The sequence below is a fragment of the Bolinopsis microptera genome, chromosome 1 (assembly GCF_026151205.1).
Source record: "Bolinopsis microptera isolate Bmic1 chromosome 1, MBARI_Bmic_1.0, whole genome shotgun sequence".
NCBI classification, from domain to species: Eukaryota; Metazoa; Ctenophora; class Tentaculata; order Lobata; family Bolinopsidae; genus Bolinopsis; species Bolinopsis microptera.
The window spans coordinates 22,259,423-22,385,352 of NC_087072.1; the positions used below are offsets into that span (position 1 = coordinate 22,259,423).

A 125,930-nucleotide genomic window follows, 5' to 3' on the forward strand; every position below is an offset into this window, starting at 1 on the left:
GCACTAAGGTCAAGAATTAAAAATTTGTACTCTCATTGATAGTTAAAGCGTTTTTTTCCCCAGCACTACTACACAACAAAAACCTGTCGGCCCACCGAGGAAACACAGTCGCAGAACAAGGAACCCAATTGTGCTCCTCTATTCTGCGATCGTGTGTATTTACTATAAACTAGCTAAATGCAGTTAGTAAAATTTTCTGGAATCATTAAAGTCGTTTGATTAGTTTATGTGTCAAAGTAATGTCCATGATAATCATATATTTGGATCCCCGGTGGGCAAACACTCGTCCCAAAGGCTAAGGCAAACCTTTCAATGTTTCACCATACGAAGTAAGGAGATTTGAACACATACTCAGCCTACAACTCCACCCATGGGACGAGACGTCGTGAGCCTCAAAATATATAGCATATACCCAGTCAGCAAACACTATACACAACATACATACGATAACAAACAATGTATAATGCCATTACTTCATTTAAAAGAAAATATATCTGCTATCTAATTTTTTTTTAAATTGAACAATAAACCTGAAGAGAGGAGAAGGAGAGAGGGGTTTGGGAGAGGTAGAGTAGGAAAACAACAGGATCCTGTGCCGCAGGATTTTAAAATTTGTTGTATGATGATTCGTTTTGTGTCGTCTCTTAGATTAATATAGGTCTGATACCCTTGTCATGGTTTTTTGCAATAACACCGTGGTTTACTCATATGATTATGTTTACTAAATCAACCTATTTCAATGATAATTCATTTGCATCAAAGTTGTAACTGCACCAAAGTTGTCGGTCATATTTAGATTGTAGTTCTAACAAAGATTTCTTAAGATTATTCTTGAATATACTGATGGGAGTGGAGAAGTCTATTTCACTTGTTGACTTACGGCAGTGATTCCAAATACTAGTTGATTGATAGATGAATAGTGAGGATGGAGTGGGTGGGATGAAGTAGTTGTCTCGTCTTGGTGACCTGTTGAATAAAGAGAACATTGAGACTGGTGATTGGAACTTATTAATTTTAAACATTTCCAGTAAACAGTGCAACTTATGAAGATTGTGGACAGTCAGGAAGTTATACTCGTTACAGATTGGTTTACTGTGTTCTAGTTCAAAAAAATCTTTGCCTAACATCTGCTTGATAACTTTACCGGTCTTATCCCTAGTGATAGGCCTTACTCTGGCACATGTTTTGAACTTATTGAAGTATGCATCATTATCACCAAAGAGAATTCTTATGCATTTCTTTTGTGTTTTAAATATGGCTTCTAGTTTATTATTTGATACACCTCCCCAAACAGATATTCCATAACATAGGTGTGATTCAAAAAGGGTGTGGTACAGGTCCTTATATAGTTTTTTAGGTACACAGCGTCTAATTCCACATAGTCTACCTATCTCACATTTCAATTTACGGTTTAACGCTCTTAAGTGAGCATCCCAGTTCAGTTTTTGGTCAATAATGACTCCAAGAAACTTAGTTTCCTCCACCTTTTTAATTACTATATTATTTAGTGTCAGTTCTAATTCATTGGTGTTTGAATCTGGTTCATTTCTACAGTTCGGCTTAAAGTGGATATAACAACATTTCTTTATGTTGATATGCAGCAAGTTACTCTTCATATACTGATGAACAAGTTTAAGAATTTTATTAGCTTTGCAGTAAAGTGTTTTTATACATTTATCTACAACAAATATGTTGGTGTCATCGGCAAAAAGTATAAACTTACCTAGGTCTGATACTCTGTATATTTCATTGATGTAGATAATGAAAAGCAAGGGACCTAATACTGACCCCTGAGGAACACCAAATATTACAGACAGTTTTTCGGATTCTTCTCCAAGTACTGAAACATATTGCTGTCTATTAGAAAGGTAACTGGCTATCAATTTATTTGCAGTCCCTCGAATTCCATAATCATTCAGTTTTTTAAGCAGTTTATCATGACAGATTGTGTCAAAAGCTTTACTTAAATCAATGAAGATGCCTAGTACGTGATTTTTATCTCTTAAAGATTTTTCAATGTAGTCGACAGAGAAGTTGAGTGCATGGCTTGTCGAGTGATTTTTTCTAAAGCCATATTGATTTTCATATAATAATCCTTGCGACTGAAAGAAACTGTAAAGCCTGGAGAATATGATTTTTTCAAGTATTTTACCGAATATCGCTAAGGTTGAGATAGGCCTGTAATTTTCAAGAAGCTCAGCATTTTCTTTCTTATATATTGGACTTATTTTACCTACTTTTAGGTCGTCTGGAAAAAATCCCTGTTGCATACATTCGTTGTACAATACCGATAGTAGTGGGCTAATTTTGCCTGATACTGCCTTTACTATATGTACTGGTATGTCGCTAGCCTTGCCATTCTTAAGTTCCGATATGATCTTAGCCACCTCCTCAGGTGAGCAGTCATGTAGATATATATTAGCTGTATTCGATTTAGGTAAGAAGTCACAGAAACTTGGAAGCTGATTTATTTGTATCTCTCCTAGTTCTGTGTAGGCTGCATTAAGGTTAGATGCTAGGGATACAAAATACTTATTGAATTCATTAGCTATAACTCTGCGATCAGTTATCTTTTCATTGTCTATGGTAAATATAGGTCTGATATCACGTTTCTGTTTGCCACGAATTTTATTTATCAGTTCCCAGGTTTTCTTGGAATTTCCCTGAGTTTCAAGAAACTTGTCAGAATAATATTCAGATACAGCTTTTTTACGAACCTTTTTTAGAGCCTTTCTATATTCTTTGTAGTCATCATAACGGTTTCTTTTATTACAGCAGATAGAACACAGGCATGTGCCCCCTTTTGTGTCAGTTTCGCCTTGTTTACACTTAACTTTCCTGACTTTCGCCCAGTCATCATACAGCCCATGGCAGTGGTTTACTGAGGCTATAATCCCGCCAGTAATCCATGGGTTGTTCTGGATAGTGCGCTTAGTGGTTTTGGGTACAGCTAGTTTGCAGGTTTCGTCAATGCTGTTTTTAAAGATATCATGAAAGTTAGTAAAATCTATAATTGGTTCATTGTCTAGTTTGTTACCCAAGACTTCAGCAAATTTATCAGTGTTTGATTTACAATAGTCATAATATTGAGTGTGCTTGTGAATATTTTTGGTCTTGCTAATTTCCCAGTCAAATATTGTAAATATAGGGAGGTGATGAGATATGTGATCAGTTATGACTCCAGAGGCAGTAACAGAGTCTAGGTCATTTGTAATGATGTTGTCGATGCACGAGGCATTACATCCAGGCTTTTCATGAGTTGCTAATGATATCAATGGAAAGAAGTTTTAATTCAATAAAGTGAGACAGTAACACTAGTGGATGATAGAAACATAAACTTCAAACGAGGAATACAAATCAAGTCAGACAAAGCCTCCTGGAGTTTCTGCCATCCTGTAAATGGTATATAAGATTAACATCAGTCCTCTTTTAGTTTTTCTTTCTGTTTCTTCACGGTATCCGGCTTTATTAGGCGATCTTCACGGATACCAGAACATGTAGCAGGAGAACTTATTCGTTAGGCGTTGGCAGCTGTTTAGAAATGCTTCTTCTGTAGATCTTTATAAATCTTCTTTCTTCTGTGTATAAATGGCCATATGTGAATGATGATTAAATGAGATGGGTGTGATATGAGGATAGATTATGCAATCCTCTCAACTAACTTAAAAGCCAGTGGTAATGAACCAAAACAAACAAATCAATACCAGCTCCACAAAGAGTTATGCAGGCTAAAAGGCTGCCTCATAAAGGAGGACTTCAGAGGGAGGTTAAACAGGTGTCTCAACTGACTAATATTTATCCCCTTTTCTTTTTTTTTTTTTTTTTTCTTTTTTTTTCTTTTTTTTTTCAGTTATCCTAAACACAGTTCAGGTTACTGACCGGGACTTCGGATTTTTATATTATCATTTTACAACAACCCAGGGGAACCAGGCTATTGGCCGGGACTTCGGTCTTTAAATTATTATTATTATTATTATTTTTTTTTTTTTTTTTTTTTTTTTTTTTTTTTTTTTAAGTAAACATTTTTATAAACATAGCAAAACTAGTCAAATAACTTAGTTTGCACTTTAAAAATCCCATGAAACTCACACGCACTGATTTTAAAAACTAATCTGCAAAAGTAAAAAATAAAGATTCTGACTCAAAACAAAAATGACATAAAAATGTATGAAAAAGCTAAAAATATAAATGATAAATCCATTTAAAATAAAAAATAAATTCGATGTTCACTCTTTAAAAATACTAGTCCCTCTCAAAACACATACGCAGACTTTGAGAACTAGGCCCTCTCTTAGTCAAAACATCAGCAGGCATCGTCCTTGAGGGCATAAAGTTAACAGTTATTTCACCCTTCTCGACCATTTCCCTTAGTGATGCCATGGTAACTATCAGTCTTTTTTCAATGGGGTCCTTTGTCTTCTGTACAAGCTCTAGAAGTCCTTTATTGTCAATAAAACAGTCTATGGTCACATTTAAAGAATCTCCCAGTATTTGTTGTAGTGTTTGCTGAATAAAAATGGTGTGATCAGCCGCTTTCAGGAGTGCAAGGCTTTCAGCGGCTAAAGTACTGTAACAGACTCTGTCCAACTTTACAGATTTCCAACAGACAGGGTTTTTGACTCTACCATCTTTATCCGAAATAAGTATCAGATACCCACACTGACTACCATTGTTACTAAGATTTCCAAACGATGCATCACTGTATGTAAGTAGTCTTACTCCATTCTTTATGTTAGGCAGTTCTCTGAAGGTCAGTGGGGCATCTTCATCAGTTTTAAGCTTTTTGACTATCTTGTTGTGAAGCATTATGTCTGAGACGTTGGGATCTTTCAGATTATTGCTCAACTGACAAGCATCAAACGAAATATCTGGTCTGGTTTGGACAGATAACCAGATAAGTTGTCCAACACCTGATCTGTACTGTACATACTCTTCGTGAGTCAGAGCATGTGTTTTCTGGCTTCTTCTGTTACTTGATAGTCCTATGGTCTTTAAAGCACTGATATAATCTGACTGTCCAACAGTGATTTCATATGAGATTGGATCTTGTTCCACCTCAAGTCCAAGATATGTGAATCGCGATGCTTCCTGTGACTTAATCTCAAATCCATGCAGCACATCTTTGTGAATATTAGACTCAAAACCTTTGGTCCCTGCATAGATGAAGTCATCTACATGTACAGTCATTATTCCTGCAAGATCTTCTTTGTCAACTCTTGAAAAGAACAGAGCATCATCATATAAACATTTCCTTAAACCAGCTTGTTCACTGTGGTCTTTTACATTTCTGTACCACATCTTTGCAGCATCTGACAGTCCATAAACACATTTGTTCAGCTTCCACAGTATTCCTGGTTTATAGCATTCCTTTGGAGGGGTAAGATAAACTAGTCGCTCAATTGGTTTACCTTGTAGAAATGCTGAGGTTATATCAAGAGAATGAATAGGCCACTTCATTGATGCTGCTACTGTGAATAGAAGTCTTAGAGATTCTTTTCGACAAGTAGGACTGACTCTTTCGGTACTATCAAGAGGAATTTCCTCAAAACCTCGAGCTACCAAACGGGCCTTTTTCTTATGACCATTGTCATTTGTGACCCACCTTGTCGAAATGGGGACAAACTGATCATCTACTTCGTGAGCCTCAACCTCTTCATACACATTGTTTTGCTTCCATTTTTCGATTTCGTCAGTCTTCTGTGACTTATAGGGGTCAGTGTTTAACACTTCGATACTGACCTTCTTCTTCTCATACTTTGACTTAGCTTTGCAGAACTTCTGCTCCTTTGTAGACATTGATTCCTCTACATTAGTTTCGTTGCTTTGTGGTATATTATCTGTGCTTACAGTATTATTATCATCCTCTTCAGCAGGAGCAATATCGAAAGCGTTCAACAGAACATCATTTTTCAGCATTTGAGTTGCATTGTAAAATTCTTCAACAGTGGGATTAGGCTCATCTGGTGGATCGGTCCCACTTACTTCGGAAACATCTTTTGAGTACAGTTCATTTACATTGACAACATGAATCCGGTGGCATCGAACAATATACCCACCATGTCTTACAACTACAACTTTCTTGTCCACACCTATAACTGTTCCTGGTCCTCGCCATCGCTTATCATCATTTCTTTTGTAGTATACCATATCACCCGACTGTATCTCATCAGTGTACACTTCTCTAGTTTTTGATCTAATGGCTCGTCTGATCATCTCACTAGCTTCGCTTTCCATCATTCTTTTTCGAGCACTGTAGATGGCAGAGATGTTCTTGGCAACAGTTTCACTTGGACTCTCATCTTCAACAATCGTTGGACTAGCATAGGGATCATCAATAGAAGTGAGAGATGGATTTTTGCCAAAGATTAACTGATATGGCGAGAAACCATTCACATTTGCCAAAGTGTTCTTGGCATGACAGGCCCATGCTAAAGCAACTTCAACTGAGCATTTAGTATCTTCCATGATCTTTATCATACTGTTAGACAAAAGGGCATGGTGCCGTTCTACAAGGGCATTGCTCCAAGGTGCTTCAGCTCCAGTAGTGATGATATGAACGTTGAATTTCTCACAGAGGTCAACAAAACTTTTGTTAACATATTCCCCTCCATTGTCACTCATGAACTTCTTCGGTGGTCCAAAAGTGTTGATCCAGTGTGTAAAAACACTTTCCACAATGGTTTCCTTGTCTTTTGACCTGATAACTTTTGCAGCAGAGAATCTGGTTTTATGGTCAATCATGTGCTGGATGTAAATGTTTTTATTCTTGTCGTACACCTTAATATCCATGGCAACGGTATCATTGAAGTCTTTGGCTAAAGGCATACAGACTACTGGACGATTATTCGGTCGCTTGTATCTCTTGCACACATCACAGTTAGACGATACTGTGTCAATCTCTCGAGCAATTTCCTTGGTAAGCTGTCCTGCTGTTCTTAAGAGTGACTTTAACTTTTCAGGTGGGGGATGGGCGAATTGCTTATGTAGCTTAATCACTATCTTTCTTTTGTCAGTACTTTCCATGGTCAGGTTTACAATTTCCTCTCCTGATTTACATAAGCAGACTTGTTGATGGATAGTATTCTTGCTCAGAGGGATGCTACAGTGTCCTGATTCATTGAAGATGATTTTCTGCTTTACACCAAAAGCCTTCACTGTGTCATCTCCAAAGTCCAATACCATTCTAGCATCTTTCATTGACTGTTTGCTAATCAGTAATGGAATCTGATCATCAACAACTTGTGCCACAATGTTCACCTGTTTGTCACATACAACGGCTGGGAATGTGCAGCATGTCCTTGACTTTGATGGTGCATTATCTCCAAATTTAAACGATACATGTTTCTCTTCATAGCACACCTTAATGAAATCTTCTGGAGACAGCGACTGAAGATAGACTTTCAACCATTCCTTTCCACAAACCGTTTTGTTGCATCCACTGTCAAGAACTGCTAACCCAAAGTTGTCACTGGTAAATTGGTCCATAACATTTGAGTTCTCTTCTTGGGCAGGAGCATTCATAAAGAGATTTACATTCTCACTCATTACCTGATTTCCACTTTTGTTTATTCTGCGGCGTTCTGGACAATCTCTAGAAAAGTGGTAAATCGACTTGCAAACATTACAAGTAAAATGCCGCCCATATTTGTCTGTTGGGTTCATTTTTCTGTCACTTCTGACACCCGCAGCTACCTGATGTTGACTTTCCTGCTGTTGATTCTGTTGTCGGTATCCTCTGGCTCCTCTACCATTTCCTCTTCTAAAGCCATATCCCCGGTATCCTCTTCCCGAATAGCCACTTCTTCCTTGGCTGTAATATGCATGCTGCTCCATTTCCTGAGCATTCAGTACTTCATTTTCATTTTCGTATTCATCATACATATTAAACTGATTTTCAATACAGGAGTTACCAGTATAAAATGTAGAGTCTTCTTTAACTACACCAATCATTCTCTGGTGTGAACTTTCTGGATCTTTCATAGTTGTGATCTTCTTTATCGTTTCTTTCATGTTAGTGTATGTTAAGTCGCCACACATAGTAATGGCAACAGAATACTTGTAATCACTAACATTACAACTTCTAAGTAATTCATACGCTAGAACAGGTTGTGGAAGCTTAATATCATGCTCTTCCATTCGTTTTACAACTTTTTCGAATGACGAAATAAACTCCTTGACATCTTGGCTTCCTTCCCGACTTAACTTTCTGAACATGTCATAAGTCTTGAACTTTTCCTTAGCCAAATCTTCAAGATAAATTCCATCAAGGACCTCCAGGAGGCAGTCTAATCCCGATGTCTTTACTTCAGCACCTTCTACTGTGTCTGTTCTGCCATTTTGTAATACTTCAAGTGGAACTTCCACTGCCTCAGACTTAGCCTTCTGAGGTAACATAAAAACAATACATCCTGCTTGACGCTTTTCTTCGATCAATGTGGTTGCCGACCACAATTTCACTTCTTTCTTGAACAAAAGATAAGAATCTCCTAACTTAGGGATAGGTGGTCCACTACTGTTCACTTGATTTTCCGACATTTCCTGCTATCACTTTTAATTCAATAAAGTGAGACAGTAACACTAGTGGATGATAGAAACATAAACTTCAAACGAGGAATACAAATCAAGTCAGACAAAGCCTCCTGGAGTTTCTGCCATCCTGTAAATGGTATATAAGATTAACAAGAAGCCTCTACTAAATAGGACATCTTCATACTGTGCAATAATGCTACTGTGGTTACTATGGAGATTAATGTTAAAATCACCTGCAATGTGTGTATGTTTTGGTGCTTTATCAAGTATTGACGACAGTTCTTGGAGAGCTTGCTCAGCATTGCCACTTGGAGGGCGGTATATTACTCCTATAGAAGTAGAATTTCCTAGACTACCTATAGTTACAAAGAGGGTTTCTAGATTTTCTGTTACTTGTGAAAGGTTGTTATTTTTGACAGCATTGAAGGAGTTCAGGACATATAGAGCTACTCCTGAGCCTTTTACTTTCGAGTCGAAGGTATCTTGATAGAAGCTCTCATAGCCTGTGAGTTCGTACAAGTTTTTCATTTCAGGGCCTACATTCGTTTCAGCAAGACCAATTACAGAGAATTTGTTAGTAAACCTAGCTATTTCAATTGCCAGCGAGTCAAAGTTTGATTTGTTGCCATCAAGATTTTGAAATATTAGTGAGTTTTGCACTTGTAATTCGTTAGCAAAGGTGCGGTTTATGTCTTTTACAGAATATGAGTCACAGCTTTCAAGTACCTCAGAGATTTTACGTATTACATCATCTGCATCAGTGTTGTCATCATTGTCATCATTCAGAAGCTTAAATGGGTTATAACGGTTTACTGCTAGGTGGATACAATTATTGCAGTACAAGTCAACTTTTTTATTTTGTTTGTCACTGGTGTTAAAACATCTAGAGTGAATGGGACAATTACAGTGGTAGCATTCAATTATAGATTGACCTAAGTAAATACTTTTTAAACAGTGGGCACAGACCTCTTTTTTAAGAACATTCATGCTGGAGGCTGATAGCCTTCAACATGAGGCTGTCCTCCGGCGGCATGAGAATAAAGTGTTGAACCAACCTTACCGTCCCTCCTCCCCCTCTTCCTCCTATCAGTCCCTCCATGCATCCTAACAAGGACAGTATTACGGATTAAAGTAGCAAGTTTGGCCACTCCCTTCCAATTAAGGTGCAGGTAATCCGTTCGGCCATATCTGTCAAACTCCCTGGACAAGGTTAGGCAAAGTAAGCCAGTGTTATTGTCAAGGAAGTCATCAAAGCCATCAACGAACTGGACACCAAAGTTTTTGGGGAGTAGCTCACGACGAATAAGTTCTATAAAGTAAAGAACTTTCCTATTTAAATCAGCATTTCGAGTTGGTAAAAGAGGACAAAGAAATACTTGGGCAGTTGGATTGGCCTCTTGAATTTGCTCAATCTTGAATTCTAGATGACTAAATATAGCAAAAATTTCACGCTGAGATTTAACAGATGGTCTTCTAACATCATTTATACCACACATAATAACAATGTTCTTGTATCCACATGCAAGATATGGGTTAATGTCATCTATTGTAGGAGTCCAAACATTCCGACCAGGCAGCCACTTACCAAAGCTCCTTTTGTGATCCTCTCCAAATTTCATACCTGCTCCATTTGAATCAGAGAAGATACAAGTACTGGCACGATTCTTTCCATCTATTGATCTGAAGGTGAAACTATATCGTACTGCACCAGTGACTGACCCCTTCTGGATAGAGTGCTTGTAGTGAGCCTGACTCCTTCTGGTCATCCTGTAAACTGATCTTGGAGTACACTTGTGCGTGTGAACTGGGTTGTTCATTTCAGTGAAGAGGACTTTGCATTCACCTCCAATGGAAAGAGTCAATATGCTAGACTCTGGATGTATCACCGGTTCATTGTCTGAATGTTCAGGCAGATAACCCTCGCCTTCTTCATAGCGGTTGATCAACACGCTATTCATTACAGGGTTTCCTTCTGCACAGAACTCCTCATTGATTTTCAGGACAAGTGCAGCAATTTTATCAGGGATCTCCACGGTTTTCTTATTCTCATCTCTGGATCCGCTATACTTGTACTTCTCTCCAAAAGAACATACTGAATGCCCATTCTCCTGACTGAACTGAAGAGATTCGCAGTATTGGAGAAGGTCTGATTCAGCATCACTGTCGATGAATTCTTCCACGGTGTCTACCACAGGTTTTTCCTCATGTTTAAAGGTGGTCTTTGATAGAAGGTGCTTATCATTTAATGCAGAACCAGATGATGGCTGATCATGAGGAATTGTCGTCTGTTGGGAAGATAGTTGGTCTAGAGACTGCTTGATTCCCTTCAGTTCAAGAGAAATATGCGGTTCCTGCCGAGTATGTTCATCAAGCTGGTCTATGATATCATGTATCAATTTCTCAGTGTCAAGCTTGGGAGCAGTAGATGAGACAAGACCTTTGGTGGAAAGATCTGTGATTTGTTTCTGAAGGTCTTTAATAGCCTTTTTGACACCACTTACATCTTCACTTAGTTCTCCTTTACAATGGTCTTCTATGTTTTTGACTCGGTTTTGATGGTCTTTCAAACCATGTTCATTGGTTAGCAGGTGTTGCATGTGAAGGTCGAGGTTTTGGATCACCTGGATCGACTCTTTCATTTTATCAACATCAATTGTTGACAGTGATTTCGTCAAGGTTTCTATGTCCTTGAGATTCTGACAGGCAGAGTGCACCTCATAATCACTATTGGACTGTTGTAGACTCAAGGTGTTCCGACATTTGTAGCAGAAGTTGTCGTATGAGATATCTTTGATGGTGGTTGGTACGGGTGCAACGTAGCAAAATGGACATAACCACTTTTCCAGCTTCATTATTGACGGCTTCGTGATACCCTTAAGTCCCAGACAATCTGCATGCCAGTTCTGTTTGCATCCTGTGCATATTAGCTTGAAGCTTCCAGCATTCGATTGGCTGCATGGGCATTTATCAACATTATGATGCTCTTTTTTAGCGGTTGGCCCTGTTCCTGTCACAGAGCCTCGTCTATTTCCGGTAGATGGTGTTTTTATACCTGTACCTGACATCGCACAGCCAAGCAACACACAGCTAATAAAGACAGCACAGCAAACAAATCAAGCAACAAATAACTCACGTCTCCCCTTTGGGGGTACTAGTACATGCTATCCCTGAACTCAAATTATCCGTTATATAGCAGCGCTGAAAGTATTAAAAGTATTTACGCGCGGCGTGTCGAAGCTATACACTATGAATGAGTAAACTAGCAAATTGTATATAATAATTTAAAATATAATTTTAAAAATATTCAATCATTTCACATTGTAATCAACTTGGTGGTTCTTCAAAATAATTCAATGTGTGTTAATTTGTTAAATGGTTAGCTTATATAAACATAGGTTTTCTTGGACAAAATTCTGTTGGGGCTTTTATCTACAAAGAAAAACAAAATTTAGAAAAACAAAAATTTTATTTACCACTAAACAATCAATACATATTATCAATTATGTAATATTCATAAATAACTTCAAATTTGAAATTCAATCATATGCACAGCCCGCCACGCACACAGTCACACATTGTTGAGAAATTTTTAGTTTTTATCACATAACTGATACACGATAACTTAACAAAAATGTATCTAAGGAGCTGAATTCATATTTGAGGTACATAAAAATGCTACGATTCTTTTATAGTTATAACCATCCCTCGTGTACTCTGCGTTGTAGGGTCAAGTCGATGTATTACAAACAAAAGTTTTTTTTATTATCTGACACGAGTTCTTCTATTTGGCTGCATTCACACAGTGGACTCATAATCGAGGGTCAAATGATCATGCAATGTGCAACCGTAAGAGTGTAAGATCATTCTTCAGTGTCTATTATTAAGAGTGATTTTCGTGAGTTTCAAACTATGTGAACTTGCTTCTTCATCTACCATTCCCTTACTTACTCGTTAATAATAATACTCGTCAAAACGTGATTAAGTGTTTTTATTTGAAAATTGAATTATTATATATAAATCAAGCGTTACATTTCAGCCATGCAAAATTACAATGAGATATTTTGATACATTAATTGATAAATGGTACTGCAATTTAAGTTGCTTAATGTTTTGCCGTATGACAACTTTTTTTTTTTTTATCTAGACACTTATTTTACTTCGGTGTATTCCAACAGCCACAATGTTACACAAGTGCAACCAGCCAATTACAGGAAGCCGAAGGATCTTTTTGGCCAGTGACGGTTAAGGTAGTGTGTACCATACTTTCTTCGTCCGAGACTTTGCTGCAATGTGCAGCTCCTCATTTAACCCTCACACCCGATTTCTCGAGTATTCGGCTGAGTAGACCGGGGGGCTGCATAGACCACTCATGATCCTTAGCTGAACGTCGACGACGCTCACCCCACGACCAGGCAGTCAGTGGGTATCGAACTCGCAACCTAACGATTGTAAGACAGGCGTTCTAACCAACTGCGCTACCTGGCCGCAGTTGGTTACCTTGGACAGCGACAGTTCTAGATTCTTTGGCCTAACATCTATCTTTTGCTTTAAAATTTTCTACCGCTTAGAATCTTCCCATTTATTTTTAATGTTTCTCAGAGTTTTATGTATTAATTTGGACATTTACCAGGTCACTATGTAACAAAGTTTTTGTTCCGCCTTGAAGAAGCCATGGGGGCGAAACGTCGGCAATAACGTGTGTTATTTGTATTCAATTCAGAGGAGATTAGCCAATTTCAATCTAAACTCATAATAATTAATTCTGCTGAACCAACACAAAGCAAGAGCCACATTAACGTTGGGGCCGTCTGTTAATTGAAACACGATTGCACTGCCAACTGCTTAACTGTAATTCGAATTGATCCATCAACCTTGATGAAGGGTTTTGCTGTTTGTGTCAGACACGTTAGACATCATACATATCAATTTTCAGTTTCTCTGGCGGTTTTAATTTAGGTCAACTATTAGATTGCCTGTAAAGTTTTCGTACTTGTTCATCATTTTATTAATTGTTAATTTAATGTTTATCTGGAACTAAATGAGGGCTAGTTCGAGCTTGTGGTCTAAATACCTTCGCATTGAGTCCTTTAAGGTGCGAACACTTAAATTTACCTTACATGACATTTTTGAAGATGGGTCAATGTAAGTTTTTCAAAGAATATACTGCTTTAACGCAGGGTTCGTGGAGATCTCATTGAGATGTTCAAGCTCCAGGAAGGCTTTGTGGGTTATGGTTCCGATTTATTTTGTCGTTCTGGAAGGACCGTTGCTGCTAGATCAAAGATTCATAGATTCACCACAAATGAGACTGATTTCTTTGCCCAAAGGGTCTTGCGCTATTGGAACAGTCTACCACCACTTGTGAAAGCTAGTGAGTCGGTTACTGGTTTCAAGAGGGGATTAGATGCCTTTCGGCTTCATGGTTATCGAGCTAATAAGCTTGGTCATCACTGGGAACTTTCATATGACATCTTTGATAGGATAGATGTGTCTGTGTCTAATAGGAATAGTTATGTAAGTTATATGAAAGAGAATCCATTGGTAGCTAAGAGGAAGAAGGTTAATATCAAAGGTATTTAGTTAAATTTTTTAAAAGTTTGTAATTATATGGTTTCAAACGTAAAGTGTTCATTTTCTATGAATTTCTTTTTGAGATGCCCAGAGAGGCATTATTTATAATGTTATGTTACGATTCCATAAAATAGAAAACTAGATAATTAAACTGTTTCTTATCCTGGCTATGAGTAGTAGATCCTATCGGAAAAGAAAGAAGTCATCCAGCAGCACACATGATTCTGATGAGGAAATACCTACTAAAGTATCCGAAATCAAAGAAGTTCAGAAATTCCGCAACAAACGGGGAGGAATAAATGCAGTGTCGTTGGCAGTTGGACGGATTGTGACTGCAGAAGAGACCTTAACTGGAAACGTTTTTATCAAATCTTCGGCTTCCAAGCCGTCAGACAGTCAACAGGACAAATATGGTTTGCAAGTAGGCAGTGTTTTCTCAGCAGAGTCTAATCACAGAGAAGAAGATCAGCTCATGAATCACTACATAAAAGAAGAGCTTGCTAAAAGAAGAGGTAAATTTTAATTCAATATATTATCGTTCATGTCAAGTAAAAGTAAAGTAAAGTAAAATTTATGACATCACATCATCACACATGTCTACAAAATATCATCGCACTATGTCGAAAAATATATAATTAATATTTCCCACCAACATTAATTATTTATCTAATACAATATTTTAAAAAAAATGTATCAAAACATTAAATTTGGTAAATTGTAATTTAACAGATATCTACGATCATCTGCATCCAGAAGTTGGTCTTGCATATATGATTTGATTTAGATGTTCAATTTCGATTTTGAATCTGGTATGATAACTTTAACGACATAAATGGCAGGTGTAAGAACTGTGTCGGAGGTAGAAGACCAATATCAGCAAAGGATAAACGAACTGTTTACCGTTCCAGAGCACCTTCAAACAAAGAATGTTTCTATGACCGAAGACATGATGAGTGACCAAGTCTTAACAGGTACTTTTCAGCAGTGTAAAATAAATTAACAGATTTAACTGTGTGACCATGGAGCACCACATCATTGGTGCAGCCTGTGGCCTTACTTGTCATATTCAGTAATTTTAATTGTTCAGATCGATCAAAATTACCATAGATAACCCTGGCTATTAAAATGTCCTTGGGCCACTTAGGTGCAAAATAGTCATGATGGGAAATGGGGAAAATTTTATTTTGACTTATTCTCACGTCATTGCAATTTCCTTTTTAAAGCATATTCTTCTGCATTTTCATTTTCAAGCAGCAAGATCTGATCAAGGATCTGATCAAGGACCTAAGAGTCCGTTAACCGAAGAGCCGGATAAACCACATTTAATCAAAAAGGGTGAAATTTTTAGTGTTGCTAAGACTGCGATATGAGCTAACTTATGTACTTGGTGTGTAGACTCGATATGTTTGAATTTTGTCAGTATTTGATTGTGTGGGAGTTGAGTTTATGTATAAGTTTCCAAGCACTTTTTGTTCGTATACAGGACTGGTTTGTCCTCAATTGTCGACATGTCAGTGTGCAGTGCCCTATTTTGGGGGATTATTGTGTAATTATACTGGTGTGTAGGATGTCAGATAGTAAGACAGGTATTTGATTACATACAAATTTTTGATTTCCTCTGACTGAAACAAAACGTCCAAGTTCCAAAAAAAGTCTGACAGATAACAGATTTCCTTATCTTATGATATTTTATAAATATTTAGATACAACCTTTACATAGTTATCATCTACACTAATATTTGCTCAGGTATTCCTGAAGTGGACTTAGGTCTATCTACAAAGATTGAAAACATAGAGAAGACTGATCAGGCGATCAACAGCATTTCAAAGATGGTTGACGGTCCATCACGTCAGGATGATGATGATGACGAGCTACCTCGTAATTACACTCATGATTATGCTCGCCTTGATAAGATCAATAACACCAAAACTACGCTAAACATTCTAAAAGATGACCGTTATGTATGAAAATATGATTATTATATGAGGTCTCAAATATGGGACCTCAAATATTAATTAAGATTGTATTTAAGGTATGTATTATATGTGACAAATGTGTTAGAGACACTAATCATAAAACTCATCAATTTGCTTCCATATTTAATCTTGTTGCTCTAATCCATGTTTAACTTTCATTGAAATTTGTTCCTATGATAACTTCAATTTTCAGAGTTTGATCTTTATGTTTGAATGACTTAATATTCACTTTCGATAGCCACAAAAGTGTAATAAATTAGTGAAGGAGTGATATGATCAAGTCATGGAACATTGCTCTAAATTATTACAAATTTGTGACTATCGAAGGTAAATGTTTTATCATTTAAGCATAAAGACCAAATGGCTAAAAAGAGAAGAGTAAAGCAGTATTCAGACGATGATTCAGAGAATGATGACTCTTCATCGCCTACCAATAACAAATACAAGATTCCTAAAATTAGACATGACATAAAGGAAACTTTAGAAAGCCATACTGCTTCTATTGAAGATGAGCAAGTTAATCCTATTGTTATACCACCTCCTGTTGAAAAGCCAATTGTTTCATTAAAAGACGAGAAAGTGAAGTTTTGGACGGAAAGGACTGGTGCTAGAGTCCAGGGATTAGTTCATAAGAACCCAGTGTCAATTGTAAATGAAAAATACCCCTGTGCAGAATGGAATGAAGGCAAGGTAGCTGAAAAGGGGGCTAACCTAAAATTCGCCGTATCACTTCGAGTGAATGATGAGTATTTTTATGGAACCGCTACCAACAAGAAGGAAGCCAAGAGACTGGCTGCAGCTTCTTGCATATCTAAACGATTAGGTCTAACATCCGACTTCGGCAAGGCTTCACAAGATCAAAATGAAGCTCCTGCTGATAAAATTAGTGCTCCTCCTGAGGCAAGTCAGCCTCCGCCTGAAAAACAAGCCACTCCCAAGAAGGCGATGCCAAAGAAAAAGGCTCATACTCCACAAAGCCCTATCTCTCTTGGTGACGGACAGAGTGCTGTTATGCTTTTAAATGAAATCTATGGGCCAACAAATTGTCACTTTGAGTTTGTTGAATGTCCTCATCCTGGAAAAGGACAGCACACATTTAGTGCAAAACTTACATTCTTTGGAAATGTTATCGAAGGAGTCAGTACAAACAAGAAGAAAGCAAAACAAGTGTGTGCTATGAAAGCTCTTGCTACGATGGGGTACGATGTAGCTATGGATGAAACGGTTGAGCATATCACACCCCAAACACCAGCAAATGATGCTCCTGCTATTGAGTCTCATCTTCAACAGTTCGCAGACAAAGTGGCATCTCAAGCTCAAGCTAAGTTTACAGAGTTGAGTGAGCATGTAGAGGAACACCAAAAAAAGAAGAAAGTTCTTGCTGCAGCAATTTTGTACAATAACGTCAATGAGAACTCATTCAGAGCTGATGGAGATATGGAAGTGATTGCTCTGACCACTGGTACGAAAGTATTAGGAGGAGAGTATCTCAGTGCAGATGGAAAAGCAGTTAACGACAGTCATGCAGAAATACAGATAAGAAGGTGTGTCATTCGGTTCCTTTACGGTCAGCTCAAAGCCTTCCGTGACAAGAGGTGCTCTGTTCTGGAGTTAAAAGATGGAAAATACAAACTGAAAAACGAGTTTACCCTCCATCTTTACATCAACACAGCACCATGTGGTGATGCCAGGATCTTCAGCCCTAAACAAGAAGGGGACCAGGCTCAGGTCATTGACGGTGATAACCACCCCAACAGAATAAACAGAGGTCAGCTGAGGACTAAAATAGAGAGTGGTGAAGGGACAATCCCGATACTTAGTCCAAATGAGGCTCTGTTGACATGGGACGGGATACTAGCAGGTCAGAGACTGAGGACGATGTCGTGTAGTGATAAGTTGTGCAGGAGCAATGTGCTGGGAGTACAAGGCACACTCCTTTCACACTTCATGACTCCAGTGTACTACTCCTCTATTATTGTAGGACGTCTTTTCAGTCACTCTCACTTATCCAGGGCCATTTACAGAAGACTACAAGTTGAGGGAGTGGAATCTCAACTGCCACATGGCTATAAAGTTAATGTTCCTCTCTTGTTGCCTGTTTCGGTGGCTGAACCAAGATCTGTAAGCAAAGCGTCTGGATTTTGCTTCAATTGGACCTACGGAGATACTGCACCTGAAGCGACTCGTACTGTCGATGGAAAGATCAACGATAATCATGCGACACAATCAAGAATATGCAAAAATTCGCTTTATAAACTGTTTCTAGCAGAGTATAAGAAAGTGAAGGGATCAGACGAGTTCGATGGAAAGCTGTACAGTGAAGCAAAGAATGCAGCAAAAGAGTACACCGCTGCTAAGATGCTTGTCATGGATCAGTTTAAAAAACTGGGTTACGGATGTTGGGTCAAGAAACCTATTGAACAAAACATGTTCACTGTTAAATTATAATCACAGCAACAAGGTTATCTGCTCAGTTTGAGCTATTTCACGTTATACGTGATCGAGTTGATTGCTTCCATGATCTAGCAGATTCGACAGTCTTTTTTTAAATCTTTCATTTAATGCGGTATTTTCTACTGACACCGTTACATCTTTTTAACGTTTTTTCTTTGAAAAACAACTCCGCACCGAGGAATTTGAGGAATTTGATGTGTCCGGTATGTGACATAGTCTAGCTTGACAATCTTCGTCTTTTTCTTCACCTTTGCTTTAATTGCATGAGATGATATACTGTATATATTTTGTTGAAGAAAATAACATTTTTATGGCCAGAGTTATCGGCCAGTTAAAAAACTCCGCCCATCACTGGGCTTATGTAATCATTCGTATTTTATGTTTTGCTGTTTATGTAACTGAGTTACAATTTTCTTACAGAATATTTTGTTTTTAACATTGAATATATAAGTTTTTCTGCAGCTGGGGCGTATTACTTGATTAATAGCTTGCATCCAAACTGAATTATTAAAACAAACAGCATGATCATGATTCACAGTCATCCTTTGATTGCTCCTTGTAAACGAAAGAAGTATATAATATGTAGAAAACAGTAATTCATTATAGCAAGTTCTGAAGAATTGTTTCGTGCAATTCTACTTTTCTTTGGCCTAATGCCAAGAACTGATTAATTAATTACCAGAGATAAAAAACTAAATAAAGCACAAACGTTATCATGTTCTGAGGAATCCATATTCCTCACCTACTGTAATGTTTCTTTGTTGTTTACCAATATCATGGCTGCATTTTGTTTCCGCTATTATAATAAAACAATGACTATGTAAACTCAACTAAAATATATAACTATTTGTAGGTAGGTACACGGTATGGTTGGTTACCATGGCGCTGTACCACATGTTCAGAGCGACCTGTTCACGTGATATCACTTGGTTATGTTTGAAACGTGTCATCAGGAAGGAAGCCCGGCGTCAGGCCACCCTTCTCGCCAAGCGATGGAGCCCTACTAGAACGTAAGTCAGACTTTTACTTGATTTAAAGAATGCTCGTCTACCACAGCTGGATAAATACAAATTATTTAAAGGCTTTAAATACAAATTTATTGAATATCAAATTCAACTGAGAGGTTGTTTCTTAGATTAAGTTAATTTGTACATAAATTAGAGCAATAAATTGAAGCTACTCTGTTCTAGTGGTTTCTAGTCCCGCACACAAGTTGATGTTTTGCTTTGCAGGCAAGCTGTACTACTCTCCTCATCTTTAACAGTCCTCAAGAAGGAGGAGCAAGAACAGCATCAGAGGTATGTCTTGTCAGTTACCATGGTCACGTGACATATTAATTACTAAGTACCTAATTACACCTCATCTAGTCGACACGTCATCATGATTTACGAAACTCACGTACAAGTTGTACGTGATTGTCTGTTTTCTTTGTAGGATTTGTTTCCGTTTGGGTAATAATGCTTTTAGATAAAACTTGGATAATGTAGTTCCTCCTAAATTTCGTGACGGTATATTGATCAGACTATGATAAAGTAGCAGTAGAATGTGTTTGTGCATGTGCTCAAACATCCGGCTTTTTTAAAAGCCATCCTATCATACCCGGATCTGTAGCTCTAAAGAACGTCATGAAGACGTGGCAGATGACGTGGCTTAAAATAAAGGAAATAACAATTATCAGATCAATAACTTAATAATTTGCTGCAATTACTTTTCGTGAGAAACGTTCGGTTTTTTGACATAGATGTCACATAATACGCGCACAGCCTGTCGGCCTATATATAATATAATTAAATTATGATACCATTATACACGTCTAAATGTAAAATTATAGGGTTTAATTTGTGTAACGGTCAATCACGTGATAAGAAAGATTTCCTGGTTTACTGGTGAGCTTTAGCGGTGGTTTATACATTGTTGCTGCCCTTTTGTCGTATATTCAGGACATATATCCAAATAAGGCTCTTGTTAATTCGTATTTCGAAAACTCGCTATGAAATTTGTCCCGGAAATTTGAATAGTTATTGACGTTAATTTCAAAATGCACAAGGTTTTTTTTTGGTAATCGTGAGGTTCGATATTTGTCCTTGAAATCCCAAAACGCTGCCGTATAAAATGTTCCAAATGCTTTATACAGCTTACAAAAGGAATACCTAAATAACGCTGTCCATGCAGTCCTTCATTTCGCTGTTTTAAAAGCGGAAATCCTTGCAACAAGAGTGGTAGTAAGAATGCTGACAAACAAACAAAATTAAAATTTTGTCTTTTGTCAGCATCCTTACTACCACTCTTGTTGCAAGGATTTCCGCTCCGTTGACAATTCATTTAAATAGGAGGAACTTGTCTAGTGGTTAACCTTGTTAACATTATTCCTTACCCGACACCGTCAGTTACTCTCAATGTGCCTCAATTAATGCATCGTAGCAACGTATACCATTTTAATCGCTTCAATATAACATATAAATACCATCCTGTTCAGTGTTCAATGTCCGTACTTAATGGTAGCTTTATATTTCGTTTACATTTTACTTGTGTCTTACTTGTGTGTGTACTCGGGCTCTGTCCAATTATAATCGCAGCTAATTGTCAGTACTCCTCTTGCTTGGTTAGACGTACTTAAAGATGGAATGCTTTTCCATATCAACTGGTTCTCGGGCTCTTTTAGTTTCGTTCCTGTTGGTTTGCAGCCATGTCGTGAGTCACTGTGATTATCCCAGTTATGATATAGTTATAAATCAAGAGGCTTGCATATAATGAACATATTGACACGGCCACGGGTGCAGAGTTGAGTCTGTACGGAACCTAGTAGTTTCAGATCCTTGTTTAACTTGCCGTACAGCAAGGTCATCCACTACTTTATGTAATCTTATAAAACGTGCTGGTTTCATTTAAAATAAGATAGTTAGTTGTTAAACTTTGAGGTTGTTTCCTATCTTTGGTTGTTACTAAAACTAACTGCTAATATAAATGTGACATTTTCATTTATAAAGTGGAATTATCTGATGCTGTTAGATCTATGAAAATTACACATTCTTCTTGCAGTTTATTTAAATTTACCTCGCTAACCAACCACAGGATCTTGACCGTCATTCTGAAATCGGTAGGAATTTATCAGTTTAATATTGTGGCGATCGTTGGTAATATCATCTTGATTTGATTACGTAATATTTAAGTGGCAGTTTAAACTTTACTTTCGGCAATTCTGCATTGACAATTGACATATCTTACCTGGCTGAACAATTCTTAGCATAGTTCAACAGAAACAGCGAATTCGTCTCAATATGAAGGCATGTCCATGAGTTAAATAAATGCCCCCTCCCTCCGCCTCAAATGAATTCTGAGAACCGGTGGTTCAATCCTTAAAATTAGTATTCAGAATGAGTAATATGTATTATGACGAGTAATATGTATTATGTCTTCTATTGTCAAACGCACATGTTCTTGCACATGGAAATATGGCTAATACATCTTACACATAAAATCAAGGGAACGATGACGGCAGCCTACATACATGTTATGTATCACGTGTTATAACTATTGTTAACCTTACTTTACAAGAATCAGAATAGGAGAGGGAGGCCAGATCATTATCATCATTTACATGACAATAGAAAGTGAGTTACATTTCACGATGGACTATGTTAAGGTCGAGGGAGTGGTAATAAGCCGTCAGATACTATATTATATACTAGACGTGATATACTACAATATATAAATTATAGATACTATGATATATACTAATGTACTAGACGTGAGTAGTAATTATCATGCGCTCAGTCCAATATACTCCAGGATGATTGCTTGTATACTACAACCCTCTCTCTCTCTCTCTCTCTCTCTCTCTCTCTCTCTCTCTCTCTCTCTCTCTCTCTCTCTCTCTCTCTCTCTCTCTCTCTCTCTCTCTCTCTCTCTCTCTCTCTCTCTCTCTCTCTCTCTCTCTCTCTCTCTCTCTCTCTCTCTCTCTCTCTCTCTCTCTCTCTCACTGAGCCACTAACTTCATTTATCTGCCTCTACACAGTGTGCTGTAACTGCTAGCCTACTGCCCTATTGTAACCTAAAGTAACCTATTGGGGATCGTCTACGTGTCCATCGCATACCGCTTATTCGCCATTCCATACTCTTGCTTCCGCTTTCGTATTATCAAATTTCCAATAATTCGAGCTCCGAATCTGACTTTCTGACACAAATTGGCCCCAAATCAAGGTTTTATAACTTCCCCGCTAGTTCTTAGAAACGAAGCTCACTTGGAGGGTGTACGTTATGTCACGTACCGTACGTTATGTCACGTACCGTACGTTATGTCACGTACCGCTTGCTTTAGTACACCCTCAGAAATGCTAATGCTCTTCTAAACTTGAACATGGTATTTTGTTCTGATGTTTAAGTTGTTATTTCTCGTGTGTTCTAATCTTTAACCTAGTATATTTAATTAAATAGTACAGTGTACCTGACTAGTGACTATTGTGCTACGAACTCTCCGACTACTACATTCTGCACTGCTCTATTGTACTGAGCAGCCATCTTCCTGGCGTATCCTTTTTGTTTGTCCTGCATTCACACTAGCATCTAGTGTGTATTGAGTAGTGTGTAGTGAGTAGTGAGTAGTTAGTAATGACTTGTGAGTAGTGAGTCAGTGACTAGTAAGTAGTCACTAGTGTCTAGTCTGAATCTAAATATCTAACATATACCCTATCCTTGAATCTGTGAATTAGTTTGTAAGTCATATTATATCTCCTCAAAATATTATTAACCGGTTGTATTTCTCACACACAGCCAGGTCATTTAAACCGTTTAATTATTTAATTAACGATGAGGAGTTGGTTTAAGGAGATCAGTGCGTGTCATCTTGTTTCAGTAAGTTTGTGTCACTACTTATTAGTGTTGAATATTTGGTCGGTATTTGAATCGGGTCCTCGTTCCAATCATGAGCAGCAGTTTTTAAAGTTAGAGTAGTTTTCATAGTAAAAGCTCGTAATTTACTTCACTGTTTGAGCAGCCGAGCAAACTATTATAATTGATCCGGCTTCGTAAATAATTTAACATGCAGCTATACACTGCGTCCTAGTAGATTTACAAATTAATACAATTCACTCAATAAAATGGCCCGTATGTGTGTGGCTCCGCAACTTGGTACGCTAAATCAACACTTGTTACGGCAGGTGTGCTCGCTATGTTCACGGTCCTACCATATTTGGCGCGGTTTATTCTCCATCTGTCAAACATCAGCACTTTATCATTGTGTATAACGAGAAGCTCGGAATCACACCGTGTGAGCCTACGTGTGGTGATACATTGGTTACCTGGGAGAGAGAAAGAGAGAAAGAGAGAAAGAGAGAGAGAGAGAGAGAGAGAGAGAGAGAGAGAGAGAGAGAGAGAGAGAGAGAGAGAGAGAGAGAGAGAGAGAGAGAGAGAGAGAGAGAGAGAGAGAGAGAGAGAGAGAGAGAGAGAGAGAGAGAGAGAGAGAGAGAGAGAGAGAGAGAGAGAGAGAGAGAGAGAGAGAGAGAGAGAGAGAGAGAGAGAGAGAGAGAGAGAGAGAGAGAGAGAGAGAGAGAGAGAGAGAGAGAGAGAGAGAGAGAGAGAGAGATTGGTTACCTGGGATGCGCTCTTACTTGTACTTGAAGAGGTCTCCTCCTAGTCGTTGGAGTGGCCTGCACCACATAGTAACTCCTTTCTCCGGTATATTAGACCTCTCCAGTGAACCCTGTCTGTAGCTTGTTGTTCTGCATCTTCTATCGTGATATTATCGACACCTGTGAAGATTGCTGCATCCTCCCGAACGCATGACAACCAGTTTTTCCGAGGTCTGCCTCTTGATCTTTTACCATGCTTTGGGATCCAGTGCAGAAGATATTTGGGTATTCTTTCTTCTGGCATCCTCACCACATGGCCAAACCATCGGAGCCTAGCTGCTCGTACGAAAGTATCAACAGGGGCGATGTTAGCCCGCTTAAGTACGTCAGCATTAGATACGTGATAAAACCATTTGATTTTCAGGATTCTTCTCAGACATCTATGAGGCCAATATTTCACTATGCGCTCACTTAAAGTTAATGTCTTTAGTGCATGCAATATTTAGCGATACATTAGCCGTCAGCCGTGGTAACAAGATATGGATGGTTCACCATTTGTGTAATTCCTACATTACACGTGTAGGTGAGAGAGAATCTCCAGTTACCGACAGTTAATTCTAGTGGTTGTAAACGAGTACATGTTTAGGGGAATATCTAGAACTAATTGGGGACCGTTGAGTCTTGCCATAACTGGCGCTGGTTTAATAGTTTCTGCAGAATATTTTGTCACAGTAATTACACCCTATCTGTTTGCCCACATTCTAATTGTTAATTTGCAGGCTTTTAGGAGTGAGAAAGTTGAACCATGGTGAATTGTGCCCAGTTGACTGCCAAGACGACACTTTTCGAACAGTAAACAAGAGTTCCAAGATGAAACTATTTGATGAGCTGAGAGACTCGCTCCCTTCTTCATCGGAGACTCTCAACAAGATAGAACAAGCTAAGGAGAAGCTTACGAGCTCATTCCATGAGCTGACTGAGAAGTTGAACAGTGATTCACTTTCACATATTATCACTGAGAAAGCCAGCAAGATCACAGAGCAAGCTAACTATGAGACTGAGCTGATGGCGGAACAAATGGCAGAGTCTCTGAATGAGACTTTGGTTGAGACTAAAGAGACAATAAAGAACATAACCCAGAGACTTGTCAAGTCTCCTGAACCAGGAGTTGTTAAACCCCTTGTTTTTTCTCCCGAGCCTAACCACCAACATGTGGATATCGGGCTGACTGAAGAGATAATATCTCAGAATAAGAAGAGAGGAGAGGATCAGGATACCGAGCTGATGCCGCGGATCAAAAGAGCAGTCAGGCAGTTGAAAGCGGAGATAGATGCTGACGATAGTGGGGATCCACCTTTATCTCTTGTATCAAGAAAAGCAAAGCAGCGTATCGAGGCTTTTATCAAGAATAAACGTACTCAAATGCAGGTTAAGATATCTGAGAAACTCGACATAGTAAAGGAGATAACAGTTGTTGGTAAAGATAAGGGAGAGGAAGGTGTGATGGAGTACATTACCTCTAATGTCCCAAATTGTGATAAGGAAGACCCGGAGCTACAAGATATCGTGTCCGATTTCGCTGGAACATTTTACAACGATACATTCCTCATTGACGATATAGACTTTGAGCATGACGACATTCTAACGTCAAATGGGTGGACAAACGAGATATCTCAGGAAAAATATCGCATCTGGAAAAAGAATATTCCCGAAGAAAATGTGACTTTGTACAAAATATTTGGATCATTCGACACAGTGAGCGCTGTGGAGTTTTACAACGCTCAGGTTAACGATCAGTACCGTTCAGTTTGGGACAAATCCGTCAGCAGTTTGTACGTGGTTGACAATATCACTAACAACAATGAGATTGTTTACTGGGCCACAAAGTTTCCCTTTCCTCTCCAAGATAGAGACTACGTTTTTGAGAGATCACACCTCATGAATGAAAAATCAAATACCATCGAGATAGCCAGCAGGTCCATTACCCACAAGTCGAAACCAATTTATCCGACGTTTTGCAGAGTTTTAAAGTATGGATCGAAGCTTGTGATTCGTGCTGATAAAGACTTGTACCAGGTAATCGTAGTTACAGTTTATCATTCCTGACAGCCAACAGTCGGCTGTTTTTCAATTTCGAGTGGAGGTCTTTAAAAAGTTGTCAGCATTTAGCGAGGGAACTTCAAGTAAACCACATCATTTAAGCATTTTGCATCTAAATTTTTGCGCGCTCGACCGCGCATCTGGCGCACATGCTTCGGTACCACACCACACGGTGTCCTTTTCTGCAATACACCCTTACATGCTTAAATGAAGTGGTTTAAATGACTTCACATTATTTTCTCTCATGTTTACCATAACTACATTCCTACCATTCTTGGCTGATGTCAACGTTTTTTCAGAAAGGAATGAGTTACTGTTTAACCTATTACGACGACTTCGGCATGCCTATCCCCAACCAAGTCAAAGATCGTCTCGCCACTACAAGTATGTCTCTTATAAAAAATAACTTATTTAACTACCATAATATATTGAATACGTTCCAATTAAACATCCTCTTCGTTTCCTGCACATTCTCACATCGTCAGCTCGTTACACAGCACACGTTGCCACGTGGCTATAAAGCACACATTATTTCAGAAATACCAGAGTTTTTAGACAAAGTACACGACGCTGCTGTGTACCTAGGAAGTACTGGCAAACTGTACGTGCCTTACCCTCAATCCTCTGCCAGTAAACGAAACTGATGTGTTTTATAATATTTTGTGGTCGTTTGAATGTGTTTTTACGTAATGATTTCTATTTTATTTAATATCATACATATATAGACTTTCACAACTCGCTTTAATTTATTGTAATCCCTACATGTACGTGTTTCACTGCGATTTAACAATTTTCTGCGATCTGTTATTCAACTCATTGAAATTTGTTTCAAAATATACTTAATTTTTGACGAATGTCTTCTCTTAAAATGTGACCCGGTTATTGACATATGGAATTACTCTAGTCAATCCAAGTTTGACTGTCATTTTTATTCCTACTCACTTTCTATCGTTTATTCAGACTCAATCTCTATTTTCAAGGCATGCCAGTCGCGGGCCGAGGTAGAGGAAAGTTCGTCCCAGCTAAGGGAAAAGGAAAACTCTTCGCTGGCGGTGTTGGAAACATCACTACTCGCGACGCTCCTCCTGCTAACAACAATAATAACGGTTTCGGAAACGGAAACGCAGGCGGAGGATGGGGCAATAGCAACAGTGCTGCGCCATCTACTGATGCCTGGGGCAATGTTCACAACGATTCTAACACTGACAGATTTGCCGACTCCGGTAAAGAAGTCGAACTTCAGTTCAATGTTTATAATTCTAATTTAGCTAGGATAATTGGTAAAGGGGGCTCAAACATTCAAGACATTATGGCTCAATCTTCAGCGAGTATCGATATCAATAAGCGCGATTCTGATGGCAATATAACACCTGTAGTGATAAAGGGTTCTCAACTTAATTGTGATCATGCTAAGAAAATGATCGATGAGATTTGTACTAAATTCAATGGTCTATGCGAGGGCGCTGGAGGCACTACATCTAGCGGTGGTGGTGGCGGTTTTGGAGGCATGGCAAGCAGTGGAGATGATGGTCCAAGAGAAGATGAGGATATCTGGATACCTGAAGACAAATGTGGTCGTGTTATTGGCCGGGGAGGCTCTAAAATCCAGGAGATACAAGATGAAAGTGGTTCAAATGTTAAGGTTCATGGCCGAGAAACAGCAGAAGACGGAAAAGTCATGGTAACTTTATCAGGAAGCCCTGCGCAACGTGCTAAAGCAAAAGAAATTATTGAGAAGTGTACTGCCGACCGCGGTGGTGGTGGTGGTGGCGGTGGCGGGTTCAACATGCCTGCTGATGCTGAACCACTCGAAATGTGGGTCGAGAGTTGTCGACTGGGCAGAGTGGTCGGAAAAGGTGGTAGTAAAATAAGGGAAATTCAAGATCAGTTCAGTGTTCGGGTAGACATACAAAAAGACCAGATGAAAGATGATGATACGATGGTAATACTAACAGGGTCACCATCTAGTACTCAGCAAGCAAAGGATTACATCGATGAACTGTGTGAGAGGAGTTCTAAACCTGATTTTGATTCAGGTGGTGGTGGAGGAGGAGGAGGAGGGGACTCGTGGGGACAGACAAACACTGGGAGCACTGATGCAGGCTGGGGCCAAACCACTTCAAATACGGAATCAGGAGGCCTGGGGTGCACCAGCAGCGCCTGCTCCAGCTGCTGGTGGAGGTGATGGCTGGGGACAAGTTTCAGGGGACCCGGCTTGGTGAAACAATTTCTTTATTTACCCTGTTTGTTAATCGTTATCTTCTAAAGCACGTTCTAAGGGTTCGCTAAGAACACCAAGCGTTAAGACTGAACCTGCGATTCAGCCCCTCTAATTTATTCAGAATATGCATTGTTTGATGAAATACGTTTTTTATTGTTTTTTTTTTAGTTTCCTTCCCCTTGATTGATCAACCATTGTTAACAGATCGTAGTTGTGTTTTTACAACTGAACTGTCACGTGAAGTGTGAATTGTCATTTCAAACAAGTTATTTATAATATAACTTAAAAGAGTTATAAGTTAAATATTTTAACATTTTTGGATAAAAAGTGGTAGTCGATTTTTAAATATTTTTAATCTTTAAATCGGAATAAGGTGATTGGTTTCTTCAATCATATGTCTTGGTCTTTGTGGATTGAAATGGGGATTTATGAATTTATCTCGCCTGAAACAGTTGTGTAACGAAGAGTAAAGAATATTGTCTATGTCCATTCTTATTTGAACTCTTCGATCGAAAGCTTGATTTATAGTGTAAAAGAATCTATGCATGTATGTTATTACCAAAATTATTTCAATCAAATTTTAATTCAATACTTTTTAATTACAAAATTGTGTGACTCTTGCGTCGAATTAGTACTTGTATTTGTGATAAATTCGGATTTTAACCATTTGCCACATCTTATGATTTGAATTATTTAAAAATTCTAGATATAATGCTGAATTCTAACTACAATGTCTTCAGCCCCAGGTATGTCTAGAGAACAAGAATCAGATGGCAGTCCAGTCGCCAAGGACAAAATATCAGTCCCTTCAAACAAGGTCGGCAAGATCATCGGCCGCCGAGGTGCCATGATTCGTGAGCTCCAGGACAAGTCAGGATGTAAGATAGACGTTACTGACGAACAGGTGGAGGGGCAAACGGTCATCAGACTGTCTGGTGCTGTGGAAGATATCGAGAAAGCCAAAGTCCTGCTGGCCAGGATCTACCAAGACGACTCGAGATCCAACCAGCAAGGACAAGAAGGTGAGCCGACTGAGCAGTTTGATATTCCCGAGGACAAGTGTGGCCTGGTTATCGGATCACGAGGATCTAAGATCCGGGAGATTCAGTCCGACACTGGAGTTGGAGTTAACGTTGGGTCGAGAGACACAGCAGTTGGTGGTATGATCAAGGTCACCCTTAGGGGAGACAAGGGAGGGTGTGATGAAGCAAAAAAGATTATTATGGAACTGATCTCCGATTCTGACAAAAGGACGGAAAGGTCATGGTAAGGGTGTTGAAGTTGACAGGGCAGATTGGTAGGAAAAGGTGGGAGTTAAGGGAAATTGAAGAGCAGTTCAGTGTTCGGGTAGACATACAAAATGATCAGATATAAAATGACGATTCCATGGTAACTTTAACAGGGACACCATCCGACACTCCGCAAGCAAAGGATTACATCGTTGATCCTTGTAAGAGGAGTTTACAACCCGATTAATTTATTCAGAATGCAATGTTTGATAAAAGACATTTTTATTGTTTTTTATTTGCTTCCCTTTGATTGATCTACCCTTATTTACCGAATGTATTTGTGTTTTTACAGCTTATTTTGCCCGTGAAATGTTAATTTTCATTTCAATAAGGTAATTTATCATATTTAAGAGCGAAAAATTTGATTTAATTTTTAAGTAAAAAGTGGAATTCGATTTGATAAGCTGGTCTTTTGTCTTTTCGTAAGAGAGTAGTTTCTTGAATCATTTTCTATTATTTGGCCTTTACGTGAAATCAGGATTTGTGAATTTGTCCCCCCGGAACGAATATTTAAGGTCCATCGGTAATTCGCACTGTTCAACTGAAAGCTGAAATATATGTATTTCAATCAAATTTTGATTTAATACTTTTTAATCACTTGAATTGTTTCATTCGTGTACCTTGAAAGTTATGATTGTATGTCAATTCGTATATCAGCCATTCGCTATTTGTTTTATCATCTCAATTATCTTCAAATTCTTGATTTTGAATTCATTATGCGTACCTAACTATCATGTCTTTAGCCCCAGGTATGGCTCGAGGCAGGGAACCGGAGTCGACAGATGGCAGTCCAGTTGCCAAGGACAAAATATCTGTCCCTGCGAACAAGGTCGGCAAGATCATCGGCCGACGAGGTGCCATGATCCGGGAGCTCCAGGACAAGTCGGGAGCAACGATCGACGTAACTGACGAACAGGAGGAAGGGAGAACAGTCATTAGGCTGTCCGGAGCACTGGAAGATATCGAGAAAGCCAAAACTCTGTTGGCTCGAATCTACCAGGATGAACCGAGATCCCCACAGAAGTCAGGAGATGGTGATGCAACAGAGGAGTTCGAAATACCCGAAGATAAGTGTGGTTTGGTCATCGGTTCTCGAGGATCTAAGATCCGGGAGATTCAGTCTGACACAGGAGTTGGAGTAAATGTTGGATCGAGAGATACAGCAGTTAATGGTTTGATCAAGGTAACTCTGAAGGGAGACAAGGAAAAGTGTGACCACGCTAAGAAGATTATTTTGGATCTGATCTCTGATGCTGACAACGGTCGTGAGGATGTGGAGCCAGCTTACTCCACTAACATGACCATCCCTCTTGACATGACCAGGAAACTGATCGGGCCCCAAGGTTCCACCATTAGGGACATCCAGGACAGGTCAGGCGCCCAGGTTGATGTCGCTAGGAGGAACACCGCTGTAGATGGTATGATCGAGGTCACCCTTTCTGGAGCCAAGGAAAGCTGCGAGTCTGCAAAGGACATGATCAGCAGTTTGGTAGAGGAATCAAGTCACCCAGCCGAGACTGTGCTCATGATGATTGAGGAGTCCATGTGCGGTCTGATCATTGGAGCTAGAGGAGCCAAAATCAGGAGTATTCAGGACAACTCTGGAGCTAGTATCAGAATCGACAAGAGGAACGAGGCACGTGACGGAAAGGTACAGGTGACCATCACTGGATCAGCCAACCAGTGTGTTGATGCCAAGGAGGAGATCGAGCACATCATCAGTGAGGGTGGCAGCAAAGAGTCCAAATCTCGAAGTTTCGATGCGAGTGAACACGTAATCGAGATCTACGTTCCAGAGTCTAGATGTGGTATGATCATCGGACGAGGAGGCTCCAAGATCGCCGAGATCCAGGAGAGAACCAGCACACGTGTTGATGTTAACTCTCGGGAGCGAGACGAGCGTGGTATGTGCCTAGTCACCATCTCCGGAGATGAGGAGAACTGCAAGGAGGCTGAAGCCATCGTGCAAGGAATTGTTGACGAGGAAGAGAGAGAACGTGGTGACCGAGGTGACCGAGGTGAACGTGGTGAACGTGGAGACCGTGGTGGTCGAGGAGGTCGTGGGGAAGGTGGAGAACGTAGAGAACGCGGAGAGCGTGGAGATGGAGAAGACAGGGGACCTCCAATTGAACGTGGTTCTATGGATATCTGGGTTGAGACGTCATCTCTGGGCCGTATCATCGGTAAAGGAGGTGCCAAGATTAGGGAGATCGAGCGCATGCACGGTGTGAAGATCGACGTTAAGAAGGATGTCAAAGAGGAGAATGAGACGAAGGTGATTCTCATAGGAGCCAAGGAGGAGGTTCTGAGTGCAAGAGATTACATCTATGACATTGTCGATGAAGAGGTGTGAAATATGGGCTTATAATCAGGGGTTTTGCTAGAAATTATCATACTATAGTTTGTAGTTTTTGATTTTCTACAGTCTTCAATTACTGTCTTCAGGTTTTCCATAAAAAAATAATAAAGTAAGCTTGAATTTTTTGAAAATGTTGATCATAATGATTTGACCTTGGCCCTTTCATATACTGCCTGGTTTATTTTCGTGCTCACGTTGCTATCGACTTACTAGAGTTTATAGTATTTGAAATTTTATACTTTGCGATTGTTAGATGAAGTTTGTCTTTGAAAATGTAGATTAGGTCGAACTGTTTAGTTGTAACATATGAATATACCTTTGCTTCAAAGTTCAAAACGAAATGATGTCTATACTCTATAGCGATAATATTACTTGATCTGACTATTGATTGGTATTCTGCGTTCTGTAAAAGTTTGTCAAAATATAGGTTAAACTTTTGTATGGCATTTGATTAAATCATTATTTTATTCTTTTGGAAGGTTTTTAAGTATTTATTCAGTTTAAACACATATCCCAGAGCCGGCATCTCTTTTATATGATATTTGGTTGAGGTTCCATCATTCTCAACTTTTTCAGAAAACAGGCAACAAATGATTTTAATTGATCTCCGTCATTGCAGCGCACACAAATTTGAAAACAGAGGGGTAGCTTAAACACTGGTATCATACAGTGATATAAAATATTATACTTAATTTATTACTTCTACAACGTCTTGCCTCAGTCATCGCTTGACATGAGTATTTATTTCAATTTTAGTTTGAAACTTGGTACTGTGCACGGGAAAATACTTTCATTTCTAAACACAATATATTACATGTAAAGTTATGTATTTTCATTGCGATCAAAGTTCAGCTTAAAATATCTAGTGTTTTCATTATATTCAAAGATTGTCCTGCAGAACAAATCTGACTAATCATAATTTGATTCGCTTTATTCTCATGACATCGTTGCCATGACCTATTTTGACTGGCAAGTAAAATTAAGCGCGTGTGATCATTCGGTTTCAATACGTTTAGTTGTTCTTTTAACTATTAACCCCTGTTCAAAGCTCAGGTCTTGATCCAGATGGCGACCAGACCGCGAGGTTTTGGTCGGGGTCGAGGAAAGCGAATAAAGGACCCAAACGCCCCTCCTGGCACCCTCTTTTCAACACCACCTCCACTCTCCAAATCAGAGATAGATCAGAATCTTGAGAGAATCAACAATCTTCAGAGTAGCTACAGTGCGCAACCGTCCCATTTTACATCACCAAATGCGAGAGCAACGAACGGTAATAGTAGTAGTAGTTACGGAAACAGAGATAATATTCATAACAATCCGAATGGTTGGGGTAATCCCAACGCTCACATGGACAGATTCATTGATCATGACACTGCCAACCCTCCACAAGATAGCTCAGATTGCTCAGAGACAATGCGGGTACAGTGTCACAGAGTAGGCCGTATTATTGGGAGCCGTGGAGCCACAATAAACAGTATCCAAGATCAGTCGGGCGCTAAGATTGATATCGCACGAGATGAGGTTGGTGATGAGAAAGAGGTAACTATCACTGGGTCACGTGACAGTGTCTCCAAAGCTAGAGAACTGATAAGTGAGATTCTTGGTGATGAGTCTGGCGGAGGTGGCAGATCGGGCAGGCCCTCTAACAATGATCCATCAGGAGGCTCTGTAGTTATCAGAGTTGCTGAAAACTCAGTGGGTCGCATTATTGGTAAATCCGGTGCCACTATCAATGAAATACGAGATGAGAGTGGTGCGACTATTGATATAGGTAAAGAGTCGTCAGGTTATGAGAAGGAGGTGACTCTGCGGGGACCTCCAGCTGCAATCGCAAAAGCAAGAGATCTCATCAGCAATATCGTGGCTATTATTGACGATGAGGAACCTCGGAGCACAGGTGTTATTGATTATAATAAAACTATTGACTGGGGTCAGATTGCTGCCAACGAGGAAGCGTATAGGTTTGAGAAATGGGGCAGCCTCCCTCCTGTTCAGAAGAAGTTCTACACAGAGGACCCCCAAATATCCAGCTTATCAGAGGCACAAGTCCTGGAGATCCGAGCTAATAACATGGCAATAGAGGTGTCTCACTACGTACGAGAGCAAGACAAGGATAACCCAGCCGCTTACCCTCCCATCGCTAAACCTATCCTAACATTTGAACACTGTTTTCAGAGATATCCTGATATTTTGAAAGAGATTTACAAACAGGGGTTCAAGGAGCCCAGCCCAATTCAGAAGCAAATGTGGCCTGTTCTGTTGTCTGGGCACGACTGTATCGGTGTTGCTCAGACGGGAACAGGGAAAACTCTAGCTTTTCTTCTCCCTGCTTTTATTCATATTGAGGCCCAGCCGAAACCTAGATCACAAAGAAAGGGTCCCACTGTCTTCTGTCTGGCTCCTACTAGAGAGTTGGCACTCCAGATTAAATGGGAGGTGAGTGATCGTTAATATTCATTTATTCTAGGATAAACTCTAATCAGATTCCACTGTTATTTAATTTCCTTGCATGACATTGATCAAGTTAAAAAACTCCCTTTAAACTAGAATTTAATCATTGACTCGTTGTTCACAAAGTTCCTCCCGCAGGTAGATAAGTACACCTACCACGGTATAAGTTCTGCATGTGTATACGGAGGAGGGAGTCGTTCAGAGCAAATACAGATGATAAAATCAGGAGTTGACATAGTAGTTGCCACACCGGGCAGGCTGAACGACCTGATCGAGTCTAAACTTCTTATTCTGGACGAGTGTTCTTATCTTATCCTGGATGAGGCTGATAGGATGCTTGACATGGGCTTTGAACCTCAGATCAAGAAGGTAAGAGAACTTTTAAAAATATACATAATGAGGAAGGGGGTCTAATTTATTTTTGTCTGATGAAGTGATAATTGAAATTGCTTCACTTACAGGTAATTTTTGCTGGGATGAAAAGTATCAAGGTCTACATATTTTTATCATCAATTTAATGTCGTCAGCAATCCAATAAAAGTATCTTATGTCTCTGACCCCAGGTGTTGTTAGATATCAGACCCGACCGTCACACAGTGATGACGTCAGCAACATGGCCCCCCGGCGTCAGACGTATTGCTCACGAGTACATGAACAACAGTATCATTGTCAATGTTGGCACTCTAGATCTCAAGGCAGCGGTCACAGTCACTCAGCACATTGTGATGACTACCCTCGAGGAGAAACTGAATTTGTTGCAGGTTACCACTTGTTCGTTTTTAATTTGTGGGGGGGGGGGGGTCCAACTACATTTTTGTACATGGCCACCAGATTTTTACCAAATGTACATGTACAAAAATGTAAAAAATATGTTTTTTCCTGTTTGGCCACCAGATTTTTGCCAAATGTACATGAACAAAAAAATGTACAAAATATGTTTTTTCCTGTTCCGTTTCCAGGGATTTCCGATTTTTGTACATTTTTTATGACCATTAATGTACATGGCCATCAGATTTTTGCCAAATGTACGCTAAATTAGTGTACAAAAATGTAGTTGGACCCCCCCCCCCCCCCCCCCCATTTGTTTCGGGTTTTGAGGTCATCTTTTCCTGCTTAATTGTTATTAGGACTTGTTTCCAAACTCCTGCTCCGACCAGATTATTGCTGGTTAGGATCCTTAATGTTTGGTAGATAAACAGTGTCCGTTTGAGGGTTCTATTTTCTGTAGATCGAACTCATAGAGGGTACATGCATTTTATTTGTTGTAGTGATATCTGTCAGAATTACATTGGCAATAATCTAAAACTTGTTGCAGTATCTTCCATATCTTTGGACTAGGACTAATAAGATATATCGTATTTCAGGAGCTAATAGAAACACAGTTGGATCACCACCATGACAAGTGTCTTGTGTTCGTGGGGAGAAAGATAACTGCTGACTTCATATCAAGCGAATTTATCACGAGGTTAGATTGAATAATTATTAACTTGAAGTTTCTGCCACAAGGCATTTGAAATAGGCTAGTTTTAAATTTAAACTCACAGACGCAAACTTTTAGAAATGATGCAGTCTCTTACTTCTAAGTGGGTTGTTTGTTGCCCTGATCTGGTTTGTAATGATGCAGTCTCTTACTTCTAAGTGGGTTGTTTGTTGCCCTGATATGGTTTGTAATGATACAGTCTCTTACTTCTAAGTGGGTTGTTTGTTGCCCTGATCTGGTTTGTAAGGCCCCGTTAAACTCACACAACACCCACAGGTACATGAGACCCGAGTTCGCTGGTAGATGTATAAAAAGTGACGCTATCCACGGAGACCGGGATCAATCAGACCGGGAGGCAGCACTGGGGGGTTTCAAAGAGGGGGATATCTCCATTCTGATCGCTACAGACGTTGCCAGTCGTGGTCTGGACGTTAAAGGAATCACACATGTTGTAAACTATGACTTCCCCCGTGATATGGAGGACTATGTGCACCGAGTGGGGAGGACTGGGAGAGCGGGGAGAGAGGGAACTGCTGTCAGTTTGTTTACTCGAGAGGACTGGAGGAAATCTTCCGAACTGATAAAGATTCTAGAAGACTCTAATCAAGTGGTTCCGCCAGAGTTGAGAGTAATGAGTGAGAGGTGGGAAAAGAAGAGGATTCAGATGGACAGAGAGAAAGGGCGGGGTGGTGGCCGGGGGGGAGGAGGAGGTAATCGGCAGAGGTACCGATAAAAGGAAGAAACTTGTTTTATTGTTCAGTTTTAGAGCGGTTCTTGAGGGAACTGCCATTTTCAGTTTTACAATTTGTTGTTGCAATTTGTAAATTAATTGTCTCAATTTTAATTTGTACAATTATCTTGTTTTTTATCAAACTGCTAATTGAAATCTTATATATTTGATTAATGTGAGAACAGTCCAGATATTGCACTTCACCACAATGTAAGATAATTTATTTAATTGTCGTGTGCAATGAGTTGAACAATTTTATTTTATTTTTACTGAAATTCTAATTATCTTGAATTATGATTTAAAAGACAGAAAGAAGATCAAATGGAAGTTACACACAAAAGCCGCAGTATTTTGCCATGATGGTATAAGGACGTATAAATAAAGCTGGTAAAAGTTTTTATATCTGAGTTTCTCAATTAAATTATGGATGAAATTTTGGGAAATGTAGTATGTTTTATAGGAAATCCTGAGAGGTAGATTTGGAGTAATTTGCTCGGTAAATCATGGTTTCGATTTACACAATCAATTTTGGGGGCTCACTTTAAAACTCTCGATAAATCAGGGCTTTACTGTTATGTGTTACACTAAGGGGAATTCAAACCGTTTGATATTATTATCAAAAAGTTCAACTATCGAACATGCATTTTCAACGACATAATTTGTTTAGATTCATTTTATGATGGTTCTTGTTTAATTACAAATTGTGCTATGACGTTATCTTAATTTCAATTGACTGCGGAGCTTGTGTAACATTGATAAGACACTTTATTTTATAATCTAAATCATATTTTCCACTAAAACAAGGACTTGTTTTCTTTCTTGAGCAATGGGCAGGTTATAATTTCTGGATCACCCGTATCTGGCGCCAATAATCCTTTTACCTGGTGACATTTTTCACTGCACCCAGTGAAGAGAGCAGCAATGATGAGGTCTACCGAAAATATACCTGACATACCTTAGGGCCATTAAATTTGGTTACCACTGGGCCACGACGGGTTGTGAAGGATTGATATCGTTGATCAAGACTTTACTTGTCATACGTTGTATGACCCGCCGCGCACGAGTGCGCGGCCCCTGTATCGTAGAAACTTCTGAAACGACAATGGGGGTCACGACGTGATACAATGTACAAGTCATTTGTCATCAAAAGTAATTAACCTCATGACACAGTTGCTCTCGTCCAATGAAATCGCTGCATTATTGATTTTGTAGTCAAGCTCTGCATACTTGACGGATGTTACTCGTCTAAATTTCTTCGAAGTAGCGCGCGCCGCTTTCTTCTCGACCTCATGCAATGTAAGATCACTGATCACATCTTTAACATTATATCAATGTCATGACCAAGCTGCAGTATGAAGTAGGGCAAAAGAAACACATGAAACAACAACTTAGAATTAGATTTAGAATTGATTCGAGCATTCGATTTAATTGATTATTTAATTAATCGATAACACGAACTAGATAAACTGCTGCTTGATATTACAAGCTCTCCAAAATCTGAGAGTGATAGAAGTCCTACGAGAAATGGATCAACAATGAGCAGCAAGCGAAATAACGAGCATACAACACGTACAATTAAACCTAGTGCGGAGCAATTGAAACATAGCTGTGATGGAGCCAATATATATTCTAGAACAATCCAAATTCTTCTAGAACGGACCCAACGCGTGAATATATATACCATGTGACAAAGTCGTCATCTCAGATGATTCAAATCTGACGTCGCAATTATTGGTTGGAATGTATCACGCGCCGCATCACTTGACACAGTTTTGGGCTTAATTGACGATGTCAATTCATCTCAGCTCGGCGCGGCACAGTAGCGCATTTCGCCACAAGGTTAGATCAACATCGATTTCATTGGACAAAAGCAACTGTATTATGAAGTTTATTGCTTTTGTCGACAAATGACTAAAAATGGCAGCGTTATTGACCGAAAACCTGGTTCCGGCCTCCCCTGTCATGGGGGTTGGCGTGCCAGGTAACTAAGAGTAAGAGTCGACAGGTCGTTTACATATTTAACTTGACGAATGTTACTCGTCTAAATTTCTTCGAAGTAGCGCGCGCCGCTTTCTTCTCGAAATGGCCCGATGTGCGATGGCAAGTGCTACGAAGTAGCGCGCGCCGGGCCAGATCATTAACATGACAATGGTCAAATATTTAACGTAATCAGCTGAAGGGGGTTTCCAAATGATTACGCTAGCAGCTAGTGTAATTTGGACACAATAGCTATGTGTAAAATTCTGATTACGGAATAGAAGGGGTGGGGGGTAAAAATGTTCCAAAAAATTATTACGTAATATGTGAACAACCCCCTAGCGACCCGCGCATGGGGCTTGGGCCGCGCTTGCTACACGTTGTATACCGGTGCGCGCTCAAAAGGGGCTACAGCGTGTGTCAAGGTCACGCTAAGCTTCGAAGGCGTGGCACCCTTTTCACGTTGCATCCGAGCATAGGCCATACTATCAAAAAAAAAATCGAGCAATAGACTAGCAAGCTCAGTAAGAACAACTTTAAATCTTAAAATCGAGCGTCAGCAAAACGTCATCTTTCAAAAATACAATACAAACAACAAACAACAAACAAGCAAATTTTTCATGCAGTTTACATGATTACAATAGTTTGGTGCCTTTCAAATGTACATGTGTGATGTGATTTTAAAGTAGGTGTATCGGTCTTTTCAAGTTTTGAATATTGAATCTATAAATTGTGGCTACAAAACTCGATATTGGCTTGTTTTTCCACCTCAACGTCAGCGAAAGCTGTAATAAAATGAATCTATAAATCCGAACATTTAAAAATTAATTTCAAATACAACTTATGGATTGAAGAGCTTTACCGTCTCCACACGATTTTTTTAATACTTGAGGTCTCTCTAGGTTATAAATTTTTTTTTACTTTCAACTTTGAATCTTCAGTTTTAAGACACTATTTTTGTAAAGAACTACACTACTATGCTATATAATTTATCTGTAGTGTCTTTTGGTTTTCTTAAACGCATACGATATTATGTATTATTTAACTTTTGCTTTATTAACTGATACTAAAAGTACAGAATTAGATAACGGCACATATATTGCTCTAAGGGGAACCTTACAAGTCATTTTGTATCGACCGCAGACTGGTATAATATCATATGCAGGTAGGGCCCCCTAAAAATACAATAAACTGTATTCTGATAAGTGGGAAACGAACTAGTAAAATTGTTAACACAGGAGTGTTCGACAATAAAAGCCAAAGGATAAGTTTTGCCCAAGTTTTGAGAGCTTTTGGTAATAGATAGGAACAGATTTTGAACTTGACAAAGAAAAGTTAAAATATTTAACAGATCAGGTTTTTGGTCATTTTCTAACATTTGAGGGATCATTCACATATTCACTTTTAACCATGAGTATGTATCCCTGTGGTTCACTAAAAATACTTAAAGTTTCTTACACATATTTGTAACACATCGACTGTTGATCGTGCTGGGGACTTCATCTTGTCCTTGAGAGGTCTCACTGTCCAATGTGGAGTTGGCAGCATGGTAATGTCTACTTTAGTAAATTTAGCCAAATACCAATTCCATCCGGTCAAAGACAAAGAATATTCTTATCTTATCTGTTGAAACAATGTATCTTTGGCTATTTCACATGAAAAAACTGCATCCATGAAACACAATGTAATAAAATCAAAAGTGTAAGCTGATATCTCGATGGTGTGTTCGTTATCAAATACCATTTTTTTCCATGAGATTTGATTCGATTCTATCAACCAGCTGTAATTTGACTAATTGATATTTTTATCGTTAGTCAAGAACTGGGTATGGTTACTTAAACGAGGCTGTGAAACAATCTATATGAAGAATGGATCCTTCAGAAGAAATCATTGATGAATACTTTGAATACTTAGCAGATAGAGATGTCTACAGGTTTGAAACTGTTTACTACTTGTTGATTAGTATAGTAATTCATGCCTTAACAGTCTATTGATTCTACATTGATTCTAGTTCTTTGGCATCTGCTTTTATAAACAGTAACTAAAATATAATGTTATAGGGCTCCGACTGTTCTATCCTGGCTAACAGATTACATAGATACAAAGAATGAAAACGCAGTAAGTTTTGAAAAACTGAATAATAAGAAGAACAAATATCAAATTATCACACATAATAGTAATTGTAAGTAACAAAAGTACAGATCACCAATTGATTCAATTGTTCATGCTTCGCAGTTAAAAAGCAACCAAAGTTGTTCATCAAAATATTTGATTTAATGACAAAAATTCAAGAAAAAAAATCAATCAAAGAGTATAATTATATTGTATGTTTAATCTTGAAGATTACACCAAATGGGCATTATATTTTATGAATTGTTTTACATCTTTTTATTCTGTAAAATGTGCTAAAATTAAATTTCTTGTTTCATTGAATTTCTTGTTTCATTGATTATGAATCACTAGTTTCAAAAAGTAATACAATTTTATTTTCAGATATACAAATTGCTTCAACACAGTTTGGCTAGTGAAGCTGTAGCAGGCCTTGTCGACCTACTTGAATTCGATGATAAGAGGTGAGCCATTACAATTGGTGCATATGGTTAGTACATTATTGAATGAATTTAAAAATACTTCTTGAATTACATCAAATTGTTCGAATCACCTATGACCGAACCTAAAATTGATATCTTCTTCAATTATTCATTTTCTGATTTCTAAAATATGTTTAAGAAGCTCACTTGCCAGGGGTCTTTCTGCAGGATCATACATCAAGCATATCGTCAAAACTTCTTGTAAATCAGCCCCAACAAATTGTGGAATTTCAGGAATTTTCTTACTTCTTGCTAGCTTCCACATGTATTTAAATGGCTCATCATTCATGAATGGAGGTTCATTGTAGATCATTTCCAGCATGGTGATCCCTAAACTCCACACGTCAACAGGAAAGCCACACTCTTCAGTGTTCATCACCTCAGGGGCGCGCCAATAAGCATTACCAACATCGGGCGTATAATCCCCAGCAGTTCGCACAACTGCCTCTAGTTTCTTCGACAGTCCAAAGTCGGCAAGTTTGGCCGTCTCCGTTGAGGATATCAACACGTTCGGAGACCGAAGATCACGATGGACGATCTTTTGTTGATGAAGATACTCCAGCCCACATGCCATTTCCAAAGTAAACTTCAATATTAATCGTTCCGGTAACACTGGCCGGGTTTGTTGATCAGTTACAGTCAGCTGTCTTGCTTGGATCTCCAGCTTGCTTTTCAGTGACCCTAGCAGCATGTACTCCTGGATAATGTACCAGTTGCTCTGTTCCAAACCTACACACCCCACGTACTGAACTATGTTGTTGTGGCTCGTCAGCTGACTGTTGATATTTATCTGAAATTAATGTCAGTTAGATTAAATTGATACATTTTGTACCGTGAAATAACTTAAAATATTACTTGTAAGGCGATAGTGTCACTGTCAAGTGCCATTGTAAACATGGCAGAGAACAAAATTTTAAACTGAGAAAAACACCCACCTCCTTTTTGACGTCTTCAATGGTACTTCTAACCCGTCCATGAGCTACAAGTTGGATGTGTTTCAAGGCCACTGAACAACCAATAAGTTCATCTGTGTACTTGTAAACTTTACCGTAGTAACCTCCCCCAATAGAAGGCATTCTCATAGGGTTGAGAAGTTGTGTTACCGGGATTGAGATGGTGGGGATAGAAGGAATGTGGTTCAGAGGAAGTCTGATGGCCTCTCCTGTCACCGGCTCAGCCACATCTACTGAGGTGTACACAGTGATGGAAATTGTCCGGTTGAATGTCACTGAAGTAGGTCTAGGCGGCCCAACTTGTGGTCTTCTGGGTTGTGGTGATCGGTGGACTGGTCTAATGGTGGCTTGTTCAACATCATCTGCTTGCTGAATGGTCAGGTTCCTGGATACACTGACTTTGTTGGTAAAGACCACTGTTTCGGTTAGCGTCTGGAAAACTGTTCTTTGTACCGACTTTGAGTTTACCACGAAGATAACCGGGTTGTATGCCGCTAGCAGTGACTGCATTAAAACATCAGCTGCAAACAACAGATAGGTCATGTTATAAGGCAACCCTGGATTGCCATGGTCCCGGAAATTGGTTGCAAAGTCTATAAAGTCTGTGACTAAATCTTTGACAAGCGATAGAATTAAGCAAAAGCAATTCCCAAGTATGAGCAGACACATACTAAAACACAACCTCTTTAGATTGTGGGATCGTAGTATGTCCATCTTGACAAGGTTTACCCACCCAACTACAGCAAAGAAGATGTGGAAAAATAATAGGAGTGACTTTGATCCGAACAGAATCCATTTTTGGGCCTGGAAGTTCATGGAGCTGTTTTTAGCACGGTAGACGTCAAGTTGAATTGGACTGAACCAAAAATAGTCGTTTTTGTTAAAATCAATTCCTGTTGTACTGAACATTTCTAAGGCAAATACCATTGTGAATAGAACAATTGTTATCACGAAGAAAGCCACTCTCGCACGATATCTGAGATTTGGTCCGTAAATCATTCTGTTGATAGTGTAGCCCAGGACGTTGGCGTAATTCAGCACAGATACAACAAAAGTTAGTATCAGGGACACCATGAACAGTCCAAACATGATAATATTGAAAATATCAAGAATTCTTTCATGTTTAGAACAACTGCAACTGCACAATTCCTCTTGTTCGTCTCTCAGCAAAACAACAGCTATGTAGATGGATCTGGCGTTGTAGAGCAAGTCCGCGATAGCTCTGATAACAGTTATATACTGTCTTGCTAGGAACTCTGAGAAGGGAGCTGATTGGCTCTTGCTGTAGTAGAGAAACACACTGAAGTTACCCAGAACTGAGACCAGAGCTGCGACTACAAGCACACAGGCTAGAGCAGTGTTCATAACGCTGTCAAACTCTGTTCCGATGTGAAGTTCAAAGTTACAGTTGGAGATAGCAGAGGGGTCAGATGCGTTGTTATCTCCGAAAATAGTCATTTTTAAAGAAAGGGGCGGCTACTCGAGAGTATAGAACGAAATGGACTGTTGAGAACGGAGAATGAGAACTTTAATAACACATGTGATCACAGTGTCATGGTAATTTGACCTCAAAAAGGTGACTTTTGTTATGCGATATCTGCATTACATTGAAGACTTGATGGTTGCTTACTCGTGAGCACAATATTATCACCTTCAATATCACATTACTTCAATGAACCATATTCTTAACCTGAGTAGGGACTAGGGAGACTAAAATACTTTTTCTAAAATTTACGAATTTTTTAGTGTTTTCTCTGTGATAAATAAATTGACATCATGGTGTGAGATTATATCAATTCTAAAGAATCAGGTACTGATTCTGCAGCTGCTACACCTGATTTTGCACCTGCTGCACCTGCTGCACCTGCTGCACCTGCTGCACCTGATTCTGTACCTGCTGCACCTGATTTGCACCTGCTGCACCTGATTCTGCACCTGATTCTGCACCTGCTGCACCTGATTCTGCACATGCTGCACCTGATTCTGCACATGCTGCACCTGATTCTGCACCTGCTGCACCTGCTGCACCTGATTCTGCACCTGCTGCATGACTTCACATTGTAGCAGTCCGCCACAATATAACTCCAGAGTGCTAGCTAATTATCAAATTGACAGATCTTCATACTGTTTTTCTACCTTGAAAGACTATGAGTCCGTTAAATAGAGATGTTGTCTAATTTTGGATGTTATTGGCAGCAAATCCCAATCTGTAAATATATAATACATTATAGGCTCACCTCTAGAGAATAATTACATATACGTATAAGATAATCATCCGCTCTATCCGTAATTACAGCCGCTATAAGTTCAAAGTGGCAAATGACAGTGTATGCTCGATGGTAACCAAGATATTGTTGTTGTTTATCAGCATGCTTGATGGGTCGGCATATGAACACTGAACAGGGGATAATCACCTGCAGTAAAGTTCACTTTACCCTAAAGTCATTGCTGCTAGACCATTTTTATGATGTTGGATAGTAATTTCCAGGCCGTTGGGAGAAATGAGTCTGTAATCTTAAGAATTTCCGTAGTCCTGCAGTCAGAGCTATATTAAGTAGAGGGTAGCTCAGTTGCTACATTTTGTAACTCTTTAGGAAGAGTCTTCTGTGAATTTACGGTAATTATTTTTACTTAGTCCTTGCTGAAAACGATTAGGTGCATGCTTATCAGGAGACTGAAAAGTGAGAGACAATTTTCAGGAAGATCTGTACTTTTCTAGAGTATGCAAAACTGTTTGTCGTTTTCCTTGCTCATTAAGTTTGAATCGCAATGCTCAATGCACCGTTTAAGTATCCTAAAGCAAGGTCTTCATCATACGAATTAAAGTGAGTTTGTTAAGGTATAAGTAAATGAATAATTATATTATGTTGATAATTAAATGTTAATAATAATATATTATGATACTTACAATGGCTATTATTATATTTACGGTGAGCCGACAGAGGCAGCAAATGTATCAGGGCGTCCTAGTGGCGCCTTTAGCGGCATCTGTTGACACAAATTGCGACATTTTCGTCATCAGGTTCATAACAGATTTCAGTCTTGATGGCGTTATTTGCTTCATCGGTACCACTTTAGTTTACGCCCATGTTTCATGGGAGAGAATGTTGATGATAATAATACAATATTGTTTGTTTTTGAACTTTTTACGTAAAGATATCATAGTTTAATTCACAACATAATGAACAGCATTTTTGGAGTTTTCACTGGGTCCGGGAAAATGTAAAATATTGAGGCGCTTTTTTAAAACATTAGCCAAATGTGCCACAAAGTTGCTAATTACAACTGAAATTCGCTGTAATAATTATGCAGAGACATCTGTGGGTTTATTCCTTATCATATTATGTATCATATCTAATGTGCCGTAGAGGCAGCTCCAAGACAGGTAACCGATAGCTAATGTACTAAGCCACCTGCTGTTGAAAGTAATCTCTTCCTCATTCTGTTGGTACATTTTTTGTGTTAAATGGAGCCAAACTTAGTATCATATTGCAGGCTTTACTAAAAGCTACATTCTGAAATATATCTCCCTAAAAATAGGAGCCTTAAAAACAGGGGCCCTAAAAACAGGGGCCCTAAAAGTTAGCCCTCCAAATTAGCCCTCCAATAGCTCCTAAATAACTATAATTGTAGATCATTTCCTCCTCCTCCTCCTGGTTTGTTCGCTCAGCCCCTTGTAATATATCACTAGGCAACGCTGAGAACTGCAGGAGTTGTGCTAGCGTTGCTAGGCAACATCACTTATCCCTAAGTTTACCGCTCCACCCCTAAAGAGATAATGTTTTTGGGTTAGGACGATGACACGTAAATATTTGTGATATTGTGCCAGATATTTGAGATATCCTGACCGGAATTCTACCAATTTTGTTGTATGCACAGTGGAAGGCATGTAATGGATTCATGTTACTCCAATATGATGTCATGAGCTGTACAGTGTGTATTAAATCGTGCAGATAAGAAGTATTCTGTAACTGTGTACATGAACTAATGATGAACCAGAGGTTGTTGTATGTGATATACGTAAGAAGTATTCTGTAACTGTGTATATGAACTAATGATGAACCAGAGCTTGTTGTATGTGATATGAGTAAGAAGTATACTGTAACTGTGAACTAATGATGAACCAGAGCTTGTTGTATGTTATATGAGTAATCGAATCATAAAACAATGACGTTGAGGAAGGTGAATGTGATATTTACTGTTGACTGGTTCTGTCTTAAGCCCCTAATTCGTGTTGACTGTTTGGTCAGTAACATAATATGAACCGGAATTAATTCTGTATCCGAGATGGCAACTTGTGAAAATGTTAAGATGTTAAGTGTAGCGATAGAAACAAAACAGGATGTTACAGAGAGCTGTATGGCTTGTGAGAACTGCTCGGAGTAAGTTCCGACATAGTAGTAGTAATGTAGTTTGTAATAGAAAGTTGGCCCATTAATAATACTGTTGCCATTTGTCCGCTACTGAGATATTTGATATTGACATTATTATTATTATGATAATGTGACATTATGCCTGAAAAATATTGTCGAAAATGTCGTAGATAAGTTAAATGGTTCGTAAATAATCCTTTTATATCCTTAGCTCGTTTAGAACAAAATTTGTTATCGGTTTTGATCTTTATTTATCGTTATTATCCTTATTAGACCTCTTTGAAGATTAAATACCAGGCATGACTATTTCAAAGAGATTCTCCGAAGTCTAGCCCAATAGGTTAATATGCTCTTAAAAAATACAGCACAAAAATATAATGATATAAACCCAAAAACTTCCTAGATGGCAGCAAGTAAGATTGTTCCTAACTCCCTTCTTCAGGTTAACAGAGTCTGTGGTGCACATTCTGGGGACTATAGTGGAGCACCCCAGATGTAGACAGTACGTGTTGGAAGTGCCCCGGAACACTGCTACCTCCGGACAGACTAATCCCACCTTGTTTACTGCGCTCGTTAACATGCTCATGTCGGATGATAAGAATGTGGTTATGAACGCTGCGGGCACTATCGCTAATATCGTACGTTACTTCTTCAGCTAATAATACTCTTTAACAGTTTATTCTTTGTTTATATTTGCTATCAGATATAATTCATAATGGAATATTGATCGTAAACGGATTTTGTGAACGCTAGATGTACTAAATTAAAAAATATAATTTCACTGATCATTTTTCGCGCTAATTGAAAACCCACCACACGTCAGCTGTACGGAAGATAATGACATAAGCACCTGTTAAACGATACTGCCCACAAATATATGATATCATCTAATAGTTCGTTAGTCACAGAGCTAGATTGATGCTCAATTGCACCCATAATGACACCAATTCTGTGGATATATCATAAAATAAGAGTAAATTGAGTTCAGAAATCCCAATTTAATAGCATAATGAGCACCTCTATTTTACTGGTACTCAATGCACTCTCTAAACTAGCGGCGTGACCACAGAAGAAGATAAGATGGGTTATGAGGTGAACAGTTTTCTGTTCCATGTTGCCCAGGTTTATTCACTTGTAATGGTGTTCTAGCTTCACAGTTCACACGTGATATAGACTATAATACCATATTCTGTTAACCACCAGTTCACCACTGTAAACCATTAGATATTAATGATAACTGTTTCTTAGTTTTCTAACCTACCATTCTAATTCGGTGCTGCCTCGACCTATTCAAGTTAGAGCGCTGTATTAAATAAAGTAAATGCACTCAATAAGATCACTTTGAGGATTGACATGTACTGTATTTAGTTTGATTGTCCTCTAATATCTCGACACTTAGTAACCATGGTAACACAATAAGTACTCTCCAGTTTTCAGTTTGAAATGCACTCGAATTAGAAACAGAATGCCCAAGTTACAGCTCTTTAGAGAGAGAGAGAGAACAGAGTAAGATTAAAGGTACCGCCATATTTATGTGCATTTTACCGTGCACATATCATAAAGACGACCAACTCGAATTTGCAACATCTTTGATCTCAAAATGAATCACTACCAGTCCACAGGCAGACATAAAAGTAGATAGTTTGGTAAAAATAGTGATAAAGTATGCTTACCATCGGACAGTTTAAACTATTTGTTCTCACACGAAAGCTTTGATGTGCCACAATATTCACGATTCTAACTTCAAACTTTAGTATTTAAACTTTTTCTACGGTCTTTCTTACTGTGAAAGGCATCTCACATGTTATCATATGTGCGACAAGATCTTTTAACGAAGGCGGAATAATTGATGAATTTGTTTATTATCTTATACAGTCGCTAAGACTGAAGAGGTTGATCTGGGCTTTAAAATTAAGTAAAGTTTAAATAATGTGAATTGTGAACCCCACCTTTTACTTGCATGACATCCTCCGTTTAAAAGCTCGCAAAAGCTCGATTATTCTATAATTTTGAAAAACTTCTTACTCCGATCTTCGGTGACTTTTTCTGGTTAACATTATAGTCAATATGACTCCCTAAAAACCGCATTTAATCTAATTTGTTACAATGTTTCAAAATATATGCATAGTTTTACCAAATTTGCTACCGCAGAATATTTCGGTTAGCAAGCTTTGATGCTTAGTTGTTTTAATGCACGCCATTATTTGTTGAATGCGGAGAAGTGGTGCCGCCACAGTAACATGGTCCAGCCTTTCTTACTGTGGTCTGAGAAAGTCTTGGTCTAATTTTATAAAACAATTTTGTTCAATTTTGACCGGGAAAATTACTTATTCAACCGTAGTTATATAGTTTTGAAAACTGTCATATATGGCAGTAACAGAAGGACTGTCACTGCAAATGCCATATTCAGCTACTCGCTAAATCATAGAAATAAAAAGATTGCATTTTAACTGACAAAAGAATAGACACTTTTATACTTAACGCACAATGGAAGATGACAATTACAATAAAATGATCGAGAGAGTGGCAAGCAACGATTTAACGAATCGGTCAAGCTATAGAAAGAGTTTTATTCATACTTATCATTTTATTAAGTCTACATTTAACAAGTCCACTTACTTCATTACAATTGATTGGAAGCTAAAATCAGTCTAACAATTGGCCTGGTTGAACAGCTTACTTCTTAATATACCTCTTCACTATCTCAGGCCGAATCGTGTGATGGGCGCCTGTGGATACTACAACAAGCTGTATTCGACGATGCTCTGCCAATATTGGGCGTTTTAACTGTAGATCCCCACCAATGGGCTGCTAGCAATTCTGCTCTTGTTTTAGCAAGGTAAACTGTAGTTCGAGTTACATACTAGATCTCTATTACTGATAATTTTGCCAACAATTATGTACCTAATTTGCAACTTTCAGGAGCGCGCGTTTCCGAATCATTTGTAAATAGAACAAGTTTCTTTTAACAGATGTCACTGCTTTCAGTGACATTAATTTTGAGCTGAGACGCGCACATGTGCTTTGTCCACTCCATCTATGTCAAGGTCATAGATACGTAAATTATTTAAAACAATAGCATAAAAAGGGTGGATCCCCAAATTTCAACGTAAAAATTACCTACACTCCTCACTGTCAGGTTAACCTTGTCTCAAGAGGGAATAGTGAAGATCCTAACACATGAAAGGTGCAGCTACGTGTTAATCAATCTGAGCACTGCGCTTTGTGGTCATAACCCAGGTAAGATGGAAACATGAAACATATCCATCATGTCTTGTAAATGAGAATGAACTTGTTGTTTCTTGTTGTGTATTTCTGGACTGTAGAACATAATCTGATGCAACTTTGAACTGACTCTCATTGAATAATCTTGTGTTTTCTAAGAACACCAGAGTAAGGACACAATTTTATTGGATAATAATCACGTTTTAACCTACAACAAATACTCATACTCTATGGAATAGAACATGTAGATTGGCTTATATTAGCTGGAACTTCTTCTCCAGTATAGTAATTAGTATTGTCCTTACTCAAGTCATACCAGAATGCACCACTTATTAGTAATTAGTAATTAGTACGAGATCAATTATCTCTCCCGTACCTCCAGGTAGCAGCATGAACGCAGCGTTTGCAGTGGGCAGATTGTTGGAGAGGGAAGACGCCAGATCTAAACTTTTAGCGATGAAAAACTTCAAAAACACGGTGAGCAAGGCGCAAGCAAGCGCTAATTAATAGCATATCGTTTGCAACTGACATACTCTGTAGATAACGATCACCCTATTCTCGTTTAAAGTACTTGTTAGTAGTTAAATATAACCTCTACATTTGACAGATGACGGCCCTGACCAAGATGCTCTACAACAAGGAAGCTGGACCTAGAAAGAATGCTTGTTTCGCTTTTAGCTGCCTAGCTAACAGCAAGGAGGGTCATGACAGGTTCATAATATTCAGCTTCATAAGATTATTTGAGTTTTATGAACTTTTTAAATACAAAAAAAGGCGAAACCTCGAATCGAAGACCATCCGAATTAGGAGGGCTAAATTGTTCTAAAAGTATACGAAATTTCAATATCGTGACCTTTGAAGCTGAACATCGCGACACAATATCCCTCAGGTTACTAGGCAATATCCCTCAGGTTACTAGGCAATATCCCCCAGGTTACTAGGCAATATCCCTCAGGTTACTAGGCAATATCCCTCAGGTTACTAGGCAATATCCCTCAGGTTACTAGGCAATATCCCTCAGGTTACTAGGCAATATCCCTCAGGTTACTAGGCAATATCCCTCAGGTTACTAGGCAATATCCCTCAGGTTACTAGGCAATATCCCTCAGGTTACTAGGCAATATCCCTCAGGTTACTAGGCAATATCCCTCAGGTTACTAGGCAATATCCCTCAGGTTACTAGGCAATATCCCTCAGGTTACTAGGCAATATCCCTCAGCTTACTAGGCAATATCCCTCAGGTTACTAGGCAATATCCCTCAGGTTACTAGGCAATATCCCTCAGGTTACTAGGCAATATCCCTCAGGTTACTAGGCAATATCTTATATCCCTCAGGTTACTAGGCAATGTGAACAGCGAGCTTATCTTAGACCAGTTAGTCAGACTGATTACAGATCCTGATGACGAGACTGCCTGGTTCGCTGCAGTTACTCTCCGTTCTGTTGGTAGCCAGGTACTTTTCATTCTTTAATGTTACTTTTTCAAATCAACTTCATAATGTCCAGATAAGAGTTATTATACACGATAATATATAAATAATGTATATAAAACGGCACGAGCCCAAACGTATGTGTATAACGTAGATTGTGGATGGATTTTCTGTTTTTATTTCATCCGTAAATAGTATCGAAGTAACACATGATTGTTCAGAAAGAAGGAGTATTTCGATTGCGAGACCACAAATCAGTGCACTCAGTGTTGAAGAAACTAGTAAAGGGCGGAGGCGTCACACTAAAATCTGATCTTTTAACCGAAGTGAAGATGACGCTTGATATCCTGGGAAAGTTGCCTAAGTTACCTGCTCCAATCATGACTACCATTGATAGTTTCTCTGTTTCGGCTAGATGGGAGTCGGTAATTGCCACTGTGGGCAACAGAGTTTCCTATCAGTTTTTTCAAGGTTTGACGATAACAAATTTAAGATTTTATGAAAAAATGTACGAAGAACCTCGACATAAAAGGGGCGATCAAAACTTATTTGACTTCCTTATCAAGAAATTGGTTTGTTACACTGAGAACTGACTGTTTTCAACCCCAGGCTGCACGTGTGTATACGAAGGTACCAAAACTAACACTACAGTAAAGAACCTGAAACCCTTTACCTCCTACGTATTCAGAATAAGAGCTATTAATGCTACAGATGAGGGACCCTACAGTGGTCCTGCTCTCATCACTACTAATGAGGGAGGTAAGAATCAGTTACTTTTCATAATATTAAATAGGAATCAGGATGCTGTGATAAAACTACAAATTACAGAACTCTGATTCAAAGATCTTCAAAATTTCCTTGGCTAGCAAATCATATTTTGTGAAGATTATACTGTAAACTGACGATGACATTTACCTCCGCAGTACCGGGTCCTCCTGGAGAGGTTAACAATGAGGGTAAACCTCAACACAACGCAATTAAAATAAGCTGGACTCCCCCACTAAACCCCAATGGAACCCTCACTGGATATAATATCTACTCTGACGGTAACATTTGGATTAATCCTTATTATTATGAGTGATTTCAGATAGAAAATGTTTGATAGTTTTTACTTTGCTGATCGTTCGAACTTTGATCAAACTATCACATTCCCTCACACCTAACCTTTCAGGGAAGAGAGTGGGTGTAGTTGGGATAGATAAACTATGTTACGTAGTTAAAGACTTGCCCCACAGTACCTCAATACCAATACAAGTAGCTCCAGTTACAGCAGCAGGAGAGGGAGAGAAGAGTATTCCTATAATGTGCTCTACTCTTAACCTCAGTCAGTCATAATTTGGTGGTGCTGGTATCTAGATATCTGTATTAAGTGTATTTAGCTATCATGGTGATTGTTGTCATGGTGATTGTTGTCATTGAACCACACAATCAAGTCTAAACCTATCAATAGTTAATGATATCCCTCTCTCTCTCTCTGCAGGTGACTATCCTCCTAAGAAGCCCATCCTGTCAACCAGTGGAGGAGCTAACGAGATTAATGTCTCCTGGATAGACCCTCCCAAACAACTTGGTCCTATTGATCATTACGAGCTGGTTATGAACGGCGAGGTCGGTCTTGCAGCTTGACATTTACAATTCAATGTTAAGATATCATGTGCTAGCAAAAACTAGTAAAACCTATCGTTCTCGAATATTCGTTGATATTCATATAAACCCTTTTACAGGTAATCTACAGCGGAAAAGAACAAGGGTATAGAGTGAGCAACTTGGAACCCCTCACTAATTACACTTTTAACGTAAGAATTCGCATTTTTGTTATTTTCTTACTCGAAACTATTTTCCCTACTTGTAAAATCTGGGGTTCTCTCCGATGTTTCGTTCGACCAGTGACCGACAAAAATACAGATAGACCATAACTGTTGTTTCTATTCTTATATAAGTTGGTGTTTAACATGCTTTGTTTAACATGCTTTGCTCATGTTAATGATCTGTTGTTTTAGGTGCGGGTAGTAACAGCCGACAAGTACGTGATAGAGAGTGAACCAGCCAAGAAGAAGGCGGGTAGTAAAGGTAAAGTCAGATCCTCCACAACAGGACAAATAAATAGACGGCTTGAACAGAGTCGGTCTTTGTTGACCACTCCCCGACCGCTTACTACACTCAACTAATCAGCCGTCACAATCCCTTATCCCTTATCAGTTATAGTGGCATGGTTTACCTAGAGGCAGTGGGACACTGGGACGGGACAAATGGTGGTAAACTTGACGAAATATTAAATAATGACATTCAAACTTTTAGCTATAGATTTCAAGCTAGAAAAATGAGCAGGTTGCCAAATTCTAGTTCTATAAACCACGACGTAGCTGGAGACGTAGTCACAGATTGTAGTGCCAGTCAATCGGACACTTGGGACCCTGCTACATGGTTTTTATTGTTAGCTGCTGCTGAAATTGTAAGCTTTGCGGGTCAAGTTTACTTAGTTTATGGTTATTTCCAATTTTAAAATTTCCGTTATCTATCGGTCTTATGTCACCTCAACTCTTTGGCCATTTAAGTACAAACCACAATACTTAAGAAAATTAAAACTTAAATTTAAGTACATGACATTACATCGAAAAAATAATTAAAAAGGGGCCTTATTGATAAGCACTATATTCAACGAATCGTCAAATTTAGATTGTAGTTTTCTCAGACGCTTTGTCTGAAAGATGAGTGTCGTTTCAGATGATGAAGGCATAAGTCGTGAAGAGAAGGAGGAACTTCTTGCTGAGCGAGACGCAATGCAGGCCAGGCTCAAAGCTGAGCTGGCCAGGCTCAAGGCGCTCGAAGCAGCTCTGAAAGAGGAGGAACATTTACGAAGGCTAGAAGTAGACCACAAGCTGACCCTGGGTTCAAGAGGGGGTCCTGCTTATAATCTGGACGACCCTGATGTTGCTGGATGTTTGTCCGGTTCCTTATTAGCCAAACTTAAAGCAGCCGGTATAACTGATATCTCAATGCTTGAAGAAAAGGACATACTCGCTCTGGGACTGAATGAAGAGGAACTTAATCAGCTTCTTGATGCTATCTACATGGCTAAATACTTAAAGGCATCACCTAGACTTGCAAAGTTCCTGAAAGACACTGGTTATAATCCTTTGGAACTTTGGAAACTAAATTATCAAGATGTTAACAAAATGGCCCTGCCTGAAAAACTGAAGAAAGAGTTGTTTGGACACGTCCTGGGCCAACAAACATCGTTCGTGGCTAATCTTGAGATCCCAACATCACGGAACATAATACTGAAAGGCTGGAAGGATGAGAATCTGGCGTTCACGGCCAGACACGACGCTAAACTGGTTACTAAAAACTTCCACGCAAAAGAGGAACTCACTGACTATATCGATAAACTTAGAGCAGGTTTAGCTACGCTTCAATGTTCAAGCTGAATCCTCAATTTAAGCATCATCTTAAAAGCCTGTAGCTTCTCGGTGTGAACTTCTGATGAAATCTCGTTGTAATATTTGCGTTTTGTTGCTGAAACGCTATGACTTGTATATCGCTGTCCCTTTTTTAAAAGCAGAAGTTTTGCTGAAGTCTCCTTAGAGTTAGAAGGTGTTCGTAACCTTTTGCCTGGTCAACAAAAACGCTGACCTAATAATGACATTCTCGAAATCTCGCTAAAGCAACAAGCATTGCCAATATTCTATTAAGTAGTAAAAACGTTTCAACGTTGTAAATTACGAGTCCAATGTATATTTTGTTAAAGCATGTACTTTAAAAACTGAAAGCATGTTTCTAAGATCGCTGCTTTGAATTTATTTTAATGCCAACATTCAGCAGCTGAACATTCAGCTGAAAATTTAGCCTCGGAATGTCCCTATCTGTGCCGATCTGGTCGTTTTGAATTTTAGCATCTCACCAATCAGTCATAGCATTATTTAAGATAACCCCTAAAAATGCACTCGGACACATCCCAGCTGCTTTTCTAGTCTCCTCCATCCTCTGAGCGTAGTTTGTTTTCAGTGGTACAGAAGAACGGTGGCGGGGCTTCTGGTACTGAATCTGAGGGAGAACTCCCCGAACCTGAGAAACATAGAACACCCACTCCGGAGGTGGCGAAGGTAGGTGGTCAAATACTCCTTTATAATATATCTTGTTAGTTATTCGATCCATTTTTTGAATTTTATGTTTTGATGTGAATTTAATTACTGTATCGATTCCATATTCAATATATCTGTGTCGCTGTAGGTACACCAACACCCTTTTCTCACAGCCTTTAAACTTTCTTTCATTTTAAATGTGATTATGCGTGTATATGTCTAAAATAGATAGCATGACCTTCATTCTTCAAGCATGATATTTAACTTCTCATTCATTCAATGGTCCCTCTTTTAACTCTTAAAAAGCATGAATCATGCATAATTTTGCGCGGGAGTTTTTTAAACGCTGGTAGTGGTTAGTTTCATCCAATTACCACGGTGAAAAGTCCTTTAATCTATTTGTGGAACGAAGTAGCCTCTCATAAATGGGGCTTTCCTGCGTGCTGAAGCTGAACCATGCTGAATGTTCTTAGTCTGACCTCTTGCTTCTAGGTTTTCAGAAAGAGATACGGACGAAGTAAAACAGCACACTCATCCTCTAAAACATCTTCTGTCCCTCGAAGCAAGACACCTAAGTCATAGCTTTAAACCCTGTGCCAATTCCTTTGAACTGAAGCTTACCTCTATATTATCGGATGAGGATCTGCACTATTACCATGCTAACAAACGAACGCTATCAGTGGTGTGAACTTTAAAAAAGCCCATCAAGCACAATTGAGAGTTTAGTCATTGACCATCTGCATTGCAGTTCAAAGAGGAGTGGCTGGCAATCATGAGAGACCTCGATCTTCCTGCCCAGGAGAAACTCATAGACCTTCTCAACAACAAACTCTCTACAGTGAGCGATAAAATAGCCAACCCGGTCAAGTCGAGTGAAGCGATCTGCTCGACTGTGAGACGGTACCGGCACAAAGTTGTCCTGGACTTGAAAAGACTTTACAACCAGTCAAAGTCAGACCCAGATAACACTAGCAACAGACTGGGTGCTTTAACAAAAGAGTTGGCAGCTCAAAACAAAATCAGAACCGCCCACGAGCACACGATTGAGGAACAGAAGAAACTAATAGACGATTTAATGGCTCTGAAGAAGAATCCTGCTATGGACAGATCAGACAAAATTCCATGGGAGACTCTCCACTGCCTCCTCTGAGCAGGCTGAGGAGACCTGACAGTGTTCGGAGTAGGGGCCGTAGACCGGAGAGCGGGGTGAGCAGGTACAACTCTCCAGTCCCTGACAAATCTCCCCTTCCCATGGGGGGTAACTCCTCCATGTTCCAGCTCACTCTTGGTGGAGATGAAGGATCTGGTGGATCTGGGAGTGTTAGTCCTGCCAAAAGAAGAGGTTCAGCTAGACGCGGTCCTGGTCGCCCTGGCATGAACAATGTGAACATGAACATGGGCAATGGACGAGGTGGTAGAGGAGGACAGCTAGGGTCAGGGGGACCAGTGTTTGGAGGTGGCCGAGGGAGGGGGAATGGAGGGGGGATGGGTAGAGGAGGTAGAGGAGGTAGAGGGGGTGGGGGTGCTAGGGGTGCTAGGGGTTATGGTACCATTCAGTTTTAAACAATGCAAGGACTTTATTTCAATCTTTTCCAAATGTGAATGTAATCTTATATCTTATCTCATGATTTATTTTATTTTACTTTTCTCAATCATAAATTGTCGTCGGAATGATCAATGTTATCATGGTTATGCTATTGGCCTTCGTTTAACCTCTAATACGAAAAACGGGTGTGAAACAAAACTTGGTTAACGAAAATCATTCAGATTGAGCCCCCTTTCAATCTTTCATTTCATCGGTATGTCATGCTTGAAGCAACTTTTCAAACATTGCTCTGTTGATTCGTGTGTCAAATGATTAGTGATTTAATTCACTCAAATGCAATGAAATATAAATCTTTTCGTGTCAATTGAATATAATAAGAGTTGGTTTTGATGATTGATCTAACATTCTACCATTATAACATTCTAACGTTCTAACATTCTAACATTCTAACAGCCCGTTTCAGACACCCGAGAGATCATCAGGCCGAAAAAGAAATCAGATCGTTTCACTACTAACAAGAAGCAAACCTCCAATGATGACAAAAAATCGACATTACCTCGAAAACCTGCACCAGAAGACAACCTAAAGAAAGGATTGTCGACGATTGAAGAGGTATCCTCGACAATCACCCTTGATACCTCTCCACCGAGCTCTGCTGCCCCAATGGGGATATCCGAGGTTGTTGTTACTAAAACCAAGGTCCCACCCAACACCTCGGAAAGCTCGCTCTCGTCAGTTCAACAAAGTACTTCATCCATCAAACCAGGTGAAAAACCAGACCCCAGATCTCTGGCTGCCAAATCCTTGTCCGCTCTTGTGCCTCCAAGTAAATCTGTAACGTTTGATGATAATGTTCGGGTTAATACTGCAGAGACAGGTTCTCTGATAAACCCAGAAGAAACTCAATCTGTGTATGTTCCAAATGTTGTGACCGCTCGGGTGAAATCTTTTGACCCCGAGATTGTGGCTGAAACCTCTGATACTGCTATTTCTCTTGATAACGATAACCATAAAGATTCAGTAAACTTTCTTGTTGATTATGTGACGTCGTATGAAGCTAAGCCTGAAGGTGGCGAAGCTGTTGTAACTTCATCGTCTCAAAACAAATGTGATGTGAAACCTGACGAGAATTTGTCGCAATATTTCGCGAGCAAAACATATAACCACGCCTTATTAAATCTAGAAGACTCGGTGCAGGAAGACTCTGGGACTGGGCTGGTTGCTGAGTACCAGGTTTCCCAGCCGGATGTGCCTGGAACTGAAAATAATGAGGATGCTAAAACGGAGTCGAAATCTCTTGACGCTGACTCGAAATCATCAGATACCACTTCGTATACTTCCTTTTCGAGTGAATCAAATCAAAAGATGGGAATTACTTCACTCTCCTCCATTGGTTCGATCGACACGACCTCTCAGTCGGAATCGACGACCTCACTCAACGTCAAAACAACTCAAGATAATGATCCACCAAGCTCACCCCATAAGAATATCACCGTTTTAGACCCGTCATCACATGACAAACCATCTCATGGTCACCCTGCTGTTACATCACATGATAACACTCCTCAAACATCTGATCGAATCTTACTACTTCAATCCCAAGTCAGCAGGACATTGACCACCAAATTAAAAATCAACCACTTCAAAAGCATCCCTCTCAAGTTCAATTTTCACTCGATTGCATTCCTGAACATCTTGGTCCTCAAAATCAGCGCCTAGCAAACCAGGCCTATCAAGATCAGCCACCAGAAAAAGAGGCCCCACAAAATATTCCTCAAAAAGTTGTCGCTGAAGAACTTATTCCTCAAGTTCAGCTCTCATTTGATAACGTAAACCTACCCAAAGGCTCCGGTCCTCAAAAGCCAGCTCATAAAGATACTAACTCTGTTGCTCGCAAGTCTCACGGAACAAGAACCACTTCTAAACAGAACGAACCCCAAGATCAAACCTACAAAGATCGTCCGAGACGACCGCGTCATGACAGCGATGAGACGAATCCTATCCGCTCTCTTAATGACATCCTCCTCTTCGACTCGGACCCCAGGTGAGACTTAACCTTATAGACAATCGAGTATGTTACCTATAAATACCAGGAAAGTCCTTTAAACAGTTAAACATCACTCTTAAACACTCGCATTTATGTACCGTAAATGTAATTGCAATATTTTATCGTCAAAAGGATATGTTGACCCAACAGTTGAGTAACTATTGTTTAAACAGGGAAGGTGTCCCAGTATTTAGTTAATTAATGAGCCCCTGCGTTGTTGATAGGAAGCTTCTGTTGGACTTGGACCAGATTTATACCACTATTACTGGTGCTCACTGCTCGGTTAATTTAGCTACATGATGACTGATAAGATTCCTTTTCACAAACTGCAGTATCTCTGATGTCGGCCAGACTTGATTCTAAATTAAAGAGAATAATTTAGATTATTGCTTGTTGTTTGACTTTAAGTAAATGGGATTTTGAGCTTAATGGCATTAATATAACGTCATGCATGAATGGAATGATTTTAAAGCCTCTAAATACTTTTGATGTCTAGAATAACGCTGGAACCGGGGAGCCTCCCAAACTGCACTCAGTACAAAATATTCATTCTTTTTCTTCTGAATTTGTTTTAGTTTTTTGTTGAAACCGTTTTATTGAACTTTATTTGGTAATCAATCATGTTATTACCAATCTTCAGGAATTCTACAAGCAATGAAATGACTGCTGAAGAGAATGATCACACCCAGGTAAATACCCATCTTGGTGTCTGAACTGTAACTCACTAAAACCTTAGTTCTTAGTAATGAAGTTTTGTTAATATTCTGTAAGTACCATTACATATCACCTCAGAGTCAAGCTCACAATTACAAACACAATTACAAGAGTCACCGCAAACGTTTCAACATAGACGACGAGGTAGGGAACTGAGGGTAAACCTCCAACTGAGGGTAAACCTCCAACTGAGGGTAAACCTCCAACTGAGAGTTAACCTCCAACTGAGGGTAAACCTCCAACTGAGGGTAAACTTCCAACTGAGGGTAAACCTCCAACTGAGAGTTAACCTCCAACTGAGGGTAAACCTCGAACTGAGGGTAAACCTCCAACTGAGAGTTAACCTCCAACTGAGGGTAAACCTCCAACTGAGGGTAAACCTCCAACTGAGAGTTAACCTCCAACTGAGGGTAAACCTCCAACTGAGGGTAAACTTCCAACTGAGGGTAAACCTCCAACTGAGGGTAAACCTCCAACTGAGGGTAAACCTCCAACTGGGAGTTAACCTCCAACTGAGGGTTAACCTCCAACTGAGGGTAAACCTCCAACTGAGGGTAAACCTCCAACTGAGGGTAAACCTCCAACTGAGGGTAAACTTCCAACTGAGGGTAAACCTCCAACTGAGGGTTAACTTCCAACTGAGGGTAAACCTCCAACTGAGGGTAAACCTCCAACTGGGAGTTAACTTCCAACTGAGGGTAAACCTCCAACTGAGGGTTAACCTCCAACTGAGGGTAAACCTCCAACTGAGGGTAAACCTCCAACTGGGAGTTAACCTCCAACTGGGAGTTAACCTCCAACTGAGGGTAAACTTCCAACTGAGGGTAAACCTCCAACTGCACGAGAATAATATTTAAAATAGGAAAATGATTGTTAAAATAATTGGTCGTGATTAAAATTTAGTGTTTGGTGTAAAACCCATGACACACGTTCAGCGTAAGAAGGATGACGGTGTGGATGAGCAGAACAAGCTGATAACAGCTCTCATAGCCCAGCAAAACAACGATTTTGAAGTGCAGAACAAACGGACCAAACAACTGATAAGCACTGTTCGGAACAATATCAAGAGTTAGTTAAAAACTCTTTCATCTTTTAAAATCATTAGTAATTCTGATGAAATCAGTATACACGCGTTTAATTACTGTACTAGGTTCTACATCATTAATCTCCGAACAATTTCAGACGCTATTCAGTCAAACCGTGATGTCGGACCAAATCGTCAGGTATTCATTTGCCAATTTTTGTTTCTTAATCTAGAAGCTTGGGTTAAATTCTTGAATATAAAAACTTTTTTGAGATACAGTTAGATTAAGATCTGTATGTTCCCAATCCGAATTGACTGTTGATATATTTAAACTCGCTCCTACTAAATCGCTCGCCCAAATTTTAAGAAAATTCTTGTGATAAGGCCCTTTGGGTATGAAATACATGTAAGCTAAAGCAGCTGTTTCACTTTCAGTTATCATCAAGTAACAAGTTTATTAGCGCAGTAAACCAAACTAGACGACATATAAAGATGTCTAATGTTAACATGTTTGGGGAAATGACTAATTTTCCTTCGCACCAGCGGTGAGCATTCTATTATCTTGTTACGTTAGTAAACAACCATGAACGTAAAATTCATTACATCTATAATTGTTGTGCTGTGTAAAATAATGATATTAAATACAACATTAAAATCCACACATTTCAGACCGGTAGTAAATGTGCAACAAGCCAAGACCAGTCCAGTTCAAGGCAGAAGAAGACAGAGAAGGAAAAAGCAGCAGCAGCAACCGTTATCACCTGTCAACCGCCAAGGTCCTGCTACTGCAGAACTTCAGTTTCACTTTCCCAAACTCTGACTTTGAATTTCTTTTTAACTCTAAAATATGTTTTCTCGCAGATCTTTTAATTAATTAATACTTGTTTTTTTACCCACCGAAACCTCGACAATGCGAATTTTTTCGGGGTGGAAAATTTAGTTTTTAGATCTTAATGTTATAGTTAATTCCCCTTAGCTTATCTTATTCTTAGGTTGTCTAAAAACCTAATGCAAGTGCAACTTTTACTGAAAAATTGCCATTATAAAACTGTGTCCAGTGCCACTATCTTAAGTTTAACCATTAACGCTCGATCTAAATGGCCAAAAACATTGAATTACATGTAGTAAATTAGACTTGCACATGTCAAAGGTAAAATTTTATTACTTTTTGAAAAGTTCTCTAAATCTAAACGGAACCCGCATATTGTAGGTCTTACGGCCGTTTTGTGTACTGTAGAAATGTTTATTTACTTATTCAAATTATGTGATGTATAAATCAGAGGATATTGATAATATCAATGTATATATTTGATATCAAGAGTTAAAGTATTTAAATTATCTGTACGACTGAAAATAATCATTATCAATACAATCATTCGAGGACCTCAAAATTGAAAATGACGGTTAAGTTCATTTCTATCAGTTTCAACTTTCACTAAACACTATGACTAAAAATGCAGCGAAACATTATTAATATCAAAAACCTTGGTTGACCAAAACTAAAAGCGTTTAAATTTGTAGTTATTTCTTATTTAAGCCTCTCACTATAATTGTCCTCTCACTATTATTATTATATCCTCTTGATTCACGATGTCAATCCTTCGCAGCTCGGTGAGGCACAGTGGTGCATCTCGCCGATCTACCGAAGGTTGCGAGAAGCATTATTTGATGCGCGCGCGACCCAGTAGTGCATCGCGCTACAATATATCCTCATTATATATACATGTAACGGCCGTCCAAATTTCCGTGATAAAGGTTCTATCGATTGGTTGCACTGATCTGATTATTCTTCATAGTAATATATGTAGTACAGTTAATTGTTAAGTTGAATGTTTAGCTGTTAAAGTTATAGCTTATAAATTGATGTTTTGTATCAATTATCAATATTTCAGTTAACGGGTGATACTCGTAAAATATTTGTTCCAATTATTAGGACCGTCGACGAGTTCAACTCGGCGCGCGTCCTGGTAGGTTGTAAACCTACAATATTTCAGTTGCATTTGAACTATAAATGCATAAATATATTATAATGAATGAGCTTTTTAAAACCGTATTTAATAGTTTTATTCAATACTCAATATTATAATTGGAAGAATTATGTGCAAAAACTTGAAATTGTAAAAAATATCACTTCAGATTCTTTACCATTGTTAATGATCTGGCCCGGCGCTTCGTAGCTCGTGCCATCGAGAAGAAAGCGGCCATCGAGAAGAATGCGGCGCGCGCTACTTCGAAGAAATTTAGACGAGTAACATCCGTCAATTCAACTTCGTGCAACATTGTTATTTTGACGGATGTTACGTGTCTAAATTCTTTCGAAGTAGCGCGCGCGCCGCTTTCTTCTCGAAATGTTGCTCCGCCGGTCCAGACCATTAACAATAACAAGGGTCAATTGTATCTTGTAGCGCGATGCACTACTGGGCCGCGCGCGCATTCAATAATGCTTCTCGCAACTACAGAGTTGGTTGACGATGTCAACCCATCGAGATCGTTGCTCTGCGAAGCAGAGCAACGATCGACGATGGGAAGCAAGAATGCTAGTTCGCGCGGCGCGTCGAAGCGGCGAAGTCCTCCAACCACAGAGCGGCGAGATGCGAAGGATTGACATCGTGAATCAAATTGTTATCGTGCTCTACCTCTAACTCAGACCAGCTCACAATTATATCCATTGTTCGTATTATATATAATCGCAATCGTGTGTTCTCTAGTATGTAGTACACCTTTTTCTCATGTACATTTTCCAAACAACATTTATTATTCTAACCAAATAAAAGCCCTCGCGCTTGCACTTTACTTACTGGGCCGCGTTCAGCCTGTCATTCCGCTTAATGTCTATCGTGTTTATGAACATGATAGCCTGAGGTCCCCAGGTAAGCACTTTACATGCAGTTAGAGAACTTCGCCGCTTCGATGCGCCGCGCAAACAAGCATTCTTGCTTCGCATCTGAATAGATCGTTGCTCTGTTAGTGTTAATTTGCAAAGCAACGATCTCAGATCTGGAAGGGTTGACATCGTCAATCAAACTTTACAGTAGCGCGCCCGCCGAAACAAACGAGTCTAATCACTAATCTGCACGTACAACGTATGAATACGCGAAGACTCATGGTCATGTGAAAACATTTACATGAGTTCAACTTTCCTTCAAACAAAAATAAATTTAAACTATAAAGCTTTATTATAATTCATAATTAAGACCGTCAATTACTTTAACTAAAGCCTATCCTAATTGCACGATTTTAATTTGAATTCGAATTTTAGTTAATAAGTTTCATGTAAAAATTTGTTGGTTTGTAATAACAAAGGGTGTAAAATGTTCTCAGAACTGATATAGATAACGTAGTCATACGACCAAAAAAGTATCCAACGTTCAAAAAGGGGATCAAATGGTCTAAAAGGTATCAAATGGACAGATCATACAAACTGATTAGTCTTCTGGTGTAGGTGCTTGTTGTGAGGTTATCACGAACTTGTTCAATCAATAGTCCTGTTATCAGAAGGCTAAAAACTTCGAAGCTATTTCCTGAAATCAGCATTTCAATCACAAACGTCAAATATCTAGAGCATGACATACATGCTGTTAACATTGCAGCAATAGAAAAGTTGAAGTTGCACCTTCCCTATGTCCAGTATTTGACATCTAGCATGAGAAATTTTGGGGTATTATTTTTGTAAGTCGCGTCGGCTGACATCTTGGGTTGTACTGGATGTAACAAGTTTATTATCGGATGTCTACTTATATTTATTATGATATCATTATTCATTGTAATGGTAATAAAATTTAAATTTTGTTTTACTTAAAATTTTGTTTTACTTATTACTAAGCCCAATTAATATGTACATCAATAAACCCATGGAACTGTGAGTTCAGTAAAGCAAAATAAGATATTAAACAAGGCTTTGCCCCACAGTCTTGGACAAACGGATGAATAATGGACAAGGACCCTGACCGATGCATTATTTGGTATGCATATATCTGCTATCTTGTGCTACAGCAATACTTATACTATTTTATCTAAAAACTTCTATTTAGATATGATAAAGTTGGACATGTTAAAGCTGACAGTGATTCTCATGGCACTGCCTTGTGTAATCACAATCTCCATCATAAATTGGAGTCCAGAAACATTAGATCACACCCTTCTCCAAGATTCTGCATTCAATTTTGGGATACCTCATCTGATTGGCGAGGATGTCCAACTTCTTCTTCAAGGTTTGAACAGTAGTTAAATAGTTTTAATGGTTTGAATCGTTTGGACTAGTCACCCATGTTTGATTCGTATGCCCTTATCATATTTGGTTTGATGATCCTAATCATCCTTAGACTGTATGAAACTTACCTATGCTACTTGAACACTTGCTATGTTTATCACACGATACAACATCTAACTGAAACACACAGTTGCAGTAACGAAGCACGCCTAGCATATAACACTGTAATGTTGATGTTTCAGACGTGGAGGATGAAGATATAATTGTACTTTACGGAGGTCAGCGGCTGACGCTACTCAACAGTAACCAAGTTGCTGTCGAGAAGGGCCAGATAATTACTGCTGGATCCAATGTGTGTACAAGTTCCTGTGATAAGTACGATGGTCAGCTCAAGAAGGGGTAAGTAATTGTAAAAACAAAAAAAGTTTATACTCCATTGGTATTGTGAAAACTGTATCGTTATAACTAATATTAAGAGTCAATGTTTATTATATATCTAAAGAACTTGCAAGATACACTTCTATAAAATTTTAGAACAATGTATTATATAATAATGTACTTTATAGCTATTCAATTTATATATATATAATATGATTTGAAAGGAAAACAAAATTTGTATAATCTGAAGTTCTTTTTCAGGAAGTTTCCCTATCTTGATAGCTCTATAGTACTTGGATACAAATCTGACCTACTTCGTGTTTTACCACACGACTTGGCTAATCTTCAGACTTTTCTCTCTGACCAATTCCTCGCTGGAGGTAGTGACATCTTGGTGGATACTTCTGGAGAAAGAATATCAACTATTGGCAAGGACAACTTTCAATTAGGTAATGCTATAATTATAGTCCAAACTGCACCTGTTTGGATTGAATATAATTATAGACATTTTAATAATATCAGTCAACCAAAATTCATGCTGAAATTTACAGTGAACAATTAATTTGTGATTTAAAGCAGTTCATCAACAAAGCGGAGTGGGCCAATGGATCATTATTCATGAACAATGCACATGCCATTATAACATAATTATATATTAACAAAGGATTTTCCCAGCGGAGTTGGAGTTTACAGATACAAACAACACCTTGATATTGGAAGGTGGTAAGCCTAACATTGTTCACCTTGCTGAATCCGCCCCTCTTCCTGCTCAGCGACTCTTTAGTGAGGTAATAAAACTTAGTTATATGACAGTTTAATGGGTTTTGTTATCAACATATCATTAACCTAACATTGTTTCTTGTGGTGAAGCGGATTGTTCAGAAAATTAATTTTAGACTGATCTGTTCATCACTAATCTCTATGCAAGGAATTAGAATTTCTGTATAAAACCTTGAATAATGGACCTTAATTTATCAGATTGGACGATATGTTGGCAATGGAATCACAAGGACTACTTGCAATTCTTGTAACAAAAAGAAAGACTTCGCCCCGACACTATTTATTGTGGTGAGCTAGCATACTAAAATAATAGATATTATGTCTTTTTATTGAGGTAATTTTGAGCTGACTTCAGTCATTAAATTTGAAGAGCCCCACCGAAAATCTCCTGCAAAACCAAATCTTCATTGGTGCAGCTGGTGAAAACGTACTGTCCTCCAAACAGATGACCACAGTTTTGCACAATATCATTTGGCAGTTCAAGCAGCTCAGTTTAAGTGTCCACCCCAAAGTACTCGTGGTCGGGGAATATAAACAGCTCACTTGTACAATTAACACTTCTGAGAATTTTAATACTTCTGAGTCCTTTGAGACAGAATGTCAGCTGCATGTAGAGACCGTGCTTTGAGCTCAGAACAGAAGTGGTAATTTACGGGACTACGGGACAGCGAGCACATTTTATTCTCATTTCCACAAGTTTCCAGTCCATCACAAAGATCATCCAATTCCACATTGCCTGGATCTCCCCAATGACAAGTATCATTATTGGTAACTAATCTATATGATCTGTCCTTCCCGCATGTTGGCCAGATTGCTTGTTCATCACTCCCGTCAAGACAGTCCTCAATACCGTCTAACAGCCAGGCCAGGGGCAGTGTTGGATTGTTTTCCAACTTTCCTAGTACAGGTAGATGTCGTTTGACTCAAACAAATTGGATTCGATTCTGCTTGGTCATCACAATCGTATAATCCATCACACATGTTGTGTTTGTGTTTGTAACAAGATGGTGAGATAGTAAAACACAGCCTTTCAATACGATCATCACAAATCTTCAGATTACCGAACTGTATATGCATGAGAGCAAATCATATATTTTGAAACTGTGGACAGGTATTCATCTACTTTACAAGTTGCCCCAACCTTCGCCGAATCAGTGCAATTTGTTTGATATTTCTTGAACTCACTGCAGTAAGGTCTAACCTTTTCTCCTTCGTCTGTGTTCAATACTCCGCACCCGGCACCGGGTATAGTTATGGACCGGTACAAAAGTAGATCCCAGGAAGATTTCACATTTATACTCAGTTTCGTCTGTAACAGTTTGACTCATCCATGCCATCATCACAGACCTCTGTACCATCACATATATCCAAAGCTAAAGGAGGAACATACTTATCGTTACAATAGATACCGTAAGTGAATCCGTTGCAATTGGCCTCATCCAATTGCAACGGATTCCTCCTTTGTGTCATCGCCGTCTTAGATAAATAATGTGATCCGTGTAATGAGTCTATTTGTGTAAACCCTTGCCCGAATAGATGGGCAAATCGGCTAGCCAGCGGGACGTACTCTTTCCTCAGAGCTTTCACCGTGTACAACTGTCGAGGGTTGCTAGCTCGATCTTCACCAGTTTCCTGAACGACCTGTCCATCATGTACGTTACTCTAACCTGAGATATTTTGAAGATGCAATTAATAAAGTTGTTATCAAGAGCCCCAAGTGATCCGAGGATGGATGTTACTGACAATTTTATTTGTGAAAAGTCAATAATAACAAATAATCATATAATGTATATAATGAAGAACAATGATACTTACATTTTATCCCTCGTTATTTCTTGCACGACGTCTCATCATTCTGTCCCGGATGCTATAACGCATGGTCTCAATTTGAACTTTTGAAGCAGACAGCGGTGGTTATCGTGACTCTCATGTTCGTGGCTTTGTATTAGGGATACTAGCAGCTCGTGGGTAGGCGTAGTCAGGTATATACTCGGGTTGTTCGATGTTAAACACTAGGAATTTTAGGGTAGTCCTAATCGGGTTAATGAAGAATCGCCAGTTCCTCCTCTGGGTCGTTGCTATTTGAGAAACATGTTGTGACCCATGTAATGAGTCTATAGCGCTAAATCCTTGCCCCAGTAATGACGCAAATCTTGTGGCCAGCTGCAGCTCAGGTACTCCCTTCTTCCTGCCATTTTTCCAGCTTGTGTGACAATAAGCTCTAGGTTGAGGGTAAAGTCTTGAGGTAGTTTGACCGGCCCTGGTATTTTATCATTGGTGAATGACACCATGTTTTTGTGATAGGCCAGTCTGTCTGTTTGTACCTGAACAGACGCCGAAGTTTGTATTTTAATTAAGTCCACTTTTTGATGATATTATGATAATCCACCCCTCAGCCTCATCCTTGAATTTGCCAATAACTGCTTTATTCTCATTTGAGAACAGCGGGTGATCTTCCGCTAGGCTTGAAAAGTCAAAATAACTCTTCAACCTGACCAAGTGTTCACTGTACAAATTTGTACATTTGATGTGGTAGAGGAATGAGTCAGTGTCTGTAAAACAGAGCACTGCTTCTGGGAAGTTTGGTTTCATTAGTGAAACTTGTACATGAGCAGTTTTGACAGCTCTAGGACAGTGAAGCCAACAAAGATTGGCTTGTCCAAGGTAATGGTTGTTTGTGCTACCTCCACCCCCACGAGATTCTCATCAAAGATTTCGAATCTCTTAAACGTGGGTTTGGAGGTTTGCCAGGCATGGCTCCTTCCCTTGTTGACAAGCACAATCTTTACTCTCTTCCTCACATTCTTCATAGTCTTCCCAAAGAGGGCATTGTTAAGGAGCTTATAGTAGTCCTTTTCAAACTTGTCGACCGCAGCCTGTCTGAGTCTAGTATTTTCTGCTATGTATGGAGCAATCCAAGCTTCTTGCCGAAACCGAATTGCTCGACATACGTTTGTGAGCACAACACCTTGACTTGACACTTTTGTTTCATGTTTCATTGACTCAGATAGAACTGCAGGTTTCTAAGGTGAATAACATATGCCGTCTTCGGGAAGAAATTTGGAGCAAGCTTAGTCGAGCTGAAATCATTGCCGCACCCCCTTTGAACTCTTACCTCCCTGAAACAAATAGTAGGTGATGAATAAAGATGTTTGTGTAGATCATGAGTTCCCTAAAATGTTACTATTGATAATTTGATTAACTTATATAACTTATCCCCACTCTAGATGTAATAAAACTTCAAGAACTAACCATGATTTGGGAGAAATCATGTCTTTGTTGATTTCCAATCTTTCTGGGCAAAGTGGGTAGTCACTGGTATGGTCGTGAACGTCTTGAGGGATCTCAAGATCGACCTCGAAAATATAGCACTGTCTACCGTTTGGATTAAGAGCCATGATATCCTCTGTGGTCCAGTTGGTAGCAATATCGTCCTCTACCCACTCAAACTGATCAATCGGTACGGGTTCCGACATAGCATATCCGTACAGGTTCTGAAAGGTTGTTTATTCTATTTATCATGATTATAGAGTGTTAATTAGTATTAGTTCTAATAAAAAATTAAATAAATCATGGCTCTTAAAAAAAGAATGAAATATACTAACGTTTGCGTCAATGTACAGCAGATGTGATTCTTCTTTAGCTGGATCATTGTTAGTCATCTGTGGGTTGTTTGCTACAGCATGACGGTGTGAAAATGATACCACCTGATGATTAGAAAAAAATGTTAAAATTATTCACCTAATTTTTCCTCTGTTATATCATTACAATCAAAGATTTCGTTGAACTATATTAAAAAGTTTGAAATTCTCAAGATAATTACACAAATCTCTAATGCCAGACTCAAGCATCTGGAGCATATCAACGTCCTTTACAATCTGGAGTATTTTCTTGGATAATTTCAGACATGCATCAAAAGTAAGTGACGGGAGGGATATGTATGCCAAAAAATTAAAATTATGAGATAACAGTTTATAATAATCTCGTGATTCTTTGACAATTTTACTATTCCATACATTTAATCCTCAACAGATATTCGAATCAAATAAAAGTCATGAAGATCCCCCAACGTGTTCATCCCAAAGGTGTCCCAAACTGTTTCAACATGTTGATAGTCTTCATTGGAGAGTCCATCTCCAGTAAGCTCATTCTTGAAGGCAGCTTGTGTAGGGAGTCCTGATAACATTTATCTCTGTTAGCTAATCATGTATTGTGTATAAAACTGGTTTTGGAGGAATGGGAATAACTTTGATGTGCATATATAAAGTCTGTAATTTAATAAATCAATGTTACAGTAAGTTAAACAAACCTTCATTAAACTTTGCAGCCTCATCCACATAAGAGTAGGGGTAGACCCCTTTCCTTGTTAGAAGTTCAAACTTCTCCTGACTCCCTTCGTGGTGAGCATCTTTATAATCTTTGGTGTGTTTAAGATTATCCAGACCTCTTGTGACCAGGTTCTTCGTCAGAGAGTCAAGAGAAGTTGACAGATGTTGTAGTGAGTCTATAAATCTGAAATATACAAGTTTAAATATATTTTCATCAGCAAGAATATAGATTTAAAGATTAATTCACAGCTATTATTTCATATTTCGTCATATAAATGAAAAGTATTGAGACAAACCTAAACTTTCTCGTTGATACTGATGCGTATTTCTCGATGTTATTTGGGATGATTTTGATGTTACATAGATCATCCTCCATGTTTCCGAGTGCTTTGATTACAGAGTGCACATCATAGCCCTGTTAAAAAAATATGAATTTAGGGATATAACAATAATTGTGTTAATATGAAGTGTGAATTTAAATCCCATCATTGTCTCTATTTTGATTGATTTATATAGTAGAATTACCTTAAAATTATGGAAGACAATTGTTAGATGTTTATCCGTCTCCCTTTTCATATTACACAGACTATGTGCAGCTCCGAAATACTTCCCCCTGAAAATATAAAATAACTTTATAAATCTAATGAGTTTGGTGATATCCTGAAGGTTTCAAAAAATTTTAAATAAAATAAAAACTAAGAAAAAGGATATTAATAATAAGTGTGGTATTTCACTTACGTATAGTGGCAATGATCTCTGACTTTATCCTTATCGACAAGGAGTTGGTGACAAAGATAACATGATCTGCTTGAAGCAAATGCCTGCTTCTCATCATCTGTCAGAGGAATCATGGACTCCTCTGCCCAGATTAGATCGTGTAAGCGATCGCATTCCTCGTACATCATGGCCACAAATACATTCGCCACACCACCTCTTCCGTCATCTCTGTACACAACTACAGATTGTTGGTATGACTCAAATGGGGTTACCACCTTGTACGCAAACCCACAAGCTTCATGTTCCTTAACCTTTTTAGTTGCCTGAATGAATTATAATATAAGATCATCAAATATTAACCTTGTTTCTACATCTATTAAAAAATCCATAGACACCTTAATGACTATTTACAACATTTATAAAAGTATTACTAGTATCCAAACCTGTACATTTGAGTCACCCGTTTGCTCCATTGGCTTGATGTATGACTCGAAATCTAGAAAATGTATGGGGTTAGTATATAATTGAATTGGACAGAATCAATTTATAGTATCACTTTATAAACATTAATAAGTTTATCTAACTGAAAAAAAGTTGCGATCTACATTATAAATTTTGTGATTCTGTTACCTGCCACTATGTATACAGGCGACTGTACCATCTTATCATAACCCTTGAAATAGAGTACATCCTCAACAGGGAATTTGATTCCCTGCGGCTTAAACCGAATGCAGCTCTCCTCATGTTTGATGAGGTTGCTTAGTTGTTTAAAACCATGAAAACACCTGTAATGTAAATGAATATTTGAATATATTTTGTTAGTGTGAAGTAAAAGCAATTATGGATATAACATCATTTTTTATTATTTTAAAAATATTTTTATTTTTTATTTTTAGAAATTTAATTTATTTAAAAAAAAAAAAAAATTACCTCTGACAATGATGTTTTGAATTCCTCCCCTTCATCAGCAGGACATTCAGCGATTTGATTAGCACAAAGTGTGTGGTATCACCGTTAGTTAATACCATCACATTGACTGTGCGCCGTGGGTAGCGTAGGGTCATCTATCGGTGAAACTCGTACTGGATAATATGGCTCGCCTGCTGCCTCCTTGCAGTCATCATAGGCGGTCACATTTATCCTTACACTGAAAATGCAATCGTGTTGGATATAGGTCAACTTATGATTTCTGAAACTAAACTTAACATATGAAAATAAGCATAGGAAAATTCAAAGAATTAAATTTATGATTAAAATAATGTGATAGACTAACTTGTTCATCCGCTCGAATTTCCCAATCTGCTGCATGGTGATTGGCCATATTATGCCATCCTCCTTCACCTCACTCTCGAACTGTTTGTAGTAACTCAGTTCACTGGCGTTACCGTCTTTTCGTGGATAAGGATGCTTTTTTGCAACGACGCACCACAGTAAACATCTGATGGATGATAATTGTGGAATTTACATTACTAATACATAATATTGTGATCTTAATCCAATAATATGTTTGAAGAAAGAAAATCATTTAAACTTTAAATAAACTTCACAGTCACAAAGCATTTTCAAACAAGGTTACAGCGAATTTTTTGTGTAGTGCATCCAGGGTTTGAACAGGATAAGCTCGTTTAAAATACTTCCATCACCTACCTTAGAATGTCTGCTAATCTCTCAGCCTCATTCTGCAGAATCTCGGTCACTGCAGGTGACTCTGATGAAGTGATCTTGAACAATCCATTCAGTGCAGTTCTTGTTCCTTCAGGGTCCTGGTGGTCGTGAGATAGCACCGCTCCATCTGCATCTGTTCTACGCCGTTTAGGTTGAGGTCGTGGGTAGCCACATCGAGGTCGGTGCTGATCTCTTGCTCGTCCAGTACTAAACCTCTCTCCACAATCGGGGCTCGGATAACTATAATCACGCAAATTATGCAAAAATGGAAAAACAGCAAATGCTAGCTTAAAACCATAGTTTATTGTCTATGGACAGAATTCATGTTCAATAGAAATATCTAAAAAGTTACAAACCATTTTCGTTGGAAATTCAGGAGATGGTCGGTTAAAGCGATACCACTAAGGCTCTAAGGTCAATTTCAACACAACATATTGGACAAAAACGCCCTGTCCCTTTACAGGTTTGTAAGTGACGCTTATAATTCGCATAACTCATAGAGTCATCACATCGAACCATGGTTTGTTAAATGTAGTCAACGAGGAAAGAAACTTCAGCAAATGAATAAAGTGGAGAGGAATAATATAGAAAATAAAATTTGTGCTCGTATTTAAGCTCGATTCTATTAAAACATTCCTATCTATTATAATTGGCAATTAACTCTCAGATGGGGATCTGATTACAAATTGCTTAACACTCCTATCTAAATTTATAATTGGCGATTAACTCTCAGACTTTGAAACACAACCATTCATTGGATCATTAAAATGTCATATAACACTCTTATCTATCATAATTGGTAATTAGCTATCCTCATGTTACAATATACTTGTACATAGGATTAAAAAGTTAAAAGTATGATCAAGTTGACTAGTAGTGTGTATCCCATCAAGCAAGTTTTCTGTGTGGAGGCATTAATGAACAGGTGTCAACTTCCTTCTATTGTATTTGTTATACTCCAGTATATACTTGCAAGTTCGAAACCCAGCCGGACTATCAAAGTGGTATGATTGCCAATTAACTTTGTGATTGGGATTTGATTGGACACTCGTGTGATCTTGTGGTAACGTGACATACCATCTATCATGAAGTAACTATTGCTTGAGTCACATGACCTCATATCAAAACACTCTAATGTGTCATAATAATTACTATCAGGGTCACGTGGGTCACACCACGCTAGTCACGTGATAATTACTATCAGGGTCACGTGGGTCACACCACGCTAGTCACGTGATAATTACTATCAGGGTCACGTGGGTAACACCACGCTAGTCACGTGATTGAGTGTATTTTTTACTTAAACTCTTACCTTATGCCCTATTGAGAAACTACAGACCAGTCTGAAACCTTACATACCTGGAAAAACTAATTAAAGAACACTTAACGAGCACCTTAGTCGGAATAACCTGAATTGTCAGGAATTTCTGTCACGTGCTTTTAAAAAAAATTAGCAAATCCTGCCCCCTATTGTTATTTCTTCCCCCTATTGTTATTGTCATCAATTGGATCTAGATGCGCCAGAGTTCTTTACTAACAAGCTAACAACTTACAATGATACCTTATATCTCAGGTTTACATTGAAGAACACTATCCTTTTCTACCTAACCTGTTGAAATGATACCTTGTATCTCAGGTTTACATTGAAGAACACTATCCCTTTCTATCTAACCTGTTGAAAAGTCTACAAGCTATGAAGTACGATAAGAGCAGAGTTGAGCTGGTTATCCTATCTCTTGTTGATAGTGACCTTGTTAATGAATGGACACCCGAGGGATTTGAGAAATTCACTCACTTGGAAGAGGTAAAAAAATTAAGAATCTACAATCTACGTGCATCTTATAATGTTATATTGCTAAATGTTATATCAGTGCCAGGGTGTATTATATTACGAAGAGTGTATATTGTTGTAATTCAAAAGCGTCGTCACATTTTACCTAGAAATGAGACAATTTTCTGATAGGAAGTATTCTATAGCTTTTTGGCTGTAAATCCTACACTCAACTTACAATATGTACCCAGGAATTTGACAGTGAAGATCACGACTCGAGGCACTACTTTCTCGAGTTGTTCGCTAAGACAGCTGCTGAGTACTTCGTGTTCATTGACTCGAGTGTACACATTACTGTGGACACTATTCCTGAGCTAGTTTCTTATCAGAAACCAGTTATAGCTCCGCTCTGTAAGTTTAATCTTTCGGTTCAACCACAGCACAGAAAGTCACCTATTACCATATTATATATCATCACCAATTATGATCTACTATATTATGATATTTTCACGGTTGAGATTATATTATAGAAAAGGACGTGTACCAATTAAGGTAATTTTCATCGATAAATGATATTTGAATCAGGCCTCTCGAGATGTATATATAATACGATATCAAAATGAAACTGTGAACAAATATATCACACAATTAGCGAATTATATAAAATCATTTAAGAAATAAAGCATGTGATAGAGGGGTGCTTACCTTTGCAGCCATATCGTACTACTTCGGTTATCGGTAGTGCATATACTAAAATTGGAACGATACAGAGAAGATTGGCATTTCCTGTTACCATTTAATGGCGGTTATTTTGTAACATGGCATTAGCCTCGTGTTTCACCAAATAAGGTCTATTTAGTGCCTTGTATATTATTTTTACTTATTAAAATTTAGGAAAGTATTTTAACCCCTCCCCTGGACATCTTGTAGAGAATTATGGGTCGAAAAAACCTTGTCGCCTGCTGAAGTATAAGTAAAACTCTTTGTTCATTTAGACTTAATCACACTGAGGTTAAAACATTCTGAAACATTATAAACATTAGTATTAAAATAACTGAAACAAATAAACAAGAAATATAACAATCTCCCCGAATAAATAAACACAACTACAAAATCAAGATCGAAAAGTGATCCCGTGCGCGTGCGCGCGCAAAGTTTAAAACAGAAGTGCTTACAAAAACTTTGACCTAAGATGGCGTCCTAGAGTAGACCCTTTCAAAGTGCCAATTTAAAATGTGCACGGCACAAAATATAAATTACCTTCCTAACACAGGTTCTAAGAATAATGCCGATTTCCCTACTCGGGTAAAAATTCAATTAAACCTCCGACAGGCTAAATATAATAAATACGTCAGTCACGCTCTATTGAACGGAATACAAAACAATCAGAATTCAATTCTAATAAAGAGAAAAACATCTACTTCGGAAATACCCAACTCAGGTGAATATGAAACATGAATGTGAAACATAAGTATGAAACGTAAATATGAAAACCGTGAATATGAAATGTTTACTGATAGCCAGAGTTACTAGACGTGCTATCAGGTGATGGATACAACACTGTGGGAGTTCTGTCTCTACCAGATCTACGCAGTCTTATAGGATTGTCAATAGTTTTGGTTACAGCCTCATTAATACTTTTGTTTTCATTAATCACATTATCTGAAGGCACAATACTGTCATGAACATCGGAAGTCACAATATTGTCAAAAGCATTAGGCCGGGAATCATCACCAATAGGAGCTAGGTGTTTATTGGAGACCGTCAGCTCTACCCCTTCTCCAGTTCTGACATGACTGGTGTTAGGATTGACGTCCAGAAGCTCCACTTCTTCTACGAGAGGATCGTACTTTGATCGATTGGTGTGACGTTTCATTAATGCTTTAGAGTTATCTGTTAGCCACCCAGGAAGAGAGCTACCAGTTGTTGATTTACGAGGAAAATTAAACACACGTTCGTGAGGGGTATCGTTAGTTGCAGTGCAGAGGAGGGACCGTATAGAATGTAAAGCATCAGTAATCACCTGCTCCCAAAGTTTTAGTGGAAGTTTTCTCGTCCTTAAGGCTAATTGTACAGCCTTCCACACTGTTCCATTGTATTTCTCCACTTGACCGTTTCCTTGGGGATTAAAACGTGAAGAACGGCTTGTAGCAATGCCTTTTTCGAGTAGCCATTTCTTGAGTTCTGCAGACATGAACCCACTACCCTGATCGGAGTGAATGAAGGACGGCATGCCAAATACTCCAAAGATTGACGTTAGACAGCTTTTGACAGAATCGGTGGAAGTGTCGGTACAGGGAAAAGCAAAGGGGTAGCGAGAATATTCATCTACGATAGTGAGGATGAATTTGTTTTTCGTGTTTGTTGGGAGTGGTCCCTTGAAATCCAGGTTCAAACGCTCAAATGGGGCCGTAGCTTTTATAAGATGCTGGGGCTGTTGAGGTTTAAAATAGCGTGGCTTAACCTCGGCACAATCCCTGCAGGATCTTGTCATTTTCTTAATATCTTCCACAGAGAAAGGAAGATTCCGAGAGCGAACAAAGTGAGACATACGCGTTACTCCTGGATGGCAAAGCTGATCATGTAAGGCTTTTAGACTAGTGATCGCTGAGCAATGAGGATACACTAATCGAGATAAAGCATCGGCTGGAAGGTTATCTTTTCCAGGCCTGTGCATAATGTCAAATGCATAAGGCGAAAGCTCAATCCTCCAACGGGTTATTTTATCGTTCTTAATTTTACCATGGTTTAAGAGACCGAACATGAAGGAAACTGACTGTTGATCCGTGATGACAGTGAATTGGGACCCTAGGAGGTAGTGTTTCCATTTACGAATTGCCTCCACGATAGCGTAAGCTTCTTTCTCTACTGAGTGATGATTGCGCTCTGATGAGTTAAGAGTTCTGGAAAAGAATGCAATCGGTCGAGTGGATTGACAGAGAGTAGCGCCAATTGCATAGTCTGATGCATCCGTTTCTAGAGTAAAAGGAAGATTAGGATCAGGCGTGGCCAGGACAGCTTTGGCAATTTCAGATTTTAACAGTTGAAATGCTTTTATCTGTTTGTCATTGAGAGGAAATGAAGTGACATGAGACAGGGGGTGAATCTTGTCTGAAAAGTTCTTGACCCACCTAGAGTAATGAGCGAACAAGCCAAGTACACTCTTTAGGGATTTGTCATTGTTGGGTGCAGGCATACCCAGGAGAGGTTGTATTCTGTCAGGATCGGGCTTTATGGAATTATGACTAACAAGATATCCAAGAAGCTTAATCGAAGTGACCCCGGACACTGTTTTACTATCATTAAATTCAAGATTGTACTTAGCAGCAGCTGTAAGGAATTCTGCTAGGTTATTATCATGCTCCTCCTTAGTCATGCCTACGATGGTGATATTATCAACATATACGTATTCACCAGATAGGTGTTCTGCAGCTATGATATCGTTGACAGTTCTTTGAAAGGCAGACACTCCGTTAGTCACCCCGAAAGGGATAAACATGAAACAGTAGAGCTTACCATCAGCTTCGAAAGCGGTATATTCTTGCTCGTCTTCGGCAATAGGGACCTGGTGGTAAGCAGATGAGAGATCAAGTGTACTGTAGTACTTGCGCTTTGAGATATCTTCTACCATCTCGTCGATTCGAGGGACTGGATAAGCATCCAATTTAGTAAATCTGTTTATCGTTTGGGAGTAATCGATGACAAGGCGTTTCTTGTGATTCTCATTCCCTTGGTGGACCAGGACCTGGGCTCTCCATGGAGACTCGCACTCTTTAATGATTCCTGCTTCTAGCAGCTTTTTAACCTCGACTCTGATAAATGTTTTATCAATGTTAGAATATCTCCTTGATTTGATACTTATAGGGTGGCTGTCCCCCTCTAATTGTCCAAAGAGCTTAGGTGTTTTGATGAGACAAGCAGCTGCAGATACAATAGTAGGAGGTTTGTGGCCTCCAAACTCCAATGTCACGGATTTGTAATCAGAAAGGATATCTAGTCCTATGATCATATCAGCACATAAGTCCTTCATTACCACAATCGTTTGATTTGGTAATAATTCACCATTGAAATGAACATCTACTGTACAGTGACCGACAGGATGAGAGATGTGGGACGAAGAGGCCATACTGACAGGTGCATGGTCTCCGCGATTAATGTCCCATTGATGCTTCCGGACACTGGCATTACTGAGAAAAGTTGCTGAACTTCCAGAATCTACCAAGGCATCAAGCTCTCTTCCATTGACCACGACTCTGGTAATACTCTTGGACAAGCATGGAGGCGAAGCTGCAAGATAATGGTTGTGAAGAGCCGATGATGTCCCGTTTTGGGATTGAGAGCTACTGTGAGGGACTGCTGATGATGTCATGTTCTGAGAGCTACGATATTGATTGTTACGTCGATTCTTGCCGCGGGCACTGCCGCCCCGAACTTGAGATTGGCGACCGGCTTTGCAGACTTTCTGGAAATGTCCCTGAATTCCACAACCGTTGCAGTTAGAGTTAAAAGCAGGACAGGCCTGTCTGTTTGTGTGCGGTTTGGGCCCACCGCAGAAATAACAGGAGAATTGAAATGGGGCAGCTGCTACGAAGTTGTCATCATGGTTAGCACACCCTTCTGAATCTGACACTGATTCATTGTTATTAACAATTGCGTTGAGAGATGAACTTTGGTTGACATAAGATTGGGCCTGAACCTTTGCTGCCTCTAGCCCTCTAGCTAAGGAATAGATGTCTGACAATGCAGTCTTCTCGCTTTCCAATACCCGTTGACGTATACCAGGAGACTGTAGGCCAGCTATAAATGCCTCTCTTATGGCTTCATTTTGGTGTGTAGCCTCATTTACTGCACCGAAAACGCAGTCTTTGGCTAAAAATTTGAGTTTTTGGTAATAGGCGTCCACTGTATTGGAGTCTTGCTTGCAAGTGTTAAGCAGGTGTCGTGCAAAAATGACGTTCCTCTTAGGATTGAAGACACTCTCCAATGCTGCAATTGAGGCTGTGTAATCAGCTGTCTCCGAAATATGAGCATAGATCTCCGTGCTTACATAGTTTACGAGTAGGTCCTGTTTGTTAGCCTCCGTAATGCTAGTGATTGATCCAATGAACTTCACGAACCTAGCTTTCCAGTGCTCCCACTCCTTGGAACTGTTGGCAGCAGAGGGGTCGGCGCTAAAAGTCTCAGGACGCAGTAGTTTGTCCATAGTTGTTACCTCAGTGTGATTAAATGAAGTATAAGTAAAACTCTTTGTTCATTTAGACTTAATCACACTGAGGTTAAAACATTCTGAAACATTATAAACATTAGTATTAAAATAACTGAAACAAATAAACAAGAAATATAACACCTGCACAAGAGCAATTCTAACTGCACAACCACATTTTTTTGTGAACAAACTTGTTGTTGTTTGGGGACCGGTTTTTTATACCCGGCCAATGTTTACAAAATAATATAATACATAACAATATAATTTTATTTAATATGCGTGAATATGAAAATTGAAAATGTTGATTACGTACGTCTATTCATTAAAAACAAAAACAGAAACTTTAAAAATTAAAACTTGTATATCATGATTTATTAACATATAGTGACAAATAATTTGATTTGATACGACAGATGATCACACGCACTGTTTTATAAGCTACTTGAGGTTAAAACAAAAAAGAATAACTGAGCCCATGTCTTATCAGCACCTGCTAGCGCTATCTATATGATGCTATTAATATGACAGTGAATGGGCAGTGAAAAAAGTGGCATATGGTTGATAGTGACTAGTGTGCTAACCGTCTGGTTTTATTTATTCCTTAGTTTATTCTCGGTAGTTGATTTGTTGTGTGCCTGATCTTGTCGATTTACGTAGCCCGGGTAAATTATGTAACAGAAAAGGTGGCCATTCTTCATCGTTTCCTGAGCTTTGTAGTTCTATCATTACACGCTTCGCTGATTTCTTATATATGCTTATTGAGAAAATGCTAGATGGGCAAGTTATGCGACTAATGTTGTGCTCGGTAATAGCTAATATAGGACCTTTATACAGAACACTAGCGCGTAGATCTGGTTGAGAGAACGTTGTTAGCCAGTCGATATTGTCGTCATAAGACGTGCCATACTTTGGTATATCGGGAGGAAATAAGTCTTTTATCGACGACGGCAGAAGGCCAGGCATGTAAGTTATCTTGTGCATCAGAGTCAGAGCATTTTTTATGATGACCCCGTGTACAGATAATATTTCGTACTCTTTAAACGTAGTTTTAGTATGATCCGGAAGCTTACCGTCCTTGTAATAGTAATTCACGTAGCCCGGCATAACTGCTCGTATTCCCTGCTTTTGTTTAGTGAACAGTGATTCAATATGGGATTTTGCAGCAAAGCCCCAAACTAGTGAACAGAAATTTAAGTGAGATTGTCGAATTTAAGTGAGATTGTATTTTAAGTGAGATTTTAACTGATATGAAATCCCTGCGCCAATTTCTTGTCAAGTATCAAAAGAATCTGATGTTCCCTGATATGATGACTACCGGTCAAAGCAAGCCTGAAAAGGAAAATGTCTACTCAGAAGTATTTACTTTTAATGTTTTATTAATTAACCAGGTCGAATTGAGCAATTTGAGGCGTCAAGGATATGTTAAGTGGTAGGATTTTTTGACATAAATTGTAGCTGAGGGAGGTGCCCATCGTGCACTTGAATTATTCAGAATATCTATCCAATAAAACGCCATCGTTGAGTCACGTGACTTGATTCCATTTCCGTTATTGGCCCTTAGGAGGCAGAGTACTATGGTCTATGCTCCATATTCATGGTAGCCAGGTTTTATGCGAGCAAATTTGACTTGGGAGAAACTTTGTGTGTTAAAATGGCACATTTGTTTAATAAAGAATTCATCTTTGAGCACGAAGGACAAAAGTAAATCGCCAGACTTTAAAACATCTGAAAACATGAAGCGGGGCCGCATTTACCGCAATTATCGATCCTTGATGTGAAAGCGATTACAATCATCTTCCCCCGCCCTAAACTTACTCGATTATCTCTTAACTGTGTAACTCTGAGACGTCAGTTAACTCGTATTTTTTAACAGTGGCACAACGGGACGGAACAGCCTGGTCCAACTTCTGGGGGACCTTCACGGACACTTGGGGGTACAAGAGATCTGCTGACTATGCTAATATTCTCACCAGAACTGTGAGTGTGACGATATGTTTTTTAGTGTGACGATTTGCTTTGGATTTATAAGGAAAAGTGTTTTGTTGTAAAAATTAATATTTGCAAGAAGCTTGGGTGTTCAACTATGTCTGTTGGGTTGATAACTTTATCTTCAGGAAGATTTGATGAGAATATTTGTATTCTTCAGGTCCAGGGTGTTATGCCAGTAGCTTGTGTACGAAATCTGTATGTTGTTGAACGATCTATAGCCGTTAAAATGGTGGAATGGAATTCATACGACAATCATCTTGAACCAGATATCTCGTTCTGCAAAACCCTGTTTGAGAACCGTGTCCCTGTGTTTATCTCTAATGTTCACAATTATGGGTAAGTCAGCTGATGATAATTATCATTTCATTCAAATTAATAACAAAAAATTGATAAGAGGTGTTGAATTAGAACTAGCAGTTCCCGTCTGGAGACGAATACTTTTATTTCTTTAGGTGGTTAAAGACCAAGGAAGACGGGGCTGATCTTAAGTTAGCCGGACTATTTTTGGAGGATTGGAAAGAAAAATACGTCAGTTACAAGGTTTGACTTTATCCTTTTTGTGTAGCTTGTTTGCTGTGCATAGCAGCACGGGACGGATGCGTTCATGTTTTGCTTTTACTGATGTTTACTGTGCGCGCTAACTCCGAACGAAATTTTCTTGGAGTCACAAGACCATCACGTACGATTTTTACGCAAAATTGTAGATTTAAAGATGCCACATCGCAGGTTTTGGAGGCGGAAGCGTTTTCTGAGCCATGCAAAAATGTGTTTCTCCAAAAATCGGCTTTCACCGTGGAGTTTGGACGAGACATGGTCACAGCTCTGGATTCTCTACCAGGTTACTCGGGCAAACCGAAATTCTATGACAGACCCGGCTACAATGTTACGTAAGTAGATAAACCGTGGTTAAGTTAATATTCAGTTATCAGTTTCAAGTTGATAGCCGGATCAGTTTATAACTTTAATCATATTCAATCTATTACCTCAGAAAGTCAGTATATAATGACACGCTCACATCTGTTATTCTGGACCTGACTGAGGATGTTGTTTCTAAACTTTACACTGGTTACAAGCCCAAAGGGGAGCTTTACGACAGTTGGATAATTGAGGTATTACAGGAGTTACATAATAACTACACTTGGCTGCTGAGATTCATTACTAACTCGAGATTAATTATGATGTTTTTCAAAAGCGTATAATACAATTGAGTAAGCCATGTATTTCTCCCAATGATCCAGGGTTCTTTATTCGGAGTTATCTTGATTTGTCTCTACTTGTCTCTACTTGTCTAATTTTATTAGTAATTGTCCTCGACAGGTTGAGGGTAAATTCGAGAAGAAGAGACACGTACATAGAGGGAATCCTGCTGCTTATCATGTTTTAGTGCCTCTTAACGATTATCCTGCTGTGGAAGGGTATGTTATAAATTGCACATGTCAACTTACTGATTGATACACAGTACACTATCTATATTTTTAATGGGTTTAATCGAGTTAAAGTCAACGCAACTGTTCCACCTTCAGTGTTGTAACTGGTTATTTCTTCACGAAACAAAGCTGCTACGTGACGGATATAGAAGCTGGAGACCTCCTCATATTCCCCGGTTTTATTACTCACCAGAAAGTTGAGGTTGAGCCGCCCCAAGGAATGCACCTTTACCTGGAGATGTCATTTGATCCTCCAAAATAGGTCGTGATCATTTCTTTTCATATTTTTTATAGTTTTATACTGGGGATTATTATAAACATACTTTTTTACAGTAAAAGGGTTCGTATTCATATTTTATATTTTATACAATTTTGCTAGCAAACTTTACGTTTTATTTTTGTACCAATTAGAGTTTTTTATTCTCTTCCGTAAACTCTTTTGTATGTATTTTATGTTTATTTTTTGGGATTTTTATATACTGTCAAGCAAGAATTTATATTTCAGCTATATTGAATACATTTCATAATTGTATGTTATTTTATTTTATATGATAGATCAATTATTATTGGATAATTCATTTCTTTAGACCTGGACTAAGTGTGTTTGAATTAATGAATTTATCAATGAGACAAATTATTGTAAAATGTATAACTTGATATTTCCAAAATAAATCACACTTGGATGGCTTTGATATGTCTTTCTTCGATATATATTCATATCGACAAGTTTCATAAATATTATAATTATATCACTCTCAGGATCATGGCATTGAATGATACTATTAAGATTCCGTTAGAACTCTTTATTGGCTCTACCGCTACCTTTGGAGCCATAATATTGGTAAATACTAAACATTCGCTTACAATTTCACCGACCATGATTATTATCTATCTTCCCATTTTCCAACACAAATAAATCTAATTTTCAAAAAGAAAACACAACTTGAAATTATTTAAAGATTGCAAAGATAAAGATGCCCTCCCACAGATATGCATCATAGTGGTGACAGTGTACATCAGAAAGTTCGCACATGAAGCACATCCTGGCACCGCACCCCGGTTCGTGAGTGGGATGTGTTGCCATGGTAACAGTATGTCTCGTTCGTGAGTGGGCGGTGTTGCGCTCTTACGTAACATTGTAGCCGGGTCTGTCATAGAATTTCGGTTTGCCCGAATAACCTGGTAGAGAATCCAGAGCTGTGACCATGTCTCGTCCAAACTCCACGGTGAAAGCCGATTTTTGGAGAAACACATTTTTGCATGGCTCAGAGAATGTTAAATTTATGTAGATCTAGTCTGTTATTTGTTTGAAATTGACCACCAAAAACTGAATCAGGTTCGTGAGTGGTCTGTGTTGCGCTCTGGTCCTCATAACCGCTCTACTTCTTCCTGTTGATGTTTTCATGACTTCTTATCAGAAGTTTCCTAATGGAACTTGGCGGGTTAGTTTCTAAATTGTTTTCAGATAGTGTGCTGGTGTTGTTAAATTTACCAAACTTTCATATCCAAATCATGAAGTGAGATCTAACATTTTATCAAGTTAAGTTATTTATATATTACCCCGTAAATCAAGCGTGAGTACCTACTACCTAGTGCCTACTAGTGAGTACCTAGTGCCTGCTAGTGAGTACCTAGTGCCTACTAGTGAGTACCTAGTGCCTACTAGTGAGTACCTAGTGCCTACTAGTGAGTACCTAGTTCCTACTAGTGAGTACCTTGTGCCTACTAGTGAGTACCTAGTGCCTACTAGTGAGTACCTAATACCTACTAGTGAGTACCTAGTGCCTACTAGTGAGTACCTAGTGCCTACTAGTGAGTACCTAGTGCCTACTAGTGAGTACCTAGTGCCTACTAGTGAGTACCTAGTGCCTACTAGTGAGTACCTAGTGCCTACTAGTGAGTACCTAGTGCCTACTAGTGAGTACCTAGTGCCTGCTAGTGAGTACCTAGTGCCTGCTAGTGAGTACCTAGTGCCTACTAGTGAGTACCTAGTGCCTACTAGTGAGTACCTAGTGCCTACTAGTGAGTACCTAGTGCCTACTAGTGAGTACCTAGTGCCTACTAGTGAGTACCTAGTGCCTACTAGTGAGTACATAGTGCCTACTAGTGAGTACCTAGTGCCTACTAGTTCCTACCTAGTTCCTACTAGTGAGTACCTAGTGCCTACTAGTGAGTACCTTGTGCCTACTAGTGAGTATCTAGTGCCTACTAGTGAGTACCTAGTGCTATGATTGATTAATCTGCCCTCTCACCCAGGACTGGGCTGCAGATAACACGACACGTGCTGAGATAAACAACGCTATCCTGTACACCTACTACACGTGTTACAGCCTGCTTACTTTCTGTCTCTTCGTCCTCATACCCTTCGCTTACTTCTTCTTTGAGGAAGGTATTCATTTGTCCTTATATGGTAATGTAACTATAGCAACAATACCTTATATGGTAATGTAACTATAGCAACAATACCTTATATTGTTGTAACTATTACTTCTTCTTTGAGGAAGGTATTGAAATTAAATCGTATTCGTTAAAGTTGGGAGAATTTGGTAATCATGAATACCAACTATATCAACTAACAATAAATGTTTTTGTTGATAAGGCTATTGATTTCAAGGCTAACTATAGATGTGTCCAGATTTGGATTAATATGGTCTTATTAGCAAAGGAAAAATAAGTTGTTGAATGTTAAATTTATGTAGATCTAGTCTGTTATTTTTTTGAAATTGATAGACCACCAAAAACTGAATCAGGATCTTCTCTGAATAAGTTTAGTTTTGTAAAATTGAGTTTGTCGACAGCTGCATCTCCGAGCAACTCCTGTCGACTTCAGAATTAAACCGTTCCGCGTCATAGACTGTCAAATTATGTGAACTGAATTATCATAGTGTTATAATTGTGTCTATTGAATTCAGAGTCTGCTGCTTCTCAGGATTTTGTATTTAAAAGAAAGAAATATTGTGAATCACGCACGATAACCAGTAAGTAAGATGGGGATATTTTTACTATTCACAGTTTTGATAACCTTTGTCTGGATCTCTCAACCTCCGAAGGAAACCTTTCAAAGACCTGCTCAGACCGGGAATGGGAAAATTCGGTTGAATGCACTTAAGCGGAGAAAAACAGTAAGACGATTGTCAGTACGGCGGAGGACACTATGGCGGGGCTTTCCTAAGAGGGTCGAGAGTGCGGCGGAATCACATGGCACTCACATTACCATAGATACTACGGTATGAGGGTGAGAGGTTCTTTAATTAGAGCTAATGATAAAATGAGACCCACTAAAGGTACTAAATTAACCGGACTGCTAGTCGAACGATGCTGCGAGCCATCAAATTTAATTGGGGAGAAGAGAACTTCTGATGGTTAACAAACTGTGGATGTTTTTAGTTAAATTCTGATCTTTTTCAACTGAAGGATCGTATTTTTATTGCGTAATTGAATTTTAAAGATATAAAATAATTCTTCAGCGTTTTATTATCTATGCATCAAATAAAATGTATCTAACTATGTATAAAAGAAAGTTTAAGAATTTTGCAAACTTCTATTCAGGTGATTCTGAAGACGATGTTCCTGCAGCAGACAGACTGTGTTCAGCCTTCAAGTACAGCTTCTGCTTTGTCTTTCTGGTAGTGGCCCTCCTTCTCGTCGGGGCGTTTGTTCAGTTTGGAGACATCCCTAATTTCAACGGCACCATCATTGATGATCTCGATTCCTTAGGGGATCAGATTAAGCGGAAAGGTTTGGTTCTTGCATACTTGATCAAAATCATATTTATATATTTATGTCGATTAGCTTAAATACAGTATCCACCATATTTTATACTTACTTACTATTGACTTTCTTTGAAAAATTGAAGTTAAGATAAGAGCCAATAAATAACGGCAGGTGTGGAGTCTGCCCTATCCTTCACGATGGCAGTACTAACTTCACTTGGCTTGTTCGTGTACGTCATCTACTCCGCTTACGGACTGTCCGCCTTCCCGTTCAACTTTGTGAAGACGCGCGGTAGTGCTGCGCGGGAGCTGAACAAGTTGCGGGTGGATGAGATAACCCGGGATGAGAAGGAGAGACAACTTGCTTCCAAGTATGCTGACGGTCGACCTGTTATTCCCTCTGATCGGAGACTCCTGCAGAAACTAGCCCGGGTTTGTTTAAATAACTGAATTGTAATACATTTATGGGAATGTTTTGTACAAACGGTCGACCATTGTCCCCAATTGTATTAAATTGTGATATTTTAAATACAGTCTATATCACGATCTGATTAAAAACCATGGGGAATGTATAAAATTAATCAGTAAAACAACATGTTAGTATAAAGAAACCTGTGAAATAAGAATATACTCCCGGCCAGGATAAGGAGAGGTACAGTGAGCTCCAGAGGCTGGTTGAGTCGGAGCACGACAGCTGCTGGAACAAGATACTCATTTGCTGTAGACCTTTCAGTATCGTACTTGGCATCCTCCTCACCCTGCTGTCCCTTGCCTTTATGGCGTCTGTTTCTGTTACACTGTGAGCTTCTTGCCTTTTTCTTTTGTCTTATTAAAACTAATAGCTGTAATCTGTATTTTGCAGCGGTGAGTTTGAAAACATGGTCATGGCTCGAGAACATGCCAGTAGGTGGGTATACTGCACAGTGTTAAAACCCCCCTTCCGTTTAGCCGGTTCTTTTGTTATAATTTATAAACCAAAGTACTGTCTAAATAAAAATGGGGTGGGTCTATCAATTCTGATTTTTGTGTGGTACAACCACTCACTAAAATACAGTAACCCGGACCTGCTAGCTGAATTCAATGAGGAGAGATCACGTGCGAGGAATGAGATCATAGAGCCCACAGATTACCTGAAATGAAACACCAGAGTTGCATGCTGTGGGCACGGCGAGAAAGATTCCCTCTTACCGTAGGATGCCAGCAACTGTTGACCGTAATCGAGAGAGATAGAGAAAGAGGAACACCTGTACCTTTAAATGGGGTTAGCGGCAAATCTTTTCAACGTAACTGGAATCGATTTTTGGGTGCATGTTTACGATTAAAGATCTAAGATTAAGTAGTTCTCAGTTTTAGTCTGAATTGGTGCGTAATTACTCGTGAGCCTTCGTTTGAGCAGTGTTGTTAAATGCTAGTGAGTTATAATTTTCTATTTGTGTAAGCGTGCGGGTTATGGTTGCGTGTCCTGAGTCTGAGGTATCACTGAAGAGTTAAGTGAGTGCAGAGGAAACCAATTATTATCATCCAATATACCAGTGTTTACTTCAACCGTCGTATTGATAAAGGATTTCAAAGGATTTCAAAGGATTTCAAAATAAAATGATCATTACAATAAACATTGTGTCGGATCTAAATATTAAAAAATAAAGATAAAATGAAAGTCAAAAACGAAAAAACCGAAACCTGTCCTGAAAAATGCACGGTTGACGGTTAAAGTCTAAAGAGTTTAAAAACCGAGCTATTCTAAAAAGGAATGTTCATGACGCGAACAACCAGTCCTTTGTGTCCATGCCTAAGATCCACACATAAATTCCACACTAAATCAAAAGTGTGAAACGCACACGAAAAATAACACACAGTCGGATCCACGTTTCGCATGTTGAGTCCGTGAGTCATGTTGAAGGTCCTTCCTTTTCTTTTCTGTCACTCGGGGGGAACCTCCGCTTGTTCACTTTACTCAAGAATCTGGCAGTTTCTCTGATCAATAGGATATCCTTGAAGAGGTCGGCAAAGGTCTCCGCTCCAGAGGTGATCATGGTTCTCGCCTGCTGACCTATGTTTCGCCTCAGGTCGTCGTAAAGCGAACAATCCGTGAGAACGTGTTTCTCATCTTCAATGATCGGCTCAAACATTGGTAGTTCGGCCAGTATACCGACAGCTTCAAGGTCTGATGAAGAACAGTGCTTACAAATGCGACTGAGCGGATTTTCACGGTTGATGGCGTATCTACCGGTCTCGATGTTGAACTTATGAGCACTCATTCTGAACTGCGCCAGCCGCTTCACCTCTTCTCCACTGAGCTGCAGGTTCAGGTACGCTTCAGCTGTAAATTCACTTTTGATAGTGTTGTAGAAACTGAGCTTCCGGTTGTTTTGCCGCTCCTCGTTCCAACAGTTAATAAAAGTACTACGTAGTGCTGTTTTGAATTGGTTGGGGTAGGTCAACCTGCGAGATGATACTGACTGAAGGCTTTGTCGGAGATCTTCTATACCTTTGTACCATGGCAGATTGAGTGTGCGTTGTTCTATGAACGCCTGTCTGGCTAGACTTGTGCAACCAGCTCTGTCCATTTGCTCAAGTCGGTTGAAATACCCAAATACTTGCTTTGATGCCTTTATCACTAGGGGGCAGCGGCCTGTATCACCCCATACACTCGCATTTGAGGTTTTTCTGCCCACTCCTAAGGTCCACTTGAGGAATGAGAGATGAAGCTTTTCGAGAGGATCTCTTGCAGTCTCCTTCAGGAGAGATTTGGTGTTGATATTATCTTGATAGTTTCTGACAAAGAGAGTCTCTGGGAGCCACACCTGACATCCGTATGTCACAATCGGTACCACAAGCGCGTCGAATAGCTTGAATACGATTGTTCGCCTGAAGTGTCTTAAGTCAATACTGCTTTTTAGCGCGAAGTAGCTTCTGAGACCTTTTTGCTTCAGTTTGTTCTGTGCTACTGCTGAAGAACCGTTGAGGGTAAAGGTTATCCCGAGGTAGCAATATTCTCGAACTGATGTGATGTTGGTTTCGCCGAGTTGGAATGTCAGACTCTCTTTAAGGAGCCTCCCGGAACGGTTGAACACCATCACTGCCGTTTTTTCGATGTTAACGGTTAGTCCCCATTCGATACAGTAACTGTGTAAAACGTTTAGAAGTTTCTGTAGTCCAGTATGATCAAGGGCAAGAAGTATAAGATCATCAGCCCAGAGGAGATGAGTGATATTAACATTATTCAGTTCAGGGACGTTGACTTCCTCAGCGTTATCCAGATCTAGGGAGAGTTGGTGGATGAAACACTTGAACAGCTCAGGAGACATCGGGTGACCTTGCTCAGTCCCACAGTGAATGTCGATTGTCTCTGACAATCTGTTCAACAGTTTGATTTTTGCTGAGGAATGTGAATACATCTGCTCGATACATTGAAAGTATCGACCTCTTACTCCTAGCTCCCAGAGTTTATAGAGCATGGCATCTCGGCACACAGAGTCGAACGCCTTCGCGTAGTCGACGAAGCATCCATATAGCCTCTTTTTCCGTTGCGTTACATACTTTTGGATGCAAGTTGAGAGTGTTAGTATGTGGTCACTCGTCTGTGCTTTTTTACAGAACCCTAGCTGGTTTATGGTGTCTGGACAGTTCAGTGACCGGAATGTGAGTAGGCGCTGTAATAAGATAGTTGAAAACAGCTTCCCAACATTGCTCGCCACGGCTATCGCCCGGTAGTTGTTCGGATCGTATACACTCCCCTTTTTGTGCAAGGGGGTAACTAGAGAGGTCGTCCATGGATACTCCCCGAGTTTCAAACAGTGGTTGAACAGGTTGAGAACAGCTGACAGCATTGGTTCATCTGACGAAATGAGGAACTCATTCAGGATTTTATCTTCGGCGATGGCTTTCCCTTTCTTAAGGCCTTTGATGGCGGTCCGAAGTTCCTCTATTTCGATATCTTTGTCCAGAACTTCCACGAGTTCATGAACACGAAGTTCAGTCTTTCTGCGTTCCGTGAAGTCAGCAGTTTCTTCATTCGGGAGGGAAGGTTTTGAGTACAGCTCTTTGAAGAATTTACAGAAGTTCATCATATCGAAAACGTCCAGCTTTGAGCCATTTGAGGAGAAGCTTTTAAGTTTCTTAAAGCGACTCCAGTTTATGTCGCGCCCCTCGTCAACATCACGACAAAGAGATTCCACGAACTTGGCCTTCTTCTGTCTCACGAGCTTTCGATATTCGCGGCGTTTGTTGTAGTAGCTGTCTCTCAGTTCTTTATCAAGAGGACTTTTACCGTATGTTTTAGCTAATCGATTTAGTTCACGTTTTTCGATGATGCAGGCAATATCAAACCATGGAGACTTCGGTTTTGCCCTTTTGTATCCCCGAGTTTTCCTATTGAGGGGTTTTTGTTTATGTTTTCTAGGTCTTGGTAGGGCCTGATCAGCCATATCACGATAAATGCCGACGATGTTTTCATTGAGCTTAATGACATCCTCCTTTTTTACGCAAACAGCTTCAACCAGTTCCGCGATTCTGCTTGCAAACTGGGGTTCTTTTTGGACATCTAGGAACTGCTGTTTATTCTCTGAAGCATTCTCGTCCCATTTGTGTTTTATTGGGGCTGGCTGGAGCGAGGATAGAATTTCGTCCGGATCAATTATATAATTATGACTTAGTTTCAGTGTGCATAAGCATGGGCGGTGGTCTGAGAATTTCGTAAGATCTAAGACCTTAAGACTTTGCACCGATTCCCTTAGCATGGGGGATGCTGTTACGTAGTCTACAACGCTGTGTCCATTGTAATTAATTGAGGTGGGTTCCCCAAAGATGTCTCCTAGTGTATCACCATTAAGAATGCTAAGGTTCAGACTGGATATGAAGTCCAGAAAAAGTTTTCCCCTTGGGTTTACCACAGAGTCTTTGCTTGATCTTGTTGATTTTTCTGGAAAGCTTGCGATTGTTGAGAAAGCCTCGATGTCAGCTGGAGGTTCATCATCAAAGTTAAAGTTGAGGTCCCCTGTTCTTGCATTGAAGTCTCCTAGAACCAGTTTCTCGCCGAGATCTGTGTTTTCAGCAACAAAGTCAATAATGGATTCGAGTGTTGACTGGGTTGGTCCACCATTGCTGTTTTTCAGTCTCTTTTTGTAGGATGACTGCTCTGGGGAGTCGTATACGTTGATTATTGTGAACTTAAGAGTATCATCAGTGGCGGGGCAAAAAGTCACCGCTTGAATATCTGGATGGGAGCTTTTTACGGGCTTGAAGTCTCCTGACAGGGATCGATGGACCCCCACACATAGCCCACCGGAGCGCGAGCCGGTTCTAAGGCTATTGTAGTATTTGAAGTTTGGAAGGTGGAACTCAGCCTTCGTTTCCTGCAGGCAGAATATGTTACACCCAATGAGAAGTTTGACGAAGTCCTCATCATCGGCCTTGGGGCCCTCTTTGAAGGACATTGCGTCATGAATGTTCCACGACAAGATCCTCATAAGGTCTTGTTGGTGGCTCGTAGTCCTATCAGATATAGAATTAATCATTGCGCTTCCTTTTCGGTTTGTATCCAGTTTCGTCCTCGTAATTCCCGTGACTGGTCTCCATGTCTACAGTTCTATAAAGAGAATCACGAAACATCAGCCAGGTTTTCCGTTGGCCTCTTTCTGAGAGGAACAGTTCTACGCCATTTTTTCCTGTCCCTTTGTTTATGAATCCACCGAGATTACGATTACACGATGTAAAGACACGGTTTCGGTATTTTTGTCCTGATCTGAGGTTGCTCACAAAAGTTGACAGCAAGCCATTAAAGGATTCAATCTCCTCGGTCAGACGAGGGTAGCCAGGGATTGGGATGATCGCTGATAGGCAGAGTTTAGCCGTTGTCGATTCGAGGATGTTGTAGACCATCTGTTTATATTTACCGAAAAGATCGTCAGCAGAAAGTTTGAGCCAGAATAGGTCTTGAAATCCTGTATGCACGAACACGACATCTGGTTTTGTGTTTCGCACTTTTGATACGAGGCCTCCTTTCGAAATGATATCGTCGACCGAGAAGGCTCGATATGTGCTGATCTCAAAACGACTGCTAAATTTGGTCCCGTCGAATTTGTTGAAAAAATCATCGTGAACAAGGAGACATTTTCGGTTCGACCGCTGGGTCGGATGTGATCTTCCTCTTGGTGTTTCTGGGCTGGTCTGGGCATTCTCCTTTGGTGATTTTTGTGCTGGCTCCTTGTGGCTTAGGTTGTTAGCAGATACGGTTTCTCCATGAGTGCTATTTACTGTTGCCACATGGCTAGTTGGGATAGAATCTCCTGTATTTTCAGTTTGATCTATTCCTGGAGTCTTATCCTTATCAAGATCGGTTTTCTCGGAGGGGGGCTGTGATCGACTACTTCCTTCTGGTTCATGTTGTCGGCATTGGCCATTGGTATCGTTGGCTGTTGAAGTTGTGGCTTCTTCCCGGTCCTCCTTCTTGTTTGATGGTTTCCTAGGTCGTTTAGTACCCAGTGGTGATGGGGCTGTCTCACACGAAAGCCTCGTGTCATGGCTTCCTAGAACCTTGATATTCTGTTGTTTTTTTGTTCTGTCACTGCAGTGATTGCTTGAGGTCTGGTTATGATCTCTTGTCGAGTTGTCATGTTTAGGTGGACCTCCTGACTTGCCTCTAGTAGGAGCTAGATGAGCACTAAGGCGCCGAGGGGAGTACAGCTGGTTGTTTTCAGATCTAGCGGAGGAACCAGGGATACTAGGAATAGGTATACTCTGCACTTCAACCTCATCCTCAGGAGGGATCATGTACGCAGACTCCTCGATGACTTCACTTTTAGATCCTATTCCCTCGATAACAAATTGTTCTTCCTCGATGAAAACCTGCTTGCTTCCTTTTGTTGTTGTTCGGCGGTTGTCAATCAAACATTTCATATCATTATTAAAGTGTTTAATTGAGTAATTCAGATAGTCGTAGCCATGGGTTTGTTTCAGCATTGTTGCGCAAATATCGGCATCAGTGACCCTCTCTAATTCGTGAAGAAGACGGTCATAGTTTTTCACTAAGGCATCCACATCCGCCCGTCGTCTGAGATCCGTATATCCAAGGTGGGTAAAGATCGCCTCAGGTTTCGTATCCATAATAGTGTTGCAGATGTTGTTAAGGTTTTTTCGGGAGGAAATTGTTCTGAGCATTGATATATCACTATTGATATATCACTCTCAACTAGGTGTGTCTGCCCTGTGCTAGGATCTAATTGTAATATAAACTATAGAGGCTATTCTCTCTTCGTGGGGAATGGGGATCTAGTTTAAAATTATTGGAAAGGGGTCGTTCACATATTACGTAATCATTTTTTGGAACCATTTTTACCCCCCCCCCCCCCCCCTCCGTAATCAGTTTTACACATAGCTATTGTGTCAAAATAACACTAGCGTAATCATTCGGAACCCCCCCCCTCAGCTGATTACTTACTAGACGGCGCTCAGCCTGTCAATCCGCCAAATTCTCTATGTTTATGAACATAATAGCCTGGGGTCCCCAGGTTACTGATTGCGTAATATGTGAACGACCCCAAATAGCTACGCCTGCTTAAAAAAGGGGCAAGACCTGCTTCGTTACTAAATTTAAATATAAACAAACTGGTATTATAATTATCATTATTAAACAGGATCGAGCTGAGGTATTCTCCTGGTACTTGAAATTTATATACTCGTTGTCTTTTTATATATAATACTTCTTTCAGTTACACCAGCAATGTCAGTTCTAAAATATGTACTTCCAATTTCCAGTGTAGTTATAGCGGTGGCAGGATCAGTTACCAATTTTCTTTCTCTATCCTACTTTGTCAGAAAAGTTGAAAGAACTTTAAGCTGAATATGTCGGACTTTCTCCTTTCGCTGTTTACAGTCATTAGTGTCGCCTTTTATTTCTGCGAAGGATCAATATGTGGCAAGGACAGTATTTCCACCAAAGGTGCAACCGCCGTTTTTGATCTCGCAGTGAACAGTTCTGCTTTTGCTACATGTCTTCTGAGTTTCACAAGAACCATCTCTCTTTGCTACCCTTTCTACCAAATCCAGAAGAAGGCAGTTGGGATAGCAGCACTGATTTTCCTTGTGCAAGAAGTTTTGAGGGTCTTGATGCGGTTTTATTATCACTATAATTCTGAGACAGAGAAGGAATATATGGACTCTCTGGACTTAGACATTCGTGTTATGATAGTTGTAATTTCATTGATAATTGTTGTTAACCTAGTTTCTTCCGTTCTGTCTGTGTGGAAGCTTTGGAGGAACCAAACGAAGCTCGGAGTAACTCCAGTTAACGGTGATAACGAGGGTCCTCGAACCAACACCAGTCAGAGAGCCACCATCACTATCCTCATAGTCACCATTCTCTTCTGCTTCTTCAATACCATCTTCTGTATCTCCTTGTTCTTCGTAAGATATTATGAAGAAAATAAGGATGATATTTCACAACCACAAATGCTGTTGCACGGAGTTCCGCTTTGGCTCGCTGTTCCCCTCAACTCAGCCATCAATCCCATCATTTACTTTATCAGAAAGAAAGACATGAGAAATTATATAATGAAGGACCTTCTGCCTAGATTCGTTTGTTGGTGGAAATAATCCATCAGACAAATCAACTAAGGTAGAATAACGTCGCCTTTTCAATCCGTAAACTTGAAAAAAAAAACTTGAGATCAGCAACAGAGTTCTTTACTGAACATTACGAACTTGAGTATCACCTCAATTAAGACAAACCGAATAAATAAAAAACATGTCAACATTACTTTCTTACAGCTTTACAGCTCCATTCGCATTGGACTGTGTCCCAAATGGTCCTTCCAGCGACTAGCAAGATGGCTACTTTGTTAAGAGAAGATAAGTGAAGGTCAGATGAACATAGAAACCGATGGGGTTGCCCCCCCCCCTACAGTTTCCTTTACACTTCAAATAACAGGCAGGACTATAAAACTCTTTAAGGATAGAAGTCGAGGGAGAATCTCACCGCCTGAAGGCAATGCCTGTGACGTTGTAGTACGCGATGGAAGAAGAAAAACACACCAATTCTTATAGAGAAGATAGATAGTATCCAGAATCCCCGATCAGTGCAAATCTTCACTTTAAAAATCGTACCTTGGTTTATATCCCCGCTTGTGAATTTGGATTAATTTATTTTGAATCTGTTAAAACTAATCAGCGTTGATCAGAGAATATAATTAGCTAGGGGGGAGGGGGGTCCACTCTCCACTTCCCGAGCAGATCAATAATGCCTACCATCTACCATTCACCTCAAAATAGTTACTGGTAGGTGGGTCTCCACTCTCCACTGGGGGGGGGGGGGGGGGGGGAGGGGGGTCCACTCTCCACTTCCCGAGCAGATCAATAATGCCTACCATCTACCATTCACCTCAAAATAGTTACTGGTAGGTGGGTCTCCACTCTCCACTGGGGGGGGGTGGGGGGAGGGGGCACTCTCCACTCCCCGAGCAGATTGATAAAGTACCAGTTCATAGGGATGTGCTCCAAAATATTTTGTATACACCATTTGAAAAATACAAGTATAAGTTCGCACGTAGATTTAATAATTTAGGTCATCAAAACGTCTCCTAACACGTTTTGAATCCCTTTTAAAGAGTTAAATATAATAAGTGTACTTCAGAATATAGATGAGAGTAGATTAAACTATTGATACAGGCACTGACCAGACGAGCACTTCTGCTACATCTGGCAACTTATCTTACCTAGAGCTGAACACTGAGACGTGTCTCCGCCAGCACTGTAAGTGTTGTCAGGGCACGGTTCACAGATAGATGAACCAAGGCGATCCCATAGCCGTTAAACTTATCCCGTCACATAATACTAGAGGGAATGTAAAATTAATGAAAAAAGGAATTCTTCTAAATTAAGGTTTCTGTCGCTTGTAATGTAGTTACTACTGGGGGATGAGACTATCATTAAATATCCCAAATAAACTATTATCCAAAAGCTGCGATAAGTTGCCGCTGTTTTGATGAGCGATTCTATTGGCGAAAATAGACAACACTTTGATAATTTTACTTTTGAGTTCTTATATAGTTGATGATAATACGCGCATGATGCTCTCAGTTTCTCTGCTCTACAAGAAAGGAGGGGAAATCATCCTTTTTCTGATGGGAAAAAGAGTGTTATACATATTTATGAAGCGCAAAGTCATGCTCAAACTATAAGAGTAAGGGGTCGTTAACATATTACATAATACATGATGGGAGGGAGAGTCGGAGGGGGTTTCTAAATGATAACGCTAGTGTAACACAATAGCTATGACATGTAAAACTAATTATAGAGGGGAAGAGGGGGTTAAAAATTGGCAGAAAGTGATTACATAACATTATGACCCTTAAGCTCTGCTACAGATAGCTACGATCTACAAGAGCTATTGGCATTAGAAAGAACAGAAAGCACAAAGCCATGCTCAAACTACTTCTATACCTTCGTGCTTTGGCCTACAAGAGATATTAGTATTACACAATAACATTAGTGTACGTTCGCAAAGCAGGCCATTTTTCGTGGCTTACAAGAGATATTAGTATTGCACAATAACATTAGTGTACGTTCGCAAAGCAGGCCGTTTTACGTGGCTAACAAAACGATTAATGTGTACTACTGAAGATATTTGAGGCTCCAAGGACCACTTAACAATGAACGGTTCCTCAGTAGACATCGGTGAAAATCGGTAAAGCTTTAACTAGGAATCGACCTAGGTTCCTAGCCTTAACATTTGTCTTTACTTTATGCTCCCTCTCTATCATAATATCATTAGCCTTTCCTTTATATTACCTTTTGAGTTCGTATTTCTAGAAGACGAAATAACACGTCTTACCGTTAACTGCAAACCGCCAACTTGAAACTCTAAACTTAGAACTTTTTAAACTGACGTTATTTAATTAACTTTTAACTATAAAAGTATAAACTCTGAACTGGAAACTGATAACTCTCATCCCACACTTTGTTTCAGGGTAGACAAGTACGTGTACTCCAACTACACCCTAGGATACGTGCTGACCACTGTCCACTACAAGTACAGTCCCATCAACTACCTCCTCACCTACGCTCAACTTGTCTTTCCACTGGTTTCTACTGCTAATATTATGTTATAACAAAAAGAGTTTCTCCTCAATTTATTTGTGATCACATGATGGAGTCATGAATCGTTGAGAGTCAAGATTTAATCAGAAAACAGATATTAAGCAATATGGTTAAACTGGATACACATTGAATAATATTGCTTTTAATAATAATTCGATCAATTCCCAAATGTGCACCTCCTCCCTTCAGGACTACATAATTGTGCTGCTGATTGTGTTTTACATCGCGAGTTGTACTGTCAATGGTATCCGGAGAATAGGAATCTGGTTCTTTTGGATCAAGGTTTCTTCTTCAATCTTTCTTCTTCAATCTTGTTTGGATCTTCTTGATAATTATAATCATCTTTTCTTGGTTGAGATATGCGATCCTGTAACCAATTTGTAACTTATTTTTAAGTATTCAAGTTATTATGTGTGGACGTTAAGTGGACGTTCACTCAAAAACTTAACACCAAATTAATAAAACGAGCGTAAGGAAAGCTAATTAATAAATAATGGAGTTTATTAAACTGTTCAGATGTTCGAGGTGGTCCCGAAAAGGACGATGCCACAAGGACTGCTGCTTCTCTCTGCACTCTTTAGCTACGCTATGGTGGCTCTCAACCAGCTTATGTTGGTTGCTATGCCAACTTACTCCACCTACGGCAGTCAGCATTACATGGTTCCCGACAACGGTACCATGGTTATAAAACCTTGCGACAACCATGCTCCTGCAGGTTTTATTTCAAACCTTTTTCAGCAGTCCAGATTAGTCTAAAATACGTTCTATTCTAACAATATAAAATGTTGAATTGTTACCGTACCAGTTTTTTCTAATTAACACCTTATCAGTGACGTGTTATTATTACACATTATCATGAAGTGGGGTATGAAGTGTAAGGCATTATCCCACATAAGGTATTAATTTGTGGACCCCCGTTTTTCAGGTGAATGCCAACTAACGCAGCTGGCCTCAATAATCACCCGGTTTACAATACATGCTAACCTCTACGGTGCTCTGGTAACTTATCTTCTCTCCGCATTTGTTGCAGTGAGTCATCCCAAGACTCATGTTTTGGTGTTTGTTCGCTTTTCATTCTTGCTATGATTTTTGTTACAATTTCAACTCAAAACAACGTTTTTTAAAATTTAAAAATTCAAATAAACTTTACATCAATGTATTACAGTTATATTTAGAAAAAACCACAATATCTTCTGTGAGGCAAAAACATGGAAAATGAGAGCTAGAGAAATATTCCTGAGATATATGTTAAATATATGATCAGACCAAGACAACTCGAACCTTCAGCCTCAGAATAATGTAATTTATTTTGCAGGCCTACGTGATTGGGTTTGTAGTAGCAGCGGTCAGACGGAAACGCTCCATCCTGGAGAAAGCAGCAGGAAACCGAGATGCTGAAGATGACCCTCTGCTAAATTTGTGATCAGTAAACTCTCTCAGTCTCACAGTACAACACCAGATCGAATTCAAATCGGTCGAGATTTAACGGAAATTAATAAAAGCTATTCTTAGACATTTCAATGACTGTGCTTAACCATCCGTGAGCAAGAACATTTGTTGAACAATCTTGCTTTGATTTCAAAAGATCTGTCATCCAATTGCTTGCTTATGATAATTGATTTGATTTCAGTACAGTTGAAAAGTTTTGGTTTATGCAGTTGATTTAAATGTAAATTATGCAATATGTTTTTAAAATCTTTTCCATTTTCGTATCAAAGCAAAAAAACTTGCATGCTTTTTCATTTTTATTAAATTAATGCTAAATTGTGTTATCGAAAAGTTTAATTGTTTCGCGAATGAATTCACTCTGTTAATTGTAGGAGATTTGTTAATTACCCTACTATGATCCGTGTATTTGTTTTAAAATGTGATTGTTATTCAAGATTTGTTTAACACAATTATTTTCTGTGACCATGTTTTTTAATGCGCTTATTCAGTTTGCTTTTACTAAAGTTAAACTATACAGATTTACGATTTGTTGACGGATAAAACAGGATCTAAGGATCTTCCATACCACTTTTAATAGAACGCCAATTATACTTTCAGAGGGCCGTAGATTAGTTTATCACAAGCTAACTCTGGTGTTTTGCCTATAAACAATAAACATCGGCGTCACAACATCGCGTGTCCTAAGATGAGGGGAGATATTTCAGTAAAGTATGTACGTGATCTCCAGTTTCTGCGGAAATTGTAATTCTCTACTCTGGAGACCAGTATCAAAACAGTTCTAGTCGTAACCGGTCAACAATAATAAGTTAATTATAACGAACTCTTATCATTGTAGCGTGAAATAATCATCCTGTCCGTGTAGCGCTATGTCCGGGGTGGAGTCCAGCCCACCGGACGAAGAAGAAACACCAGATGAGATGGAATCAGAGACTATGGACGCATTCACCCTGGATGGGGACTCTGCGGACCCCAACTATTCTTCACTTGTCGACACCATTACCACCAGAATCAGGTTAGTTTTTAACTGTGTAGTGAGAAGATAAGATAATGAATATTATATGTAAAAGTATATACCCGCCCTCAAATCGAAAAAAACCTACATTTTAATATACTCTAATCATCTCCCCAATGAATAGAACAGTTTTTGGGACATGAAAATATACTCTTGTTTTATCAAGTATGTCGATCAACAATCAACATGGATTCAGCGCTTTTTGGATTGAACATTTGAGTACGACGTAATAGAGCTAAAATAATGGCTAGAGCTATTTATTATATGTGGTCAATGTGCTGTCCTTATAGAATATAGATGCAAGAAAATCAATGTGGTTGCTTTGATTAAATTCTTAATTTGAATATTAAAATGTTTCCAAATTGTCCCACTTGGATGCAATTGGTGTTCTGACTTCTTATGACGTCAAAGGGTGCACGGCCATTGTTTTAGCGACGCCCATACCAGAGCCACTTGATAGAATATGTAGTATACTAATTGGGTTCTGGAGTGCATGATTAGTCTCAAATGAGTTTTTATTCTTCTGTGAAAGAAACACTAGTGTGTAGATACACTTGCATTAGGATATTTTCAAACTTCAAAGCCATTATTTCTGCATATTATTATTTCTGCATTATGTTTAAACTGTAGCTGATCCGTTTAATTTCCAAACTTGCGAACCTTTTCGATTATTAAATCTTTGTTCTCGACTTTGTATCAAACTATCAACTAATTTCAGTATACTTTGTAATATATGTAGTATTGATGCTGACTAAGTTGACCAGGTCCAACATGATAGTGTAATAATATGTTCACATATTCAGTCAACTCAGTAACATCACCATGATGTGGAATTAAAGGTTTTCTCTTGGTGCACTTGGGCAGTAAACACGATGTTTGGGTACTGAGTTAGCGTGGTGTTCTACAGCTAATAAACTTGCTGCCAGTATTATAGATGTCTTGCTGTATACTTTGAAATAACTCTTCCTTGCCCTAGACAGCCTGGCCATCTCCCGCTCTGGAAATGGTTATTAGTTCCAGTATTATAAGCATTGGTATAATGTAATGGTTAACGTGTGTTTGGTATAATCATAATAATGATGTAGTACAGAACTGTTACACTGACTACAATGTTATTAGCACTGCTGTACGAATTACGAAATAGCCCCACTTTAATAGTATGCATTGATTGCTGCTCTACTGGCCTTACTACCTACGTCATTGTACGTATGACGTTATTGTACGTATGCCGTATGCATGACGTCATTGTACGTATGCAGCACACAGGTATGACGTCATTGTACGTTTGACGTGTAGTTTTAGGTGTAATCTTTAATTTCCAAGAGTGTTTGTCTAACCTGGATAGTGAATATTTATATCTTTATTCGGTGTGATTATTCCCTAAAAGCTATCTGTGTAAGACCGTGTCCATTGGGCCGTGTTCTTGGAGCCATGTTCACAAAGCTGTGTCGTATTAATGAGCCGTGACCCTATGATCAGCTGTGGTCCGTGTCTCGTTTATTTTAGTCACTCATAGTCATCAGGGGGGGGGGGGTGTCATCACTCATCAGTCAATGAGATTTACTCTCTTGTCATTTCGCCAGAATTCTAAGAAATCTCACTTCTCCTCCATTATCGATTACCCCTTTATCCCGCACATCAAATATACTTTAAAATAACTCTGCTCAGTGCTCAGTGGCTTGTGATAGAGGCGGTGGCTACCGATTTTAAAATTTCCTTCGTAACTAGTAGAGTTACTGGGTTTGAACTTTGATGACACATTACCGCTAAATTTGCCTTGACTTCTCCATGATAATTTAATGGAATTCCTCAGTTATCACTTTTTACATCTCGTATATGTTTGTCTTTTATCTCTCTCGCTAATTGATGAGATAAGCCGTTTTTACGACGCACTGGCTACAGCATACAGCTTGTAACTACTGACGAACAGACGAACAGACGAACTCACGGGCTCAGTGGTACCGACACAGAGCGGTCCTTTTCCTAAAAGCCACAAAAACCTCCCTACTAAAGTAAGTCACTACATTTCGATTTGCAATTTGACTGAAATGGAGACCCAGACTGAGCTAAGCGGTCGCACATATTGTTTCACCACGGCAACTTGCATGGACCTGATTGGTAAACTAGTAGGATACCAGCTCGATCGGGAGCTGAAATCTTTCGGAATGGACGACGAAACTCTTTGTAATCTAACCGTCCTTAAAAAGAAGGAACTACTCAAATTGAACCTTCAAGATAATGTGTGTTGCCAAACACCGAGCGAGACGACTAACAAACTCACTAAACTAACACAACTGTTTTCGAGGTCCGCGAACGATACGGTGACAGATCTAAAGAAGAGCTTAGAAGACGCCAAGGATCTCGTCTCCTCCCTACAGAAGCTTGATCCCGCCACCCACCCCCCACCCACCCTCCCTGAAACGGCAGTGACGGAAACTTCTCACGTTCAAGATATAGAGGAGCAGCCCTTCATCGCACTGGATTCCGGTAGCTTTCTCGAGAGGTTTGAGTTTGAAAAGCTTAATTCTGAACTGACTTTTGAGTGCAGCTTTGCGAATAGGAAAGTAACTTACTTCGGCGATTTACCTTACAAGTACACTGGGGGTTATCACAAGAAGAAGGCCTTGCCAAAGGATTCATATCTCACTGAAATTCTACTTGCTGTGGCGGATATGTGCAAATCAAATGATATTGATTACTCCGAGTTCAATAGCTTCATGGTGACTAAGTATGATACCCCCGACGATTACATACCCCCTCACTCGGATGATGAACAGTGTATAGCTAGAGATAGTAATATTCTTACAGTTTCTTTCGGGGGAGCTCGAGAAGTTGTTTTCCGTCGCCGCCCACCTGGCGAATACCGCAAACAGAGCTTAACTGTGAAGCACGGCGAGTGCTACGTCATGTCACGTAAATCTCAGGATAGTTTTGACCATGCCGTCCCCAAGGTTGATCCTGCTAATTTTGACAGGCCGAGAATTAGTATAACACTTCGAAAATTGACCCCTAACATCCCACAAATCCCCGCCAATGAACCTCAGCGACCCAAACGGGTGTTAGTATTATCAGACAGTAAAAACTCTTCTTTCGACTGTTCCAAGTTTAAAGCGCCCGTAGTTGCCTTCCGCGAAGATCTCTTCCTGCTGCGCGATCTTGAGGAACACAAAGAATCTATCAAATCCTCGGACATAGTTCTTATTAGTGCTGGGGTAAACGACATGAGGAAAAATGGTGTGAACGCCCAAATTTTGCATGATCATGTCAGAAACTTTGTCGTACAGTATCCGAAAACCCAGTTTCTATTTGATTCCGTTACAAACGTGACCATGAATGCAGACCCGTACAATGAACTGAACCCGAACATTAACTTCTTCAATCAGCTTATGTTTAAATGCTCCCTTCGTCATGCCAACATACATCTGTTTGATAACCTATCGTTCGGATGGGGTCATCTAGCACGTGACGGCCTACACTTTAACTACAGCGGACAGAAAGTCACGTCTGATACCTGGGTCCATGTTGTATTAGTCTGCCTTGGATTTAGACGTGGCCCTTTACCACTACGTTATGACTTTGTGAAATTGCATGAAGAGTCTCAGTCCTGGAAATGAACGATAAATCCATTTAACAAAATAGTAAAGTTTCAATCTAGAGATCAAAGTATAAATCGTATGTGACCAAATATTTAAGTCTTTAGAAATGCACTGAACACAAGAAACAAAATCAATTTCCAACAAAATAATACTTACTACAAACTTTATGCTCGGCCTTGTAACTTGATGCAAGAGTAGCGAATTAAATGTCTAATCTTCTTTTTAGAGAGATAACGCCGATGATAAGGCGACTTACATTAAAAAGTAATTAAGTACACGTAATTTGCCACACGCGATTCCGGTGCCATGTACTCGGCACTGAAATACATTGTACACACTCTGCACTATGCAGATACACTGACAGACACACTGACTAGTGACTTACAACAACACAAGCAAGCTGTTGCCAAGTGCAACATAAAATGTCTGAATCTCTACGGTTGCTAGGTAACCAAAAAGTAGAATTTTCAGTCTAGTAAAGAGTAAATTGTAAACACAGTTTTTCGTTTTTCAATTTTTAATTTTTGACGATAATCTCTCACACAGAACTGAAAGTTCTCGTTAGATTTATCAAATTAATTTTCTTATTTTTCTTACTTCTTCCTCTCTTTTCTCCTCCTCCTTTTTCTTTCTCTTGGTATATCTATATATAGAGACCGCAGGTATAAATACTTATCGGTGAATCTCGGTAATTGCAATCTTTAAATGTCAAGCTTACCCAAAGCGAAAGTTTGTGATAAATGTAACAAACGTATTCCAAAAACCGCGCCTCTGCTTACTTGCTCACTTTGCAACGACACCAAGCATCCTAAATGTATGAGACTCTCGAAATCTGATTCCCTGCACATAATATCTTCAGGCTTTTCTTGGACCTGTTACGATTGTTTAGCCAGTGCCCTCCCTATCAATGCGTGCCATTCACCAGTCGAGAAGCCTGCATTCGGGCCTGTATTCAAAGTTAAATGCAATTCCTGTGCAGGATGGTGCTATTCACCAAAAAACCTAAGATATTGTAACTGGTGTGGAAAAAGTATACATTCCAAGTGTATGAAACACGAGTTAGGTTGTAAAACATGTTGTGAATCTATGATTCCTGGTTTCAACTACGAACCACACCATCTACTTGATGATTACAGCCACCTACATGACTTATTTTTTAATCCATATGATAGAGAAAACATTGCAAATGATATAGGTAATCAACTTGATGATGAACAGGACAGGGAGTACTTTGATGAAATTTCAAATATACTGGTAGAATGTAGATATAAGGAACAGAAGCACGTACAGAACTCAGGAGCAAACGAGCTGAAATTATTTTCACTGAATATTCGATCGCTGATCAAGAATATTGAACACCTGCGAGAAAACATAGAAACATACTGCAAGTACGATGTCCTATGTCTGAACGAAACCAATCTCATTGAATCCAATTTGCCCAATGGCGTAACTGATATTTTACTCGAGGGTTTCCATGAACCTCTACTTAAGGGCCCAAACAGAACTTCGGGTCGGGGTGGTGGTCTTGCAATTTATATCAATAAGCGAGTGTGTGAGTTTGAGAATATTGAACAATTTATTCCTAATCTCCGGGACGTAGATGAGATCACCAAATCGGCAGGTGAATTCATGTTGGTGAAAATTAACAACTGTAAAGGACTCAACAAAACCAAACTAATTGTTGACGTTTATAGGTCTCCATCACGTGACCCCGATAAGTTCATAGCTTTACTTGATTCCGTACTATTAAGCTTAGACCGTCACAACAGAAAACACATAATGTTTGCTGGAGATTTTAATTTAGACCTCATAAACCACAGCAACAATGTACATTGCCAAAATCTAGTGGACACCATGTCGAAATACGGTTTTTTTCAGCTTGTTGCACGACCAACACGAGTTACAAGTCACAGCAGGACCTTAATTGATCATGTCTACAGCAACGATGTTCAGCATACTCTCAGTTGCAATGTCCTGACAGTTGACATTTCAGACCATTTTGCCACCTTGACTACGATCTCTCTTGGTGATTTCTCTTACAGTCCTGCTAATGATCGATCCAAAACCGAACGATCACAAAAGCGTGATACACGTGCATTCAACGCCGCTAATAACTTAAAATTTTACGAACTGATCGACGCTGAAAATTGGGAGCAAATAACATCAAACATGGATGCTAATGAGCAGTATGATAAGTTCAACGAAATTTACAACAAGCACTATAACACCGCGTATCCAATCAAATCTAAGCATGTCAGAAGGATGAATGAAAGGAAAAACCCCAAGCCTTTTATTCTGCCGTGGCTTGAAGACGCGTGTGCTCGAAAAAACTTGATGTATTTTGAATCCACAGTTTGCCCCACACAGAAAAATGATGCTACGTACAAAAAATTGAAAAATTTTTGTGAAAAACATATCAATCTAGCAAGGGACAAATACCACAAAAAATACTTTGAAGAATATCAGTACAATTCCAAGAAACAGTGGGAGATGATAAATAAACTTCTAGGCAGGAAAGCTAAGCAAAATTCCAAATTCAAATTGAGGAGAGATGATGGAAACTTGATAAATTCGAACCGCGATGTTGCTGAACATTTCAACGCGTACTTTGCTAATATAGCAACTAGAATCAAAGATCAGATCAGTGCGCGTACCACTTTCGACCCTGGCGGGCATGCAAGATATTTAGACAGCCAGGTTGAGGAGAGCATGTTCATCTCGCCAACTGATCCTGTCGAAATCCAACGAACAATATGTACCTTGAAAAATAAGGCCACACAGGATGTAAAAGTTGAGCCGCTCAAGATTGCCAAGGATTGTCCTAAGTTTTGTGGAATACTCTCAAATGTAGTAAATTCTTCCTTCAATGAAGGCTGCTTTCCGACATCACTGAAAATTGCAAAGGTAGTTCCTATCCTTAAGGGAGGCTCAAAACTGGATGTGAAAAACTACAGACCAATATCATTGCTCTGCACCTTTTCAAAAATCTATGAGAAACTCATGCACAGAAGAGTCCTTGACTTCCTGGAGCGACATAGCACTTTATTTGAAGGACAATACGGTTTTCGGCCGGGTCGGTCGTGTGAACATGCGCTCCTTGATGCAACCAACACGATTAGACACAACCTCTCCAAAAAAGAGGTCTCTCTACTCCTCCTACTTGATTTTAGCAAAGCGTTTGATGTAATTTCCCACGATATTCTCTTAGACAAACTGTATCATTATGGCATAAGAGGACTAGCACACCAATGGTTCAAGTCTTATCTAAGTTCCAGGAGTCAGTATGTTTCAATAGGGGGCACAAATTCTTCCTCACAGTCCATGAGACACGGAGTGCCGCAAGGCAGTATTTTAGGACCTTTACTTTTCATAATATATATCAATGACATGCCAAAAATCAAATCGTACGCTAAATTTGTTTTATATGCTGACGACGCAAACATAATTATCTCAGGTAAAAATCATCAAGAAATACTACAAAAGATGACCGAATTTTCACCTTTATTGATAAACTGGGTAGATCAAAATGGTCTTTCGTTAAACCTTAAGAAAACGTGCTACATGCTCCTCTCACCCAACAGAACCTCAACACCTGACGTAAATATTCAAATTGCAGGCACCACTATTGAGCGAAAAACTGAGGCCCGATTTCTTGGCGTAATTGTTGACGAAAAATTGACCTGGACCAGTCACATTACTGCTCTTAAAGCGAAAATGATGCGGTATATTGGTATTATGTACAAAATAAAAAGTCGGCTGCCGATTAAAGTTAGACTCCAGATATACCAAAGCTTTGTACAGTCTCATATAAACTATTGTTCATTGATATGGGGTTTTGCTGCAAAAAGCCATATAGATGCTTTATTCAGCAAACAGAAGCAAGGAATAAGGGCTATTATGCCTGGCTTCGTAAACTACTACTTTAAGGAAGGTGCCTTACCACAACACACAAAGCCATTTTTCAGTGAACATGAAATTCTCACTGTGCATGGTCTTATCGTTTACAACTCAATTATCTTGATGCATAAAGTTAAAAGCATGCCACAATTAGTCCCCAAAAACATCTCTCAAGCTTTTCCCGTCGACATACCCACAAAACTTTCTGATCACACGTCAGCCTGCTCCTGGCTCCAGTTATACGGGAAAAGACACTTTCAAAACAGTATTTTCTACAAGGGACCACTGCTCTCTGTCTTCGCAGACAAAGCAGACGTTACTACCCTTCCGACATTATTTTCGATAAATCTGTTCAAGAGTAGTGCCAAGAAAATGCTTCTTAATCTTCAAAGTGATGGTGATGTTAACGAGTGGCAACCATTCCTACTGCACAATGTTCCTGGCCTAAGACAGTCTAGACGTGAAATTTAAACTTTTAACATTTAACCTGAATCGAATTTCAACTGAAACGAATATAATCTAAGTTTAAATTAAGTCTATTGTCTAATTAATGGCTTGCAACAGGGAGCAGTATGAAAATCACACAACCCAGCACATAGAAACTACACTAAATGACACAAATTTAAATGACAACTCGCAATTACTGACTACCAATATAATAACCGCTCGCATAACTACCCCCACTTAGCGTAGATAAGCAAGCATTTCACTGCCGCTAAATTCTTTTTCCATACATTAATCTCAATCGCGCACTCATAATTACTGTAAGCGCTGAGTTACCGGCCAAAATCATTAATCACTGATGGTAAAATTTTGCACAAAATTTTAAAATCAATAGTCCAAGCTGTTCAGTGCAATTCTAAACTTCTTAACCTATAGGTTATGGATGTGTAATATCATGTGTAGCGTGAAGCGTTGTGTTTTTTAAATCTGTAGTTCATAGTACTTCATGATCACAGTGTACTTTTTGATAAACCGTGTGCAGTGCCCTTTCCAGAGGGTTTTTTTAAAAGAATTCTTTAACGTTACTATTTTCTATCTATTACTGTTTGTATTATAATTTTGAGTAAACATTAATCGAGTAAACCGCTCGATTCCCAATCAAAAAATCAATCAATCAGAAATACTCCTAAATCATGCGGATCTTCTTTAAGGGTAATTGATGTTAATGCCCAGAATTTGTTTATGCCAAAAATGGCGCGATCAATGATTTCTGCAGTCTACATTCACAAATTACAGAGCATTCAACTTGAGGGTTGCATTAACTTTTTATGTTCCTTGCGAGCTTTATCATCTAACTTTGCGAAGCACACTTTGTGCACGAACACCTGAGCACCTTTTTATATTTATCACGTGACTATCGATTGTCGTTGTGATTGGGTATCAAGCCGCTCTTTCAGGGTAGTCATTACGTCACAAATATTACATTAACGCTAATGCCCGGATGGTCTTGAGCCCATGTCTCGAGTTTCTATTTTGAGCCTCAAGCATTCGGTTGAAGTGATTTGTTCTTTGCTGTTCTTAGCCTATGCAATGACGTTTTTTGACATCATGAGACCGCCTCTAATTAAATCGAACAGCTAATCTATGCTAAATGTTTCTTGATTATGACTCGACTATTTACATTTACTTTTTCAATGACTCTTACGAAATTTATTTGATTTGCACTTCAAAACGAGCTCAAATAGATCTCAACACGGGCCTAAGTGGGCTGATGGATTTAACTGTTTGGAAATAGTAAACAAGGATCCTACTTCCTCATGCGCTCTCACAGAATGTTATCAACCCACCGCATGCGGTATCTGTTCACCAGGAGGAGAAAATCCCGGAACTCGGTTCCCTTCCTCTCTTCCCGCTCTTTAGATGGCATCTGGGAGAAAACTAATGGGGCCTTAGTTCTCTTCCTGTCCACGTCTTGGTTTGTATTTACTGAACTAGTATTCTGTACCCTGGTTATCAGTCGATATTAAATGTAAAGTCAGTCAGCAATCTGTGCTGAAAGTTTTGGACGAGTTTCATGATTAATTGAGAATGTTCAATCAGACATTCCATGCTTTCAACAAATTATAAAACTTGGCACCGGGCCGATCTAGAGGCCCAGAATAACTCACATTGAACCAAGTTAATGATAGGTACCACTCACGTGATGCACTTAGCAGATGATCCCCAGGTCTGCTTGATAATACCCCACTGTAATAGGATCTAACATAATAGCCAATAAACGGACGACTTAGCCGGGTTCCAACCAATCAGAACACTGTATTTAATCGGTTGAGTAGGAACACTTTCAAGCTTGTCAGGTTCTGTAATTAGCTCTATTCAGTGTATTGGTTGTGTGTTTCCTGTAGAATCTGACTAGAGTCAGTTTTGTTGGGGGGTTTTGCGCCAATATTAGTCATGGTCCGTTCTAAAGTTGAGCAGCATTATTTTGAGTAAGTCCTGCTTTTCAGTTTAATTCTCTTAAAATTGGGTATTGGTCCAGTACAGGCTCCAGTACAGGCTCCAGTACAGGCTCCAGTACAGGCTCCAGTACAGGCTCCAGTACAGGCTCCAGTACAGGCTCCAGACTCCAGTACAGGCTCCAGTACAGGCTCCAGTACAGGCTTCAGTACAGGCTCCAGTACAGGCTCCAGTACATGCTCCAGTACAGGCTCTACGACCGCATTATTTTAAAATTATTGACCACTAATCAGTCTTATGACCCGCAGCTCAGCCAGTTCGGTGTGCAAGAGATCAGTACAGTTGATATCTCTCCTTCTTGTTGTGATGATCGCTGTTATCGTCTCCTACAGTCCTCCGATACGTCCTGTTACTTTCAGGTTAGTCCCGGACGTTTTGTTAATTGGAAATTTAGACTTGAATCACCAGATTTCATTCGTATTCTAGAGAAATTTTTAGGTGTTTTATTTACAATTAAAATTATTTGTAGTTTGTTCAACTTGTTCTTAACGAGTTTCCATCCCCAGAATGCCACCAGCCCCGAAGCTCACTGGACCACTAACAGAAAATAACAGACTCAGATCCACTCAACAGATCCTAAAAAGTAGGATTGTTGGGCCTGAATCCATAGCTATAGGGTCAGATGGTAAGTCAGGGCCCCGTACCTTCAACAGTTCGTGATTAATATCATTCTTTATTTTTTTCCTAGGAACAGGGCTTACGAGAATCGTATCAGTATGATTTGTGCAACACATATATCACACTTCTACCACAAACCTACCGTTAAACACCCTCCCCTTTACACAGGACTAGCTAACAAACACCCCTCCCCAGGAACCCTGTACACAGGACTAGCTAACAAACACCCCTCCCCAGGAACCCTTTACACAGGACTGGCTATCAAACACCCCTCCCCAGGAACCCTGTACACAGGACTAGCTAACAAACACCCCTCCCCAGGAACCCTGTACACAGGACTAGCTAACAAACACCCCTCCCCAGGAACCCTTTACACAGGACTAGCTAACAAACACCCCTCCCCAGGAACCCTGTACACAGGACTAGCTAACAAACACCCCTCCCCAGGAACCCTTTACACAGGACTAGCTAACAAACACCCCTCCCCAGGAACCCTTTACACAGGACTAGCTAACAAACACCCCTCCCCAGGAACCCTTTACACAGGACTAGCTAACAAACACCCCTCCCTAGGAACCCTTTACACAGGACTAGCTAACAAACACCCCTCCCCAGGAACCCTTTACACAGGACTAGCTAACAAACACCCCTCCCCAGGAACCCTGTACGGGGGGGGGGGGGGGGGGGGGTAATGACTACTTTTGGGGACTTGGGGAATTACGTCAACGATTTTACCCCGAGTCCCCATGATTTTTAGTCCCCATTAGTCCCCAAAAGTCTCCATTAATCCCCATTTAGATGATTTTTAGTCCCCATTAGTCCCCAAAAGTCTCCATTAGTCCCCATTCAGATTTATCCTACTCTTATCTTGGACAAAACATCTCGATCGATTCGTGATTAAACTAACCTGAAAACCATAAATAACTGTCAAAAATTCTGGGGACTTATGGGGACAAATGGTGAATTACGTCAACGAGTTGACCTCTAGTCCCCACGATTTTTAGTCCCCATTAGTCCCCAAAAGTCTCCATTGTTAGTCATTACCCCCCCCCCCCCCTGTACACAGGACTAGCTAACAAACACCCCTCCCCAGGAACCCTGTACACAGGACTAGCTAACGGTAAGATAGTGTCAGTACGGGGTAAAGTGATAACAGAGATAGGCTACACTGGTCACGTGCATTGCTCCAGTGAGGAGACTTGTGGGAGACCCCTCGGGGTCAGGATCCACAATGAGTCTCTCTATGTCATCAACGCTTACAAAGGTTAGATAAGTACACGTTTTTGGATTTGCGTTACCTGGTTTAATTGGAATTTATCTGAGACCAATTGCATGGCTATCTTTTTTATGACAAAAGATCTGATCGTTTAAGATTCCCTATTTGCTGCGATTAAAAGCTTTGGTAATCTGAATTTGGTTATTTTATCAGCTCTAAATATCTACATCTTTACAGGAATACTGAAGGTGTCCCTGAACGGTGATTCGCAACAAATGTTAGTGAATATGAAGGACGAATCTATACGTCTGAACAACAGACAAACCCGCTTTCTAAACGATCTTGACATATCATCGGCCGGTAAATTGATAACAATAAATTTTTTAAATCAGTAGCTGGAGTCAATCTAATGAGTTTGATGTGTGATTATCCCGTTCAGTTCATTTTGCGGTTATAAAATGTGCCAGATCTGCCGGTCTCAGACAACGAGTTGACTAAATAATTGATTGTTTTCAGCAGAAAATATAATATGTAAATAATTTCTGTAGAACTAGACTAGTAGACTTCTCTTCCTGCCTAACCTGCTGTATCAGGTGTTATCTACTTCACGGACTCGTCATCACGACACTCTCGAGAGTACAACATCTACGAGTTCCTGGAAGCTGGTCCCCACGGTACTCTCTTCAGTTACAACATGTTGACTCACGAGATTAAAGTACTGATATCAGGTCTACATTTCCCTAACGGGGTCCAGTTAGCACCAGATGAGAGCTATGTTCTGGTAGCAGAATGTACCCGGGCTCGGATTGTCAGGTACTGGTTAAGGGGTGAGTTGACAGGAACATGGGACTATTTCGCTGTCAACCTACCCGGTTATCCTGATAATATCAGGCGGAGAGAAAGTGGAGGGTATTGGTTAGGTATGGCAGCTATTAGACGACACCCTTTCTCCCTAGTTGACTCCCTAGCTCCCTACCCTCAAGTCAGAGCTACGCTCACTAAAATCCTTCCTTATTTTCTCCTCCGATCTCTGGCCTCTCAGTACGGTATGGTTGTAGTATTGGACGAGTTTGGGAACATAATGGACTCTCTCCAAGACCCTGGAGGTCTTGTCATACCGTCCAGTTCAGAGATTGCCGAACATGACGGCGTTCTTTACATCGGGTCTTATTATTCTAGTTTCATCGGAAAACTCCGGCTCAAAGACGAGTTTTGACTCTTTAGAGCAAACTGCCATTAACTCACAGACAGATGAAGTCATTCGTAGCGGCGAACTACTTATAATTCATATTCGTGTCATTACATGTTGGTATAATTGTTGTTGACAATGAACCTATAATATATATAATGGGTTCCAGAACCGATAAGAGGTATTTTTAAGAAGAACCAGGTAAGACTCCTGACAAAGATTACCCCCCACCACCTGGCAGGATACGGGCCCGGTACTCTCGTAAATGCGGCGCTGCTTTAACGGCGACATGATTGCTAATTAGCGGCGATTAGCGCCAATTAGCGCTATTATTAGTTCTGATATCCTCGTAATATGGAAACGAGCTTGCGTTTATCCTCCACGGATGTTGTTAATCATTTACGAGCGAATCTTGATTTGTCCGGCTGTAGGACTAGTGGTGGGTTGTTTCTCTTCAATAGCTTTGCTGGCAGTTTTACTGATCAGAAGTTTGAATAATGTATTGTGATTGATGTTATATTTATTTTTATTTGTAATTTATATTAATTTTATTAGTAAAATGTTGATCAGAAAGATTTTTAATCCGTTCTTTTCCTTGTTTTAACTATCAAATGTTTACGATTCAAATCACGCCTAAATGTAATGAGTGACGGATGTTGTCTGCCTGCACAGTGCACTCAGCCTGCACATTCGATCACAGATCATATCTAAAAAAGCTTTTTCCAAACGGTTGAGCCAATTTTTTACCCATTTCCTGATCCGACCATTCGTGCCACACCGTATAATTACAAGTATATGCTCGGCTAGAATAAAGTTTAATTGCAAACAGTAATAAACTTTTAACCGTTGAACCGGCTAGGTCGCTAATTCGCTCTCACATCTTTCACACACATCTTGTAACTCATAATTGAGAGTTGGAAGTTTCCCCCGTTACTGCTTGCTCGTTATAATATGTTCTGGTAATTATGCAGCTGCTCTGAATGTAGGTATTTAACCGCTGTCTACCCCTCACTCCCATCATCTTGGGTTTAGCGTGTGTCTCCTAGACTAAAATACTAAGTATTAGGTGTGTCTCCTAGACTAAAATACTAAGTATTAGGTGTGTCTCCTAGACTAAAATACTAAGTATTAGGTGTGTCCTAAGTCCCTAAGCTAAAAAGTTTTCCCTTTCAGTGTAGACACATCTCTACATCATTGATATTACACTTTACAGATGGGGTAGGGTTATTTGTCGTAAGGCTGAGGAATATCAACCTGTATACTTATCCTTTAGTTGGAGCGTGACGCTAAACAGAGTATACACTATACAGGCCAAGGAACATGTTTATTTTATCTTTTCTCAAAGAAACATAACTGTATTCTGTAACATTCATCTGCTTTACACCGTTTCATGATATCCTCTGTTCCTATTTCCACTGAGGTGAGCTGATTTTCATCTTGATACTGAGTAGGGTTATTTGTCTTATAGTTATAAGCTAGGTGGTACGCATTGTCTCCGAAATAATGTTAAAGTTTGACAATAACTATTATTTGTGGACAGATATCATTAATATTCGTAATGAATTAAGGTAGGTTTAAAAGTAGCTGAGCTGCTTCAAATCTCAGTTCAGTGTGTTACTTAGTGTCTCCTCAGTATGTTACTTAGTGTCTTCTCTCTGCTTCTCTGTTATAATTAATATCAGTCCACATTATCCCAGTCTCAATAGCTACTGACTTACTGAGTACTGAGGCCCCTACTGAGGCCCCTACTGAGGCCCCTACTGAGGCCCCTACTGAGGCCCCTACTCAGGCCCCTACTCAGGCCCCTACTCAGGCCCCTACTCAGGCCCCTACTCAGGCCCCTACTCAGGCCCCTACTCAGGCCCCTACTCACTACTGAGGCCCCTACTCAGGCCCCTACTCAGGCCCCTACTGAGGCCCCTACTCAGGCCCCTACTCAGGCCCCTACTGAGGCCCCTACTCAGGCCCCTACTCAGGCCCCTACTCAGGCCCCTACTCAGGCCCCTACTCAGGCCCCTACTCAGGCCCCTACTCAGGCCCCTACTCACTACTCAGGCCCCTACTCAGGCCCCTACTCAGGCCCCTACTCAGGCCCCTACTCACTACTCAGGCCCCTACTCAGGCCCCTACTGAGGCCCCTACTCAGGCCCCTACTCAGGCCCCTACTCAGGCCCCTACTCAGGCCCTACTCACTACTCAGGCCCCTACTCAGGCCCCTACTCAGGCCCCTACTCAGGCCCCTACTCCCCTCACTACTCAGGCCCCTACTCAGGCCCCTACTCAGGCCCCTACTCACTACTCAGGCCCCTACTCAGGCCCCTACTGAGGCCCCTACTCAGGCCCCTACTCAGGCCCCTACTCAGGCCCCTACTCACTACTCAGGCCCCTACTCAGGCCCCTACTCAGGCCCCTACTCACTACTCAGGCCCCTACTCAGGCCCCTACTCAGGCCCCTACTCAGGCCCCTACTCACTACTCAGGCCCCTACTCAGGCTCCTACTCAGGCCCCTACTCAGGCCCCTACTCACTACTCAGGCCCCTACTCAGGCCCCTACTCAGGCCCCTACTCAGGCCCCTACTCAGGCCCCTACTCAGGCCCCTACTCAGGCCCCTACTCAGGCCCCTACTCAGGCCCCTACTCAGGCCCCTACTCAGGCCCCTACTCAGGCCCATTATTATAGAGGCCCTTCAAAACCATTATTACTTTGTTATTCAATTTTTTCTGCAGGGCTCCCTGTTGATGCGCTCCATAATTTGCAGGCCTACTTTCCTGGTCAGTATAGTAATAGTACTAGTAGTACTTATAGTACTAGTATTATACAAATAATACCCCAAAAATACATGTTGCATTTAGCTCTTGCTTTTTATCCGTTGTACGTATCTTTTCCTTAAAGCTCTATCCAGTATACTGGAGCCAGTATACTGTTAGCCATGACTGGTAATGGCGTACAGTTACAGAAAAATTCTAATATCTCTGAATTCTGATAGTCCAGCAGGACCCATATTTCCATGCAGGACCCACATTTCCGCTAATACCTTTGTCCAGTAATAATAATATTCAGCCAGTGCTGCAGTGCTGTAGGCATTAAAAGGTTAGGTTAAATGTCTATTTAATTAGTATTGGTCAATATTTATACCCAGTACGCCCTTTTGTTTGCCATCCCAATAAAATGAACTGAGGGAGACTAGATGTGTAATAATATTACATTACATGTGTAATAATATAACATTGTAATCTCGTAATGTAACGAGTGAGTAATAATAATTGCACTGTTATGAGTTATATATTTACCGCATAGACTTAGAGCACGGGTGTTATATCTACACAATATTAAACGCATGTAGCCGGCCCTTCTAGCTCCCTCTATTTTAGCCCCTTGACTGTATTGCAGACTGTACCTATGATGCGTTGGATTATTAGGTCCTGCTTCTTTTACCTTTTATAGCGTTGTATTTTGTCAGGCCATTTCAATTTCATCATTGTAGATGATCATTGAGGGTGCTTGAATGTCGCAATATGCTTTTAATTTCGATTGGATTTGACTGAAGCAGCTACTGGAACCGCTAGCCATCGTTTTCACAATACACAGAAGTATTATATATACAGTGGAATAGTGGCGAGTCTGAAGTAATAATATAATATGTAAATATATAATGATATATAAATATGCAGTAATATATAATTGTAATTGTACTAAGACAGTGGTGGGTACTGGGTAGACGATGGGTCCACTGTTAGGACAGTGGTGGGTAGACGATGGGTCCACTGTTAGGACAGTGTTGGGTAGACTATGGCCATGGGTCCACTGTTAGGACACTGGTGGGTAGACTATGGGTCCACTGTTAGGACAGTGGTGGGTAGACGATGGGTCCACTGTTAGGACAGTTGTGGGTAGACGATGGGTCTATTTCCGGGCAGGAAGTTATGTTGAGTGTACTTGTTATAGAATATAATTATAGTTGTTATAGTTATACTTGTTATAGACATTACACACCTTGTTATAGACACCTGACAATTGTCCACTGGGCCCTGGTGGCCGGCAATGCATTCAATACTTCCTGTGATGTCAAAGATATATTTTATATTCAATGATGATTCATGTTGCTCCAGGGCCATTTTGACTTGATATAAAGCATCCTTCCAAAGTTAGGTCCAATCCGAAAAACATCATTACTTGTGGACAGTGGGCAGTTTACGCAATGGCCAATAAATTATTTTACCACTTCGACCTCTGCACTCGTGCTCTGTGCTGGTTTTTAATTTTTTGCTGTGGTTTGAATGTTTATTTAAAAATAACAAGTCAATGGCCAATAATTTATAAAATAAACACTTTTTTAATTTGACTACTAAAACCTCGTCCTCCTTGACGAAAAAAACAGTTTGCTCGCCATGCTTTATTGCTTTTGTAGAGCAAAAAAACTTAGGGCTGACCAGGTTCTGGTCAATATCGAGAGCGCTGACTAATTTTTATAATTATATCTTTTGAAAAATCCTGCAGGGCAAACGGCCACTGCAAAATGCTTTTATTTACATTTACAATGAATTACGGTATTCTTATTTACAATGAATAAGAATAGTAATACCGTAATCCGATAATTTTTTCTCCGAAATTTTACCAATTCTTGTCTTAAATCTCAAATATGAAGTCAGAAATGCTTTAGCCTTAGCATTTTACAACATTTGACGAAGACTTGCCTCTTTCATCAAATTTGCATTGTTTAATGAAAAATCTATTCCACGTGCTTTTATAACAACGTATCACGGTCTTCACAGTGTCTGTGTTTAACGTAATGCAGATAGACATTGTTGAAAATAGACAATGTTATAGCTTTGCCTTAGTTTGAATATAGCTGCCACAAGCACGAACCAAGATCTAAATCGCGAGAAGGTGAGTAACTACCTGCAACTCAATAATACTCTTACATTATGATTAATATTTTGTATCCCTCAAAGACAATATTCAACAATCGACTGACATGAGGTTTGATACTTTAATTATGAGAGTTTCACGCACGTTCTTATTCAACAACTACCACAATCCACATAATGACTTATTCTACAACTACGAACTACCACATAATCCATTACCATGAATACCTGGGGACACAGGTAATGATCATGTTCATAAACATATAGAAACATATAGAACGCCGAATAGAGATTCGGCAGAATGACAGGCTGAGCGCCGCCCAGTAACATAATCCATTAATCCACATATTGATTTTCAGATTCCTAATGTTACAGTTCTCTCACTGATTAATAGGTTGCAACAGCTCGTTCTCTGACCGCGACAAAAATATTATAATATGCAGAAGGTCAACCGACATAAGCCGACATGAGATAAGATGATTATCAACCGTTTCTTATCTTGTCTTGGGGATGATTAAGATTTTGTCTGTTTTATGCCCAGAAGTACTAATAGTACTACTATCTTACTATACTACTGAAGTTGCTTGTACTGGTCCCTAAATAATTAATGATCATGGGTAGACTATGATATTGTGTCTCATGGTGTGGTAGAAAGTTTAAAAACTGAATCGGTTAAATTCAGTTTTTAATGTTAAAACTGAATCGGTTAAATTCAGTTTTTAATGTTAAAACTGAATCGGTTAAATTCAGTTTTTAATGTTAAAACTGAATCGGTTAAATTCAGTTTTTAATGTTAAAACTGAATCGGTTAAATTCAGTTTTTAATGTTAAAACTGAATCGGTTAAATTCAGTTTTTAATGTTAAAACTGGATCGGTTAAATACAGTTTTTAATGTTAAAACTGAATCGGTTAAATTCAGTTTTTAATGTTAAAACTGAATCGGTTAAATTCAGTTTTTAATGTTAAAACTGAATCGGTTATATTCAGTTTTTAATGTTAAAACTGAATCGGTTGAATTCAGTTTTTAATGTTAAAACTGAATCGGTTAAATTCAGTTTTTAATGTTAAAACTGAATCGGTTAAATTCAGTTTTTAATGTTAAAACTGAATCGGTTAAATTCAGTTTTTAATGTTAAAACTGAATCGGTTAAATTCAGTTTTTAATGTTAAAACTGAATCGGTTTTAATCTTATATATGCGAGCTATGTGTGCTGTGTGTCTCATATTTGTTGTGTCAATGATGACCATTAGTATTAATAATTAACTATTAACAGCTAATACCAGATGATGCATATTTAACTGAAGTGATCGCTTATGTCAAGACTCAAGATATAAAACCAATCTAGTTTTCAAGTTTTGACCAAACTCCCGATCAAACTTCCAATCAAACTTCGATCAAACTTCCGATCAAACTTCCGATCAAACTTCCGATCAAACTTCCGATCAAACTTCCGATCAAACTTCCGATCAAACTTCCGAGTGGTCTTTTCAACGCAAGTGCATTATGTCAAAAAATGTGAAATCAGCTTTGACCACATATTGCCTGAACCGGTAAAATATGATTAATCACACTTTGAAATGTTCGTTAATGACTTAAATCATAAAGGAGTCCATCGATCGCAATTATTTTAGTCTTTAAAAACAAATAATATCGTACATTATCCCATCATCAGTAGGTTATACTTATACTATTTTAATTGGTTTATTCAATATGATTTGAATACTAATACTATATTATATTCAGTAGCATGTTCGGCCTATGCACTACCTTCTGTAAATTCCATTGCATACAACAGAAATTTATTTTAGATCTGTATTGTATTGTAGTATAAACTAAAGAATGTCGAGTTCAACATCTGACGTGTTGTCATGATAACAACAAATGCAATATCAATAGTAATGCTGCTTTATTCTCAAGAATGTGCAGTTTTTATGCAAATATAATGCAACCTTAATGACGATATCGAGCATGTTGGCTCGTGATCCAAATCCGACTCTAAACTCCCCAAAATATTAATATTCTCATGTTCAAAAGTAAATATTTCTGTAGAAAAGGAGGATCAGCCGGATTGGTATTGATGAAAAGTGAGTCGCATACTTTGGTCGAATTTGGTTCATTGTCGACATCTCGCAACTGCAATTCAAAGAAAGCATGCTAATGGACAATGACCAGTATACTTCTTAATAATTTGTAACATAATAGTGTTGTCGGGTATGAATAATGTTCGTATACTTCCAACACTTATGATGATAACCACGATTATGAAAAACTTACAATGGGCAGTCCTGAGCAACAAATGACGTCATTAGGCTGCTCAATAAACCGCTCATTTTTAATTGAATTTTACCGTTTATTCGTTGAGTGAGTCATTACATGAGGATTATTACATTATCCCAAAAGTATTGAGAAGATATGCGACTACAAGTAAAAGAGTAAGGACCTGTTGGTTAAATGTTGACGGATTGAAGACGAGATCAGGATATTACTTTAGTACACAGTGACACGTCACACGCGACGAGTACAAATTGTAAACCACTTTGTGAACAACATGTTTTTGTTTAATTGTCCGTGTTGCTTTGACTTTGAGTTAGTGCCAGGAGTTGAGGAGTGGTGAATTATTTTAGATTTATTTGCTGTCAACTGAAATGTTTTAAACTTTAAACTTTAAAAAGTCGTTAACGTTTACACTTCAGATTTGAAGAGTTTTGTATAATGCATACATCATCTTGGAATTAATTAGTGTCACTGTGTTTACTGAGTTACTATTATTGACCTGCTGCTCAGCTTGCTATTGATAAGTTGCAGTGGTCCACTCGGCCATTTATCATTATGTAACTGAATCCATCAGTGTTTTCATATTCGTCTCTATCAGAAATGGAACTACTATTAGTATTACTAGAGCCACTGGATCCCTTTTATACCTTATAAATTCTATGTGATTAATATTATCAATGATTTCCATGGAACCATCAAACTCGTTGTATCACGTCGTGACACCCACGTTTTTACGATATAGGGGGAGCCGCGGCGGGTCATACAACGTATGACAACAAACTCGGCGGGGGTACAGCTATAACATTGTAATTTGGATTACTTGTGGAAGTTTTTGTGAGATTTTAGTTTTAAATGGCTCCAACGGAGCTAATAGTAATGGATCCCATTTAGAGATTTTAACAATTCATACAGTATTCATTAAATTTATATTCATTTTATATCAAACATTATGTTACCTGATCCACATTCCAATGATTCCTTATTAAATCCATTGAGGGGACTTAAAGCTCCATTCACAAACGTCGCCAAATACACTAGTCATAATCGTAAATAAAACCTATAAGTATAATATCCTTGGTGTTTGGACTTGATGAAGTCATTGCCCTGTCCCCGTTGAAAATTCCCATGGTTCGACTTATTATCTCTTTGCTGTTTCAGTCCATTGTTTCACAAATTAGAATATAGATTGTAGAATAGTAGTACTATAACTCAATTAGATTGATCTGATCACTTCAATAGAATTCAACAATTAACAAATGTTGCGGTGGAACACGTGATCCGCTGCGAATTATATAGAAGTACAACTACAATAAAATTTAGGGAAATGTTACTGTAAATCCAGGAAATTTGCTGTGTCGCAGTGTTATTGAATTTGAAACAAAGACTAGTCATGTCAGATCCTCGCAACACTGCTCAGTCAGATCGCAGGGTGTGATTATACCTGGATGTTGGTCATAATATGCTTTAATTGTAGTTGTACGTGCCGTCACGTTATAATATCGATATTGAATTTCTTCGTAAGGGTTAACGTTTTCTTTTCATTACTTGAATGCATAGATTTTCGCGATATTTGAATTGAATGAGCTTCTTTGCTGCCCGTTTCAATTTAATATCCTAATAGGACGATGACTGAAGTTAGCCTGAAATAGTATTCGGGCGTTTATTTTGTGAACTTTCTGTTGCTGAGGAATTCTGATTAGAAAATTTCCGTTCGTTACGATTTTCACTGCTCTTCGATTTGGCTATTTTTATAATTACGTCTAACACGTGATGGTAGTTCATGTTCTCCTTTTCTGCACTTGTTTCTATACTTATGCTTATGCTTATATGATGTGTATAATTTATACCGCACTAGTAATGCAAACACTGTTCTACAAAAGATGAGGAGTCAATCGATGTTATTTTGCAGCTCCGTTCCCCAAATTCAATCATCTCAGTAGACAAATTCATGTATTGCGCAGTTGTTGCCCTCTTTATGAAAGTTTCCGCTATTAAAACTTGTCCAAAAGTTTAACGAGTCTTAAATTAGGCAACAAAGTGGCATTTTTAGCAGTTCGTTCAGAGGATGCTCATGTGCCCTAGTAAAGGAACCTTCGGTGTTAGCAGAGTGTGTGAAGATATGTCCACTATCCGGGAAGTGTACAGTTTTGAGAATACAATTTGTGACTCCTCATACTTTGCAGAACAGTGTTCGTATACCTTGTTCCAAATCCAACGTTTATGGCGATTCATGCCGTGTTTTCCTGATTTTATGTTGTATTGATGCAAGCTTCTTCTGGGTTGCACAAGTCTCCTAGTCTGCTTTAGAGATCCCGTGAGTGTGAAAGTAATTCCAATATATGTGTACTCACGCACTGATGGTATACGCGTGTCTCCGTAGGCAAAGTTTGTACTATCCTTGAGCAGTGAGCACATACCCTGCCCGGTTGAGCACCATAATTGCTGTTTGAGGAATCAGGAATGAATGTCACGAAGGACAATCCCAGCTTTCCTTATGTGACTCCAAGCTTTAGTAAGTACACCGATTCATAACGACATTTTACAGGTTATCGTTCTGTATTGTCACACACAGGAAAATTAAGACCTTATAAACTTAATCCGTAAGGGCTGCGATCACCTTCGGAATGCAGGTTGAATCATGCATGCCTAGGTTTTAAAAATATCGAGGCAGAAAAGGTGGAGAAAACCACCTTCTCCACGATGGAATCTAATATTACTAAGTTACTACTCAATACTCATGCTGCTGAGGCTATTGCAGAATTCGTTTTTGATTTAGGTTCACGACAACATGAAATCCCGTGCACCACGAATACCTTGACAATGTCCATATTGTTGTTTACGACAGGAGTACACGATTACTAGTACACATATCGGCATACTACAATTAATAATTGTATTGGCAACATTTTAAAAGCTACCATAATCTTAAAAGCGACATTGATTACAATAGAATTTCCGGGCCATCGATCAATTGTTGGTCTGACATTGGATGATTTGAATATTTGTACGGTTTTTGTGTCTTGAGACAACTGTTGAGACATCAGCTGAATGAAATTATATCTACAGAGAAATTCCAATAATTTTATCCCTGATACGATTTCACCTGCTGACTTTTGTTTTGTCTCTTTTAGTGTGTGGGTTACTCGCCACTAGTTACCACCAGTTACCACTAGTAACCACCAGTTACCACTAGTTAATAACTAGTGGTAGTTACCACCAGTTACCACTAGTTACCACCAGTTACCACTAGTTACCACTAGTTACCACCAGTTACCACTAGTCACCACTAGTTACCCCCAGTTACCACTAGTTACCACTAGTTACCACTAGTTACCACCAGCTACCACTAGTTACCACTATTATACTCCCACCCAGCTCTCCCAGGCAGTCTGCAAACCCAACCTCAACGAGTCCCACCGCCACCGAGTCTGAAAAGGGTCATTGTTTGCTGTCAAGTTTAACATCCTCACGGAAATATTGCTGAGTTTTATCGCTTTCACAATATTTACTGCATTTTGTCATTGTTGATTTCTTTGAAAGTCTGCCTGTCGTTTTGCTAGTTTTAATTCACGATTTTCCTATACAGCTTAAAAGTTTGAATTAAATCACATGAACACGACGAATACTGTTATAAGCTAAACCGCTATCTGAACCACTACCTGAACCACTACCTGAACCAATATCTGAACCGCCTTCTTAAACCACTTTTTGAAAATCAAACGATCAATCGATTGAACCACCGGCCAAGTTAAACAACAACAGGTTTTCTAGATTGTTACAGCTTTACAGGCATGTTGTGTCTAATAGCCAATAAAACAAGCCGGATACTGAGTCTAGTGCTATCAGCATCACATAGAACGAGACAAAAGCTACTGTTTTTCATCAGAAACAGCTGTCACGTGACCCACAAAGTCATGTCCGTGAATCGTTTTATCAATATTCAATATGTGATATTTATTGTGATCTGTCCGGGCACAGCTCTTGATCATGATGCAAAGTGAAGATAGTGGTAATGTCTGATACGAGTAGTCTCTCTCTCTCTCTCTCTCTCTCTCTCTCTCTCTCTCTCTCTCTCTCTCTCTCTCTCTCTCTCTCTCTCTCTCTCTCTCTCTCTCTCTCTCTCTCTCTCTCTCTCTCTCTCTCTCTCTCTCTCTCTCTCTCTCTCTCTCTCTCTCTCCCTCTCCCTCTCCCTCTCCCTCTCCCTCCCCCTCTCCCTCTCCCTCTCGCTCTCCCGCTCCCGCTCCCTCTCCCTCTCCCTCTCCCTCTCCCTCTCCCTCTCCCTCTCCCTCTCCCTCTCCCTCTCCCTCTCCCTCTCCCTCTCCCTCTCCCTCTCCCTCTCCCTCTCCCTCTCCCTCTCCCTCTCCCTCTCCCTCTCCCTCTCCCTCTCCCTCTCCCTCTCCCTCTCCCTCTCCCTCTCCCTCTCCCTCTCCCTCTCCCTCTCCCTCTCCCTCTCCCTCTCCCTCTCCCTCTCCCTCTCCCTCTCCCTCTCCCTCTCCCTCTCCCTCTCCCTCTCCCTCTCCCTCTCCCTCTCCCTCTCCCTCTCCCTCTCCCTCTCCCTCTCCCTCTCCCTCTCCCTCTCCCTCTCCCTCTCCCTCTCCCTCTCCCGCTCACTCTCTCTCTTTCTGACGAGTAGTCAGTCACCGTCTCACGATCCGTCTCGGCCGGTCTGTGTTAAGAATATTATCACAGCGTGCTAGGTTTAACAGTGTGCTAGGCTCTGTTTAGGCAGCTTATCAAATTATTGCCTCATTCTCATCATAATAACAAGTCTTACTTCCGAAGCAAGCGCTTATTTTAAATTTCTTATTTATATACAAACATGTTTCCTGACAGATATGTAATTTACGATTTTTAAATTTTTGCGGTTGTTAAATTTTTGAGTGTTTCCCAATTTCAGTGTTCTATAGACTAGAAACTTATCGGGCCGTCTCCAGACCCATGCTTATTTGTATGAAATTATATTGACAATATTTAATTCATGTTAAAATTTACATCGGTACTTGTAATTATGCTTGTCCGAGGAATTTACGTAATATGGAAAGTGTTTATGTACCGAAGGATACGACGAGTCTATTTGTTTGATGGATCTGTTATCTTTGGCCTTCTAATTATAAGGCTTATACTCATTGTCCTAAAACAGTCGTGTTTGGCATGAATATTGATACCTACTCCACATTAATTAATAATTAATCAAAAATAACAATTCATATTAACATGATTAAAATATTGCCATACTTATACTTGACATTAATCACGATTCCTGTTCCTCGATCATTGCAGAATATACGTTATATTTCGTTGCCTTCGTTTGTACTTTTCTCTTTGACGATAAGTAAGCCGCTTTCTAATCACTTAGTCGAACAAAACAGATTGTAATAG

General features: G+C 39.4%; 10 protein-coding genes across 13 annotated transcripts; 9 read left to right on the forward strand and 1 right to left on the reverse strand.

Annotated features, from left to right (window-relative positions):
* The first annotated feature begins 14,239 nt into the window (after positions 1 to 14,239).
* LOC134824894 (splicing factor C9orf78 homolog) lies at positions 14,240 to 18,992 on the forward strand. Its single transcript, XM_063836899.1, has 3 exons — positions 14,240 to 14,612; positions 14,940 to 15,071; positions 15,848 to 18,992. Exons 1-3 carry the CDS (start codon positions 14,270 to 14,272, stop codon positions 16,066 to 16,068), a joined length of 696 nt encoding a protein of 231 aa, XP_063692969.1. The 5' UTR covers positions 14,240 to 14,269; the 3' UTR covers positions 16,069 to 18,992.
* On the forward strand, positions 16,438 to 18,992 carry LOC134824802 (double-stranded RNA-specific editase 1-like). Its single transcript, XM_063836780.1, has one exon. The coding sequence runs from the start codon at positions 16,438 to 16,440 to the stop codon at positions 18,523 to 18,525; it is 2,088 nt and encodes a 695-aa protein (XP_063692850.1). The 3' UTR covers positions 18,526 to 18,992.
* A 359-nt stretch (positions 18,993 to 19,351) lies between these two features.
* On the forward strand, positions 19,352 to 26,961 carry LOC134824822 (uncharacterized). Its single transcript, XM_063836799.1, has 5 exons — positions 19,352 to 19,541; positions 19,764 to 19,829; positions 24,878 to 26,174; positions 26,498 to 26,582; positions 26,736 to 26,961. Exons 1-5 carry the CDS (start codon positions 19,411 to 19,413, stop codon positions 26,840 to 26,842), a joined length of 1,686 nt encoding a protein of 561 aa, XP_063692869.1. The 5' UTR covers positions 19,352 to 19,410; the 3' UTR covers positions 26,843 to 26,961.
* A 189-nt stretch (positions 26,962 to 27,150) lies between these two features.
* On the forward strand, positions 27,151 to 29,026 carry LOC134824868 (poly(rC)-binding protein 4-like). The gene has a single exon (XM_063836852.1). The coding sequence runs from the start codon at positions 27,181 to 27,183 to the stop codon at positions 28,381 to 28,383; it is 1,203 nt and encodes a 400-aa protein (XP_063692922.1). The 5' UTR covers positions 27,151 to 27,180; the 3' UTR covers positions 28,384 to 29,026.
* A 112-nt stretch (positions 29,027 to 29,138) lies between these two features.
* Positions 29,139 to 37,492, forward strand: LOC134823452 (vigilin-like). The gene is made up of 7 exons (XM_063834916.1): positions 29,139 to 29,685; positions 30,447 to 32,055; positions 33,121 to 34,503; positions 34,657 to 34,887; positions 35,082 to 35,279; positions 35,883 to 35,983; positions 36,275 to 37,492. Exons 1-7 carry the CDS (start codon positions 29,150 to 29,152, stop codon positions 36,729 to 36,731), a joined length of 4,515 nt encoding a protein of 1,504 aa, XP_063690986.1. The 5' UTR covers positions 29,139 to 29,149; the 3' UTR covers positions 36,732 to 37,492.
* A 3,025-nt stretch (positions 37,493 to 40,517) lies between these two features.
* On the forward strand, positions 40,518 to 62,742 carry LOC134819322 (uncharacterized). 4 transcript variants are annotated; one of them, XM_063829221.1, is made up of 25 exons: positions 40,518 to 40,638; positions 40,766 to 40,823; positions 41,199 to 41,278; positions 47,065 to 47,260; positions 49,331 to 49,461; positions 49,762 to 49,862; positions 50,230 to 50,324; positions 50,455 to 50,558; positions 51,184 to 51,301; positions 51,499 to 51,748; positions 51,887 to 52,036; positions 52,201 to 52,323; positions 52,449 to 52,601; positions 52,758 to 52,885; positions 53,002 to 53,073; positions 53,278 to 53,347; positions 54,002 to 54,676; positions 55,283 to 55,380; positions 57,359 to 58,949; positions 59,593 to 59,641; positions 59,745 to 59,810; positions 60,602 to 60,734; positions 60,849 to 60,889; positions 61,126 to 61,235; positions 61,360 to 62,185. In XM_063829221.1, exons 1-19 carry the CDS (start codon positions 40,574 to 40,576, stop codon positions 58,622 to 58,624), a joined length of 3,933 nt encoding a protein of 1,310 aa, XP_063685291.1. In that variant the 5' UTR covers positions 40,518 to 40,573; the 3' UTR covers positions 58,625 to 58,949; positions 59,593 to 59,641; positions 59,745 to 59,810; positions 60,602 to 60,734; positions 60,849 to 60,889; positions 61,126 to 61,235; positions 61,360 to 62,185. The 4 variants fall into 4 exon arrangements, with proteins under 4 accessions (XP_063685291.1, XP_063685300.1, XP_063685319.1 ...); XM_063829230.1 differs by lacking the exon at positions 54,002 to 54,676 and having other exon boundaries at positions 61,360 to 62,742; XM_063829238.1 differs by lacking the exons at positions 40,518 to 40,638; positions 40,766 to 40,823; positions 41,199 to 41,278; positions 54,002 to 54,676 and adding an exon at positions 44,957 to 45,074 and having other exon boundaries at positions 61,360 to 62,742.
* Positions 41,325 to 42,904, reverse strand: LOC134819340 (uncharacterized). Its single transcript, XM_063829262.1, has 2 exons — positions 42,232 to 42,904; positions 41,325 to 42,086 (listed from the first exon to the last, which is right to left on the reverse strand). The coding sequence occupies exons 1-2, from the start codon at positions 42,790 to 42,792 to the stop codon at positions 41,406 to 41,408; spliced, it is 1,242 nt and encodes a 413-aa protein (XP_063685332.1). The 5' UTR covers positions 42,793 to 42,904; the 3' UTR covers positions 41,325 to 41,405.
* Positions 62,743 to 64,710: 1,968 nt separating the features above from the next.
* Positions 64,711 to 83,596, forward strand: LOC134814999 (procollagen-lysine,2-oxoglutarate 5-dioxygenase 1-like). The gene is made up of 14 exons (XM_063823417.1): positions 64,711 to 64,901; positions 65,143 to 65,299; positions 65,540 to 65,727; positions 65,954 to 66,066; positions 66,257 to 66,346; positions 74,405 to 74,572; positions 74,791 to 74,950; positions 81,619 to 81,722; positions 81,892 to 82,070; positions 82,187 to 82,274; positions 82,461 to 82,621; positions 82,723 to 82,843; positions 83,052 to 83,149; positions 83,258 to 83,596. Exons 1-14 carry the CDS (start codon positions 64,724 to 64,726, stop codon positions 83,421 to 83,423), a joined length of 1,971 nt encoding a protein of 656 aa, XP_063679487.1. The 5' UTR covers positions 64,711 to 64,723; the 3' UTR covers positions 83,424 to 83,596.
* Positions 83,597 to 83,924: 328 nt separating this feature from the next.
* Positions 83,925 to 100,012, forward strand: LOC134814473 (lysosomal cobalamin transport escort protein LMBD1-like). The gene is made up of 12 exons (XM_063822603.1): positions 83,925 to 84,002; positions 84,150 to 84,220; positions 84,498 to 84,603; positions 85,418 to 85,550; positions 86,711 to 86,899; positions 87,047 to 87,306; positions 87,516 to 87,673; positions 97,838 to 97,952; positions 98,158 to 98,250; positions 98,485 to 98,683; positions 98,894 to 98,997; positions 99,284 to 100,012. Exons 1-12 carry the CDS (start codon positions 83,925 to 83,927, stop codon positions 99,389 to 99,391), a joined length of 1,614 nt encoding a protein of 537 aa, XP_063678673.1. The 3' UTR covers positions 99,392 to 100,012.
* A 236-nt stretch (positions 100,013 to 100,248) lies between these two features.
* Positions 100,249 to 113,985, forward strand: LOC134824829 (adipocyte plasma membrane-associated protein-like). Its single transcript, XM_063836808.1, has 6 exons — positions 100,249 to 100,429; positions 110,631 to 110,741; positions 110,889 to 111,007; positions 112,094 to 112,264; positions 112,454 to 112,576; positions 112,810 to 113,985. Exons 1-6 carry the CDS (start codon positions 100,284 to 100,286, stop codon positions 113,430 to 113,432), a joined length of 1,293 nt encoding a protein of 430 aa, XP_063692878.1. The 5' UTR covers positions 100,249 to 100,283; the 3' UTR covers positions 113,433 to 113,985.
* The last annotated feature ends 11,945 nt before the right edge of the window (positions 113,986 to 125,930 follow it).

Coding starts and splice junctions, on each gene's coding strand:
- LOC134824894 (XM_063836899.1), top strand. CDS start 14,270: ATGAGTAGTAGATCCTATCGGAAAAGAAAGAAGTCATCCAGCAGCACA. Junction 14,613..14,939: donor AGAGCTTGCTAAAAGAAGAG/GTAAATTTTAAT, acceptor CATAAATGGCAG/GTGTAAGAACTGTGTCGGAG. Junction 15,072..15,847: donor GAGTGACCAAGTCTTAACAG/GTACTTTTCAGC, acceptor ATATTTGCTCAG/GTATTCCTGAAGTGGACTTA.
- LOC134824802 (XM_063836780.1), top strand. CDS start 16,438: ATGGCTAAAAAGAGAAGAGTAAAGCAGTATTCAGACGATGATTCAGAG.
- LOC134824822 (XM_063836799.1), top strand. CDS start 19,411: ATGGCGCTGTACCACATGTTCAGAGCGACCTGTTCACGTGATATCACT. Junction 19,542..19,763: donor CGATGGAGCCCTACTAGAAC/GTAAGTCAGACT, acceptor TTTGCTTTGCAG/GCAAGCTGTACTACTCTCCT. Junction 26,175..26,497: donor CTGATAAAGACTTGTACCAG/GTAATCGTAGTT, acceptor ACGTTTTTTCAG/AAAGGAATGAGTTACTGTTT.
- LOC134824868 (XM_063836852.1), top strand. CDS start 27,181: ATGCCAGTCGCGGGCCGAGGTAGAGGAAAGTTCGTCCCAGCTAAGGGA.
- LOC134823452 (XM_063834916.1), top strand. CDS start 29,150: ATGTCTTCAGCCCCAGGTATGTCTAGAGAACAAGAATCAGATGGCAGT. Junction 29,686..30,446: donor AAAAGGACGGAAAGGTCATG/GTAAGGGTGTTG, acceptor AACTATCATGTC/TTTAGCCCCAGGTATGGCTC. Junction 35,280..35,882: donor AGAAACTGAATTTGTTGCAG/GTTACCACTTGT, acceptor ATCGTATTTCAG/GAGCTAATAGAAACACAGTT.
- LOC134819322 (XM_063829221.1), top strand. CDS start 40,574: ATGGATCCTTCAGAAGAAATCATTGATGAATACTTTGAATACTTAGCA. Junction 54,677..55,282: donor TATCGATAAACTTAGAGCAG/GTTTAGCTACGC, acceptor GTTTGTTTTCAG/TGGTACAGAAGAACGGTGGC. Junction 55,381..57,358: donor CCACTCCGGAGGTGGCGAAG/GTAGGTGGTCAA, acceptor ACATTCTAACAG/CCCGTTTCAGACACCCGAGA.
- LOC134819340 (XM_063829262.1), bottom strand. CDS start 42,792: ATGACCTATCTGTTGTTTGCAGCTGATGTTTTAATGCAGTCACTGCTA. Junction 42,087..42,231: donor TTGAAGACGTCAAAAAGGAG/GTGGGTGTTTTT, acceptor CATTAATTTCAG/ATAAATATCAACAGTCAGCT.
- LOC134814999 (XM_063823417.1), top strand. CDS start 64,724: ATGATAAAGTTGGACATGTTAAAGCTGACAGTGATTCTCATGGCACTG. Junction 65,300..65,539: donor GATGGTCAGCTCAAGAAGGG/GTAAGTAATTGT, acceptor GTTCTTTTTCAG/GAAGTTTCCCTATCTTGATA. Junction 66,067..66,256: donor CTCAGCGACTCTTTAGTGAG/GTAATAAAACTT, acceptor TTAATTTATCAG/ATTGGACGATATGTTGGCAA.
- LOC134814473 (XM_063822603.1), top strand. CDS start 83,925: ATGGCATTGAATGATACTATTAAGATTCCGTTAGAACTCTTTATTGGC. Junction 86,900..87,046: donor GGATCAGATTAAGCGGAAAG/GTTTGGTTCTTG, acceptor AAATAACGGCAG/GTGTGGAGTCTGCCCTATCC. Junction 97,953..98,157: donor CTCAACTTGTCTTTCCACTG/GTTTCTACTGCT, acceptor TCCTCCCTTCAG/GACTACATAATTGTGCTGCT.
- LOC134824829 (XM_063836808.1), top strand. CDS start 100,284: ATGTCCGGGGTGGAGTCCAGCCCACCGGACGAAGAAGAAACACCAGAT. Junction 100,430..110,630: donor ACCATTACCACCAGAATCAG/GTTAGTTTTTAA, acceptor TATGACCCGCAG/CTCAGCCAGTTCGGTGTGCA. Junction 112,577..112,809: donor TCTTGACATATCATCGGCCG/GTAAATTGATAA, acceptor CTGCTGTATCAG/GTGTTATCTACTTCACGGAC.